At 41.9% G+C, this 144179-nt stretch overlaps 4 protein-coding genes and 1 long non-coding RNA gene across 9 annotated transcripts; 4 read left to right on the forward strand and 1 right to left on the reverse strand.

The window, feature by feature from the left end:
• Positions 1 to 340: 340 nt before the first annotated feature.
• LOC145422539 (uncharacterized) lies at positions 341 to 14991 on the reverse strand. The gene is made up of 4 exons (XR_013903849.1): positions 14850 to 14991; positions 4855 to 4921; positions 703 to 803; positions 341 to 524 (listed from the first exon to the last, which is right to left on the reverse strand). It is a non-coding gene; the product is annotated as an uncharacterized LOC145422539 (long non-coding RNA).
• Positions 14992 to 15057: 66 nt separating this feature from the next.
• Positions 15058 to 102790, forward strand: LOC113011632 (latent-transforming growth factor beta-binding protein 2). 3 transcript variants are annotated; one of them, XM_026151207.2, is made up of 41 exons: positions 15058 to 15527; positions 18135 to 18208; positions 31803 to 32073; positions 50114 to 50373; positions 51271 to 51444; positions 54293 to 54493; positions 55882 to 56165; positions 57224 to 57326; positions 66182 to 66256; positions 70977 to 71099; positions 71194 to 71358; positions 72784 to 73104; positions 74268 to 74287; positions 74516 to 74552; positions 75562 to 75636; positions 76501 to 76626; positions 77078 to 77206; positions 77385 to 77504; positions 77827 to 77946; positions 81355 to 81474; positions 81666 to 81788; positions 81900 to 82025; positions 82143 to 82268; positions 82464 to 82589; positions 82708 to 82833; positions 83328 to 83453; positions 84408 to 84533; positions 84792 to 84911; positions 85047 to 85172; positions 86846 to 86968; positions 87616 to 87744; positions 93285 to 93413; positions 95007 to 95141; positions 96184 to 96381; positions 96481 to 96576; positions 97182 to 97310; positions 97461 to 97601; positions 97763 to 97936; positions 98100 to 98369; positions 100501 to 100650; positions 102106 to 102790. In XM_026151207.2, the coding sequence occupies exons 1-41, from the start codon at positions 15058 to 15060 to the stop codon at positions 102279 to 102281; spliced, it is 6243 nt and encodes a 2080-aa protein (XP_026006992.2). In that variant the 3' UTR covers positions 102282 to 102790. The 3 variants fall into 3 exon arrangements, with proteins under 3 accessions (XP_026006992.2, XP_026006993.2, XP_080150141.1); XM_026151208.2 differs by having other exon boundaries at positions 97766 to 97936; XM_080294015.1 differs by lacking the exons at positions 84792 to 84911; positions 85047 to 85172.
• A 5392-nt stretch (positions 102791 to 108182) lies between these two features.
• pomt2 (protein-O-mannosyltransferase 2) lies at positions 108183 to 116177 on the forward strand. 2 transcript variants are annotated; one of them, XM_026152161.2, is made up of 21 exons: positions 108183 to 108621; positions 108697 to 108781; positions 108867 to 108971; positions 109743 to 109851; positions 110072 to 110180; positions 110299 to 110458; positions 110554 to 110660; positions 110744 to 110826; positions 112537 to 112646; positions 112746 to 112812; positions 112937 to 112997; positions 113096 to 113174; positions 113313 to 113464; positions 113546 to 113637; positions 113727 to 113803; positions 113894 to 113965; positions 114038 to 114097; positions 114178 to 114283; positions 114362 to 114502; positions 114770 to 114881; positions 115471 to 116177. In XM_026152161.2, exons 1-21 carry the CDS (start codon positions 108329 to 108331, stop codon positions 115574 to 115576), a joined length of 2286 nt encoding a protein of 761 aa, XP_026007946.1. In that variant the 5' UTR covers positions 108183 to 108328; the 3' UTR covers positions 115577 to 116177. The 2 variants fall into 2 exon arrangements, with proteins under 2 accessions (XP_026007946.1, XP_080150120.1); XM_080293994.1 differs by having other exon boundaries at positions 114386 to 114502.
• A 503-nt stretch (positions 116178 to 116680) lies between these two features.
• On the forward strand, positions 116681 to 129511 carry lin52 (lin-52 DREAM MuvB core complex component). The gene is made up of 6 exons (XM_026153004.2): positions 116681 to 116777; positions 119464 to 119538; positions 119624 to 119661; positions 119761 to 119827; positions 120016 to 120099; positions 129116 to 129511. Exons 1-6 carry the CDS (start codon positions 116759 to 116761, stop codon positions 129169 to 129171), a joined length of 339 nt encoding a protein of 112 aa, XP_026008789.2. The 5' UTR covers positions 116681 to 116758; the 3' UTR covers positions 129172 to 129511.
• Positions 129512 to 133644: 4133 nt separating this feature from the next.
• On the forward strand, positions 133645 to 139295 carry vsx2 (visual system homeobox 2). 2 transcript variants are annotated; one of them, XM_026151024.2, is made up of 5 exons: positions 133645 to 134184; positions 134599 to 134683; positions 135170 to 135293; positions 137734 to 137914; positions 138290 to 139295. In XM_026151024.2, the coding sequence occupies exons 1-5, from the start codon at positions 133767 to 133769 to the stop codon at positions 138667 to 138669; spliced, it is 1188 nt and encodes a 395-aa protein (XP_026006809.1). In that variant the 5' UTR covers positions 133645 to 133766; the 3' UTR covers positions 138670 to 139295. The 2 variants fall into 2 exon arrangements, with proteins under 2 accessions (XP_026006809.1, XP_026006810.1); XM_026151025.2 differs by having other exon boundaries at positions 138353 to 139295.
• The last annotated feature ends 4884 nt before the right edge of the window (positions 139296 to 144179 follow it).

Below are 144179 nucleotides of genomic sequence, written 5' to 3' on the forward strand. Positions count from 1 at the left end.
GTACTGTCCTCTACTCTGTGTATTACAACAAACTTGGCTTATTTGGCAATTCGCTTCCAAATGACAATACAGGTGCCTTTAATATATTTTGATTTATAAACTGTAACAGTGGATTCAAGTGCTTTATTTCCTTATTAAATTAAAATAAAAAGAGCTGCTTAAGGTTTACCCACAGTTCCCCTGCACAACCTAGAGCTCCTTATTTGTAAAAAGCACTCCACTGCTGGTCTGCGGCTTGGGCCAGATCACTACAACGTGGAACTCTGACAGCTTTTAGTCATCCTCGGAGGTACGGTTTTCTTACTCAGGGGGGTAATAAATCCATTCATACTTTCTCCGGTAAGAAAAAAAGAGGCTTTAAATGGATTTCACTGACCACAGCAAAGCAAATACAACAATAGTAACCACATCTGGCCAACACATGTGCCATCTTTTTTTGTGTACATATCAGCAGCATCCAGCTCACAGTGTGTTTACAGCACGGAGCCAGATATCACCTTCTCTTCTGTGCTGTGAAATTGAAACTGTTGAGAGGACAGAAGAAAAAGAAGAGTTTGACAGAAGCATCAAAAACAAGCCAAAGCATTTTATTTGCACACATCCAGCTCAGCCTAGAGGTGCCAGTTTGGGAGGGCTTAGGCCGGGACTGAATTACACTCTACATACTGCTGCAGATGAAAGAACGGGAGAGGTACAGCACACCTGCTGGAAACTGCTGATTGAAGGGAAGTGTGTTCCTGCCTGCTGCGGTGATCTCTGCCAAGTCATACCGACAAGAGATGGTCGACACAGTTGGGACCACCCTGAAAAGAGAGAGGAACAGGGTGAGGCCTGGACTGACAGAAAGATTGACGGCATCCTATCAGCTGCTACTTCCCCAACATGTACAGCCATTTAGATAATGGCAGGCTGCTTCCTAAACCCTGTGAAAAAGAGGCTTCATGTTCTCCCTCGTGACTGCATTTCAGCTCTCATGAATAGCAGATTCATATGGGTCTTCTTGACTGTCAGTACACATATAGAAGTCTGATGATTGTAATCTTGCTGAATAATCTACACTTTTCCATCCATTTTTTTTTTACTGCTTATGCAGTTCAGGGTAACAGCAGGGTTGGAGCCTCTCCCAGCTGTCACAGGGCGAGAGGTGCTGTTCACCCTGGGCAGATCGCTAGTCTGTAGCAGGGCACTTTTCATGTGCAAGCCTTATCACGATATGATGTAATGTATCCAGGCTCCTTTCTGGGATAGCACTGTAGTCTGTCATGGCAGGGCTCGCTTCCTCGTTAAGGCTGTCATCGCCCAAAGGGGTGATGAGAATGCCATCCAGAAATAAGCGTGGACATCAGAGAGGCCACAGACATGGCATCAAGTGTTTGTTTTGCTCTGGGTATGAATTACACAAGACACTGTCTGTGTATTTATCAAGGTTAGAGAGGGACTGCTACTAAGGCTCACCACACGTCTATATTAATTACATTAGAGATGTTAAAATGAGGACTTTCAACAATAGCTTTCAAACGTGTGAGTTAAAATAATGTTTTTCCTTTTCTGAATGTTCTCTAGATCATATTTTAAGGTTTGTTTTACTCTGTAAGCTAGTCAAGTTATACACATAGGTTTAAAACAATTTGTAAAAAGAGAAGCATCCTCTAAAAGAGGTCAGTGTTGTGAAATGCCTGCGTAGTAACAGTCAAAAGAAAAACATACAATTCTTTATATTTCACTAGGAAGATGAGAAATATGTGGAGCAATTTATTGGAACATTTGCAAACATATGAAAATACAGCATATAAAACAAAAGCAGAATTTTTACAATTTTAAGAACTTGAAAGTCAATATTTGGTGTGATCATGTTTTATTCTTTAACATAGCCTGAAGCTTCTCGTCATTTCTTTAGGTTTGTCATACTCTTCACAAATAGGTCTTCAGGCTTCTTAAAGTTGTATGTTGGCTAGCCTTATGTTCTGTTCTCTGTTAAAATGGTTGCACATCTTGATCATCTATGTTCAGGTCATGGATCTGGGAAGGCCAATCCATGACTGATAATGTTTCTGCAAATTAGGAGGCTGGAAGCTCACACAAAGTTGCTTTTACTGCGGGCATTGGGCCAAAATACAAAGGAAACAGCCATCAATAATCTTACAGTGCATCTGGGTTTATTTCACTTTACATTAAAGGTAACTAAACTGGAGAAAGAACACAAATGGAGTGCTCAACTCTTAAATAGAAAAGAAGGTTGGACCATAAGTCATTAACTGAGAAGAACAATTCTCAAAATTCTCAAAACTCATTTCAGCTGCAGGAGTGAGACGAGCAAGCTAAAGGGCCAGGTGAGCTCAACGGTCAAAGAAGCTCAGGAACCAATGATGAGAAATCAAGAGAGGAAAGGAGGTAAATATGGTAATAAAATAAGAATATTAACTGCAGTTTTGTTGTGTGTTTCTCTGTGCACTTATGGTTTGACTGAACTGGGAGTGTGATTTGGGATCATTGTTAAAAACGGAAGCTGTTGCCAATCCTACACTTCCCAGGTGGCATTGCATGGTCTATCAAAATCTGACCGTACTTTTCAAGGTTCATAATTCCATCAGTTTAGACAAGAACGCTGACAACACTGGTTGCAATACAGCCTCAAAACATGACAGAGCCTCCACTGTTTTTTTACAGATGGCTGTAGACACTCATTGTTCTACCTCTCTCCTGATTTCTTAAGTACACATTCAAATTTGCCACTGATTTTTAGTCCAGTTGTTGTGTAATTTGGCATACCTCAGTCTTTTTCGCTTCCTTAAAAAATCTTTACAGCCACCCTTCCACTGAAACATTTCCGATGAGGCTTCAGTGAACAGGAGATGGATTAATCGAAGGTCCAGATGCAGCTCTCAGGTCCTGTGTCAGGTCTTTGCTGGATTTTTTCCTGTTTAGGATGTGACTTTCAGATACCGATCATCTGCTGCAGATAGAACTGGCAGGCCCAAAAAACTTTCAGGAATACGCTCCAAAACCATTCAGATATACTGTATGTCAGGGTTTCAACTACTAGCTCTTTCCTGATGCAAAAATATCATTTTATGTCGTCAAGCTCATATTGTTGCTACTTTTTGTAGAGTTGGTTAAAGAAATGGGAACAAATGATGTGCTTTTGTGACTGGTTTAAAAAAAGAAAAAAAATATTTAAAACTTTTTTTTTCATAGCTTGTCTGTCATGTGTAACGCTTAAACAACACAGTCTGGCTCCTTGGAAGCAAACTATAAAGAAATCAGCGGTGACTCAAGACTTTTACACAGTACTGTGCATGCATATAATCCTCCTCTGGCTAGACTGACAGACGAGAGAGATGCTGACATGCTTGTAGTTTGGTTGCCGTATTTGGACAATGAGGAAAAAAATATATTGGGTAAAGGCCCACTGTTGACATTGTCCAAGCTGTGAAACCCAGTAAATACACAAAATACTGGATATTTATTATATCTTCAGCCATTAAACTGTCACCAGTCAGCCCGGCTGTTAAGACGTTACATTTCGTGCCAGTTAGTTCACATAATTCACAGACTGGATGGAATCCCCCAATTTTTTTTAAAGTCGTCCAGGCGAACGGCCGTCGTCGTTTCAAAATCGCTCACAGTATGGGCCAGCGTCTCCACAAGGGCATGCAAAAACTTTTCAGATGTCCAACATTGTACATAAAATGCGGTTGAGACATTTTCCATCCACCAAATTCATCAGTGATGTTGTTATGGTCGTTAGAGAACGCAACAGCAACATTTTTGTGGCAAAGTAAACATTACCTCAACAAAGAATTTGCCCAAAGACTTCTCCGAGGAGGTTTTGCATGGAAATAAACTTCCAAGTAAATACGGTGTGTGTAACACTTTTCAGTCAAACTCCACAGACGCTCTGTATTTATTACAGCATAAATATGAAAGCCTCCCATTTTTGGTCCCATTTTTTTTCCTAAGAATGAAAATGGCACAATAAAAGGCTGTTATGCAACCAAAGATGTTTCTGGGTGTTTCAAACAAGGAGATTGAGCTATTTTCTGTTTAGGTTTGTGATTAACAGCCCCCAGGTTGTCTCCAGATGTGGTTTGGCCTCAGACACACACACACACACACACGCTGACTCTGATCAGCAATAAAAAAGGTGACCCCTCATGACACTATCCATCATCATAAGAGATGACGCGGTGATCTAATAAGAAGATCTGACTCTTTGTGCAAACATGAAATCATTATTTAAGCTAAATGGTGGACAGCTGGTTGAGCGTTTAGAAGCACAGGCAACAGTTACCAAACTTCTCATCACATGCTATTAACTGGTGACATAAAAACAATAAGGTGTTGGGAAACAGTAGGAGAAGTTATGTGAATTCAACCATCAGAGCCATCTAGGTCTTTTGTACCTCCATTTATTTTATGAGGGAGACTTGGTCACAATCGATCTATAAAACAACAAATAGAGACCGAGCTGTTTGTAAATAAAAACTGCCCCCTTCCTTTCCACTGTCCAGTTTGCCCATTCCAAAATCCTCTGGAGCCTTACATAATTTCCAAACATAAAAATCTGGTACACAACAAAAAACGTGCATGATTTTAATCCTTTTTTAAAATTGCTCTGAAATGCATCTAAACATCCCACGCACCATTTACTTATATCATGATCTATCACGCAAGTCTTAATATACAAGCCCTGTGATTGATTCCTCTTGGGTTATCTTATCTTCAGCTAAGTAGAAACAGTTGAAGGACAGTTTTATGACTTTATCCTTTTGTTAACAGCTCTCCATAATTGCCGTGTCACCGTGTATTTTTCTACTCAGCTGTCATCCTGTTTTTATTCATTTAGTAACTTACCTCTTCCTATGATAAACACTCTTCCGGACCGTGCCAAGACAATCCGTGGAGAAAGGGGTCCTGGGTACTGCAGGGCGAGTGCAGAAATAACACTGCATTAGTTATCCTAAAGTCAAAGAGCTCCTTAATGACAGAGTGATAAAGTGCAACCTTGATCTCGTTTCACTGTGCTATATATTACTGGTTTCTTGCATCTTAAGATTAGTCACACGAAACAAACCAAAGCTCCCGTTGCGGAGATCCTGTTTTTAAATTTGGATTTAAGGATATAATTCTTTGATAGACTGACTGTGACTGAACATGTAGTAGGCTGATAGACATGATAGAGCTGCAGATTCGTGTAAACACATTGGAAACAGTGGTGTACAGTAACCATGAAGTTTACTGTAACATCAGCAGCAGCATTATTAAGTAAAAGGGTTCTAGTTTTATTTCAGAAACTCAATCTGATATTATTCAACCTGCAGGTGAGGAAAAATGAACAGGTAAGCACTTATCATCTGTCTCTATAGAGAAGCTACAGCAGGCAGAGAGTTAGCTTGGCTTAGCATTACTGTAAGACTGGAAACAAACAGCTAGTCAGGCTCTGTCCAACGCCTCTTAAACTGCTAGCTTTTACACTTTTCCTGGGTTTCATAAAGATTAACATGTATTAAATCTTGATGAAAGACCTTCAGCTATGTTGGCAGGTGAATTTGGAGATTTGTATCTATAGCTTCACAAAATCCACTTTTCGTCACCATAACCTGGTGACTCAAGAAGCCCCCCCCCTCCCCCCCCCAGCAGCTTTGAGCAGCTTTGTGTAGGAAATTGTTTCTAAACTGATTCTTTATATATCCTTTATAGGTCTTAGGACTTTTAAAGCAGTGCTTTAAAATAACTTTAAAATTATCTGAAAAGTTCTTCCAAAACCCTTTCCTTCCTGATAAGAGAAGCAATACCCTCGCAGCAGAAAGTTTCATCTAATTGCTGGTTTAGACTGCACGGCCTGCTGGAGACTAATTTGAGGTAAGCAAATAAACAGATTTAACTCTCTTGGATGACCTTGAGCTGGTGTGACTGTGAAGCAAGCGTGGCACACTCAGTGAATTTTCCTCTTATAAATAAAGGTTGAGGTAAACACTGCTTAATCATTTTGTCTAAATTCATCAGCTTATACTAAGTACTTATTTACTTATTTCCATCCTGACAGTCAATCGTGTACAGTATTTGATTGTTAGGTCCTGTAGATATTTAGATGTGTTGCTCATGATGCCATGAAGTCATGAGGATCAGCACAATAAGTAAACTCACCTCTTCTGGCACTTGAGGCTGTTTAGCAGCATGTCTGTCTGCGGGCTTATTAAAACTTGGCTCCCTAATGAACATTCGCCCTTGAAGCCTGCTGAGTGCTTAGTGCTGCTCAGGAGACGAGGCTCTGGACGCACGGGGCCTCTCTTCCTGCTCCCTACTGAGCGCTCGGTATAAAACTCAGCTGTACCGGCAGGCCGGGTTAGAGTCATATGAATACTTTTACATTACAGTGAACTGGAATGTTAACAAAAGACAGTCCACAGAATAAATTCTATGCTTGTTCCTCCATGTTTTATTTCAGGAGGAAATAAATTTTGTGAGCTAATGTGGAGAAGTGTTGCTTTGGCTTGGTGACAGTTTCTGTATGTCATTTTGTCATTGTCATCTTGTCAGCTTTGCCTTGGGTGATTTAAACCCCACTGCTGCAGCAGCATGGGAGAGCGAGAGCAAAAAAGCTGTTCCACATGGGCTGACTGAGACCCTGCAGCCATGCCGTGAGTTCACACTACACCATGCCAATGTGTGTGTGCATGTGTATGCATGAGAACTGTAGCTGAAGCTGAGTGTGATGTGGGGCAATGGTAGACAGAGTTGCTCAATAACATTACCAGTCCAAGATTTCTCTCATGGGTGTGATTCACAAAGTGGGCAGTTATGGGAAACATCCAAGAAGTCCGACTTAAAAGACATGAAAATCCTGTTCTTTTTATCTATCCATCCATCAAGAACATCAAACCAACAGTCAATTGTTCTGGTAGTAGTGTGATTGTCTGGGGCTGTTTTGCTGTGTGAGGACCTGGACAATTCATCAAGCCATGAATTCTGCTCTCTACCAGGAAATGCTGAAGGAGAATGTCCAACCAACAGTTCATGGCCTGTTAAATTATGCAGCATGACAATGATCAGAAATGCACCAGCAAAATCACCAAAAAAAGGACAAAGCACAGAAGAGTGGGCTGAAATTCCTCCACAGCATTTTGAAAGAGTCATTGGCAGTTTTCAAAAACACTTTATTGACGTTGTTGCTGCCAATCAATCTATCTATCTATCTATCTATCTATCTATCTATCTATCTATCTATCTATCTATCTATCTATCTATCTATCTAAGTCCTCTGGTTCTGCCAAAGATGAATGTGACGCTAATTTAAAAAACAGTTCAAAGACATTCCTGAAAAGTGCCATGATGAATGGGGCAGTTTTCCCAAACATCTGTTGGAGGCCTCAGTTTCTGTCTGCCTGGAGGGCTCTCGCAGACAGGTCAGGGTAGTCAGAGAGACTTCCTCCCTGAACCTTGCATCCCTCCAGTCCAGTCCCATGGATCCCATGGTCGTAACAAGGTTTCATTGATAGCTGTTCCACTGACTGGACTAAAGTTTAGCCGTTGTTGAATGCTGCCGTTGATGTTACCCTACTGACCTTCACGCACTCAACACTGGCGACTGATAATTAACAAAAGCCTGTGGCAGAGAGCACTTTGAAGTCATCTCTGTTAATCGTCGTGTCATCCCCTTTTTACTTGAAGTTTGCTTGTGGTAAACAGAGACTAGGCTATGGTGGGCCAGAGGTTTGTTCTGACTAAATGGACTATGGGGAAAAGGTTTAATGGATTGAAAAATAACAAATTTATCATGCTTAATAAGAAGCTATTCAGGTCAAATTGACCTCATGCGGGGGGTTAAATCGCATCGTAACTTTCTGGTGCTCGACCTTCACTGTTAATTGGGGGCAGTGAAGAAGATTTTTCATTCTCCTAACTGCTGAAGAGAGCACATGATTCTCTGCTCACAGCTAACCAAGCATAAGGCCCGTGCAGCAGGACTAGCAGGCCTTAAACACGAGCATTACACGAGTGCTGCATATGGAAAGAAGATTATTCCTTCAAAACACAGCTAGCAATTAGTTTGCCTCAAACTCCAGCGCCATACCAAGTTTATGTGCTGTCATGTTGAAGGCTGGGAAGCACGTGCCATCAGTGAGTCAGCCACCAAATAGGGTTTATGTCTCATCCATTCCCAGCAGTAAAGATAAACAGAACTTAACCTGCATTACTCAACAGGCCTGCAGTCTAATATCAAAACAACTGACAATTTGTTCAATCTTTGCTTTATGGTGCGTGCAGTCAGACTAACACATGGGTGGCTTAGGGGTGAAATAAAATAACTCAGTCGACGTGTGAACTAAAAAACCCTGCAGCAAAACAAGGTTTAAAAAGCAACAAAAAAAGTGAGTTACAGCTGACACTGCTGTAAATAAAGATAAGATTTAAAGGCAGATGTACAGTTTATTCACCACACAGGCCTATACTTTCCATATTATAAACATTACAGGCTGTTTGTTGATACTAGACTTAAATCATCGTGACCTTCTGGAGGCAATTAAAGGACTCTAATGGGAACAGCGTTTTTTCAGGCAGTTTTTCAGATGTATGGTCTATTTTATAAGACGCTACCTGACACTAATAAAGTGTAAAAGAAGAAGAAGAAGGAGAAATCGCTCCTTTATTGCTTTTTAACTTTTCCCACTGAAAAAATAGTCCTTTTGTTTCGAGTGCACTCCCTGAATTTAGATGCCAGGTTGGTGCCACACAGTTTGCATGTACTTTGAAGTGCTTGTCTCACCTTTGGCCCAGTTTCTAAAAATACCTAATCTAATATCACCCCTTGCATCTTTCTTTGTTGTGTGTTATGAAAACGTGATGAACAGAACCATCAGTTACCATTTTTGCGAGATACACGTGTGGAGCAGTTTGTTTTTCTTCGGTGGGCAAGGGGCTGAGGGGTAAATGCAGCAGATATCCATTTCTGTCCACCTGGTAAAGCTGCTAATGTGGAAAATGCTTGACCTTGATTTTCCACGGTCGGTTGGTAGAGACAGCGTAAAGCCGTAAAGCAACGAGAATAGGGGCCGAAGCTTTGAGGCACGGCCCATCTATAAACCCTTCAAGACAAAACAGCAACAGAGTCAGCCCAGAGCGCCTTGCGTCCAGGTCACAACCAGGGGGACCAGAAGGAAGAGAGCTCCAGGGGCTCGGGCCAGCGGCGCGAGATGCACGCTTAAATCGAGGGTAAGGGGCCAGGAAAATTGAAAGGGAGGAGACAGAAAAGCAGAGAGGAGGAAGAAAGCTCCGGTTGAAACGCCAGAATGATCTATCGCACACATTAACTCCTCCCTCTGCTGTTTTTTTCTTTTGTGAACTGAATACTCAGAATTTACAAGAATGCATGTCACCAAGGGCACTCCATCGCACTCCTATTTAGACATTCCTGCCAGTGCTGATTTATGCTGTGACTGATTTCTGAATCTTTTAGGCTACATCTGGCTAATGAGTAGAAGGCCCCCACATCTTTAGAAAAATGTATGTTTTCTGGAAAGTTATTGCATGTTCTTATTTGACCTAATTGGCTGCCAGCATGATCCACCCTTTGAATCCGCTCCAGCAGCATTTATCATGCAGCGGTATGACATCATTCTGCATATTGTTCATTGGAGACATTTTTAAATCAAACTTCAAGAGACAGAAGGACTGCACAAGAGAATTTCAGGCTGAAGTGGAGCAGCAGACACTTAACCAAAGTGTAAAAAAAACAAAACAAAGGCAGCATATTACACAGCCTACTGAAGCCATACAAGAAGACAACAATACATGGCAGCAACTTTAATGTCATAACCTAGAATTTTACATTTGAATGAATCCAAAGGAATCTTCTATATTCTTTTTTGTGATGCAGGACTTTTGGCGTAATCAAATATAAACCTTACATTTATTATTTGATTTCTGGATCAAAATTCAAGTAGCATACATTATTCAGCAAATTAACACCAAGAAGTATCTAGACTGGGGTTGTGAAATATGAGGCCCGGGGGCCAGAATCAGCCTGGCAAAGACATTAACGAGGACATGCGTTTGAAAATCTTTCCTACTGATAAAAGTCAACGTCAAGTTATAAGCGTTATTAACACCAAATATACCTGACGATGCTCTTATCACGCGCAGTAGAAACCATCTTCCCACTGCTGCAGAAGCTAACATCCACGGTTTTCCTTCTCTCCGACTCTTTAATCTTAATGTACCAGATTTTTTCCTGGATTGGCTGCTTTGCAAACGCCAGCCAATAGCTTGTCAAGTCAAAAAATCTGTGAATAGATGAATTTTCCATGAATACGTTCCAGAAATAGGTGATTCTGTGAATACTGAACCGTGGATAAAAAGACCTCCCCCACGACCGCTCATACCACACCATACCACTTAGGTTAAACTTCTTCATTGGTTAAATACCTGTAGTCTTAGTATTATAACTAGTTGAACTGATGGAAAGAGGAGATTCAGTGGTCTGGCCCACTTAAGGTTAAAGTGGGCTCTACACACCTTTGACACACCTGGTCTAGACAAAACCAATCAGATGAAATCAATTTTTTAAGTACCTAGATTGAATCACAGAAAGAAAGACAGAGTCTATGTCAGTAGACAGAGTCTACTGACATTTTCAAGAAGTTGTGCAAAAGCTCCACGGGGGTTCATTTGCTAGCAGGTACAAGAATGGATGTCTTGTCTTTGTCTACTATACTGTTTATTATACACAGTTCTGCTGCTAGGAGTTTCTCCGTTTCACAGACTGTGCTGCAATATGGGTTATAATAATACATAATTATTTCTGTATCAAAGCCAATCTTTTGAAAGGGGGCAAAAGGATAATTTGTAAAAGGGAAGTACTTAATCTAATCTTTGTTACAGTTTTCATCATTCCAGTCAGCTAAAGGTCTTTGTTAACTTAACAACTCACACCCATAAATGAAAGAGCCGATCACTCAGCTGAGGCGGACGCGTTGCCAGTGCTATGACATGCATCAGAAACGTTGCCAGTGGCGCTACAGTCTGTCTGACTGTAGCGTGTTTCTGGAGTGCTCCGCCATTTGAAAGTGTAGATGGAGCTGAAAGATTTCCCTCTAGATCCAGCACCGTACAGTATGGCTCGGAGGCAAACGCACACGCATTTCTCAGTTGTTTCACAGCTGCACTTCTAACACCCATAAAAAGTACGAATATCACGAAAGGGAAAGTGAAGGTGGTTGTCTTAAATAACACCCATGTGACCTACTTCTATTATCCAGCTGACAGCTCTTTGTTCACACAAGCTGGGAAAGACCCTGCAGCCCAAGCCCCAAGTGCATTAGATTGATCCTGCTCTATCTTTAACTGTTTCCTCTAGTTGTGCGAATGGCTGTTTTATGTACAGTGCTGGAGCGTGATGGAGAACTTCTGTAATGATCCTTCTAAGGAAAAGCTGCCATGTTCGATGAAAAATAACACATCAATAAAGCACGTAATTCGAGTTTTTACAAAGTGGTTTTCTGCCAAAATGACCCTCCTTTTTCCACATTTTCCCTCAGGTCCTCACCACTGCCCAGTCTGAACAATGTCAGTATTATGTTAGCTCCCGGGCAAAAAGAAAGGAGAGTTGAAGTCCTTGATACAAACAGCAAAAGGTAGCTAATGAAGAGATTGGCGCTCCTTGTTGTTAGTGCTCTCTATTGAAAGTCAATACAAGAGCCCGATTCACATAGATCACTTAAAATTCTGGAGGAGAGATTAAGAATACACAGTTGATACTTGGTTATAACAGGAGCCCTACATTCTGGTAATGATACTGCTTAGTTGTCTTGTGTCTTACACTTGACCTCTGACCCCTCGCTCGTGCAGCAGTGACAAGGCCGTCAACTAAACTGATGCAAATATGACATTCACGCTGACAGCGCGGATTCAACTCGATGCAGTTAATCAGCTTCCATCTATTTGTCCAAGATTACGCCATCGAACGTGAGACAATGAAAAGCACTTAATAATGTGGAGGCAATTCAAATCCACTTCAGGCTTGCTGTATCAATCACAGGCACGCACACATAAGCGGATCGTCGGTTCAGTCATGGGACTTGGATATTTTTGCTGATTTGACCCTGCGCTTTGTGTGAAACCTCGCAGTGTAATGCAGTTATATTTCTGCTCTGCATTTGAAAGATGATAGGAGTGGCTTGGTTGTCATGCCAGAGCTTTCAAAGGACTCTTTGTGTAGAAGCGTCGGTCATAGCCAGAGACATCCTCCTGGTATTTATTCTAGAGTTCCTCCAGATGCTGCAAATTGAAGCCTATCAAATTGGGCCACATTAAAGTCCACTTTCATAACATTGTTGCTCCACAAACTTTTAATGATTCCCAAACAAGGGTTAGTTAAGGGGTATGTTAAAGACTGTATCTAGGGTAATCTGAATCAATCGATCTATCTATCTATCTATCTATCTATCTATCTATCTATCTATCTATCTATCTATCTATCTATCTATCAGATAAACAGATATAGATCTATGTGTCTATCTGCCAAGTTTGGAGTAGTTTGCATCAAGAGTTCCTTTGATAGCCGAAGAGCAGACAGAGATACATCTACCTAACGTTTATCTCACCATCAGTCTAAGATGGTGGTAGTAGTGTGATGGTCTGTGACTGCTTTACTGCTTTAACACCTGGACAACTTGCTGTAATTGATGAAGCCAGCTCTCTACTAGGAAATCCTGAAGGTAAATGTCCACCCATCAGTTCATGCCCTGAAGGTTAAGCAGTCTTGTGTTCTGCAGGAGGGGGTGACTGTAAATGCAACAACAAGTCCTCGTCTGAATGGTTAAAAAAAGATGAAAGTTTTTGGAGTGGCCCTGTCAAAGTCTGGACTTAAATCTGATTGAAATGCTTTGGTGTAACCTTAAACATGTCGCTCATGCTCAAAACCCTTCCCATGTGGCTTATTTTTAAAAGATCCTGCAAAGACCAGCGAGCCACAATTCATCCACAGCGATGTGAAACTAATGCACTTAATCAGGTCTCCCAACAACACACCTCCCAAGTTTGGAGTAGTTCAGGTGAAAATTTCTTTAGATGGCTGAGAAGAACATAAATTATGGATTTTTGACAAGAAACTAAAGGCGTTGGACAGATAACCTGTTGACATATTTTCTTGTAGCTGATAAATAAAACTAAACTAAATGTAACTGTCTAAAATGCTTGTCGATAAGTGAGAATCCAAGTGGAAGAACAATTAATAGTGTTAAAAAACTTCTAATAAAAGCATCAACTGACTGGAACATAAGGAGGTATTTAAGTGTGACACGGGTGTACACCTGCCAGGAAAGGTTGGCAACGTCTGCCCTACACAGATACAAGAGCATCTAACATGACTCAGAAACAGATTAAGACATTGATTTAAACTCAGCAAGGAACACTTGAGCAGCAGCCAGCTGCTCATTCGCACAGGTCACTGAGGAGATCTGTCTGTCCATGTAGGGGTAACCCTCATGGATGCTGGGGTCAGATGGCTGTGATCTTTTTGTTGCTATCTGCATTAGGAAAGCATGCTTGATTTAACTGTTATCAGGCAAAAATAGGGTACAGTAGCAGGCAGCAAGCTAGAGATGCATAAGACAAATGTGGCATCCTTTGTAATTAGATTAGTATGGGTTGGAAGATAAGCTGTAATCAATTGTAGTGGTCAGTCCGAGCCTTCACAGATTTAGTTTGCATGGATCGCTAACAAAAAAAGGAACACAGACATCACTTTTCAGGGGTTTTGGATATTTCATGGCTGGGAAAAAGAATGAATGGGTAGAAAACAGCACTCTGTGTGTTTTGGATGGCAGTTCTGTGAGTGGTAATGGTGCTTAGGGAGTAAGGAGAGCGCTCATGAAAGAGACAGGCGTGCATCTTTGTGGGCTGAATGAGAGAAGCGAGCCAGCTCTCTTTGGGTAGTTTAGGGTCTTATGGGAGAAGAGAAATGTGTTATTTCCAGACAGTGAGAAGGAAAGTGATGATGCAGCAGATGAAAAGAGGAGATGAATTGGATGTTACATAACTTGACCAGTTTTCCAAGGTTTCAGTTTGAGGGAGTCTGAACTGTGAGCTTTTTACTGCCAGATCAAAATGTGTGTATGGTCAGGAAGCACGTTTTACATATATCCTGCAATCTATAAAAGCTTAACAGTACCACTGTAAATTAGCTTTAAAGTGCCCTTACACTGCACTCACAGTGTGTCCTACCACAGAAATGGGTTAATAGAATAATAAGCCTAATTAATTAAAAATAATCATAAAACGGTGACTTTGAAATAATGAAACAATCAGCTCTGCGAAAGGAAGAAAAAACATCTGGAAGTTGTATAATATTTTCTACGCTGTCAACTTAAATTTAAATTGAAGGTAATGATTAATGCAGCTGCATTCATAAAACAGTCCTGCTCCGAAGAAATTCAGAGCAACAACATGTAACTTGGCAGAGAAAGTGCGTGTGGGCACATGGACCGAGCGATGCTGTAAGTAGAAGCAAGAATACATCCGACAAGGGGGAGTTTCTCCACGCAAAGCGCATGCAATCCCTACAAAAATTCCCAGTGACTTCAGATCCAAGGAGGTGGTGATACTCATGCGAGCACGATTCAAACTCTCTCACTTAGAGTAAGAATACAGCCTCAGAGCCCAGAGCCAGCGCGCTGCTCTCTTTGCCCCTCTTTTCTTGTTCAACATAAACTAAAGAGACGCAGATAGAATAATGTTTGCGTAAAACAGCATCTTTTTTCAGCGCGGGGGAAAGAAAAAAGCTGATAGTGTTTTCGGACTGTAGAAAAGTAAAGACTTGATAACCTGAAGACATTCTGTTTACGTCTTACCTGGGCATTATGAAGAGGTATCCGGGCATTTTTCATAGTTGGGAGAGGATGCGGTCTTGCTGAGCTCGTGTAAAACGGTTTCTCGTTTTATTTGTATTTTCTTCTTCGTTTTATTTTTTATTTTTTTTGAGTTGCTCCTATTTCAGTGGCTCTTGATAGAAACGGTAACGCGTGTGTCCTTTTACGCGGTAGTTTCAAAAAAATTTGCATGCCCAAAATGGACCGTGCAGGATTTGCTCTTTTAATGATTTTGACTGTTGTGCTCGTGCGAGTTGGTGACGGTCAAAGGGACGCGGCAGGTGGGAGGAAAGAGGGTGCGGGGGCAGGCCGGGCGGTCTGGGACCAGCTGCAGTCCCGGGGGATCAGTCGAGGTCACTCGCCGAGGGGACCGCGGGACGGTTCGTCCTCGAGAACATCCAGTGACTCTTCACCTGGGACCAGTCAGTCGAGGACTCTGGTCCGCCTGCCCAGGGGGACATCATCTCAGGAGAATCGCAAGCACATATCCAAAGAAAGACCGGTCCATGCTGCTGCCACCTCCGGGGAAGATCTTGTCTCTGCGCCGAGGGATGGTGCGCGGCGCACCGCCAGACACCCTACCAGCCAGCAGCAACGAAACAGAGTGAACCGCAGGCAGAGCAGCAGGCACAGCTCTGCCAGCACTAAGCGACTTATCGGGTAAGAGTGACGGCCAAGTTCCCCACTGTCAGCAGTCTAAAAGTTTTACTTTGCTTTATCAAACTCTGGGTGAGCAGCAGTGGGCTACTTTAGGAGGAACGTGTGACCTATTTAGCTGTAGCGGTTAGTCCATGTGATTTACTGCAAAGTGATGGTGGCCCCTTTAGCGTAATCTTTCTTCCTGTAAGGTAAATCAGCACATTCCCCCAAAGCACTCCGTATACTGCATTAATTTGTCAACCAGTAGGTGACAGCTTTAAGCCAACTAAATATGAATTATAATAACGTATGGGTTTTGTTATCAAGGTCATGGCAGAACATGAAATAATAGCTGAGGTCAAACACCGTTGATTACTGGGCTGATGTGGCGGGGGCAGTAATGAACAGCAAATGTGATGCATATGGGTGAACTGTGTTTGAACTATTTAACATTGCATTATCACCATTTCCTCCCATTACTACACACAGTATATTCAAATTGCAGGAGGAGAGTGGCTGCAGCCTGCTTCAGTGCGAGTGCTCCAGTTTTAGGCTTTTGCCTGTGGCCATGTATTGTAGTGGCTCCACCAAAGCGTTGGCTGGTGAGCATTTAAAAAATTTGCTCGGTGATCAGAAACACCTGTTTCTCCAGTGGCACTCGCTCCAGCCTGCAAATCTCCTGTTGGGTCTCTGTTAAACTCTAAACAGGACAACGGGCTGTTTCCATATTAGACCTCTTTTCTTTTTGTTAAATGAAGCCTCCTGCATCCACTCCTGTTTGTTCCACTGGGACAAAGCTTGATACACACTGGAGGGTGAATGTTTACATAATAATCAGAGGGAGATTTGAACGGCTCATCTTGGACTGCTGTCACAGAAAATATATAAAAAGCATTTCTTCTGTGTGGCATAACAGGTCTATTATTGATATGTCCAAGTTATGGAGGATTGTTTAGAAGAAATAGATGGGCCTGCATATGATATGCACTTACAGCCTGCTACCCCAGCTACCTACTTGCTACTGACTCTACTGTAATGCCTTTGGTGAGCAGGACCTTGAGAAGTAGCATGCCCCACTAAACTCACGAGGCTTCACAGACAGGATATGATGATGTCAGCGCTCACATGTACCTTTCTCTCTGCGTAGCAGATGTGTTATGTTGTTTTGGTCTGAACCATTAAACCTGAAAAAACCAGCACATTCGGACCAATCCATCACTCAGACATCGAGGTGCTGTCTGTTTAAAGCAGCGTGCAAAGAAAATCGCTCGGCACAGGATTAGATCCAACATGCTTTATTGCAGGATAGGGCGAATGCCTTACTTGATGTTGCCAAAAACACATATTCCAGCGTTGAATGAATGGGGTTCTTTGAGTTTTCGAGCAACATAAAGGTGGGCGTTGCGTAAATCTGCGGGAACATTACCTTTTAGTAGTCTGCGTGGTGATTTTAACACTTATTAGTTCAGATGAATCATCTGCTGCTTGTTAGAGAAAGTGTTCGCATGACACATTTCCTCTTTGGAATTCCCACTCGCTCATTTACCGTACCCCGCAGCACTGGCAGAGCTGGGCTCACTTAGCTCTCCTTTACATTAAACTTGACTCAGTGTGACTCCTCTTTCTGTTTTCGCTGCACCTGTCAGATAGGTGATTGATCCAGATAGTTCAGCGGTGAAATAATTCTATGCCTCCTAATGTTAAGGTTTAAATAAAAATATAACAAGGTGCGAACAAGGTGTTATCTACCTATATTTTAGCCTAGGGCATGCTACTAATATGTTGTATGAAGGTCTCCATTACATGCATAAATCCCTTGATGGAATTTGAACGTGATGACTGATGTCTTTGGCACGAGCCTGACCTGATGTGTTTGATTTATGACAAAACTAATCTTGCCAGAGGGTCCAAATAACTGCATTTTATCCCTGTGACGCCTCAGTAACACTCAGAGCATCCACTGAGCGCGATCCAACTGAGGTCAATGAGTCAATCCCCGTTATCTTCTCAAATCACCATGAGTCAGACATCCACTTACTGTAATATCTTGTGAAAAGATGATGGGGCACAGAGCCATGCCAGCGTGTTGACTGTTGCCCCAGAGTTGCTCTTGCGGTCTGGTGCCTTTTCATCTATCTCGCCGCAAAAATTGGCCTGGACTACCAGTTAGGATTAACGAGTAAAAGAATCCAGATATAGCTGTTTAAAACTTGTCATCTCTCATTTGCTCTATGATTTATAGAAGATGCAGGGTGTTTTTTCGTGTCCCGTTTGCCTCGCTTAATCCTTCCAGGGCTCAGATAACTCTGTATTTGTCTTCACCCTGGACTCTCGCATAACAGCACGAGGGACTTGTGGGTCCACACGCAGATAAAGTTTCGTGACTTGCCCTGAATTTTTTTTTCATTATTAAATAAAATGCAATTATAGCGTAATCTCCAAGTTGTTCCTATCAATAGCCTAGCCACATCAGAAGGATTTGAAACCCTTAACAGCCTTTGCAATCAGATCAGTTTGTCATGCGAGGAGGTTCACCCTACTCACAGTTATTGCCTTGTGGATTAACACCTGAGAAAAAGAACTTTTATTTCACCCTGTTTTTCTCGTCTTTTGTGATCTTTTGTTCAGGCCGAATGTCTGTGGAGGTCAGCAGTGCTGCTCTGGTTGGGCTTTGGCACCAGGAACCAACCGCTGCATAAAACGTAAGTGTCGTTAACTCAGTACCCTGTGTAAACTTTAAATAAACGTACCTTGCTTGGATATCCTTTGATTTGGCTGCTCAGTTTGGCAACCGAGGACACACAAATTGGTGAAGCGGCACACAAGCACACTGCCATGCATTATATAGAAGAGAACTTCCTCTGCTAGTAAACTTTGCAGACAGAGAGGCTTTACAATCTAAGGCCCTCAGACTGAAAAATAACATAGTAAATGGCTACTAATGACTATCCTGTCAAGCGGAATTGCCCTATGAAAGTTTTCCCTGAGTGTTATTGCCCCCATGGTCATGTTCATCATGCAGTGTTTGCCTTTTTCTTTTCATGTAAGACCCTCGCTTGGAAATTACCGACACTTAGCACTTGGCTGTCTTTGTGACAGCAGTCCTTAATTATGGGTGGAACTGCTGCTTCTTTTTATTCGACCGCAGCAGTATTGAATAACCAGATAATTAAAAGTGGAACAGAAGACACAGGCTGTGAATGAATGCAGAGCCATATCTTTAAAATGTAACACTGACCTGGGCTGAAAAGCGCTTTTTCAGCCCAGGTCAGTGTTGCTGTTTCTTTCTTTAGCTTGCATATGGACTATCTCTGGTAGGGCTGCCACAAACGATTATTTTGATAGTCGACTAGTCACCGATTATTTTTGCGATTAGTCGACTAATCAGATCATCATCCATTGGACGCAAAACTACAGCTTATTGCTCCAGCAGCATCTGCTCTTATATAACTATCATTAGCTTACAGCTTTAAGCTTTTAAGGTGCTAACTAAAAATAAAGACAAGATGATAGTTTATTCAATTTTAATGAAATTTGCAGATTGTTTCGGTGAAGTTTAATAAACTCCTTGCTATCTAAAATATAACAGGACACTGGAGTATATTCTGGAGCATCTCACACTTCTGATAATCAGCTGTCTGCTTGACGTTTATTCAGCTGTGTAAAAACTATAACTTTAATCTCAGACAAACCGATTTACTCAGGAACAAATAAAATACAAAAAAAAAAAGCCAAACAATAACATTTTAAGTTATCTAAGTGACTCATATATATTTAACCTGAGTAGCGAAAGACAGCGGTGGGTTTGAAAACGATTTGCGGGGAGTCCGGTGTTCTCACGGCGCTAGTGAGCCTAGCCCCCGGCTCGCTAACGAGCTAGTGGGTAACAGATGTCTCCGAAAACGTCGGAGCGCTTTTGAAAATATGTGGTGTCCTGATAAACTGAGCAGATATTTGAGGTTTACACAGCTACATTCTCGCCTGAAAATATGTTAAACGTTTATTTTGTGACCCAGAAAGAATAATAAGAGTAACATTAAAACTAACCAGCTGCCGCCATTGTTGGAAACTGCGCTGGGCCGCGCTATGAATTCTGGGACACAGCTGCTTCTTCTTCTTCGGGGTTTAACGGTAGCTGACATCCTTGTACATGCAATGCTGCCATCTTCTGTTTCAGTCCGTTATTACACTCTTAAATCCTGCTATTATTCCTGCGTCTTTTGTGATCTTACAAAGCTTCAAACGACGCGTCGACTATTAAATCAGTCGTCGACGATTTTGATAGTCGACGTAATCGTGACTAGTCGACAAATCGTGGCAGCCCTAATCTCTGGGAGAAAATCCATTTTTTAGACATGCTATTTCAGATGATCCTAAAGTAAGATTGCTGCAACTCATTCCACATTTGGTTCTTGCATGTTGTGCTGTAGGCAAAAATAACAGGTTGGAATGAAAAACCTTTTTTTTAGTAAAAGTTATCTTTAAATTTTACAAGCGCAGTAAAACCCACACTGTTAAGTGACATCCAGTAAAACTGGCCATGGTTTTTTCTTTGACTTGTTTACTGTTTTCTCTGTTTTGTTTCTGCTAATTATCTCCCCCTCACACACGCAACCCCGTTTCACGCACATTTCAGCCGGTACACAGCGAGCTGATTGGCTCCAGCGGTCTTCTTATTAGATCTGCCTCCCTCGTGCTCAACACAAAGCTTCCCTCCATTTCCCCCCCCCCCCCTCCCTCAATGCAGAGTTAAAGGCACACTTACCAAGGCGTAAATTACATTTAATGTGGAGCTGGAGTTACCTAAATTAAAAGAGTAAATACTTTTAATCTGCCAGATAATAACAGGTTCAGCCTAGCGCCCCTATGTTAAACAAGGCGGAGGATCTGAGCAGGCCAGGGGACTGTCTGACCATCTGGACCCTCTTACGGCTTGGCCCTGACCCAGGTCTGACTGGAGGCTATGCTATCATCAGCTGAGTGAAGCGCCACAGCCGGCAAGGTGCCAACATAAAGGCCCCAGACTGGAGCGCGGACTGGAAGCCCCCATGTAGAAGACCTCCGTGGAGGAAAACAAGCTCAGGATATCTATACTTCGTCTTTGCCCGACATCCAGCCTGCTTTACTGGGAGAGGGCAACCTGAGAAAACATGTTCACAGTGGGGGAAAGAAAAGGAACAAACGTGCCGGGCGGGAGCAAGAAGTAAAAACATAACGTGGCTGAGTTGTGTCTAGGAAATTTTCACTGAAGGGATTGAACTATTGTCTAATACAAAGTGGCGGCTGAGGGCTTCACCCGCGAGGCTGCATTGAGTGTCTAGAATCACGCTTTCCTCACAATACCTCCTTGTTCAGTTGCGTTGAGGTCAGAGAAAACGTGACAGGAACTGGATCACAGGTCGTCCCGGGAGTGCGCCTATTTTTACGTTTAAGAGCCGTGTTTATTAAAAGGTTGACGTCTCAGTCTCGGTCGTGCGTCTGATTAGAGATCGTCATCTGGTTCACTAAATCCTCGGTCCTGCCCACATCCTGGAAGGTTTGGTGCTGACTATCTCTGTTTTCAAGTTCAGGATTGATGGTTAGCAGACTTGTTTATGTATTAAAGCAAATTCCATGTGCCAAAAATAGCCAGCGAGTTCTGACTGTTAGGCTTTGAATCATTGAGAAGAACATTGCATTTCCTCTGCTGTGTCATGCTTGTTCGCCTTCTGGTGAAGTTAACTGCCTTTATTACAGATGAAAGCTTATAGGCTTTTATTACCACAGTTTTACCTAAAGAATATTAATTTTATTTATGGTGGCTTATAACCAAAGATGTGTGTGTGTGTGTGTGTTGCGTTTGGCTGGTAAAGTGAGGCCAGGTGCAAGCTTGGCTATATTTCCATCTGTTTACTCGTAAGTAGAATCGAAGCTCCTGGTGAGTTAAATGGGGAATCTTGTTTCTGGGTCAGCACTTAAGACTTAGTTCCTCAGTGTGATGATTCACATCTGTTCATCAAAAGTGCAGTTGCACAGAAAAAAGGAGCAGAAGGAGCCCATATTGTAGCTTCACTACTAATAGCCAAGCAGCAGCCTTGCCTTAGTTATAAGACAGTGTGCTCCATTACTGGTGCTGTCAACAACCTCGTGACTATCTGCAGCTCTCAGATGGAAAACTGCAGATAGTTCATGGTCAAAACTCTAACTAAAACATAAGAATTTCCATCAGTTTAAAGTGTTGTTTTAACCATCAGCTCGACTAAATACATCAATAAGTAGTAAACCATAAAAAACGAGAGAAAGCAGCATGTTTGTTTAGTACCGACAAATCTGTTGCACCGGCTTCTAAATAACCACTATTTACAAAACAGTGAGATACTTAGATATGGAATTAGAGGGGAAGTTTGAACTGCTGGCATGTTTTAGAATAAATACAGTAACCCTCAATTAGACGTCTTGTACACCAGCGTAAAATTACTGTTTTAAAGTTTTGGTTTAAAACACGTTTTGAAAAAAAGAACCCAAACTTTTAAAGCCCCCTGTAACCGGAATGTAGATTTAAATCACACTACTGTGTTTTTTCCACTCATATCTTTGCGCTCATGTGGCTGGCAGTAAATCATTTTGTGGATAGGGTACTACGGATTGCTCACACGGGGGTTTTTTGTGCCAAAATGGAAGCAGTTTACTGTAGTTTGTTTAGTAGCAGCCACAGATGCTCTGTCGGGCTGCACCTAAAGCAGTCCTGCTAATATGCACAGAGTGATAATGTTAGCATGACGACTGCAGCCCTGAGCTTGTTTGCTACAATGCAAATGGGCAGCTCAGTACCACAGGGCATTCAGTGCTTCCTAGCCCAGGATCATGCAGTCAGTGTGATGTCCGTTTATGACCATGTGAGAACTGACCTGTGAATTCGAGTGGTCGTCATATGTGTTACATCCTGTGTGCTCAGTCTGAGCTCCATCCTGTTCCTCAACAAAACTGAGTATTTCAAGCAGAGAGAACACTTCTAAGGAAGGCCACCTTCTTTTGTGTGCTACATATGAGAAAGCACAGTCCCAATCTGAACTCTCTGAGTTCATGTGTTGAGTGACTATGCCGATGATTACCAATTATTATATGCATTTCATTTAGAGCTAAACATAAAACATAAAACACAGCTGTAGCTGATGAGGATTCTACAAATAGGTGAGGTATTTTCTCATAAAGCCAAACTGAAGGAAAAGGACACGAACATCTTTATAAAATTTCATCAAATACTTATGTCACTTAAAATTGAACAGTGTACACCTCATTATGGCAGCAGAGAAGACGGGAGAAGACAGATGTTCTTTATTTTAAAAAAGAAATAGAAATTTATTCAACTGCTGTTGAAATATTTCAGTCCGCGTGCTGAAAAGGATGGCTTTCCTGGGGCAACCATATCACCTCAGTTGTACGGAAGGCCCAACAGCGCCTCTACTACCTGAGGAGACTGCGGAGCGCACACATTCCCAGATCTCTGATGTTGAACTTCTACAACTGTGCCATCAGCAGCGTTCTGACGTATGGATTTCTAGTGTGGTTCCCCAGCTGCACCAAGGCCGATCAGCAAGCACTCCAGCGGGTGGTGAAAGAAGCTGGCAGAATTATTGGAACAAGTCTGCCAGAGATATCTTCCCCACTCGCTGTCTGAGGAGGGTGCACAGTATCCTGCGGGACCAACATCACCCTGCGCGCCACCTTTTCCATCTGCTGCCCTCAGGGAGAAGGTACAGGTCTATACAGGCCAGAACATCCAGACTGGCCAACAGCCTGTATCCACAGGCTGTGAGGCTCCTGAACTCTCTGCCCCCCTCTCACGGACAATAACCATATCCAACTTCTTAATAGCAATGAACTGGTCTGCATTGGTGCATCATATCTTTATTCTCTTCCCCCTCCTGCCCCCCCCCCCTCTTTCTTAAATAGATAACTATCATATCTGATATCATATCTCACAGTACAATAATATTGAATGGGTTGCATTGTTGTATTTTGTCATGTTTCTCAGGTCTTTGTCTGAATTTCTACGAACATTATTGCTAAGGATTGTCTTATTGCATTGGAGTCACACTGGGTTAAATATGTACACTTGGGTTTTAAGGGGTATTTATTATTTTCTTCTTTTTTTGGGTTGTATGGAAGCCCCAAACGCAATTTCATTGTTCTTGACAATGACAATAAATAAATACTACTATCTACTTTAAAAGAGCGCACTAAAGTTGTTCTGGGTTGTTCTGGCTTCGAAGGTTGATGGCTGTTTTACTAATCAGATTAATGGCATGGTTTGCCACACACAGAGTGAATGCATGGGACAATATAGAATACTTAAGGGCAGGAAACAGTGGGGAAAGGGTAACTGCAGCACTGACAGGAACTACCGTTCTTTATACCCCCGGCTCGTAGTGCTCCCCGAAGCATACGCTTTTGGATTGAGCGGCAGAATTAATTTCACCACACTATACATCACAGTGTTTTGACAAAAGCACGTGATACATATGGCAACATGCTGCAAGTACGGCTAACAGTGAGAGCGTGACCCCACAGATGGCTCCTGATTTAACCCTGTTGTTTCTTAGAGAGGGCAGATGAAAGGTGCTTCATTCACATGGAGGAATAAAGTTGTTGTCAGTCTCTTAGGCTGTTGTTGATTGACAGAGTGTAAGGTGGTAGAAAGGAGTTTCTTTTTGATTCCCTTCCAGCTTTCTTTGGCCTGCTGTGCTCTTCAGAGCACCATCCTGGCTCTAAAGTAACTCCTCATGCAGAAACATCGCTCTCCCTCAGTTTTTACCTTTGCCACCACAAGGTAACTTTCCTCTCAAAGCAAAAAAATAAAGCAAGCAACATTTTTCTCTGATTCCATCATGTCCCCAGGGTAGCTTGAGCAGGATTACAACTTTCCTGTCTGGAACACCGACAGTACAGTAAAGGCTCGACCCTGCTGTTTAAAATTTCATGGTTATCCCTTCCTACAAAGCCTTTTCTTTATAAATTAATTCATTAATTGCATTCACCATAAAAGTATAAGACCATGCCTTCTTCTTTGTCTATTTATTCATCACAGCACTTCATTTTTGAACCTGATCTTATGTGTGAAATGCATTTAATGCTCATCTTTGTTATAACATGTGGGAAGCAGCTGGCAAAGAAACAAGTACATGCACGTGTCTTCTGACCTTCAAAGCAGTTCCCCGAAATGCAGGTCTGCCATCTTTGCTTCAGCATATTTGTTGCATCACTTTCTATTTTTTAAAAGTCTGTGACTCCCAATACTTTGACATATTTAGACATATCAAGTCATATCAAGTCAAATCTTTTGACATATGCTGAAATGAAGAATCTGGACTTGCACATTAGTGTTATTTGCACCCTTGGCTACACACGCCACATACACACTGTATGGATAAAAGTACTGAATCTTTGAATTCAGGTGTTTCCAATCTCACTGAATAGGTGCCTGAATAAAATCAAGCACCTAGCCATGCAGTCTGCCTTTACAAACGCTTGTGAAAGAAGGGGTCGTTCTAAAGAGCTCTCTGAATTCAAGCCTGGCACTGTAGTGGGATGCTACCGTTGCAACAAGTCAGTTCATGACATTCCCTCCTACATATTTTCCACAATCAATTGTAAGTGGTGTTATTGTTAAGTGGAAGCATTCACAGCAACTCAAGTTGCAGACTATCTAAAGTTACAGAGCGGGGTCACAAAGTGCTGAGGGCCACGGTGTGTAAAAGTCACAGCGGCTCTGATTCATGAGCAGTTCCAAACCTCCTCAGGCATTAACATCAGCACAGAAACTGTGTGCTGGGAGCTTCACGGCATGGCTTTCCATGTCTGAGGAGCTCCTGTAATGTGTAGGTGACCTAGTTTGTCTATTATGTGCAAAATGAGAATATTTTATAGAATATTTTATTTATTAATGGCAGCAGAAGAGTTACTGATGATAGGAAAATGTGTAAATGTGAAGCTTCTATGGGATTTCCAGGATCCCCTTAATGTAGAGCACTAAGAATTTAGTTCCCAACCAATATGATGAAGACAAAGACACTAAAGAAATCCTGCATTCCCACTGATTAGTCATTCAAATTCAAAAAAGAAGACTCATTAATACTCTGAAGGAGTGAATTTTAACTGACATCAGGCCTAATACCAGCGAGATCCTGGCCAACATAGCACTATTCTCTGCTTTACAAAAACAGGAAGAGGTTTTTAGGATGCTTGTGTTTCTGTTGACGTCATGTGTCATATGTGTGGATTTGTGGGGGTTGCACAGTTTACACTTTTGGGGCATGACACTCCTTTGGCAGTCCTGTAGAGAGTTATGGCCTGTTAGACAGATCCTGTAATCAATACACACCCCACTGTCCCAGACCCCATCATTAACATAGACACTGGACAGCCCGCTCTCAGTTTGTCTTCCCAAACCAGGAGTGCTGTTTTCTCCAGTCCAGCTGGTGCTTCTCATTGTAGGTTGCAATTGGGCCCTGTTTTGGCCTCCTACACCACATGTTTTTCTAATTGCTACCACAGACAAAAGTGTGGTGAAAACTATGTACTGCTCAGTGTCTGGACCCAAACATCTCCTTGTAAAATGCCTCTTTTGTTTATCATCGTTGATAAGCTGCTAAGAATTAAATAGAGAGGCGAGAGGGAGAGCGCAATTAGTCACACAAAGCTACTTCATTAACACGCGACACTTTATTCGTGACATCGTGTTGCGAGAAGTCCATCTGCTGAAGTAGATCGTTCAGCGACCCCAAGAAGAAAGCCTGAGCTTGAGTGACACTTACAGATGAACATTAACAGCAAGCACCGCTCTCCTTCAGTCACACACCGACACACACACACACACACACACACACACACACACACACACACACACACACACACACACACACACACACACACTCTCACAGCCCATAGCCAACCATATATCACAGCACCCTCCTGCTTAAAGACCATATGGAAGTTGTTGGGATTGTGATCCCTCACGAGGATGGGGTTTGTGGGTTTTTGGAGAGCACCACGTCTCACAGAGTCAGCTTTACTAGCTGCAATCCCCCCCGATCCAGATATCCTAAACAGACTGGCCCAGCATGCGACCCATTAGGGGCTGAATGTGGGAGATTGAGGGGCGTGGCAGAGGCACACAGCAGCATGGCTAAAAGTAATGTATACATTGTTATGGGTCAGATGTAGGTTAACAAATCCCCCCTTCCACACACACACACACACACACACACACACACACACACACACACACACACACACACACACACACACACACACACACACACACAGAGATTTTGGAAAAGAAAAGCTTTTAACTACTGTACTGGAACAAACAAGCAAAGAAAAAACCCACATTGTGACTGTAACTGCACGTCTATGACAGAAGCACCTTAATTTAGTGAAATATTACCCTTGTAAGCTTCACCACAAAGAGAAAATATGGGATCAGTCACACAGCGTCAGGCGCACTCCCCCTATGGTTTTAATTATAAAAATAGAGATGTGTGTTTATGAGCATTTAATGAAGGCTTGCAAAGTTACAGTAACAGCAGTTTGGGTATAGACAGCAAAGTTAGCATTCGGGGAATGCATGAAATGATGGCACTCGCTCCAGCAGCCATGTGGAAATCACATGTTGCGGAGAGATTAACACTCACTTGAAATGGTTAGCATTGAAGGTCAATTGTATTAACTGCTCAATAGACCAATTCTTACTTCTTCCGTGGACAGGGAGTCCAGATGAGCGGAATTTTTTTCAGCTTGTCTCTTCGCCGTGGCCCCCACAATCCTGAACACTCGACCTATTTCATGAGATCTGTCAGGTTCTGTGGTGACTCCTAAAAAGAGCCTCCTGCTGTCATCACATGAGGTTTACCCCACTACATGTTGAGTCACAAGATTTTTACTCATGCCTGCGATGCTCTGAATGCCTTTCAGAATCTTGAGCCTCTTCGCAAACATTGCATCCGCATGCATGTGGACGGAGATTGCAAACTTGCAGCAAGTTGCTCAAATTGCACTTTCATTCTTATTTTCCAACTTCCTGCCTCTGAGATTCAGGGTTTGTAGTCGAGCCCTTTATCACATTGTACTAAATTCTAATCTCCAGAGCAGCTTTCAGCCTCTAAATCTCATAATGGTGCATAATGCTCTCAGCCTGTAGCGGGTCCTGCCTGAGATTATTGTGATTAGGCTTTCAATACTAATATTATTTTCAGAAATGTCAGGTTACCTCTTGCTTGCTCTTCTGACCTGTGTAAAGCGAGGAGATTTTTCTACAAGTTTGTATTGTGTCAGATATGGTTTCAGGTCACCCTTTGCAGAATGAAAGGACTGTAAAGATTTAATGGGTTGTGTTACTTTGAATCAGAGAGAAGGGAAGGCAAATCTCTGGTGGACTGTAATGTGCTGGAAACGAGCGCTGAGCTGGAAACGAGAGACCAGAGGAAGAGGCACAAGAATCTGTCTGACTTACGTGCACATGCAAACCTGAAGTTATGAGGTAACTGTAACCCAATAAAGAAACTATAAACAGTAAAACCCCTGGCATTGCTTATATATTGGTGAGGAGTTATTATGCAAACAAGAACTTTCCCAAATGAAGCAATTTAAAGGAAAGTGTTTCTTCACTGCAGGAGTGAATTTTGGATGGAGATTTGCTTTAACCGTAGCTGTCAAGCACTTCCTTGAAGATGCCACTTGGACATTAAAGACTAAAGATTTTTTCCTTCATTTCTCATGTGTGTGGATCAGCGTGTTTGCGCTCATCGATCAAAGCTTTCGATACCCGTCCAGCAGCCCCCCTCTTTTCAGATGACTGGATGTGGACGCAAACTCCAAAAACTTGGCCCGTCTGCCTCACTCATAATTAAGGCTGAAGCGGCAAATGCCAGGAATGTTTGCTATTTCTCCTCTTTTATTTCCAATGGATTCTCATTTTATTATTACTCTCGCAAAGTAATAATTGCTGCGCATATTTGTGAAATGGATGGAATGCGAGGCAATTAGTTTTAATGATGTGCAAGACAAATCTGGACGGCAGCAATTACTGTGACAATGTGCTCAACAGCCCAGAGGCAGGGCACAGAGACAACACAGATACCCACGGTATACGGCGTCACGGCCTATGTGAGGTTCGTATGGGGCATATGTCAGGTCCAGAGTCACTGAGCACAGGCAGCATTTGTTTGTCTGGTGTCAATTATGCGCCTCGCAGCTGAAAACGGGTCACGCGATTGAACATATCTCATCGTAAGCCAGCCGTGAATCGGTTATTTTTCTCTCCGTGCACTTTGGTCATTTTGTTTCTAAAAGCCTATTTGAAGAATACAGTTTGATTACACCTAGTTTGTCCCTCCAGCATAATGTCCCGGGAATCTGTGGCCTAGTTGATCCACTGCTTCATCCACAAACTTGAGGTTAAGCAGACTCCGGACAAGACGGTGGCATCCAGCCAGCTCGTGCTTTAGTTAGATGATGTATTTTGATTCTTGCCAAGTAGAGCTCAGACAATCCCTGTTTTATCCCATGATGGAAAATTCGGATCACATACCAAGTCATACAAATCTACAACCACATTTCTTCTCATGTGTATACTTCATCAAATGGGGTGTACATTTTCCTCAGAGTAATTAAAAAGAAATGAATTAGGTGGTCTAAATAAAATGTGCTCCACCATGAAACTGAAAAGAGCGGTGAATGTCTGATATTTAAGCCGCAATTTGTTAGGATTTCTGATCATACCACAGCCTGACGATGCATAATGTAGTGGTTTTCAATTAACTATTCAAGGGCTCTAATGTGAAAACCAAAAAACAGAGCTACAAACGCAGATTTGGCACTCATATCTTATCTTTGAAAGTAAATGTGTGACGCCACAGTTGTTACACAGCGCTGTCGTGTTTCCTCCTGTCAGTTTGATCTGCTGTCATCAGAAACAGCATCCTCGGGGTCCTCTTGTGCTTTTGCTCAAGACTAAAAGGAAACATAAAATGTCCAAAGTCATACCAGTATTGCAATAACAGGAAGTGTGCAGCAGGTAGAGCGCCGTTCGCACCCAGTGGGGTCCATCTGACTGCCAGCGCTCCTCACTGCCAAGAGCTGTGGCTGCGTTCCTGCCTGTGATTTGTCAGTGTCCACTCCAGCATCTGTGTCAATAGCATTCCATAGCCATGTTGACAGAGCGCCGCTGTTTGCTTTAGCCACTACAGACCAGTGGCTCGATTTAGTGTTTGAGGATAATGCCATGAATCCTCGAGGGCCGTCAACTGCATACATTCGTATCCCGAGATTGAGAGCTTATTATCTGTATTAGAGCTGCTTGATATTGATATATATATGGTATCAACATAAATATCCTGTGGTACAGTCAATATGAAAACTTTGCGGAGCAATTCGAAAACGAATTTTGACATCACCACATAAGTTTGAGCAGCCCTGCTTCCACTGAGCGCTCTCTGTAGCACATGTAGCAGAGTATGCAAATCATTGTGGTAGCATCTTTACGGCAAGTTGCTAAGGAGTCCATGAAATACACTTCTGGAAAGCTAATAAGCAGTTATTGCATATTTGTTTGTGTTTAATACATCATATGCAATAGACAGGACTGAGTCTTGTTCAGGGTAATTTGGCATTTTTCAACTAAAGAAATGGGAGCAAAGACTGGCATGTCTTGGCACAGTGTGCAGTGTGTCCTTAAAAAAGTCTGAGGAAACTGGGCGAGTGACAAAACAGGAAGTATTAGGCCTAAAAGAACAGTATATCGGAAAGTCATTTCCTTAAGAAAGAGACCCCCCCCCAGCAAAAACCTGATATAGGACCTGGTCCTTCAGCTGATCCATCGACTGTTCATAGAAGCCTCCTGAGAAATGGTGTCAGTGGAAGGGTGGCTGTCAAAATGCTGTTCTTAAGGAAGGGAATGTCTCCAGCCATTGGTAAAACATGGTAAAGCTTCTGATGGGCAACAGCTTCAGTTTTCAGCTTGACGATGATCCCAAACACAGTACCAATACTGTAAAAGTATGCCTGCATAGAAAAACATGGACTGGCCTTCCCAGAACCTGGACCTCAACATTACTGAATCAATGTGCGATTGTCTTGACAGACAATGAAACAAAATGCAGCCAACACCGAAAGGAGACCTTTAAATGTCCGTCATGAAGCCTGGAGCACTATTCCTGAAGACTATTTAAACAAAATTGGCAAGAATGCTTGGATAAGAGAGTTTAGGCTGTCATAAGGTGGTCATACCAAACATTGACTTTCGAGCTTGTTAGAATTGTGCAGACTCTGTTCTTCCATTTATGTCTGCATGTTTCTAAAAATCTCTGAACCCTTTTTGCATTTTTGTAAGAAAATATGAAGAAAAGAGGGATAGCTTGAGACCTGCACAGTACTGTATGCATGTATGTCAAGAACATTGCGTGATAAAACTGTAATATTCAAATATTAATACATCAAAAAATTTTAATTGCTGAAAATTGGTTTCAAGTTTCACTCCAAAATATCAGTATAATATTAGTATCAGTCAGAATTTCCTGTAAGTTGCGTGCCACAGTGTTTTTCAGTATTTGAAGTGTCTGGAGGATGTGGGTGGGCTTGTAGAGTGACATAGATTATTTTTCCATGACCATGAAATAACCTCAGTACGTTGTATTTTCAGACTATTGATAAATATTATGCACACATTCATCTCTTAAGTACCGTAAGCCCCATCAGATTTAGTTTGTTTTTCAGCTTTACAAGACATTTCTTTGATGAAGTGTCAGATATTTGCAGTTGGCCTTCTGCACAGTTTTTCCTATTTGCTCATTTTTTATGATTGCTTGCTTTTATTACCTTTTTGAACTGGCTGCGCTATAGTGAACGCACATACTGGACTCTAGATCAGAGACAAAAGGTCTTTTTAGGAAAGCTCTGTATATAGAAATACCAGCTTCACTGGAAAGAGCCATGAACTTGTCTTAAAGGCTTTACCTCAGAGTGAAATTGGGTAAGGATTTAATCTAAGTGATTATATACATTTAGACTAAACAGGTCAGTTTAAAACACAAGAGAAATTGTGCTTGACAGCCCCTACAGGCTCTTAGGTCGGGGCTCTGCTGAAGGAATAGGAGCAACTTGGTTAAAAAGTGAAACTAACGACCCCTCGATTAAATCAATTTAAAGTGGACCCTTGTGTTCAGGCAAAGCCTTTTCTGTTTCTGCCCTTTCGTACACAGGGGGTACATGCCTTGACTTGACCTGCTGATAACTTGATCTCCATCTGTGGTCTCTCTTCAGCTGACTGTCAGCCCCCCTGCCAAAACCGTGGCTCATGCAGCCGGCCACATACTTGCGTGTGTCGCTCAGGCTTCCAGGGCGCCCGCTGTGAAGAGGTGGCTCCAGAACAGGTGTACATCCGTGATAGAGGTGCCCTGAGGCGTGTTCAACCTGGCACCAACCCCTTCCAGAAAGACCAATCACAGAAAAGGCCCTCAGAAAGAGACACCATTGATACCACAAAGGCCAAGACCACACGACCTTCGACTACAAGACAGCCAGCCCACACTGCGTAAGTGATTACCTAACTCTTCTTATTTTAGGCAGAAATAGCCCATAGCTTTGCCAGTGCTCAGAAGACTAAAGCCTTTTCTCAGCTAGAAACTGAGGCCTGCCACACTGGAAAGGTTATGACATACAGCAGGTACTACTCGTGGTTTGCAAGCTATCAGCTAACAAACTAGCAATAACTTATTATTTCATTCATTAGATTTACTGAAAAGTGCAAGAAAGTGTAGAAGGTCCTATATCAGTTTAAAAAAAGAAAAAAAAGCTGAAAATGAGAAAAGCTAAAAAATGTGAATTCATAACTGGCCACTGGAGACTTGTGAATGAGCTCTGACTAACTCTCATGTTACAGGGAATTTAAAAGCATTTTAGCAGCCTGGCACAAAAAACGTTTTTGTCACTTTAGTTTATTTCCTTTCAGGACAGTGATTCATGGGACACGGTGATGCACTGGGTAGTAGGTTGATTATCCCCCCCCCCAAAAACAAAGGATATTCAGATTATTAAGATACTCCTGCAGCAGTATTGATGCCAACAGTGCCATCTTTGCATCTTCTACCTTACTCACAACTGCTACAGACAGACGAACACAAAGCTCCTCTGCTCACAAAAAGCTGAAGTAGTTAATGTTTATAACACTGAACACTTTATGAAGGTTTTCAGTAAAGATACCGTTTCAACAACACCGAAACTATTAAACCGTTATCTTTAGTGTTAACATGTTGACGATAGCCGTGTTACTATTGGCAATTACCAGATTAGCCATCTGTTGTCATTCATGTAGCAGCTAGCAGACTGTAGTTAGATAAAAGACGAATAATTATTTCAGGCTGAACGGGACACAGATGGAATATTGAGACGTGACAGAGCAGATTATGGACACATAGAGAACCGGGCAGGTTGCTGGCTGTGCAGAGCAGCAGACAAACCGTAGCTGAACTGAGCAGAGAGCTGAGAGTGTGAAAAACTAATCTGAGCAAATAAAGAATACGATTTCAACCTGCTTTTTTATCTCATCATCAGATTTTTCCTTTCACTTCACTGTTGAATGCATGTGAATATACAGCTCTTGTGGTTTTGAGATATTTATTTCAGCTACAATTGCTCTCATACAGACAGGCTTACAGAAAATCGACACGTTGTGCTTTTAGAATTTATCTAAAGGCTCGTGAACAAACAGCAGTTCATTACCAACAACTTTAGTGCTGGATATGTTTACCATTGCAATAAATCAAGCCAGATGACTGGGTTCATATGTTAAATCCTTAATACACACTAAGTAGAACTAATATCAAATAAAGCAAGTATGAATTTTCTGACTTGCTCTGAAAAGTATTAAGTTAAATCTGTAAAAGGTAGGAAAACCTAACATGGTGCGTCCCATGCTATTTGCTCTTAAAATAGTACAAGGAGATTATTTTCTTTCTTTAAGCTTTGACCAGTTCTGCTTGTTCTTGGATTTATTGGAATAACTTTGCGACTATAATGTATCCAGCTAATAATTGCTCAGATGAAGGCCTCTTTCACAGCGCATTCAGCAAATTCTCCAAAGACTGCTAATCAGACAGGCTTAATAGTTTCTTGGCTTGGATGACTGACTGTTTTAGTTCCAATCTTGTTGGAAAAGGCTTTTTGGTTTGATTAATCACTTTACCATGACTAGAGCCATATTTTTGGTCAATGATGTTGAAATGGAGTAATTGTTTCCGGGAATATTTTGATGGATTTTTATTGCTTACAGCTTCAGACTTATCTTGTCAATTTGTGCTCTACTTTGGGCTCGGGCCCAGTGCTTTTCTAATCCGCTCAAAGTCAGTTTAAGTGCCATAATTCGTTTGGGCACTGAGATCATCATTTCCTTTTTTGGACAATTTGTCATTTGGGTAATTTCTCTCCACCAACCCACTGAAAAATGCTCAATTATGTCTGACATTTATGGCGCTCCTCTTGCTAATTGCCAGGGTCTTGTGTCTTTTTGGGCTTTTTCGCTAGTATTATGGAATTATGCTGGATGAACTATGCACGTGTTTGTGGTAGCACAATAAAACTTAACGAAATGTTTTGGCAGATGGTTCATAAAAGAGTTTTTTTCCCTTTCCTCCTTCCTAAAACAATTATCTTGAAGTCATAGTAAATCTTTTAATCAATACAAGACTTCTGAAGATTGCACAGTTGCTATGCATATGTTTGCTTTGTTCTTGACTCACAGGACATATTTGCGTCCTGACTCACTGATCTGGGATAAATAGTGAGACTCGGCTGCAGGTTCAACTTTGTTTCGAAGCCGACAGTGTTTCTGAATCATGAATACCCCAGCTATGACTTTTTCACTGTCGTGTTTCTGCCGAAGCTGACTAACTGCTTGTAAGAAGTGCTATTAAGTTTCCAAATTTCCAAGCATTAGTTGTTGTGACCAACATATTTCTCTGTCATTTTCTGAACAGAATAAATGCTTCGGCCAACATTATAAAATGTCTTCATTTAAACATTAATCAAATAGCTATTAGAATACTTGACTCTGAACACTTCCAGGAAACTATTTGAGCGCTTGTATGATTCACATTTAAAGCTTAGCCCTTGTGAACTGTTGCAGATTTTCTGCATTGTCAGCCTAGAATGATCTTTAAGGGGTGGAACAGTGCTCCCTCTGGAGAAGTGGTAGATGCAAGTCTCGGTTTCATATATCAGGCTGAGGTTCCACTGTTTTCAAAGCCAGGAAAGCGTGAGCAACGTGAGGTCACAGAGAGTGAGAGTAAGCTAGAAAGACTGGTGCCAAGGCTCAATGAAAGAGTAAGAAGACTGGAGAGGGGAGGACAGATGCTCAGGCTGAGATAGATCATGCTGGCCTTGCCCTCACTTATATACTGAGATAGCAGCTTCCCGGTGCATGCAGCATCCAGCCAGTCTCCTGTAATTATTCTACTACAGAAGGTGTGAGGTACTATATATGTCTTACTTGGAGCAGGGTTGGCTTGTTATGTCAGCAGCACCCTGTTACTAACCCTGCCTGTCAAGTGGCGCCAAGAGTAAGAAATAGTGTAGAAAAGGAATGAGTCAAACAAGGAGGGAAAGAACAAAAACAATGATAACAAGAGAAAAAGTCAACAAGGTAACATGAAGTTCCAGGATATACTGTAGTCGGATCTGTTGTAATTCTTCTGTCCAGACACGTTGCTTGGCCTCTTCACTGTCCAGTCAATACTCAGCTTTGAAGCCCAACTGCGCAAATGTCAGGAGGCGGCAGACAGGGAAAGTGTAGTGTCTGCGGCTGAGGTTTGTCAACATCTCTGAGAATCTGATACTTTCCTCAGTTTTCGGCAGGCCAGCAAAACTTCTGAGTCTGGACTCAGGCTTTTTTTGATTAGGCACAGAGTAACCGAAATTCATATTGTGGTTTGGTAAGTTTGTTACAGAGTGTTTTTACTTAACTATTTACTCAGTAACCAAATAGAGAATGTTGCAACATCATCTTTCAAATTGCCATTGCATGAAAGAAATTAGGATGTCAACACTTGACTAAAATATTTATTTTCTTTGGTTTTCCATTTATGTTTTTAATTGTGTTATATAATAAATAAGTAAATATGAAATTACTTGGGCCTCAGACACACAGGCCTAGAGTGTAGCTAATGAACTCCTGCCAACTTCCTGTCTAGGGAAAAAAAATGCATTCCCCACCCAGTTGGTGAGTAGTTGCTAGCTGGAAAGAGGGTGCGCTTGTGATTACTTTGGTCACTAGGAGATTGCTCGTAGTTTGCATGGAAGACACAGACTTGTCTGTATTTACTTTTCAAGCTGTAGAAATGAGGAACTTCAAAGTAAAAGTTTTGCCTTACTGCTGCAACCAACACTTTTTTTCAGTGAAAACTACTAGCAACTACCAGCAACCACTTGCCAACCAGTTGCATAATGCAGACGTTGCCCTAGTGATGGTTAGTTGCCAGGGAGTCACTGATTAGTCTCTAAGCCTGTATGAATGGGGTTGTACCGGTTTTACAGCAATTGGCAGCGACCTCCAGCAATCACTCGCAACTGGTCAGAGAATGCACATTTTTCCTTAGAGACCGGAGGTTTCCAGATGTTCGCCAACAGGTGTGACTGAGGCCTCACTTGAGCATTGTTATGCACAAACAACACAAAATAATTTATTTTGGGATTCAAAATACCTTATCATAATGTTATAATGTAATATTACTCAAGGTTAAAAGAGTCAAATATCACTCTGGAGGTATTCTCACCTTGTGAGGCAGCTGGATTGTTGCAAGACTCAGGAGAAGTTCATCTTACAGTCTACGTATGACTTTTCTGCAGTCAGGCTTCTTTTGAGAACTTTTTTACACCTATCACCCTCTTTTTCTTAAAAGGACCAGATTCATCTGACAGAGCTGCAGTGACTTCTTCCTAGCTTTCAAAGCTCCTCACACCTCGGCTTGCTTTTCCTCTTCTGCACTCTTTGTATCCCACTTTGCTGTTGATGTGGCTGGTGGATGGTGATAGCCAGGTTTTTGAAACTGCTTGGTCTTTGTCTTCCAGGATGGTTCAGTGTACAGTCCATTCCTATTACACGCCCCTGTTAATCCATATCAATTTGATTCTGTCTTCTCCTAAGCTCATGCATGGATCAAAAGTATGTTGTTTTTTTCATGCAAAATTTTATGTTTTCTTGTTGCAAGTCACAGTATTCTGTTAATTTCTAGGCTTCCATCTAGCTTTTTTTTCTCAAAAAAACCTCTTTAAGTTTGTTTAGAAGAAAAAAGAATTAAGCTCATTATTAGCTCATTGTGTAAAAATTGTTTATTCAGTTACCTATTCAGATGTTTAGCCCAACTAAGCCAAATAAGCCAAATGTCTTTACATCTGTACAGGCAGCCAGTTAGCCAGCATCATATACAGTATGCCAAATGCGTGCTTATCAACAGTGCTTGACTGTTTGAGCGGCAGCTCAGCATCTGTCCGATCTCATGACCAACCAAGTTAAGGTCTTATAATTTTGTCCTCATCTCTCTGCATTTCCTTCTAGTCTTTGTACATTTATGAAGTAGAATAAATCAAATCTGCCAAAAAATGTGGAATATTTAAAAACCATTCACATGTCTTCTCTTCAGTTAAGACCCTCACCTTCTATTCATGGCCACGTGTCTTTATGTTGACCTAGGTTTGAATATGAATAATTTATCTAAATTATTTTTATCACATATTTTTTAACTTCTTATTTATTAGAAATGATCTCATCCATGGTGATAATTTCTTCCATCCAGAAAAACTGTTTCTTTTGTTGTCTGCCTTTTTTTGTGGGGGGACTGAGAATAAAGTGCACCATGAATACCCCCACTGAATGAATTTATGCTTGACGGCATAAAATAAAAGTCTTGGTGGGATGGACAAAACATATGAGGAGCCTCCTTTGCTGTGGGATTCTGGGAAGCACAATTCCTTGTCATACTCCCTCCTCCTGTATTCCTGTCTTCAGTCTTAAGCCTCTCTTCCGACCCCCTTCAGCTTTGTCCCAAATGTCCTAACTGCCTGTTTTGTGGGATTAACCATAAAACGTAAAACTCAGCACATTGTATATGGCAAGCCAATAACTGCTTCCTCCTCTGACCTGTAGAACAAATGCATTTCAGTGTTTCTTGTAATGTCTGTGGTGGGATGTCAGCATTAGATTCTGTAGATCACAGTTGGCCCCTGGTATGAAGGTCAGGGCCAATGATCATGTGTAAAGGGTGTATTCACCACCACCACCATGAGTCCTTCATATAATCTTCACTGCCTTGCCGTTCTCTGACATCAGTTCTCTGCAGGAAACAAAGCTGGGTAGAGCAGGATGTATGCTGCATGCAGGTTTCCCCTCTAAAGGTCATCTCTCTCTGGTCTGTTACATGATCTGACTCAGGGCCAGCGTCGGCAGCTACATAGATAACAAAGCTGCAATTCATACCACATAGAATTCAAGCCGTTATGTTTAGACTAGACTTCAGGTCTGAAGACTTTCACAGTAGAAAATAAATGACACACTTTCAGCAAAAGAAAGTACATTATTCTAGCTATAGTGATACATCGTGGTGCCCATGATGGTACTGCTACTATACCCTTCTGTAACATGGTGGTTTGTACCTTACTGAGATTATGCTTAAACCTCAGTTTTACACAGTGCAGTGACATTGTACAATATGAAACCTTTTAGAAACGTACAAACCAATTAACCTCACATATATTTGAACTGTGGGACGGAAACCCACCAGAAACAGGCCCCATAATTTGTTTTTGGTCAAACGTAATGTCTTCTAATTTTGGAGAAAAGGCAGATTTCTAGGCCTGAGGTAGAGTTTCCACTTTTATCTGTCCAAAGTTCACTGTTTAATGTGAGAAGAAAAATCAGACCAGTAAATTAAAGCCAACACTTCAGTTGATTTTTGATTGTCATCCATCGTTTTCCACTTACCCAATGCAGGGCCTATCCAGCAGCCATAAGGCAGGAAGCAGAGTGCACTCTGCATAGGTCTAATACAGAGAGAAAGACAACCATTCGCTCTCACATTCACACCAATTTAGATAAACCAAACTCCACCAAATTCATGTAGCTGGACTGCGTGCGGAAGCAGGAATAGTCAGAGAGAACCTACAAACATGACACGGAAAGCCCAAATGGTTGGAGGTAAACCCAGGACCTCTTTGCTGTGAGGCAACAGTGCTAATCCACCAAACCACTGCTCCACATAGCGTAGCAGGAGTTTTATTCTTTCATTTTAGATTGTGGTGGCACACAGATAATTTGACTGTTACAGTGAACCCTAAAACATCTTGTTCATAGACAGACAATGTAAAGCAAATTGAACAAAGTGATCACACTGATTATATTGAATGATTGCAGCCACAATGCTAATAGTAATTTAATCAAATTTATTATCATTGTTAGAATAAGTATAAAACATATAATACAATCAATCTGATTAATAATCACTATGATGTGCTCAAAATGTACAACATAAAGTCGTTCAGTATTGTCAGATTCAGTCTTTTCACAAAAAATGATTCAGTGCAGTCAGGTAGGAAATATAACTTTGGGTTTAAATGCCACTAATATTGGAAGTAGTGGATAAAACGAAATTGGATCATTGTGTCATCAACACTGGTTCTTTGTTTGAATTTCCTCACAAGTAATTCACTTGAATTACTACAAGAAAAAGAAAAATGCCCAGTGTTCTGGTCATACGTACAGGTTCTCTGCTTATATCGGCCCCACCATTTTCCTAGTGACTAATAGGGCTGGCGGTTATGTGGCTTGTTGACTCAAGGCTTTGTACATAGCCACACAGCCATTTCTCAGAGGAAACTGTGGTTGTAGTGGGAGTTTTCCATGTTAATCATGGATCACTGGTTGCTTTCACTCCCACTCCAGACAAACCACACCACCAGCGCTGCTGGGACCTGTCAAAATCCCCTAGGTGTACTCTGCACCTGCGCTGAATTATTGTTTTGCTGTTATCGCCAGTTTTCTTAGGAGCAATGATCACAATGCTTGCCGAGGAATTTCAGGTATCAGACGCAAGAGAGACAAAGAGCTTAAATGCAGAAAGGCAGGAGTGGATATTCGCTCAGGAAGCCTCTGTTAATACAACTGAGTTGAGAGGATAATAAATTAAGAGCAGCCCAAATCCCACATTAGCTTTACATCACATGTTGCACTTGAAACTTATAACTTTGATCAGATAAGTGTTTTCTTATGACTGAAACATATATCCAAGGCTCAGCCTGGGAAAGTTTTCTGACTGTATCACCTGGCAGTCTGCTTTGCTACTCAAAGAAGAACTGTATAGAATCATCCTCTTTTTTTGGCTGCTCCCAAAAACAAGGAGAGCTACACAGGAAGTATGGTTAAAGTATAGTAAAGGGGTAAAAGTTAATTCCAGCAGGTTGTGTGTGCTGCTCTCCTCTGAATAGGGCTCTCTTCTAAACCAGGCATATGACTGCATGTCTAGAGGACTGATTTGTCTCCCGGCATGGGAGTGAAATTGTGTGGAGTCAGGTTCACCGGCTTTCTGCTTGTTTATACAGTATTTTGTGCTGATGTTGCAAACTTGACATGTACCCTGAAGCTCAATCCCTGGTGAGCTTTTTTTTTTAAATTTGTGAATGGCCCAGGGCTTTCTGGAGTATGGCTTAAGGTCATCTGTTGTGGTTTTACAGGACTTGATGTGGTATTGGAGGATGCAGGGGGTCCCTTTGCTTTTGCATTAATATGCCAGAGTAGAGCTATGGAGGCTACACTGTCCTTAAGTGAACCCTCCACATGATAGAAAAGGCGTGTTAAATTCGTCTCAGCGTGAAATAGTAAAGATTGATCAGCTATTTTTCATTACACTTATTACTATGCACATCTAAATGTATTCTAGATTGCTGTATGTGAGCAATTTTAACACACAACAATACTAACCGAGCCAGGCCAGGAAGAGTTGGTGTTTTTTTTTTCCTACAATCACAGAGCCAAACGAGTCCCATGAGTGTTTGGCTTCCTGCTAGGCCAGAGGGAACAAAGGACCATAGAGAACTCAGCAGTCAGCATGGGACAGATATGTCTTTCTCTCCCCCGTCCCACCTCTCCTAAAGCCCCATCTGAAACACTCTCTCTGAGTCGCCGTGCCAGCGGGCTCTGCGTCCGTGGCCAAATCCACCTCATCAAGCTGGCCTGTGCAGATGCAGCTGTCGGACGGACAAATACTGTACAGCAATTATAGAAAGAAAGAAGCACGCCTGTCCCGGAATGCTCTCCGGCCTCCACCTCCGGCACTGAGGCAGATGGAGATAGCATCAATCAGACACATCTCCCAGATATGGGGCATGGTGTTGAAAGCATGAATTAGCAGTATGGCTATGCATGGGACCAGTTAATCCATTCAGATGTCAGGATGTAGGGTTCCTGTGGGTTCCACTGGGGGATGAAGTAGACCTCCAAAAGTTTAAAACTATACAAAAGTAGACCTCCAAAAGCGGGACTTGTTCATGTCTACATTTCTGCCCTGTGGTCCCTGTAAAATTTCTTTTCAAACCAGCATTATATTCCAATTCAAAAATTTGCTTAATCACTCTTCTAAATGGAAACCCTTTTTGGCTTATCGTGAAAGCAGTCTGACATATGACTCTGACCAGCATATATAGCCTCAGTCAGCAGTTGGTAATGGCTCTTCCTGCTGACCTGTCTTGCGGCATTTTTACTAAGTTAATGATCAGAGCAACTACAATAAACGGGAGAATATTAAATGGCTTCTCAGCTCACCAGGCCTGCAGGCATTTTGGTTCTGGCCCCTGAACCACAGCAACCACACTGATTTTCTTTCATCCAGACTCACTGCTTCCTGGATTTGAAAACCCTGCTTTTTAAATGCTGAGGCGAAAACTTGGCACATTGGCACGGCTACTGCCTGCCCCCTCCCACCCCCCGGAGATAAAAAAAGGGAGCTGATTATTTCACAGGTGCTGGCCTGCGCTGCGTTTGAGCAGACGGCAGGAGTCATGTGTTTTGATCATGTAATGTCGGCAAACCTCAGTGAGGTCAGATTTACAGAAAATCTATTTTCATGCAGACGCTGGGGGAAGTTATACCTATAAAATTAAGTGGAACTTCATCTCTTCATTTGTCTGCGCGGCACTTCGGCTGATCCGAATAACAGTCTTTGCTCAGTCAATTTCTCAAGACCCTTTTCTGCTTTCCATGGTGCACCAGGCCCAGTTGTTGCACTAATATAAGACTCTTCCCCTGGGGGAGAATAAAAAGCTTTCTGAATCAATCCAGCCCCACTGTAACTCATTTCACCCAGGCTCTGGCTGCTACTAGTGGGATTCCTGGAAGGCCGTCCAGACAGAGAGAACATGATTTAATCCAGCCTCCGTGGCTGGTGCGATAAGCCCTTAGACACACCCATATTTTCACAAGGGGGAATATTCTGCCAGGACCCACAATTATCCAAGTCATAATGACTAGAGATGTTATCAAAGAAAGACTGGGCCTTAATTGCTCACTGATGTTTGGCCTTATGCGGCCACGTATACGAGAAAAACCTGTTTTAGTAGAGAGGAGCTTATCGTTAAAGCAATGCACATGTTCCAGTGACTAGGTGTTTCCTTTTATTCATACTTTATATTATGGGACAGATGTTGGACCACTGGCACTTCTGGCACATTTAAATTGAATTTCAAAGGTGCACTCAGTTAAAATTTGTTCATTTTCATATACAGTGGAAAGAGAAAAAGTCACGAATATTGGAAAAATTCTTTATTTTTTCTTGCCACAACTTAAATGAATAGACCGTTATCACTCTCTTGCCTGTGCAGCACATTTAAGCTTGGTCGAGGAGGAGATGAGGCATATTTTGTGACCCGTTAAGATATTTGCTTCAATCTAAGACTCAGATATCAGCATGATTATCCTGCAAAAGATGCTGCGACAAACGCCAAGACTCTGGAGGTCAAAACATTTACTACCAGACATTAAACATTCACAAAAAGCTGTAATTTAGGGTAAGACTTTAATGTGACAGAGGCTGGTGTTGAGTTATTTTTGAAGTTTCACTGAGCACAAACTTTACCACTATGCCATTGCATGACCTTGTTGCTATGAGGAAGGACACAACAACAATAAAATGAAAGTGTCCTTGGGGTTGGATATTATATTTATTGGTGCATGTTTAGGATCAGACCTCAGGGTTTTATTGAAAGAAACACACAGGGACCTCGGTGGCGAATGATGAATGGATGAGAGTGTTCTCCATAAAGTCTGAGGAATGAGATGTGTGACCGCAGTGGGGTTTTGGCCACCGGTGGTGCAGATGGTTTGGTGCGTTGACTGGGTTGGTAAGAAAGAATAAATTCTGTTTCAGACTTCTTTCACCTCCTAAAATACACCAAGGCTGTTAAGTCAGACCAAAGTCTCCTAACCAAGCATCTCCCCCATTTTCCTGGGGGGCGGGGGAGATCGAATATGGCAAAACAAGGCTATGATTTCAAAGCAAAAACCAAAATAGACTCAAAATATCCAATGAGTAATTAATTTCTTATCAAATATCAGATACAAACAGCTCAGATTTAGCTAAATCAAATTCTGAAGCAAACAAGTCATAGTTGGCAACGAGACTCTTAGCCATCCTTCAAGTATCATTACTGCTAATCTGGAATATTTTCTATTTTCCTTGCTACATTGTGGTTGGAGTCTTGGACCATCACACAGATTCACAACACTACTGGGATTTGAATAGCAAAACACGAACAAGAGTCAAGTGTGTATGTCTTTGCTAATGTTCTTGAATAACACGTCCTGGGACTAGTTTCAACAGTGTGCACTCTCCCTCCTTGTCTGCAGGCTTTAGTCTGTGTAATGCGGAGCACCATCTGCTGTAGAGATTTTGCTGAAAAATGTCCTTGCTGACGTTCTCAATTGTAAAATATTGTACACAAAGATGGATGATTTCTGTCTGTTTCAAAGATGTTCTCGGTTTAATGTTTTTTTTGTTTGTTTGTTAGCTGCGTGGCTAATTCTTTCCGAGTTCAGATCTCGTAACCGTTACTTTGCCGCATAGTAGGAACCTTTGGAAAGCTTTGGAAAATGGCCAGCATACTTTGTTATACCCCAAACTTTTTGTACCCCCTCGCAAAGTGCGCCGTACAGTTCACAGTGCTCCCTCTTTGACTGCGAAAGTGCACGTCTGTCGTGAATACGCTCATAAATCTTCTCTTTTCTTTGTTGCCAACAACAGTGTTTGCAGTGGTTGAGTAGTACAAGGTTTTCATTGTTTCAGCTGCTGTTTGCACATTTTTTCCCAGTTTTGTGCTCCCCCCCCCTTCAGTTTGAACGATGATATGCATATCCAAACATAACTTTTTGAGCCGAACAACAGCGTTTAGCGCTTCCTCTGAATGAAATGGATGTGAGTAAACTTTGATTTACACTTGGTCTTTGATGACCGTCATTTATTTCACCATTTAACAAGTAGGCTTCAAATTGCCCTAATTATGCTCAGCTCTTATGTAATAAGGGTTCTTTTGGCTGATGTTCCATGTTGGAAAGAGGTAAATGGAGCTATTTAACTTTTTGTTTAAATAAGAAGAATAATGACTCGATTTTCCTCAGCGCTATTGAGTGACTCTTGTTGATTGGTTTTAAACCTGCTGATGGATTCAGAGGTTTGCCACTCATCGCTCCAGAGGTTATGTCCTACTCCACAGAAAGAAAACTAAAACTGGACCAAGTGACAAGGCTGAGAGCCACTGTGACCCAGACTGGGATGCTCGTGCCAGACACTTCTGCCTACTGTCAGACTGTCTTGTTTTGACAGTCTCGTCAAAGCCAAATGGCTCCATCTAACAAGCAGACAAGCTCTTCGTATCAGCCTATTTTCTGCATTAGCTACTAGAAGTCAACAACCCAAGCCATTACATGTGGCTACAGACTTTGGTATTCTCAAACAAATCAAAATGAAAAATGTGCTATACCAGGTTGGACATGTGCTGAGCTTCAAGTGGTGAGCAAGCTAGTGAAAAACCATTTAATATCACACAGTCCTGACCTTTCCAACTTATTCAGCATCCTGAGGCCAGAAAAAACGGTTTCTGCCTGAAATACGTTAAACTGACAAGTGTGCTTTATATAGCAAGGAGATTTATAGAGACAGTGGGTAATGAAAGCGCCTCAGAGACAGAACTGTTAGTGAATGAATCAGCTGTGGCCCATACATTACTGCGCTGTGCTTCACATAAACACTTATCCGGCGTCGTCATGCAGTGTGGGCTACGGAGACAGTTTAAGGTGTAAACAGTTCTTGAAGATCTGGGTCACTGCATGCATGTGTGTGTGAGCGAGTGCTCGGGGTGAGCAGGATCATTAGATAAATCTTGAATTTCTGTCGGAGCAAAAGGCTAGACACCGGGCAACTTACAGAAACAACAGTCACCACTGGGATGGTTGGAAGCGGTGCTTTTCGAGCAACTGCTGTTGGAGTTTCGTGGTGCTTAAACAAATCCAGATAGCTGACTTTATCCACATTTATCCTCGCCCTTCCACAGATCACAGTCTTAACATGAAAATTCATGCTACACCTGCTATTTTGTTTGGAAGCGTCACTGAGTTGGAGGATCTGTAGTCCTTTTGACTGTCCTCCAGTTCTTGATATTGGCTTGTTTTCACAGTGCTTAACTGTGTACTGTTTGTGCTCCAAAAATGCCTCCTCTCCAACTCATTTGAGCCTGACGAGGCTGGAACAGGCATTCACGCCGGCTGTCATGCCTTTGTGAGAGCTAATGTTCACATATTGTAATGCTAAATGAGTTCAAAGATACAGTATGTCGCAAGCTGAGTGCCAAATAATACTTTTTGCAGTGTTTTGGAAGTGTTGCAGTGTTGATTCATGTAGAGCTTATATTCTTGGCCCCGAATGTGATTTGTAATTTCTTCAGATGTGATGAGGTTTAGCTTTAAATGTTTTCCATGCATGTGAAATGAATGATAATGAGTGATAGTGGACACTGACAGTTACTTCATGTCTTAGTTGGAGGCTTCCTTTGCTGTCAGATACGAGCTGATGCTTTGATCAAGTGTTTGGATCAAGATTTATCAGAATTCGTTCTCTCTCTGTGAATATAATTACCGAGCACATGTTCTGAACATGAATTATTTCATTTCATGGGCTTAACTCAGACAAACTTTGCACTATATGGTAGTGTCCAAGCACAGAGCATCTATAACTATAAAATGGATATAACCTCATTTTACTTTATGATTTCAGAAGCTTGCACTACTTTGGGCCTTGCTAGTGAAATCATAAATTACATTATGTGTGCTTATTTTGGAGAGTGATATCTGATGACTACCAATTTTACGTCTGCATGTGAAGTGCTGCAATTGTGCTTTAGGGAGATGGCGGGGTCTTTCTCATGCTATAAAAGCGTCTCACCAGAAAGTCAGATTTAATATCTGGTATACCGGCATGTACATTTTACTGATGCTTTAGCATACGCCCACCCACTGCCTGCTTCTAAAGCTTGCATTGGATTTGAGAATGGTATTTCCAGTCTTGGTGTCAGTTCATATTTACTGTTTTTGTTAAAAGGTTCTGATTATTCAGAAAGGGAAGTAGATGTCCCTGCAACCTTTCAGTATTTAAATAACATGAAGCAGTACTAGTCAAATTTCTGGAGATCTGAGTAAGTTCTTATCTGTCTTTTGGTGTCAGCTCTTGGGTTTCTACGCTTCATTATTAGTACCTGCTTGGGCTCCTTTTGCCTGCTTTAAATCTTCAAACAAGGTGCCGGAGTATCCCTCAGAGATTTTGGTCCATATTGACATGATATCATCACACAGTTGCTGCACATCCACATTATTACTCTCCTGTTCCTCAGGCTCAACACAGCAGGATAGATTCATACTTTTATGTTGTTTTCACTCATTTCTGATTGTAACATCCTAATCTTACTGTAGAAATTTAGACTCATCTGACCAGGCAATATTGTTCCACTTTTCTGCTGCCAAATTTTAGCGAACCCACGTGAATCTTAAACTAAGTTTCCTGTCTTTAGCTGCCTTAGTCAAAAGTTCAGCTTTTTGTGCATTCAGAGATGCTCTTTTGCATAGCTTTGGCATTTGAGTTACTGTTGCCTTCTGACCATTCTGCTTTGACCTCTGTGATCAATAAGGTCTTTTAAACCAGAGAACTGCTGCTCACAAGATTCTCCCTTTCTCACCACAAACCCATGAGATGGATGTGTAGAAACCCCCAGTAAATCAGTAGTTTCTGAAATACTCAGAACAGCCTATCTGGCACCAACAGCTATCCCATTTAGAAGCAACAAAGCCACTTAAATCCCCTACTCGGTTTGAACTTAAGGCAGGTCGTCTTGACTATGTTTACTTGCCTAAATGCATCGAGTCACTGCCATGTGATTGGCTGATTAGTAATTGTCCTTGACAGTTGAAAGGTTGTACCTAATAAAGTGACCAGGCAAGTGAATGTGTTTCCTCTTTACCAACCTATATTACATGCTAGCGTTGTCTGTTCTGATTGGTGCTTGGTGAGAGCTTTTTGGATTTCATAAATGCTAAGTAGCTTTGTTGAACTGAAAAGTGTCAGATGATACCAGCTGCTGAAAGACTGAGAACTACGCAGCTATTATTTTTTTTTCCCATTCATTTTTATTTGCCTTATTTCAGAATTTGTACCATGTGCTCAGCAGCTCTGTTATTGCTGACTTAAGTGATTTAATTAAAACTGTATGGCCACTGCTTGATACCCCAAACATTACTTCCATCTGTCTGTACAGCCCATGTCCCATGTAAACTTCGAAATTGCTTTCAAGTCACCCAGAACAAGGGAGGGGAATGATTCCGCTTTAAGCCACAGAGGCCTTGACGTCAGAGTGAGGTTGTGCTTGCCCCGTGTGCTCCCTGATCTGCAGGCAGAGAGGGTAAACATGAGCTCACACTGGGAGGAAACCACTTTGCCATTGAACATACGAGAGGTAGACAGAGCAACATCTGGCTAGGCCTAGGAAGTGAGGCAGGATGCTTGCAGGTCAGGTGTCACTGTTAGTGATGGAAAAACCCAATCACATTTGAGCATGGAAGCGTAATGGTCTTTTGCCACCTCCTGTCCACCGTTATTACCTTGGCAGTAGCACCTCTTGTTTCCCTGTGTCACATCCTTTCTCCAAAATCTGCCCATATCTACGACAGCTGGGACATGGTGTGTCTGTGTTTGCTTTTGTGTGGACAAATATGCATTTTTGTGCGTGTGCGCACATGTTTATTTGCTTGATTATTGTTGTGAGTGTGTGTGGGGGTTAACAGAGCTGATTTGTGATGTGTGGTTTAAAAAAACACAGTTTTGTACAAGTGTTTATTTGATCTATCCAGCATAGCTCACCTTTGTCCTTCACTGCCTGTCTGTCAGGGCAGATCAGTGGGATCCAGATGTTTTTTTTTGTTTGTTTTTTTGTTTTTTTGCAGGGCTGAATCCCGGCATTCCAAAATCAGTCTTAGTGTCACGGTCCTGGGTCTCCTGACCCAGCGTTTTTAGTTCTTTGTGATTTTTGTATTATTGTACTTGTGTGTGATTTATTCTATGGCTTCTAGTTTTGATCCCTTGCCCTTCATGTCTCTCTGTGTCCCCTCTGTTCTGTGTAATTGTGTGTCTTTGCATGTTTGAGTTTCTTGTTTTCTGTCACTCTGCATTGTGCATTATGTTCTCATGGTTGGTTTTTTGTTACTCTCTCTAGTCTAGTCTCTTGTGTTCCCAGCTGAGTATTTCCCTGTGTATTTTGGTTCTTAGACCTCTGCCTTATGGTTTATGTCTCTGTATTTCTTAGTTGCTGTCTCCACTGTGTCAAGTTCGCGTCTCTGTGTGATACTTCCTGTTTTACTTTGATGGTCCGTGTCTCATGTGAATGCGTCCTGCTTTGCTTGTCTCGTCAGTCCTGATTTCTCCCAGCTGTGCCCTCCTTCTGTGTCTCATTCCCCTCGTTACTTCCCAGTGTATTTAAACCCTGTGTTTCTCTGAGTCAGTGTCGCGTTGTCCCTCATGCTGTGTGGATCTCCCTGTGAGTTCTTAGTTTATGGTTTCCCAGTTTAGTCTAGTTTTGTATGTTTGTTCTACCAGCAAATAAAGCTGTGTTTTGAGTTCACCTCCCCGAGTCTGTGAGTCCTGCATTTTGGGTCCAACTCCTGCCTGCCGCACAGCGATTCATGACACTTAGACCCAGGTAGGCTTGTCTGCCTGTCTGTCTGAGAGGCACGCGCCTCCTCCAGGTCACTCACATGAGCTCAACTTCCAGGTCGTGCAACACTGGCTCAGTAATTGACCCAAATGAAATGCTCACTGGGGAAAAAACTTGGCCCCTTGCAGCCCTGGTCGAGCTTTGTTCGTCGACCCCAGTTTTAATACTTCCTCCAGTTCAACGCAACACTCAGGATGTTGCTCTCTGGTTGGCCACAGTCAGACAAAACAAGGAGTTCATAATCTAGTCATGCAGACACAATGTGTGATGGAAAGATCTGATGTGTTTAATCACACACTTTTCTAAGACGAGCCACACACAGACTCTCTTTGGCTGCCTAATATTTTGTTGGCCAATCTATTCCTGTGAAATGGCTTTAAGATGTCTGCAGTGTGCTGTCATATGTACACTGATACAATGGTGGGTGGTCATTTTAACCATGTTCAAAGATTCAAAGAAGAAGGTCCGCTTGTGTGAGCCAAAAGTTCGACCTTCAGACTGCCGTTACTGTTTTCTTCTCTTGGATTCGTGCAGGAGAGGACCAAACAGAGATCTCTGCATACGATTATTCGACACGTTTTTTGTGGGTGACAGTAGAGACTTTTGTTCTCGTACAACATTTGACTGAAAGACTAAGTCCACTAATAAGCAGGTAATGAGCGTAATATTTACAGAGAATAGATGTCCAACTGATTTGAGAAGCTGACAAAACAAGAAACTGAGTTTTGTTTAAAAGATTTAAAGTTTGTTTTTGGAACCTCAAAACCGGGAAGTTGAGGATGTGGTGCTCACAAGCACATGAGTCTGTTTGCAGAACCCGACAACCAATCAGAAGTAAGTTTGCTTACTGAGAGGATGGCCTGAAAGATATGGGAGCTAAAATAACTTGTTTCTGATGGTGATAAAACTGAGGGATTGCATACAAATAAATAATAGCTGTTCTAGTGGAGATCCAGAATAACAGTATGGCGCTGAGAATACAGTGTTAGGCCCACTGTTATTTTATTTTAGCATTGTAGTGCTTAAAGAATGATTCAGTAAAATCAGTTCCATTAAACTTCAATGTTTATTCTATAAAATTGATTAAGTATGATTAAGTAATCTATGAGCTAGATGCCATGTTTGTCTCTTAGGAGTCCTACTTTCTGTTGCACACACTGAGCACACTTACACTCATGGTGACGCGTATAAGATGCTCATGGGTGTATCTTTGTGACTGCATATATGTGTGTGTGGGACGTTAGCTTTTGTCTGAGGTCATGTGTTTATGGCCTTGTGATAATTTACAGGACCCAAGTGAGACGGGGACCCCCTGACTCCTCCCCTCAGCAGACCGGGACCTCCCGTACTGTGAAACGTTATCCATCATCCTCTGGGCCTATAACCTCCAACGCTCTGCCCAATGGCAATGGCTACTCTAACGGCAACGAGCACGGGAACTGGTATGGAAACAGGAACGGGCATACCAACACACATTCCCACAATACTCACAGGCCAACCAGCAACAGCCAGCTGCACGGACAGTTCAGCAATGCATTATTACCAGCAGGTAAGTGTAATGAGACTGAATACATGTATGTCTTCCACTAGAATATTTGTGAATATCATAAATCGTGGCTCTGTTATCATTTCACATCCTCTGCCCCTAGCTACCTCAAAACAAATGCAATTGCTACGAATGCCTGACGAAATTCAGAGTGACCACAATACATGCATACACTTCCTGTGGTGTCATTGTTCAACATTAGCCACGAGGAAAAATTGGCAGCGTCCCAGGATGCACTTCCTTTCTCCCTCTGTCCAAACACCTCACACCCTCTGTGGTCTTCATCACATGCACAGACGTTTCGTATCAAAGCTATTGCAGTTTGAGCATGTGCGAGATTGCGCAGTTACGTACTTCAGAACCTTTGGGAATTTACTCAGACACTTCTCTGACATGATAGACACTGGACCCTGGTTGCTGTTGGAAATGTGATGTGAACGTCACCAGTTTTTCCCCCCCTTCTCTTTGATCCAACGTGCACAGCTGTCTGCCGTTCCACATCCTCCTGTTTTTAGCCACGTACCGCAGCGACGGCTGTTGAACAGCTTCCCACCATTACACAGTGCTCACCTACACTCTCTTTGTTTCCTTCACCCATACACATATCCAAAACACCTTCTCTCAAAGATAAAGGGCTTGGAGCCTAGCCCAAAAACCTAATAGCCTTCTCACCCCCCCCCCCCTTTTTTTTTTATTTCTTTTGCTGGTCTGTGGCACATCGCACGTTCAGCTGCAGCGTGCCACTGGCCAACCGTCAGCACACACCCTCGCACTTATAAACCTCCCTTTTGCCCAGACGGGGAGTGTGTCACAGTGAAGCTGAAGGTGGAAGGATGCAGCTCGTCTCTAGCCTGTCTCTGCTGCTGCCCCTTCTCAACCAGGTGTGTGTGTGTTTTCCAGGGGCCAACCTCACCTCCAACCTGGATCGCATCAAGATCGTCTTCACACCTATGATGTGCCGCAGGGTGTGCTCTGGAGGGCGTTGCTATAATAGCTGCGAGAAGGGAGACATGACCGAGGTCTACAGCGAGACCTCGCCCCATCAGCAGCCGAAGAACCAGGGCTTCCGACTCTGTGAGTGTCGACCCCGGCCCTCTGACTATCAGCAATGCCTGTCTGCCTGCTTATCTCTGTGATACTGCTCTGTGTTGTCCCTGAGTGTCTCTCGTTCTCCCTTTCGATTCTCACACACAGTCTGTGTTTGGTATCTCATTCTTTTTTTTATTGGGTGAGCTAGATAAAATGGGCATGCTGTCTGTTCTGAATACCAATCTTAGACAGGAGGCAGAGTGGTGTAGATTAAGCATGAGAGCTATGCTGAAAACTTTCACTGTCAAAGAAAAAGACGGACAGGGGAGAGCAGATTAAAAGCAAGCTCTGTAAAAGGGGCCTAATCTCCCCTTGTACACAGACACGTGGACCTAGTGGTCCCACGCTCCCCAACACTTAGCCCCATCCCTTTTGCGGTTTACACCTCGCAGTTGGCCTCGCCGTTAACCGTTTAACATGCTCTCTGGGAGGGCAGGAATGGATGAAAAAGGAGAGGGAGAGGCTGAAAAGAGAGAAAGAGTAGCAGCATGAACAGGGTTTTACAGGGATTACATTAAACCTGTCATTTATCCAGAGGGCTTTGCTCCAAATTCACACAGGAGTGTCCATGGGATAGCAGGGGGCGGCTAGTGCCAAGACGAGGGTCGTACCCCCTGCGTGTTTCTGAGTTTTCTCATCAGGTTTAATGGTCCAGCTTAGACCTCAGACTAATTATGGATTAGAGATGAAGGGCGCGCATACCACACACATACATATATAGATCCGCTCCAGTTACAACTCTCATAAATATAAACTCAAACAACGATACAAACATGCAAACAACCCTCACCGAAATGCACTAGCTTATTTAGGGAGGACATCGCAGGCTTATGAATATATAAACAGGTCGATGTTGCAGATTTATGTGCACATTAGCAGGGTTTTGGAACACGGTGTAGATATTCTAAACACTTCAGCATCCTGGCAGAGACCCTTCACGAGATTACATTCCCGGCATTTCCACTTTTTCCTCAGTGGTTAGTTTTTATGTCCCACTTTTATTCTCAAACAAAAAACAAAAATCCCCTGTCTTCGTTATGTAAAAGCATGCGTTAAAGAGCACATTAAAAAGAGATTGCTTTCCATTTAGGCTCGCATCCTGTTATTGCTCGGGCCTGCGTGTTCGTCCAGGAATGTCAAGTGGACAGCAAACAGTTATCTCATGCTGTTGTTACGTTGCTTAAACGGCGCAGTAAAAACAGCGCAGTAAAAACGGCTGGATAATTGCAGCAGTGCCTCTCGATGCACAGCCTGTGTACAACACTTACTTAAAGCTGATATTAGATTGGTAGAAGTCTGTTTATTGGGTGAGAAGTGTGTGCGCATGTGCGTCTCGCTCGTTAGAGGTTGTTAAATGGACAGAAAGATAGGCAGACATGGAACCTGCTGCGGAAAGTCGACAGTAGGATGTTGTCTAAGAATAGTTCCTGCCCCATACCAGGGTGGGACTGGCCTGACACAGACCAGTGCAGACATGCATCCAACACTGAGAGGTTTTAATAGCCCTCCTTGAGTTGATAATTTAGCCCGCATGTCGAATCACAGGAGGTCTTTCTCTGTGTCTGGACATATTTAGTCTTTCTGCCCGTCTCTGTCCCTGCATTGTTTCTCCTTCGTTTTATTTCTGTTTCTTTTTATTCTGTTTTTAATCTATTCTGTTAGCATTCTCCTGCTAATCCTGTTACTGTCCCATCTGATACACGATTCTATTCTTGTTCTATTCCTCCCTCTTTTCGTCCTGTGGTCTCACTCTTGTTAATGTTATGTGACAGGGAGCTCATTCCCTACATGCCATCAGAACCCGCCAGCATCTCCCTGTTCCCTGTTTGCACCCTGTTAGCCTCAGTGAGACACAGAGGATGAAGTTCCCTGTTTGTTTCCATGTCTGGCATTCTCTTTAATCTCATAGCATGCAGGCCATTTGAATCTGTATCTTGCAAAACAGTCTCTTGTTTTTGTAGAAGTGCATTGCTTCACTTTCTCATCCTTCATGCTCCAGAATAGTTCTATATTCGTCATAGTTGGATAGATTTTTTTTCCTCATTTGATTGTCTTTGATGTTTTCAGTTAGGAGAGGTCAGGTCAGAGTGAAACTGTAGATGGGAACAGGCCCAGGTATGTAGGGCGCTGGGCTGGCACCCATCCCTTATGCCAAAAGATAAGGCAATGAAAGGGCTGTTAAAGCACTACTGTCAAACACCATCTGGCCACTGCTGGTCTGTTCTGTTTTTCTTTCCACGGCAAATTACAAAATATAAATCAAATTGTAGACAGAACACATTTTGGACTTGGATTTACTTGGATGGCTATGAGCCAGTTGCACTCCTATCAATTTCTGGACAATATTTGATATTTAGGGGAACTTTTTCGCCTTTTGTCATCCAAACACGTGTCCCATATGGTATGTTGTTATTATTTTCTGCAAATTATTACAGCATGAATCATACATCATCACTCATCATCCTGCACAGGACTATGTAATTACTGATGAGAGGCAAAACATGCCATTGAAGGAGGCACAGCGTGAGGGGCATGGCTCTGTCGCGAGGACAAAGTTGAGATTTTATAAACGTCATGTGGAATGAGGTGTCTGGTAGTGCCAAAGCAGAGAACAGCATGACTGTTGCTAACCGTTTGCAAACAAAGGCTGTCCACAGGAAGCCCTAGCACATGCCCTTCCTATTAGGACTACGCCTTCTGTTTCTTATTACCAGATCCTTGTGTGTAAGGTTAGATGATGCTGTGCAATTAAATGTGGTATGTTGTGTATTCTAAAGATTCCTCTCATTCATAACCCCTTTTTTTCTCCGTTTCTTGTCCTTCATCTTTGCAGTCTTCTGTCAGATCCCCTGTCTTAATGGAGGCCGGTGCATTGGCAGGGACATGTGCTGGTGTCCGTCAAACTCAACAGGACGGTTTTGTCACCTGCCAGTCCCTCCTCCTGCCCGACCCACCCCTCAAAGCCACAGGAACCACCAGAAACCAAAATCTCCATCCCATTCCATGTACACTCTCCCACTGTCCAATCAGCCAGGTAATCACGCTCCGGCACGCCTCCCCACTCACTCTAACTTTATTAGCATGTCTTCACATTACGAGTGCTGTTAGCTTGACACTGTGTGTGTGACATTGGCCATCACTTTTCATTTAGGATATTGTGCATATTTAAGAGACCTCAGATTGACTGTCAGTTAGCTAACATGTTCATTTCTTGATGACTCTGGCTGTACTCGTGCCTCATAACTGCAAGGTTTCCATTCTTCTAGTAAAGCTTACACTCCAACAGAGAAGTGTCGAAAAAAGAAGCAAAACACAGTTAATAAACAACAATTGTGGGTTTCCTGGCTCTTCCTTTCTTCCAGAAGCAAACGATCTCATGAATGCCTGCGATTAATCCGTTTCATTCAACATAAAATAATCACCTGACTTGAATTTTGCAACAGAAGTTGCCTTAATAAAAAAAAAAGGAAGAAAAAAGCATAGCTTCATTTTTAACATTGTTTATAGTGTAGTGTTATTGCTTTCCTTGCCAACAGCAGAGGTCACTTTCTATTTTAAGCAGAACAGCTCATAGATGACTCAGTACAAGTCATCTTATTGTTCACACAATGCCGCGTTCACCAGACAGAAGATATTAGAAACAGAGCACGGCAGCAATACGAATTGTTGTGAATAAAAGAGATAAATTCACTCTCATCTCCTGGTGTAAGCTATCGTGTCCTCCTTTCTTAGTTTCTCATTTTAGGGAACAGTTAAGTAGAAGCAGAAGGTCAGTCTAAATTCATTTAAATTACACTCAGACACATTTCATCCTCTTCTGAAAAATTAATTACTTAATAATTGCATTTAATGACAAATCCAGTCAGTGTGTTATCATGGTACAGGAAAGACATTGTTTGTCCTGCCTGTATGCTTTATATATGAAATGGAGCCATTCTTGTCCTGGACTAAGTTTTGCATTTTCTCCTTGGCTTCTGCTGTCTGTGTGTGAGGTTATGATTCATGAGAGTGGGTCGGGATTCTGGGAAAAAACCTGGCACTCCCTGAAGATGGATGCTTACCCCGTGTCAGAAGGACAACAGAGCCTCACATTGCAACATCTTCTCAACTCTTCAGCAAAACTGTTTTCAGTCTTTAAAACGATTTGATTTAAACCAGAGAATACGAAACGCTCTGTGTTGTTGTTGTTTTGTAGCATCTTAAGGGCCTCTTCACTGCCAGGAACTACCAATATGCACCAAATCTCATGACTTGATGATGAAGCAAGTGTTTGTGTAAGACTTTAGCTGAGATCTCATGCACTGCAGTATATATATACAGATTTTATCCCTTGGCAGAGGATGCTTCCCCTTAAACGGTTCAAATTTTGACACTGTAAACTATCTACTATGCTGTGTAAGCTTTGGATCTCTTCTTCTCCAGTGTCTCTCCACCCATCCTTGGTCAACGTCCACATTCAGCATCCTCCAGAAGCTGATGTCCAGATCCACCAAGTAGCTCGAGTCCAACCTGGGCAAAGACCAGCCACCACAGAGGGGGCTCACTCTGTCCAGCAGCGCTCCCAGCCTGGAAACGGACACGAACACGCCAGCGAGCACAGCAGCAGACACCCACACGCTAACGGGAATGGCCACGGCCACGCCACAACCCACGTCCGTCAGAACGGAAATGTTGGAAGATGCTTTCAGGAGACGGTCGATGGACAGGTACCGTGTACACTGCTCTCAACTTATATCAATACACATAAAGTATTGTGGTCTAGGTGTTGAAACGACTGGAACGCAGTGTTTTAGCCACAGCTGCCATTATATAGTCACATCCCTTAACCTTCTCTGCTAGCTGTTGCTTCAAACAGGAAGTTTGTGAAAATGATTTATGTGTAAAGTCCGGGATTTATGAGGCTTGGCCACACTGGCCATCTCATGTTCCACCGCTTCCTCAACAAAAGCATGTTATGAGTTAGGATGCATTCAGAAGAGGTGAAGGTGAGGCTTGAAACCTCCCCATGTGGCCCAAACGGTGAGATTTTCATCGCCTGTGTGCTCAGAGTGTGGCACATTTTGTAGATTTACTGTGCTTTGCTTTAATGTATCCTAAAGCACTTGGGAAAAGGAAAGGACTTTAAGTGGCAGTGCGTGAGCTCGGCTAATCTCAGACCTCATACAGCATCTGTTAGCTTGGCTATTGTTGGGTCTTATTAGTATTTCAGTTGCAACAACACAACGAGTTGTTTTTGCCAGAATTAGTTCTTGAGTTTGTTTGTGCTCAAGTGCTGTTTCCATTATTTCCTCTCTGGTTAAGTAAGGCAATTTAAATTAAACCACTTAGTCACTATGTCAAAGAAGAACTAAACTTCAGCAAAAGAGCAGATTCACCCTGCAAATTTCCATATTATTTAACCATAATAGATTCAATCTGGAGGAAAAAATATCATCTCTTAAGTTTAATTTCTATCAGACAAAATCCGACAAGTAGGGTTTGATAGGACATTTAACCAAGAGCCCTTAATGCAGCACACCAGGAGTTTCTTAGCTGTTCTTAGGACTCGGTGTGTTTATGTCCACCTCTAACTAAACAGTCTCCGATGTGTCTGGTTCTCTCTGTCCTTGCAGAAAGGTACACACGCACACCCTGACACAAAAACATTTGCACCCTTGCCAGCGCGCACACGCGCTTGCACACAAACAAGCGTGCCTACCCAAACATGTAACACTCATTCTCCTAACTTGTTTCATAGATTTAACACAGATGTGTCTTGTTGTAGTGCGGCAAGCCTCTTCCAGGGCTAACCAAACAGGATGATTGCTGTGGAAGTATTGGCGCCTCTTGGGGCCTAAACAAGTGCCAAAAGTGTCCGACCAAACCAGGTAAGCTGTTCTGACTAATCCACCAGAGTTATGTCACTTTTTTCATACAGAATTAAACTAATCTGGTTTAATTCTGTTTTGCTGTTGATGTTTGTCCTTTGGTAATCTTGCTCTGTGCCACACATCAACTCAAAAGGTAGAGTTTTCCCACTCTGATTGCTTCATATTAAGGTGTCTAAAAATTAATGCCTTAGCAGCCATTGTTTATGGTTGGTGGAGTTTTATCAGAGCATGTTTTACAGGCCTAAACAATGCTAATGAGCGGTGATGACTAGAACATAGCGGCCTTTGTTAGATTTCTAAAAACCTTTGAAAGCGGCTGCGTGACTCGCCCATGCTCCCAGTTGTTAAAATGAAGCTGTTTTCACTTCCATAAAACCAAAACCGGGAAGCAAATGAAAACACATTTAGCATGAAGATGAGAGCCTGGCAGGCGTGCCACCCACCCTGCGGGCAAAGCAAGCCAATGTGGCCTTGAATGAATGAGGAAATGAGCAACTGGTTCCCAACCAGAGATGCGGTAGGTAAGTGAAACAGCAACAGGGTGGTTGTATGTTGGCAGGAAGGCTTGGTGGTGACACTGTCCACTGTAGATGGGGGCTCTGACAGCTCTTTTTACTACTCGGAGAGCACGATGTGGTCCATGCACTGGTTTTGGCACTCCCACAGCGTACAGTGCCACATGGGAGATTCAGTTATTTCCCGCGTATCTCAATCATATTATGGTCATACCCCGCAGATTTGCTAGTTTTACTGTTAGATTGACTGTACCCTCTTTAATATCTGACCAGACGTTGATCAGAAGCAGACATCATCTCTCTCTCTCTCTGTCTCCCGCCTTGATAATAGATGTCGATCTATTCTCTTGCCTCCCACGCACTGTCTCCTCAGGCATGCCAGATTCCAATTCTTTCTAAGTCCACGGCATGATCTCTTTTGGCTCCCAGATGTTTTCCCCTGCTCCCTCCTTTGAAGTTGGGGGAGAAAACAGAGTGAATACCCAATTTGCTCATTTTTGTGGCTCCTTTTGGGGGGCAGCATATCGTAGGCCAGGGTCACACAATGGCAAAGAAAGAAAGAAAGAAAGAGGGAAAAGTTAAGTAAAAAATGAAGTCATATACTCTCTCCCAGAAGTCTTTGGGTGAGTTTTAATACGAGAAATACTTTGAATTCCTCCAAGAGTGCTATTGTTCTCAGGGTAAAGACTTGGGCTTTATCTCTAAGCTACATTCCCTGCTTACTCGTCTAGGTGTGTGCTTTCTCATGCGTTTGACAGGAATGATGTGGAGCTCCTGAAGAAAGATGTGTCTCTCTTTATTTTATAGCGACTGAGTCAGCCGTCGGCTCGCAGTGAGGAGAGAGGTCGTGTAGCTTAATAGGACTCTCCCGTGTGTCCTGTTGAGTACGTGATAATGATGTCATGAAAGCCCAGTTTGTTTCTAGGCGTGCATTACTACCATTGGTCAGTTTATTGCTAAACATGCTGTTGACTAAGAGCAAGGCTTGCTACTTCATTTTTTATGATATTGGTAGAAGATGCCAGAATGACCACAGTTTAATGGGGTGCTGTTGCAGACAGGACTGCTAAGTCTTTGCTGCCTGCCTGCACATCACTGTCAGTATATCTGCATCGCACTCACTCGATACAGTCATATAGATCCAGAATGCATTGCTACTGTTACAGTCTGGCTGTGTCTCAAGTCCGTAAATGTACAGTTAGTTGTGTTACACAGCTGGATATGATATATTATTATGCACCAAGAACACTGTATCACTTAGGGATATTTTGTGGGCTTGTTTTACTGTTTGTGCATGTGTTTGTGTGTTCATTATATTAAGAAGGTCTGACATTGCAGAGGCATAAATGCCAGTGTGTCCCATCTCAGTGGGAGATGAGGTCTTAGCAGTTAGTGCCTTTAAAAGTCACATGCTGAGGATTCCTGGCCTGTAATGAGTTCCAGATCGACCAGGCTGAAGTCAGCTCCATTTCTTTAGTTCGGATGATGAAGTGGAGTAACAAAGCAAACCCTGTGCTTTTCTTGGATTTTAAACCATTTCATTCCATCACTGCAATTTCTTTCAGCAATGCAGAGGTCCTCAAGTTTGAGAACTAACCAGTGACTTGTTAAGTCAAGTGAGAAAGAGAATAGGTGAGTTGGACAGGAGGTGATTTGGTTACATGAGTCCCATTAAGAGAAACTGGATCCGTTATAAGCTGAGAGGAATTTTATCCTTGAAAAGCAAGTGATAGGGCTGTTTGTGCAAATCTCTGGGTTAAGGATACATTTCAATCAGAAAATGAATCAGAGGTTCCCAGTTATCTGAAGGCAAATTGCTATGGCCCAAGTCTGACCTATACTGTCGTGTTGGCATCACACTCTATAGCTGGCAGCCTTTTCCTCACTGTGTTTCACTGCTCATGGAATTTCACAAGCCATTTGTCTCCCCATCTGTCACTGATGGGCAGCTTTCCTCTCAGTGACTCTCTCCATGAGCCAGGCTGAAGCCTTGGGAGGCTTCCCAAGGAGTCGGATCAGAGGTCCCCAGGGACTTTAAGTAACCACCACACCCACGGGAGCCTTGGTTTCCTCTCTCTAACCCTACCTTCCTGGGTCACCGAGGTCACCGTGTTGTCACTGCCCTCACACTGTTTTGCCCCACCCTCAATTCGACCTCTGTCTGTGTAAGTCATCTGCCTCTTTTTGCTCCCCACTCCTCTCTGTTTTCTCTCTGTAATGAGGAAGCTATTCTTCATGAGGTTTAGATCAGTAAAGTCAGATGAGGCGAAGGAGGGGCGGTGGGGGTCGGGGGGCACTCGGAGAGCTCCACAACTTCCAGATCTTCCCACATGAACTCATCCCTTCCTAAATCTTCCATCTATTCCTGAGACATTTAAACTGACCAGCTAAAGCCTGTGCTTCTTGCTTTTTATTAGCGCTGATCAAACAAGAACACTTGTTAATGACCAACAAAAACCAGAGATGCGATTACTTTGCCTTAGAAACAAGCAGCAACAGAACAGATGCACTGGAACAACTTCACAACAGCTTCTCGTGGTGATCAGATAGAGATGTCGCATCTCTTTGACAGCATTTGATTCATTGATGTTGACTTAGCGTTATCCCTTAACAACTCAAATTATGGAATCTATTAGCTGGGCAGCAGTGTAGCTAATCAGCGCTGAGCCGACCTAACCACTACGAGAAATAAATCCCAGTTGGAGGCGCATGGATTTGAAATTTGCGATGCTTCTTAATTCGATACAAGCTACGTTAAGCATGTTTTTTTTATTGGGAATGTACCGTGGCATGCCTTATTTTGGAAGAAGCCCAGGTGGTAAATAGTCCACAGATATCATGGAGGAATGTGGTTCTGTTTTAAATGTGTTTCATGCGGGTTACACTGCCATCAGCATCTTGGAAAAGGACATTATTAAGCAAAATTGTCAAACTACAAACACTGACATGACATGCATACTTTCGTGAATAGAGACAATGAAAAGTATGTTTTCAGTAAAAGATTTAATGTGGCAGAAAAATGAAATAAACTCCTCATCAAAGCTGTTTTTGTCATTGCATCATATGTCCCATGGGATCGTTGTGTGAAAGCAATACTATACAGATGAGACTGCTGTTGATTGAGCAAATGCAGTATGTTGCAGCTTTTACATGGTATGCATTCGCAGTGTGACGCTCATGCTAACCGCACGTATCTTTGCTGATTAGCTTTAGCTTCACTTGCAGGGACGTATTTACAGGCCGTGTGATATGGACTGTGCCAGATTGGCAAGTATGGCTTTTGCCAAGGAAACATTCTGTTTTGAGAGAAAATGACTTGTCTTTAAGCTGTTTGCTCCAATCAAGTATTGGCTCAGAGGCCAAGAAGAGATGGCTCTGCCATCATTGCGATTCAAAAGACCTGAAACTCTGTGATGATTAAAGAGCTCAGTTTGCTCCTTCTTTTAGTTCGTCCTGTGGCGGAATGTCAGAAAGTAATTTTATGGAAAGGATCATGAGGTCTTGGCTTTGCTCTTGGGTCTTTTCTTAGAGTATACCCCGATGGAAGAGAAAGGAAGACTGTCTACCGTTTGCATCCTGTGGATGGCATCCATCCCTCCTCCCTCTTGTCCCACAAGTTCTCAGGTTTTCCAGTTGGTTAAGAGAAGAAGCCCAACACTGAGGCAAGTCCCTGGAGAAGCTGGTGAAGGGCTCTGAGCCCTGTGATTGATGGACCAGACTACTCAATCGTCTTAGAAGAACTGCCTGCAGGCCGGGTGGTCTACATTGTGATCGCACCAAAAATCTGCAATTAAAGATTTCTGTATGGCTGAGAAACCCATCTGACTCTAAGCTTTCTCCCTTCTCAGCTTCCTGTCTCTTTTTTTTCTTAGCCAGCTCTCTTATTTTGCATAAGCTGTCCTTTCATTTGAAATCCCAGCAGTGCTTTTCACTAAACAAATTTTACTTAAGGGATTTATTCAGATTTAAGTTGGGATAACACCAGCTATCAAGAAGTTTCAAGGAATCTGAATTACACTTTCAGGTCAGGGAATTTGAGCAAATATTATTGAACAGCCTCCAGTGGAATGCACAACACAACTGAATGGAGATGGACAATAAATTAGTGAGGCGTGACGAAGTCTTTTGTTGAACAGGGCTAAATGGATAGACAACAATTGAAAGGTTTTGTCTGTTCCCTCTGTGGATACAGACACGTCTGAGTTTACAGTCTTTGTAACCAAGGGCGACACTAATGATGCGCAGCTTGAGCTCACTCTTGCAAGCCACTGGCTGTGGAGCTCTATATTTTCTACACAAATCATTGTAGAAACAAGCATGGGAACTGGCACGCCATTAAATCAGGACACAATCATGCTTTACTTTTTGGATATTAATGAAAATTACATGGCCAAGTTGTCACCCATTTTTAGTTTTGGGGCTGATTATCTTTTCTTGAGGTTAGAAGACAAGGTTCTGATTCGCAGATACAGTTTCAACCAGTAATTAGGAAAGTCATTGTGAACTTTGGCAGGCAGAGCGCTTTTATGCAATTTTTTTTTAACTAGCCACAAACAGCTCAACCCTGTGGACCAATAAAACTTTTACTGAACTTATCTTAAAGTTCAAGCATTTTTAGGTCCAGGATATGCTTAAGGAAACTCTAAGTACTATCTGCCTGTTAGCTTGTAGTGAGGAATTGATTTAAGTGCAGGATACAGAATCTAAAGCTTTATTAATTAATAAATGACACTTCAAAAAACTGGCAGAAGAACCTAGAAACCCAAAAGAGGAGAAAACCGACCTTTACTCAGCAAACTAAACTGACATCTAAGGAAACAAACAGGAATTTTAAAAAAAGTCAAGGCAAAAACTTGGAGACCTGGTAGGCACATGAGTGCAAATAACAGATAATCTAACAAAGACACAGAGGAAGGAGGACTCTAAATACACAGAGCAGTGATTACATGATGAGACACAGCTGGGAGCAGGCAGACAGGTGAGAACAATCAATGACAGGTGAAGTCAGTCACAAAGGAGGAAGTAAAACTCACACAAGACAGGAAAGAGAACCCTTCAAAGTAAGGAACTAAAGGTCAATTGAAAAATAAAATCAAAACACTAGAACGGGGATGTTGAACTCGTTTTACATCATGGGCCACATACAGCTCAGTTTACAATTGAGTAAAATGTTTGGCATCACTGTCAGTGAAAAAGGGTTTAACCATGAATTTAATCCCTGAGATATCTTATTATTAGAAACATAAGTACAATTTCAACAGCATGTCTCAGTTTTTTCAAAGAATTCAGCTGTAGCAAATCAAAGACATTTGTCAGCACAACTGTTTGGGCTTCACGTCTAAGAAATAAATGTGTAAAATTTACAGAAAAAAGTTCTGGTAGCTCATTGCCTATACTGTCCTGTAATTATAAAGCAGAAATGTCTGTTAATTCACAGAAAACGTCCTTTTTGGGGGTGTGGTCCCATTGTAAGAACAGAAATTTCTTTAGTTAGTAGTGAAAAAACAGGAAATTTAATTCTTTAATCAACATTTAATTTAATGTAATTATTTTGGTGTAGTGTGAATAGCCATGGGTGAGGTCTTTATCAGCAGGAAAATCTGTAGAACTTGTTAAAATACATTTAAAAGTCCAAATGGCCTCCTTCACAATTTTTCAAAGCCATCCACTGAGCCAGTTCTAGCCCTTGGACCTTATGTTTGACACCCCTGCACCACGAAAATAGTTACCCAAAGACGCACCACAACTAGATAAACATAAGAAAGGTGAACTGGAAGTAGAATTATAATGATAAACTCACCGTTACTAGAATAAAAATGACATCAATCGAGAATCCAAAACTCAGATACACGGAAAACCCCCTAAAACCATAATGACACCAAAACAGAGTCTGTGCTAGCAGTACTTTACTGTTAGCATGCCTGTATATGTGCCTGTATATGTGCAAATATTTCAGTTTTTCACCACTGTTACTCAAATAATTAGGCTTTAAAGATGCACAAGCACAACATATTACCTGTCTCTCAAATTCATCTTAAAGCTGTTCATCTCTGCAGGGAGTCTTCTTCTCCCTGCTAATAAGCTTTATTGAGACTCCCGGACCTCCCCCACTGTGCTTCCCTTGGCATGTGCGCCCTGCTGTCACTCAGGCCAGACTTTCCTTGATCCCATCACTGCGGGAGGACGTGCCCGTCGCTCCTACCACAACATCTCATTACTCAGAAACTTCGGAGGGGGATTAGGAGGGTCTGGAGGAAGATGAGGAGGTGGGCAGGCAGGAATAGGGGCGTTGCTTTGACACAGTTCCCCCCTTTTCGAGTTGCCCGCTTCATGCTGACCCACTTCTGCTCTGTCAACCCTCAGGTACATTGACCCTGCCTGGTCGACTGGGTCACAGCGGGACCAAAGCACAACTCAGCTTCCAGGACTTCATTCCCAGAAGTGCCACACATTCCAGTCACTCCTGGGAAAATGGCACAAACTCATGACTGATTGCTGGGTTTTGGTTTGATGGATTGCTGTCTTGGCATTTTGACTCTTGTACACTATATAGTAAATAAGGGAGCAGCTGAATCAATACCCGAAGCATGTATTTAACACTGGTGGCATGTACAGACAGAAAGAACTGATGGATTATAGAGATAGGTTCTTTTCTGGTTCTTCTTACCCTGTCAGGCATCATTTACATCTTACTAGAGCACTCTTTCAGTCAACAACACATTGGTTTTCTTGGGCTGAACCGAACTGACTTCTCTCCCTTTCCCAAATACCTCTGCTGGCAAAGCAGTGGTGTTTTACGTCCTTGCGTGCGTCACGTCTTTTCTAGACCCTTCATCACTGTGGCAGCAGATTCAAAGCAATGCATTGCTGTGGTATAATGTTATTTTTTACGCCCATAGTGTGAATCAAAAGATTGTCATTGCTGTCATTCCTTTCTTGAGCAAAAAACCTTCATGTTTGAAGAGGGCGAGTCTTTAGCCAAATCTGTTTGGTTGTGTGGGCGCTGAGTGGCAGTTGTGTTGGCATGGTTAAAACTCCTGACTTTTCATGTGCTGTATGCTGGTGCATGATCACTTGCACTTAATATCCTCCCTCAGATGCTTAAGGCTATTACACAAATTCAGCCTTACCAGTCTGAGAGAGTAATGAGCATACTGGTGGTCATGCTCTGCACCTGATGCCCCATTTTCAGGCTTAGAAGTAATGGAAGTGCTCCAGAGGTACACAAGGAGATGACTTTGAATCAGACAGTGACCAGATTTAAATAGTTTTTGCTTTTTATGGGCGGAGAGAGAAGTTTTGATTGCACCTCATATAGTGTATATAGCACAGGGTGTTGTAATCATTTCTCTGAGCTGTCTGATGTGTGTCACACTGTACAGTCTATAATAGCTAAAGACTCTTCTGTCTTGCTAACAAGCATATTGTTATTCTTTACAGTCCTCTACAGCCAAAAATACATGTTTTTTTCTTTCAAAATCAGAAGTTAGATATTATCTTTTCAACAGTCATAGAGAATCTGAGTCATCTGAGTCATGGAAAGATCTGGTACCAATAATCACTGTCTATGTTAAGAAAGACTTTCATAGAGTTCCCCCTAATCTCTGTTAAAAAACACAGATATGGATACACACACATTTAGACACTAACAGACTTACTCTTTGCCACATTGACCCCCTGTACATTTAATGGAGCGTGCCGGGGCTTGACTGGGTGCCGAATAAGTAATGACACCATGTTTTCAGGCTTCTAACACTGACAGTTTGCCCGCACTGGGGCAGTAACCGAGAAATGTGTTATTTACTGCAGCACCTCTCAAGCGCACACCTGAAACACACACATGCCACGTGATTTGTACTGCTTTGGCAAAAAACAAGCGTTAAGACATTTTGGCCAATCATTTTCCTGTGAGCAGCACATTAATCGTCATTCCTTGTGCGCACATTTAAAGCTTTAGTCTCTCGTTTAACTAGATTTGCACCGTGGTTGATGAAAACGGTCAGGGCTGTCATAAAGGCTTAGTCAACAAATTTATGATGATGTGCCTAGGGATTTACACAATTATGAATGGCATAGAGCATTATTACATTTTGTTGGATGACAAAGCTGCCTTATAAATGTAGTTGATGGGGAGCCCATTTGACTCTAGCTGGAGTCCCTCAAGGCTCAGTTGTGGGTTCCTTGTTTTTCCTATTACTGAGACCTTAAATTCTCCTAAACTTGAGCTCCTTCTCTTCTCCCTCTCTGATGAAAGCACTCCTCTGTACCAAAGAATCATAGCACATCATTTAAGATCACTGAGCTTCTCTGAACTGTTGTTTTTGTTTCTGTTTACAGCATATGCAGTGATTGCGAATGGACAGGTGGAATGTTCTAAAGGTTTTAAACGAATGAATGTCACACACTGTCAAGGTAAGCCTTTGCATGAAATATGCTGGAAAGGGTTTAAACATTTTATGAGCTTTAAGTGACTGCATGTTTATTTTAGCAGTAACAAAGATATATTAAAATAATTAAATCACTGTGATCAAATAAACTCACTGTCCACTTCATCGGGTATATCTTGCTAGTACCAGGTTGGACCCTCTTTCACCTTCAGGACCTCTTTAATCCTTTGTGGCATAGATTCAGCAAGGTGCTAGAAAGATTTCTCAGAGATTTTAGTTCATGTTGACATGACAGCATCACACTTGCTGCTCCTCCATTATATTTATTTACGGTTCCACCACGTTGGATCGAGGTCAGGTGAATGTGGAAGCTAGTCGAATAAAGTGAACTCATTGCTATGTTCAAGAAATTAGTTTCAAATTGTATGAGTTTTTTGACATGATGTGTTCTGATGGCTTTGCCGAAAGCAGCCATCAAAACATGGGTGCACTGTGGTCATGGACAATACGTAGGTAGGTTGTGGCATTTAAATGATGCTTGACTGGTACTAAGGGGCCCAAAATGTGCCAAGGAAACATCCATCCACCATAACACCACAAACGCCAGCCTGAACTGTTGATACAAGGCAGGATGGATCCATGTTTTCATGGTGTTTACTCCAACTTCTGACCCTACCATCTGAACGTCTCAGCTGAAATCAAGAGGCATTAGACTAAGCCCATCTGCTTCAAGGTTTAACATTTTGTGTGATCAGAGATGGTCTTCTGCATACCTTGGTTGTACCAAGTGTATCTTTGAGTTACTGTTGCCTTCTTATCAGCTCATAGCAGTGTGGCCATTATCTAACAAGACATTTTCTCCTGGAGAACTGCTGCTCCCTTGATGCTTTCGCTTTTTCTGATCATTCTCTTTTAACCCTAGAGATGGTTTTGTGGGAAAATTCCAGTAGATCTGCAGTTTCTGCAATACTGAAGACCAGACAAGCCTGTCTGGCATCAACAACCACATTCAAAGTCACTTAAATCAAGTTTCCTCCACATTGTGATTCTCAATTTAAACTTAAGCAGGTTGTTTTGACCATGTCTACATGCTTAAAAGAACTAAATACATGCCTGTTCTAGTCATTGATAGACACCAAATCCACTATCTTGAATGTTACTCGTGATAGCTACATATGAATCATTTCTCCACCGCCTAGAAGGGCTGCTTATAGTGGCCATCTAGCTCACAGCACATTTCTAGAGCAGAAGAAGGACTGCTGTTGTCATTTGCAGGTAACAACACAAAATGACATAGAAGACCTCCAGCAGCAACCTGGTTAGCCCCCCAGTGGGGAAACTCGAGTTTGCAAAGAAGTACTTTCAAAATCTTCAAATGTTCAGATTATACTGTGGTAACCGATGATGTACCTGGAGAACACACTTAATTAAAGTCCTTGCTTGGGAGACTGACTTTTTTGCCCCCCACTTCCCATGTCTGGGAAACAGGTCAAGACCACAGTTAGGGTTTGTCTGGGGTCAGAGTTCAGCAGTCAATAAGCACCTGGGGCTCCTGTTTTAATTGGTCTTGGGGTTCTGAGTTAATGTGGTAGGCTGTGATCGTGGCATGGATGGCTCTCTGAGTACTTGTGAGCATCAGATTGCTGCTTTGCCTGCTTTTCCCGTCCATCTGTATGTAAAACAAACATGGTTGTCCCTGAACATATACACTGTGTTATCGTCCATTTCAACATCCCAGCAGTGGCTGTTTGTCAGCTTGTGTTTGGTTTAGGAATCAGTAAACACCCACGGTGTCAACTCTGCCGCTAAAGAATTCCAACCATTTGCATTTGTTGGTGTCAGTAAATAGCCTTGGAAATGGCTCAATGATGTATACTTTATTGATCCCCGTGGGGAAATTCCTCTCTGCATTTAACCCATTCACTCAGTGAAACAGCCACTGGGCGCCCGGGGAGCAGTGTGTACGCACGGTACCTTGCTCAGGGGTACCTCAGGGTAGCCGTTCAGTGGATTTGAACCCCCGACCTTGGGGCCACCACTCTACCTACTGAGCTATCTACCTAACACTGACAACTGAGGCTAACAGTTACAAACTGCAGCTTTTCTGATGGCTCACATTATCATGTCATGATCCAAAGGGCAATGCTTGCTGAGGCATACGGAGTAGAACAACCTAAAAGTCCAGTTTTGACTCTCCGTATAGAAGACCTCATCCTTTAGTTCAGCAAGTTCAACATGTTTTCTGCAGAGAACAATCACAATATTGATGTTTTCAGGTAATTATTGAGCAGGACGCTCCTGTTTTCCAATAATGTGTCGAGCAGCCAATGAATGTAGAAATTTATCTTTCTATTATTCATGCTTTTCTTCTGTGATTGCTTTAAGATGTTTCCCTCTTCCAGTTGCTCCTTTCCTGAGTTCCAAAAAAGCAAAGCTGACAGTTACCCACAATATTTACTAAAGTGCTTTAAATCTGTGTTCTGCTGCTGCTCCGTTCCCCCAAAAATTATTTCTAATTTAAGGACTTTTGCTATCTGCCAAGAAGGAAAAAAAATCAGCTTTTTCTGAGATTTTGTCATTATTATTAGGATGGGGTCAAGCCCTCCTTCCTGTGGCTCCAGTCTCGAGCTGCTTGTAATGTGTTTTACTGGAACAGAACAGGGCTTGTCTCGTATTTGGTAATAGTCCTGATTTACTGCCAGTCTGCCTACATCCGCTGACCTTTGCGGTCAGTGACATCGTCGCCACAGCACGATAAGATTTCCTATCAGCGTCATGCTCTCAGGTCTCAGACTTCAGAGATGATTCCTTATCTTCAGAGGCTTCCTTCTCAAAAATTTAGGTCACTGAATTGGCCATTTGTAGCTGTGGTTGTTAGATGAAAAAGCCCGCAGAGATGCATGTGCAGGCCCTGTTGTGTGTGGTAAACTAGTGCTGGGAGCAGGTCACATTACTCATACACCACTTCAAAGAGGAGATTAATGAAGTCTTATGCAACTCTTTGGACATTTTTGATCAAGTTAATAAAAGCTGCTTATGATTTCACAACACTGACATTTGACACTCATCGTGTCGACTTGCTAGCCTGGTATTCAGGCTGCAATACTGATAGAGAAATATGTTGAAAAAGCCTGGTTTTCCCAGTAATGGCGCTTTGGCTAAATTCTGACCATGTGTATTCACTTCACAGACTTCCAAAGTGGTCCAAAGGTGCTCTCTTTACTCACAACCCAAAATACACAGTATAGGGAGCAATGTTGCCAGTTTGCTTTATATAGTTTCTGTAGATAATTCTGTAGGTGTTCACATGGGTTTTGAACAAAGAGGGGAAAGGTCAAGTAAGCAGCAGACTGATGCTCAAATCAGGGAACTTTGTCATGTGCTGGTAGACTATAAAAACAGTCACGCTAAAAGCCGTGAGCTCTTACCACAAGTGATGTTTGTCAAGAAGAGCAACCAAGCATAAATTCAGAATAGATGTTGAGATTAGCGCTGGTCATGGAAGGTTGCCACGGAAGCCGGTTTCAATTTAAATCAACCCACCAGCAGACTGTAACACTACCACTAATCTGGGACTCGACTGAATCATGGATTAAAGACCATGAGATAAACGGTGACCTGATTTCAGGTGTCCAGACGCTACCTGAACTAAAGTTAAATCACTACAAAAAGTGTAGACTTGGGGGAAACCGGCATGACATCACTCGTTTCTTCACAGTACGTCACTGTAAGGTGGAAAAGCGCAACGAAAACCCAAAATGGAAACGAAAAAGGGGCGACAAACAACAAGAAAAACATTAAGGCTTTCCCTGGATTTCTTTCAGCCCATTGATTTTATCAGCCCCGACCTTTTGTAAGCTCACTTTTTCCAGCAGGAAGGAAAACAACAAAACAAGAGCAGATTCATTCAAATTGGGGGAAAATCTGTGGTGGCAGGTTGTCGGGTTCTAGTCGTCAATGCAGTGGGAAAAGACCTAATGATGTACTCTTTGTTTAACACGGTAGAACAACAATCCTTGCCTGGTCCCAGTGTGATCACATGACTAAGCGCCTTAAGCATGTCCCCCTATGCTTCTGGCTGGCACACTTGTTAGCTTGTCTCCGTTTACCTTAGGGACTCAGGAGCTCTTGGAGCGAGAGGCAAACTCCTCTGGCCACTCTACCATTTCTGCATGTGGTTTAAGCCAGACAGAGGAAAAAATAAATACATTTTAAAAAATCTCTTTAATAACTTTCACTTATTGACGTAAGCTGAGGATCTCGTAACCATATTGGACGCTGTGAAGGAAAGATGCTGAGGATGATGACAATCTGAAACTCTCAGTGATATGCTCTATGTCTACATGACTGCACGTGTTCCCACAGCTGCAATATTTTACTTTCCAAGCAAGACAGGATTTTGAGCGTGTATTGTTTTACACCCGTCAAATGTGTACGTCTCCCTCCTGTCATCACGATTTCATGCACTTGTGTAACCTTAATGTTTCCATATTTCATCGCCTCCCCACAGCGAGCGGCTTTGCTTACATAATCTGTTGCAATTTTCTGACACCTTTCAATGTGTGAATCATTGCTGCCCAGTGTATTGGAAAGAAAATGCACCAAAGTTGATATTGATATGTGCAGTTTTGGTGGGGGGTGAGACTGAAAATCGTTTTTTTTTCCTGGGAATAAACATGACTTCATGAAATTTCCATAAGCCAGGATATATTTGAAATGACTGATGTACTCTGCCTATTTCACAGACATCAACGAGTGCCTGTTGCCTGGAATATGTAAAAACGCTGAATGTCTCAACACCAAAGGAAGCTACAGGTGCACATGTAAACCAGGCTATATGTTAGATCCTGCCAGAAGCCACTGTGTCTGTAAGTATTGCTTGTTTTTTTGGATTCGTAACACACACTTTAAGACTAGGCTTTTTTATGCCTTTCTTGTGTTCCAATTTCTCTTCTCTACCAGCGGACAAAGCAGTGTCTGACCAGAGGGCGCCGTGCTACAGGTCTGTTTCAGCGGCGACATGCTCTCTGCCACTCACTAATCACCTCACCAAGCAGATCTGCTGCTGCAGCAGAGTGGGCAAGGCCTGGGGAGCTGGGTGTGATCGTTGTCCTTTACCAGGATCAGGTACAGCCCCAAAAGCTGCCCTGTGCTCCTCTTCTGCTGACCCAAAAAATGATCTTGTTTTCTATTTCTGCATGACTGTACTCCCCTTCTTGAGTTAAACGCTTTTGCAGAAATAAAGTGTTGCATGCAATCTTATGCAAGGGCTAGCAATGGTAATGAAAGAATAGGGGGAAAAAATATTTACCGCTCAGTCACCATTCTGTTCTTTGCCAGGCGTGTAATGCAGTTCAAAATAGCTAACTGTGTTTGGAGTGGAAAAGGACCAAAAACATAACAGTTTTCATATTTTGGAGGCTACATAAGAGTGGGAGTCAGTCTTGTGTTATCGCTCCAACCCTCAGAGAGAAACCCCACTAATAAACCGGCAAAGCTTCACAGCAGAAATGCGTGACCTCGCCAAGTGAAACATGGGAAGTAGTTGTCGTTTTTTCATACTGATTTAATCTTCAAAGTCTCTGAGAGAAACAAGCTGGTTTTATTGAGTGTCTGTACTAGCCAGTGATTCATGGGGATTGTCATAGATCAGATATCATAGACACAGACCTCGACGGTGCTGCTCAGTTAGGACCGACGCAGTGCATGGGCGCACGGCCTTTGATTATTTCGGACGTTAGCTTTTTGGATGGCCTGAAAAGCTGTTAGACCCCTGAACAGAGCAGCCAGAGCCATTACTTGTGACTCGGTAACAGGAGCCCAATGAGTTTAATTCCATATTTACGCCGATTCTTCAGATGTGGCTTCTGATCATATATAGCCCCATTTCCCTCCACTTTAAATTCATCATTCAGTAGCCTATCATATCCACGTTTCCTGTATTTACACAAGCGTTTACAGTGACCGCATATCTGTCATTACTCATATCTCTATTCCAGACTCTTTTGGCATAGAGTAGCCGGGTTTCAGGTCAGGTAGGGGACAAAGAGCCTCTCACTTGTAATGGATTCACCATTGCTGAGGCTTTTTGGACTCCGATACAAAGAGGTGCAGTCTCCTGCCTTTTATCTAGCCAGCCAATCCTCCATTAGCCTCTCACTCACATGCCTTTACACCAAAGAGTTCAAAGGTCATTCAGCATTACATGATCCTCTACTTCCCACAGTTTGAGAGTGCCGATATGCCCACATGTTTTCAAATCCCGTCGCTGTTAGCCTCCTCTGACAGCTGTCACTGGCCTGGCAGCTTGCTAAGTTCTGCAGCAGTCACCGAAACCCAATCTCCCTGTTCACAGCAGAGCATAAAGTACAGCGTGCCTGTCGTAACTGTATTACATGGATGGCTTATGGTGTTACTTTGAATATCAGATAGAAATAAGAGCCACGATTATGCTGTCAAAAGTTAAATGTCAGTTTTTCGAGCTGAAGCTCAGAATGCAGAGGTGATGTTTTCGATCACTTACTGGTCGCTCCTGTGTCTCCTGTGCTGCAGACCACTTCAAGGAGATCTGCCCCGCTGGCCACGGATACACTTACTCGCGATCTGACGTCCAGATTTCTCTTCGACAGCTGGATGATGTCGAGCTGCAGAGCATGGGAGTGTCACTCGAGGATGAGAGCCCTACTTATCCGCAGTTTCCATTTTCTCAGCCTTCGTTTCCCAGTGGGCCCCAGTACCCCAGCTACCCCGAAACACCGCAGCTACCCCAATACCCCGAATACTCTGAGACCCCACAAGCACCCCAGTACCCTTTGACTCCACAGCATCCCTCACATCCAGCCAGAGAAACACCTAGACCGCCACACACAGATGGTAAGATTAAGTTTTATGTTGGTAAATATTTGCACTGTATGACAAAGAGTTGAAACAGTGTTCTTAGCGAATGCGTAGGCCTTGGATGTTACCTAAACATGGTATTCATTTAAACCCGAGGATGTTTCAGTCAGGACCACCATACAGTGGTCAAAAGAAGATTGTCAATTCTCTGGCAATGATTTACATTTGACCGTATGGCTCTGATCTGGGACCTGGAAAGCACAAGTCAGCCTTTCATGCCAGGCAAAGCAGCAGCAGGGCCATTCAGATCAGAGCAGGCATCACTGAGAGCAGATGACATTCATTAAGTCAGACCCAGAAGAAAAGGGGGAAGCTGGGGTGGAGCTGTTCTGCAAAGTGTCTCAAAGATGCAAAGCAACTATAAGTTGGCTAGAGGAGCTTAAGTAGTGCTTAAACAACACATACCAGCTGGATGCATCAAAGGGGATGAGCTGACCCATCAACTGACATGGGCTGGCACGTAGATCAGCTGATGAGTTTAGTCTGTCAGAAGAGTGACGAGCTTGATTTTTGCCACAGCCCGTGACATAAACAGTTCAGAGCAGCTGCAATGATTGCACAATGGCAGTTTTTTATAGACAGGATGCAGTGCATTAACATTATTGTGAAAATGTAAACATCAACAAGCTGCTTTGATCTCCGTGAATAAAAGCTTGATAGATGGAACATATTCACAGCGGTCTAAGTGAAACCCCAGCGAGCATCAAAAAAAGCCTGCAACAACAAGTAATCCACACGGATCATGAAGCTTAATCCTCAGGATTTTAAGCAAATGCATCTTCCTGATTTAAGCTTTGTGAGATACTGTATTGGCAGTGCTGCAACATTTTGATTTGTATGTGGAGACAGTTCTTTAAATATTTTGGGATTTTTGTCTTCATTATCGGAGATATCTAATTCCATGTTTTTCTTTCATTTTTCTTGGCCAACAGTGTACACTATCTCTCACAAATATTTGAAAAAAAAAATCTGGCCAATTTTTGTTAGGGAAAAAAAAGGATCACCAAAGCTGCAGACGAGTGTCTAAAGGCAACATGCGTGTATACATAATTGAACAAAAATGTGTTTTGTGATGGCACATGTTAATGCAGATGTAATGTGTTCTCCACTGATAAACTTTTCCTCTTTTTTTGTGGTAGATGTGGAAAGTCTGAGCCCGGTAAGTTCTCCCTCCTTTGGTGCATGCTTCTTCTCGCCATGTGTTCTAGCTATTTCAGCTGGAGGGTTTGTTATGATTATATAACTTCTTCAGACCACATTTTGGTAGATGCGCACATCTAATTAGCACAGAATTTACCAACAAATACCGGAATGCTGTGAATATAAATATGGTGGTGAAAAATGTAGCCCAATGTTTTTTAATGAGTAATATTTGCTCGTTTTCCAGCCAGCTGTTGGGACAGAGTTACCGCCACAGTATCCAGGTATCTTCTCTTTTCCTTCTTTATTCATTCAGATCATACGAGACTGGTAGTTGAACAAGTAAGATAAGATAAGATAAGATAAGATAAGATAAGATAAGATAAGATAAGATAAGATAAGATAAGATAAGATAAGATAAGATAAGATAAGATAAGATAGAACTTTATTAATCCCTCGGGTGGGTTCCTCTGGGAAATTCGACTTCCAAAAAGCACAGCAACGACCGAAGTTACAGTTACAGAATTGTTATATATACACACACACACACACACACACACACACACACACACACACACACACACACACACACACACACATATATAAATACAGAGACAAATATAAATAAAATATACAAAGGGGATAAATAGAATAAATAGGAATAAAAAATAAAAATACAAGTGAATTGCACATTTCAAGTATTGAGTCTATTGCACTTTTGACTATTTACAAAAAGTATTGCACAAAAGGTATTGTACAGTGAGGTGAAGAGGCACTACAGCTTAGTTGTTCCCCCCTCCTTTGTCCTCCTGTTTCCCCCCCACTCTCCCCTCCAGAGAGGAGTTAAACAGTCTGATGGCGTGTGGGACAAAGGAGTTTTGCCTCCAGCTGTTGTTTATTGCCTCTTTGGGTTTGATTTACAATCTCTAAGCTTTCTGTCAAGCACAGACATGTTGTGTAATTTCTATAAACTGCTCCCACACAGTAGTGGCATTCACAGTCCTTACTTTGCCCTCACGTCAGTGAAAACACTGACATTCAAGTCTGAAGGCTATGTTCAATGAGTCTACCTGATTTATTTTGGTCATTGTAATTTGTTTTAGCCCGGAAAAATGACTAGATCGCTTTTATAGTCTTGAATAGGCAGCTAAGGCATTAGAGTGGCTGGCAAATCAAGCGGCGTCTTGTTTTGGTTGTAGAGACTAGAACCTGTCAAAGTTTAAAAGAGATTTAGTTGATTTTGTCATTTGTGCTTATCTAGTGCCCCATGACTCACCTTAACTGTCTTAATAGATATTTTTCCGGACTTCCCGAGCATCAACCCGAGGCCGGATTCAAAGGAACCATCCCATACTGATTCAGCTACAGGTAAACAATAGATTAAAAAGTCACATTATAGGAAATCAGATATATTCAGCCCCACTTCATACATCTAAAACAAAACAAACAACATGACAATGAACAGGTGGACAGGAAGTTGCTATGCGAAAGAGCACCACAGGGCTCAGCTCTTCATTTTTTATACACTCTGTAAACTTCTGGCAGACAGCAGCACGACTCATAAGGCATTTTTGTAGGCTTACCCAAAGTGAAGCTGGAGAGAGCTTAATTTGACCTCTTTTCCCAGAGCCAATTTGGCTTGAAGCTGCTATTCTGCACAGAGGGTGAGAGGGCGAGAAACCAAGAAAGAGTGTGCCTTTTGGAAGAGGAAGCTACTCTGAGTGGACAGAGGCCAGATTTATGAAAAACTTAGGAAGAGCACGGGACATGGTGAAAGCGTGTTTGTGTGACAGACTCAGCGAGAGAGTGACAGAGAGATTTAGGAAGTGAGAAGAATTTTTAGTAATCTTATAGAGAAATGGGATTTTTTTCTTTTTTCTTTTCGTCAGCCAGACCCAGAGGCCCAGTTTAACATGGCTCTTTTGGACAGAAAAACACAAGTACAAAACTAATGTCAGGCTCTACTGTGCATGACCTGTTTCTTGCCGAGCACTTTGTACGCGCTCCATACCACCTGTTGGAACGCTACAGTGCTGTAAAACCAGCGCTCCCATCCACGACTCCACCTATAAAACAGCACGATGAGTTCCCCTGGAGAACAACATGTGTTCGTGGAATGCACATTTATATATTTTTTAGTTTTTTTAAACCAATGTTGCGCAACCTTAGGTCACAAATAATCTTGTTTGTTTTTCAAGTGACAACTCTGCACATCTTTGTTCCTATCCATAGGTATTGACAAGTGTGCCACGACCCCCTCTATATGTGGCCGTGGGAGATGCGTTTCTGTGCAAACGGGCTACATTTGCCTCTGCGAGCCAGGGTTCAAGCTCAGTGCACTGCAGACCAACTGCATTGGTAACTAACAAATGGAGCAAGAGCGAAAAATGAAGCAAAACAGGGGTAACAGTGGGACACTCAAAGAGAAGGAGGAGCACACAAACACACACAGACATGCTGACACCAGATGCCACGGCAGCTCTGTCCGTCATCATCACAGTAAAAGCCAGTCTTCATCACCAGTGATTATAAACCTTTGAGAAATTAAGTGAGCCAAAATGATAGGACTCTGTTTGTTTATGCTACCCTGTCCTGTGATGCTTGACAACAGCTCACGTCCCACCCAGAGAGCTGATGCTGTGGTCCTTTTTTTTTCGCAAAGGCTTTTGGACACAGCCTCTGCTCCACACAGCTGGGTTTTGGCCCGTGTTGTTTCTGTTTCATAGAGGAAGCTCTAAAGTCGGTGCTTTAAAAGTGTACTGTGCTGGTGAAGTGCAACAGCCACGTGCTTTCCTTTCTTTTTCTGCAGATGTGAATGAGTGCGATGAGGATCCATGTGAAGGAAAGGGACGTTGTATAAACAGCTATGGGTCCTACACCTGCCACTGCCACAGTGGCTACAGCCAGGTGATCACTCAGAACAGGAAGTTCTGTCAAGGTGAGACACAGCCCCAATCAGCAGCAGGAGATATAAAGTTTCCAATGGAAACTAAGCACTGCAAGTCCTCGTCTGTCAGCGCCGTTCATTTTAAAAGTATTCTGCCCTAATTAATGCTGCGGAACACAACAGTAACTTTCTTTTTTCCCTTCTCCTTGGTTTTCATTCAAACTGGCAGACATGAATGAGTGCAGCATGCCCAACAAATGCCAGAATGGCAAATGCGTCAACACAGAGGGATCTTACACCTGTGAATGCAACGCTGGCTACGCCAAGTCTCGGAGAGGCGTGTGCGAAGGTAACTTGCGTGCGTGCACAAGCAGCTACGCATACAGGCTCAAGTTCACATAACAGGGCAGTCCTGGCCAGGCCTATTTGTTTGCTTCCATGAATTAGCTGAATGAGCTGGGCACTAACAAAACACATATTGTATTTTCCTTTAGTCAAAGCCAGGAAGAAAACTTTGCTCATTCTGTGACAGACGGACTGTGTATGTGTACATTTGCGGCCTTACACCCTCTCTTTCTTCTATGCATGCACGTATTGTCTTAGTAACATTGTTTTAGCAACAACTCATTCAGATTTTTCTTTTTCATATTTTCCACTTTGTCCCGGAGCAGATATAGATGAGTGCAGAGATCCCAGCTCCTGTCCCAACGGTGTCTGCGTCAACACTCTCGGCTCCTTCCGGTGCCAGGTTTGCGGACCAGGGTTCAGGCCTGTCGGTGAAAGATGTGTGGGTAAGGCAACCTCACACCCCATTATAGCAGTGGCACCAGTACCCAGGATCCTAAGGGTGTTTCCAACCGCTGCATGGAAACAAACAGGGCTTCCCTATTATGTATTAGGTAACTTTTACCTACTTGAAGCTGCTGTTCCTGGTTGGCATCACTCGAAAAAACCTAACAAAAAACAAGGCAACAGGCCATGCCATTAAAGATGTGTTGACAGCCGATGATGCAGTACAGCTCCCCAAATATCACAAGCAGAACTAAATTTGCAGGATTGTGGCTTTTTGCTCAAAGGGACTGCTGATGTGCATTAAAATGATAAAATAAATAGTATTTTGCGCTTCAAACGACTTTATATTGGATGTTTTATGTCGAGCAAGGAGCACTTCTGGGCCCCAACGACAGCCCAAAAACCACAGTGATGATGGCTATATAGCATGGACTGAGAGCACGACTCCACCGCCTTTGTCTATTCAGTGCTTCCACGTATAATAAATCGACTCCTCCACCCGAGCAGCCCCAGAATATCCCAAATATTGTTTAAACACATCCACCGTGCTATTGCTGATCTTTTGATATCACTGGCCCTGTAAAAAGATTGTTTGTAATACTTCAATTTGGGAGAGTCCAAATATTTTCTCTTGGCTACAGCCTTGAACAAACAGTGTATTATTGTTGGAGAGCTCTCCCGGCAGAGGCGAGCGAGGCTTTATTACCACTGCTGGGCTAGGTGAGTGTTTCAGGAGACGTATGAGAAGGTCGAAGGCTCTGTTCCCCCGCCGCTAAAAGGTCCCGGCACGCAAACAAATTTTCTCACTCACCCGTGATGTTGTCTGTGGCCCGCTGTAAAGGTCTCACTGCAGATTACTAGACGTGACCACACAAATGGCTGACAGATTACACTCGGTATGTGTTTTGTTTAAGATTACACGCCAGCGGCTACCAACCTAAAAGTGGCCCTGTTACATAACAACCCAACTGCTGTTAGTTACCACATCCCCTCCGTATGACCTTGCACCTCTCTAATTTGTTTGGAAATAACGCAGAAATGCTCGCACGGCGAAAAAGCACGACGGAAAATATGGAAGTAAACTTCAGTGACACTTATGAGTTCTTTAAAAATTGATTTATCAGTGAGTCAGTTGAGCGACGCTCAGGTTTAAAGTCTCACAATTTCTCGTGCTACCAAAGAAAACACCGCTTTAGCCACTTTCATGTTTCTGCCAGTCTGCTATTATTATACATTCTCTGTAAACCCGTGGTGTATAAATAGTAACTGAGAGGAACTTCGTAAATGAGGGATAACACCAGAGGTAAATATTTTTGCTCTGGACCTTTGCACAAGCAGCGCTAACAGTCCTGCGGCATAGGTCTGCCGCTTCGGGAGTCACATAAAACATACAGCATCAGCAGCAAGTTTCCAGCGTTTGCTTCAGTCAATTGCCGACAGCACAGTGCAGTAGTTTGAATCCAATTGACCAAATCGTGGATAAGCCTAATTGTTGGCGTGATTGAGAAAACGGTTCCACTCCCTTGTCGGGGCTTATCGCAGGCAGGCCTAAGAGATGCCGGGTGATAGCAGAAACAAAACACTGGGCCACACTGACAGACATCTGGCAGCGCCCGTGGTTAAGCAAACAAAACCCGCTCTGTGACTCTCGTGCAGTTTCCAGCGTGTGTGCTCAGTCTCCGAACATTTATCACCTCTCAATACGATCTTCTCTTCTCCCTTCCTCCTTTCGCAGACCGCCTCCTTCCTCTTTGATAGTCTTCTTCTCAGTCGCCCACACGATCACACTTCACTCTCATTCTCTTCCCGCAATTTAATCTAACCTAAAAAATAAATAAATACGCCACTGTTAACACTTGATAAATTCCACTACAATGCTATAAAACACTGTTTCTACATGAGGTTTTCCACAATTATGATTCCTGGGTCAACAGCTCTGACTCATGAGGTGGAAAAGACAGCTTCTTCAACAAATAGTAAAAGGCTTTCATGAATGAGGCATGGTCTGCGCACTGCTGTAATTTAATGACTGCTGTTTGTAGTCATTACACACACTAATTATGCTGTAATTGTTTCCCTTTTCCTGCTAAACAATGCTGACACGGCCCTTATTTTCAAAGGAGATCTAGAGCATTTTTTTGCTGTGTTGTGCTTTTTTCATTTTGTCAGACTTGTATTTTTTTAAAGGCTTTATTTACATAAAAGTATATTTTTTCATTTACTCCCAGTGTCATCAAGCCAAACAGAGACATTTTTTAATTTTATATCCAAAGATTTTTGTGTGCAGAGGCCAATTTCTGAAAGTATAAAAAACAAATCTATAATTTTAGATTCTGCAAAAGTGGTGAAAATGTGTGTTTTTTGTTCTATTTTCAGTGAGCTAAGCCTTTTAATTTATGCTCGTCCCACAGCACAGTTGTGGCAGGGTGAAACCTAAAATCTGTTCATCCATCCATTTATCCATCCATGCATCTGTCTTCTTAACCGCTTTTCTAACTTATGGTCAGAGTCGGGGCTGAAGGTTATCCCTGTTCTGATGACCGGTCCATCACAGGGCAGCAACATGCCCGCAGATCCACACGTGTGGCCTTTTTAAAATCACCAAGCAACCAGAAAGCCATGTGCTCGACAAAAATCTTGCAAGAACAGGGGGAACATGCAAACTCTACACCAGGGATGTCAAACTCATACAGCCTGCTTTGATCTTTAGTGGGCCACACCAGTGTAAAGAAACTTAACTACATATTTAACCCCTGCAATATCTTAAAATAGGAAAAAAGAAGTGACATTTCAGCAGCATGTCTCATTCTTTGTGCGTATTAAAGACATGCTTCTGTAGTAAAGGAAAGAAATCTGTTAGCGTGGTTTTTTTGGGCTTAAACTGTAAGAAATAAATGCATAAAATTACAGAAAACGTTCTGGCATGTCATTGCCCAGACTGTCCTGTAATTATAAAACAAAGTTTTTGTTATAAAACTTTCTTTTTTTTCCCCTTTAGTCTGAAATCACTGTGAAAATTAGAAAATTCTTTATCAGAGAGTAAAAAAAGTAGGAACTTTTCTGTCATTTTATTGTTTAACTATCTCTTAATTACATTGAATGTATTAGTTATTAGTATGAGTGGTCTTGTGTGAGGTCTTTATCATTTGGAAAAGCTGAAAAACTTGTGAAAATACAGTAAAACATCCAAAACGGATCCCAACATTTTCCAAAGCAGTACAACGGGATGGATTGGAGTCTTTGCTAGGCCATTTCTGGGCCCCCGCACCTTATGTTTGACACCCCTGCTTTACACAGTCACCCAGGAGGTGGTTTGAACCCAGAACCTTGTATGGGGTGTCAAAGCTAAACGCTGCACCATGCTACTGCCCTTTAAACCTAAACATCCTTCCTGTATACGTTTTCAGATATGAACGAGTGCTTGAACCAAAGCGTGTGCGGCCGTGGGCGGTGTGTCAACACCGAGGGCTCCTACAGGTGCAACTGCTTCCAAGGCTACAAACTCTCACCAGACAATGTTTGCCAAGGTATATGTCAGTCAGAAGATCGGTCAGACATTATTCACACCCCATGTCAAAGTTACTTCTCTGTGAGTAGTTCTCCACAGGGCAGTCGTGGAAGCCTTGCAGTACCGTTGAAGGTTTATTTAAAAAAAGAAATCTACAAAGAGTTAGAGGTTGGCTTTATTTTCTTTTTTCCCCCTATGATTTCTCTCCAGATGTGGATGAGTGTCTGCTTCCGGGAGTCTGTCTCAACGGCCGATGCGTCAATCTGGACGGAACCTACAGATGCACCTGTAACCATGGCTACCAAGTCACCTCAGACAGCAAATCATGTGAAGGTCTGCAAAGGATTATCTAGAGCTGTTGGGTGTAACTCATCACCGCATACTTTTCTGCTCGTGGCGCACTCTCGACAGCAACTTAATGGCTGCAAATTATTTCCCTGCTAGATGTCAATGAGTGCGCAACTGGTAATGCCTGCCCTGCGGGAATTTGCATCAACTCTGCAGGTTCCTACACTTGCCAGAACTGCAGGCCTGGGTTTGAACCATCTGCTGACAGACTGAGATGTGAAGGTATGAAACTGGCCGCCTAATGGTTTACACTAACGTGTCGTGTTAAGGTAACACCGGTAGGCGGTGATGATATTTTTGCCCACTTGTGATGATATTCGCCCCTTTTTCGCTTTCCAGATGTTGATGAGTGTTCCCAGGGCGACTTGTGTCTAGGTGGGGTGTGCGCCAACACAGAGGGGTCCTACATTTGCACCAGGTGTAAGGCTGGTTACAGAGTGTCTCAAGACCAGCAGAGGTGTGAAGGTAAAAACAGTCTCCAGCTGTTTCCAGCTGTTCTCGTCGTTCAGCGAAAGTCATTAGCATTGTTATGACTATTAAAGGCTTACTCAACACGTTTGAGCAGCTTGTCGTTTCCCTGTAAAATTGACTTTCCCTCGAAACTGCATTTCCTGTATGTACGGAATCTTTACACTGATATACACGGTGTGTTTTTTCCAGATATTGACGAGTGCCAGTCCCTGTCTACTTGTGTCAACGGGATCTGTCTAAACTCAGAAGGTTCTTACACCTGTGAGAACTGCCCCACGGGGTACAGAGTGTCGTTTGATGGAGAGCTCTGTGAAGGTTGGCTTATTGAAAATTACTCACTTAAATGGAGCTTTTTCTTATTTTTGAGTTTGTTGTTGTGAAAACATTGCAATCTGCCAGTGAATGTCTAAGTCTCCATATTGTTTCCTAACAGATATTGATGAGTGTGCCCTGCCCACTGCCTGCCCCCAGGGAACATGTACAAATAGAGAGGGTTCGTTCACATGTGTTGTCTGTGAGCCCGGTTTTAGAGTCTCTGAGGATGGACAGCGGTGCGATGGTGAGAGTTTGTGGTGGAATGTCTTTGCTTATGTTTGCATGCTTGAGTCCAGGTGTGTGTAGATCTGGCTTTCCAAACATGCCAGACTTCACCTCTACACCTAACAGAATCTCATTTGCTCTGCAGATTTGTTTCTCAGCTGCTTTATGTTGTATGTAAATAACATGAGGTGTGGTAGCATGAACCCAAAGTCTCCTCATCTGAGGCAACAGCTCTAAAATACTTCTAGACATCACATCATAGCTGGATCCTGGACCCCTCTGGCTCTGGCACCAATCATCTGTTCCTTGCTCAACACAATGAGACTCAAATAGAACAGGATGATGTCAGGCAAATATCCTGCAGATAGCTCAGCTAAAAAGATAGAGGTGTCGACATTTGTGATTCCTAGCCCTAGTGATTACCCATCTAACTGATTACCACTGGCAAGCTTTATTTATTTGAAGCCAGAGATGGTAATCTGTGCTATGATGTGCCTTTGTATCTGTGTCCAGATGTGGATGAGTGCTCAGTGGCTAACTTGTGCCCGGGTCAGCTGTGTCTGAACACTGAAGGATCGTACACCTGCAGGAGCTGTGAAGCCGGCTTTCAAGTGAATGAGGGCGGCCGTTACTGTGAAGGTAAGAGGGCATCTGTACTTAAGTACCTGCCTAGAAAAGTTTGATATTTCAGTATGCTGCAAAATTGAGCCAAAGTTATAGTGGACCACAGTACAAGAGGAATGCATTAGGCCCAGAACATGATTACAGAAAATCTTTACAGCGTCTGGTAATTTTTCATGACATGATTTATGGGATAAATGCAGGGAAATGGCTGCTTTGAGGAATCCAGTAAAGTCTGTCATGACTTCATGGGAGCAGAACAGGAATGATTATTTAAATGGATTAAAACATGGTCTCAGTTAGCCTCATATACTTTGGTGTGTTTTTAAACAGAAGTGTGGATCTAGCCTCAGAGGAAGATCCCACCCCCCCACCGATGTATCTTAGCGCTGGGAAAAAGTCGCACAGTAAAAGCCCGACTCTGAGTCAGCCTCTGATAGGATTTTAATGGATGTCTCTGATGCCATGGAAAATATTAAGGACTTAATTTGAAATGAAGTCAGCCACTCCCCTGCTTCTCACTTATTGCAGCAAACTCGCCCTGTTGAACTCACTCTGTTCACCCAAAGGCAAAAAAAAATCGAGCCATCTCAATCACTTAACAATGGCCCGCACTATTTTCACCACAAGAAATACAATCCTACCAGCTCGAGGAATTTCGAGAGATCACATAACAGTGAGCCAGTGACTGTTTGTAGATATAGTAATTATACGCCACCTGTAATAGCTTGCTGTTTTGGATTCAGTGACTGTCCCACATACTTATCTTTCTACCCTTTTTAATAAAACACTGTCAGTGTGATCTAATAAGGAGGGCTCTGCTTACTGTACATTAGGCAGCACAGTAGGTTAAGCTGAGCTCATTAATGATTTTTAGCAGATAAGACAGTGGAAGCACAAAAACGGGGCTCTATATACCTTTTTGTTCAAGATGATAACCTACAGCCAATCTTTTCTTCTTCTATCTCTTAGACATCGATGAGTGCCAGTCTCCGAGTGCTTGCCCCACAGGTGTTTGCGCCAACACAGAGGGCTCCTTCTCCTGCATGGCCTGTGATCCGGGCTTCGAGCTGGCATTTGACCGGCGCTCATGTGAAGGTACACTGAAATGGGCGGCTCGCTGCGGTCGCTCGATTTTATGATCTCGATGCAATCATTTTCGCAGTCATCTGTTCCAATATAGTAAGTCATTACTTGCCGTCTTACATGATGCACGACTTCTCTCACATGTTCAGTGTGGTCTGGAAGTTTTTCGGTCTAGATGTCAAAACTTGGGCAAATTTGAAGTGACGCACGGTGATTTACAGCTGGTGTGGATATGTCATGCCGGTGACGTCTGTGTGTGTGTCAATTCAGATGTCAATGAATGTGAGGACGCCAGGCTGTGTGTGGGAGGTCAATGCACAAACGCCATCGGCTCCTATAGCTGCTCCTGCCCCTCTGGCATGGAGCTGGTGGATGGGACGTTCTGCAGAGGTATAAACATGCAAATGCACTATAGCTCTAAAATATGAAATTAGTGGTTAGTCGTTTCTCGTGGCTTACCTCATGTTGGGATATTGACACAGCTGTGTAAATGTACTTATGTGTATTTGTGCTTGTTTGTGACAGATATCAATGAGTGTTTAACCGCTGGAGGGATCTGTGGGGAAGGAGACTGCCTGAACACTGAGGGCTCCTACTTATGCATCTGTCCTAATGGGTATACCACCACCGATGGAAGCCCCGGCTGCCAAGGTGCAGTATAGCACTGGAGCTAGAACGCTTAGAGCAGTGGGAAATCTTGATTCTCTTGGGCTTTGTGTAAATAAGTGGAGTAGACTAGGGATTGGAGCAAGTTGTTAATAAAGTAATAATGGATTTTTCAAATATTGCTTAAGTCATTTACAGTAACATTATTGGCTTGCTTCTTCTTTCTTTTTTCATTGAGTGCAGACAGGCTGTTCTCGCCATGCTCTCTTAGGAGTTGAAGCCAAGCCTGGGACACCTGGCATGGGTGCACAGGCTGTAATGGGCCATGGCTTCATCAACTATCTCAGCTCACCCTCCCTCAGCTTGGACAGTTTGATGTTATTCCAGCCGCACCCAGTGACCCACTGGTAGTAGCCTGATCATCAGCTAAAGGAGGGCTTTACAAGAATCTGGAGCAATTACTAAAACAATACATGAAATAACTCCGGCTAGGATGTCAGAATTGGATCAGTGTTATTTCTGGTGGGTCTTGCAATCTGGTGGAGGATGAGTTAAGTAAAAGATGTCTGGCAGTGAACTGTTCTGTCATGATATGAAGCAGGTAGGCTGGCCTCTGCGAGATGCTGGCATGGTCATGGAGTTGGCAGAATTTACTTGCAGCAGAGGACAAGGGTCACTCCTCGTGCAGGGGCGTTCTTTTGGCCTTGGAGTGCTTCAGATATCACAAACTGAGCAAGTTGCCCAACATGGATCAGGTACTTTGGCTATTCGCCCCAACAAATATTGGGCCCTAATTATCCTATAAATCAGCAGTTGTCATATATTTTCTTGCAGTCTGCCATTGTGTGTACAGTGCTGACACAATAAAAGCCAGGCCCCCTTCTGACATGAGCCTGAAGGACGCGAAGAAGGGAGGACGAGGGTTTGTGAGGTTATGGGAATGAAAGATACGTTCAGTCAGGTGGGGCCAAAACGACGCTTGGCCTTTCCAGACCAGCAAAAAACAGCATGAGCAATAAAAGACTGACAGCGGACTGAAACATACCTCAGCTTAATCCAAATCAACAACTTCTGCCATGGCCTTCCTGTTCCTTTCAATAAGACTTTGAAGGATTTGAATACACTCCAAAGCTATCCAGTCACAGCATATTTATGTATTTACCTAAAGTCTGGAGTGCTGCTTTTTTTCCCTCCCTATCGTTGCAATCGGGTGTTTACCTTGTCGTCTCTGTAAGATTCATCTGATTATCAAAAGACTGGAAAAGGAAGGCAGGCATTTTCCTCAGTGATGAATTTCCTCTGGTTTCTTGCGTTTTCCCTCACCTTTCACCACAAGTCCAAGTACTGTATAAGCTATGCTGTAATGCCGCAATTATCCACCCATCTACAGCTAATCAGGCATCGAGCATTCGTTATTAATTTTAACGAGTCTGGGGGAAATGTTCTCAGCCTGAAAAGCTGAGGTAGATCTCTCTTCTGCTTTGTTTCCTGTTTGCAAGTATACCATGAAGCGCTCCAAATGGCCAGCACGCCTAGTGTTCAGATGAGCGCTTGATTACACATTCTTTTTCTGATACGAGAAGAAGCCGCGCTCCCCGTGGACTCGCTGAAGATGGAGGATCCGTGCGGATAATTGCTGTTAATCAATCTGTAAGATCTTGAGCCGCACTTTCCGCTAATTTGTCTGCTTTTCTTTCCCCACTTTTTGTCCGTCGTAGACGTGGATGAATGCAGCAAGGATGATGTGTGCATCCGAGGAAAGTGCATCAACGGCGAGGGCTCGTTCTTGTGCTTGTGCGAGGCCGGCTTCAAATTCAACACTGATACGGCTGACTGTGAGGGTAAGACTGATTAAAACTTCCTTTTGTTTTCAAGTTGTGTTTGTCACGGTTGTTATTGACCCTACCTCTGCCCAGAAGTTTCATCTGTCTGACTAAAACAACATGTCAGCTTTAGCTGTTTGATTGTCACGCTACATTAAGGCTCAAACATACGCAGTATAGCACAGTTGGATATGATTGATTATCTATAGCACGTCAGGCTCCAGTGAAAGTGTCCAAGCCTGGCTTAGAGGCTTTCCTCCGTGGTCTTGGGACTGAGGGGTGCCTGGATTACATGGCTGGAGCCCTCAGCTCCCTCTCCCCAGTGGGAAGCATGAATGACCCCATTGTGAGCAGGAGGTGTTTCTCCCTCTGGAACGTCTCCCTTTAGCTCCTTCACAAGTTCTTTGGTTGCTGTGATAATATTGTTCTTGGCCATTCCCTTTGCCTGCTGCGTTTACTGAGGACAGCTACACCACAGGCCTCCTGGCCGACTCCTGCTTTGCAGCCGTTACACCGGGAGCAGAGGAGCAGTGGTGGGAATACGAGTTTGCGTGCGGGGGTGCGCGCATTTGTGTCTGATTGCACATGTGGTTACGTTTGCGCCTCTGTTTGTCGGTTACTGACAAACATCTGTCTCTCTCTCTCTCTTTTCTTCTTCTCTATAGACCAGAACGAGTGCAAGGAGTTTGGGAGCTCAGTCTGTGGCACCTGGCGCTGCGAGAACACCATCGGCTCTTACCGGTGCTTTGTGGGTTGCCAGCCTGGCCTTGAGGGAGAACTCGCCACAGGCTGTGGTGAGTTTTCAAAATTGCACTGTACTTAAAAAGACTAGCACGCTCAATTATGTGGAGAAAAAGAATTAAACAGGCATTTTTAGCCTGTTTTTGTGTGTAAGCAAATTTAATTGTATTGAAAGGGGGTTGATCTATTTATAGACTGTGCATGACCTAATACTTCATTACTCCATGGCTGTAGTTTAGTATTCAAATCAAGTCACCACCACCACACCACTCTACAGGTCTCTCACCCCATCGCACATATCAGGTTGGCATGCACACATAGGGACAGATGCAAGTTAAAAGCTATCAAGACCTCTGGGTCTTCCTGCACAAAAGGCCACCATGGAAGATAATGAGAAATAGCCCAATATTGAGGCCCTTTGAAGACAATACCGCACTGTCATTGGAAGCCAATTGTAAGGCCAGAAGCTGATAGAAGATAATGGGGCACTCTGGCAGAGTCCCAAAGTAGAACCTGATCGCTGCAGTTCTTCTAAGAGAAGAAAGATGAGATAGTCAGGCAAGGCCAGCTTACTGTTTGTCCCCCCCACCCTCGTAGAGAAGCCACAGTCACCTGGCATTGGCTGGATGGGTTTGTACTCACGCTACATCTGTGAACACAGCTAGCCAACAACAACAGGCACATGTCCATGACTTCCAGAGTCCACGAAGACTTATGTATTTCCTGGCAGGACTGAACACCTTGGGCTCAAGACATTTGCAAAGTTTGTTGCACAACAAATTGGATTTTTTTTTTGCTCTTTATTTTGTAATGTGGTATTGCTTGTCTTTGTCACTCTCATAGCACCATAAAACAACAAATGGAGTTTATGACCAGAAAAAAAGAAGGTCTAGATATTTTCCTCATGTTTAGAGAGGATCCAAACAGTCACTGGAGAGTGACAGGCGAAGAAGGGAAAGCAGACTGAGAGCATCAGAATGGAATGATGTGTTGGACCGTAGATTGAAGCTGTGGGTGTTTGTGGCCGATTGCGTGTGCATGTCAGCGTGACTGTGTGTGTGTGTGCGCACGTCTGTGGTTAAGTGTGGGGTTATTTTTGGGTTTTTTTTGGCATCCTCCCGTGTGTGTTTGTGTTGGAGAAAGAGAACCAGAGACTGTGGTGGTTGCAGAGATGCACTCAGGGCAGAGTGTGGCTTCACATGTTTTCATGACCCAAAGTTTTTATTAGACTATCAAGTGATGCTCTGGAGAGAAAATGCTGCTGCGGGCAGTGTTGACCGGTGACAGATCGTAGATCTGCCCACCACCCCTCGTCTACTACACTGATCCTGGCTATGTGTGGCTGCCTCCTCACTGCACTTTATGATCTTGTCTGTCTGGCACCGGCTAAAGAGTGCAGAGGCCTTTAGTTCAACAAGACTTGATTGAAGCCAGCTGCTCACCTCTGCTCTTTTGACTTCAGAGACAAAACACTGCTAAGCAGCTCACACAGGTTAGATTTTCATCATTGCTTGCTGTTCATTAGGGCTTAAGGACTTTGCCTGCCATGATATATGCATTTTATTTAAATCACCCCATGTGCCCTTTAGTTGCCTCTAGTGTGATGATCCCTTTTATACCTTTATTTGCCCAAAACCGTGAAATTCTTGATGCTGAAAGTGTCTTTTGAAGGAGTTGTGCTGGAATTTAGCAGACACCCAATCTCCAGGAGAAAGCTCATACAGACATGTGGAGACTCCACACAGAGCTGCCTGGGTTTGGACCTCTTAGTCCGATTCCACTTCTGAGCCACTCACCCAGTTGCTAACATGTCTGACATGCTCCTGAGGAGTCCTGAGATGTGGCCTGATTACAAAATCTTCTTTTATAGTTCCACAAAACTCTATTTATCTCATCTCTGTGGGTGCTTGACCATTTTTCTCCTGTTGCTATGTTGTGATGCTGTTTTCACTAGATGCTACAACAAACACTCGCACAGCTCAGCGTTGACTCACAGCCCCGGTTTGAGAACCAAGCCCTCTTACGTTTAAAATCACTCAGCGTTACACACAATAGTGGCTTGTTTCACCTCGCGAATGGAAGTTTTGGGAGATGCTGCCGTCACCTCAATAAAAAAATGTTTAAAAAAAGCCCAAGGATGGAGGCCAATTACTCCTGGGCATTTTTTGGTGGCTTGCAAAAAGAAAATCATCAAATATTCAAGAAGAGACCAGACGTGGTAATTTGCAGTTTCTGCGAGGGGGTATTGCTTTATTTTTACTCACCCGCCTTTGAAAGAGGCAGCGGTTGTCGTTGGCTCTGCTCCCTGCGCTCATTTAGATTTAGAGGCCGTGACACAAAAAGGGAAAAACAGAGGGGCTTTTTTTTGCCACAGCAAATGCCACCGCAACTGTGCTATAAGGTCTACGCTCAAATCTAACACGATGCCGTACATAAGTGTTTGGACGCGTGTGTGTATGCGTGCTGCACATCATTGTTTTTAGCTTTAATTCACCATCACGCTCGTAAATTCCCCCGAGCTATGCCTCGTCTTTAATAAGGCTTTTACCCAAGGGCGGAAATTGTCTGCGGTCTCACTCTTGCCAGCCTCCCACCCCTGTAAATGTATAGAAATCTGAAGACTTTAACATGTGTGTGACTCCTCGTGCAGTTGTACTTTCTTTTTAAGATGTACACTGGTCACACCGCAGGTTGGTCATCAGTGTAGTTAACCCAGGACCGGTTGTTGATGTAATATCTGATAAAGCCCGCAAACATGCTTCCCTGAAGGCAAATACCTCACCTTATCCTTAACCGATCATGTGTGAAATAACCTCTGCATATGGGTCCAATCAGACAAGGGGTTGCCCGAAGAACAACGGAGAAGTGTGGACTGTGGCGGGGTGAGTCAACAGTCATTGATGTATCCCTGTATTCTCTTTGCCTTCCGCCATGTGCTTCAGATTAACACATGGCACAGAGACCAGTTTTTAACACTCCTCCACACCCAAATCCACCATCACCGGATCCAGGAAGCATGTCCTCCCGGGTCAGGCCGTTAGAGTAGGTTGTTTTTGGGCCCGTGCTGCCCCTTCATCTCAGCTTTCCTGCCTCACTTCTTCCCCCCAGGCAAATTACAGCGCTGCATGTGTCCTGACGTAACTGATGATCGCATGGAAAGACTAAGAAAGGCAACCCCATGTCGTGCTAGTGTGAGACTCGCTCTTGGTGGAGTTATCTCATGCTGTAATATTCATTTTTTCCCACAAATCATTAGTGCTGCAATTATCAGCCTGACTGTCTGTGGTTGACAGACCTAAATGGCTGGTCAAGTAATGCTATCACTCAAACACTGCAAAAAGACGGGCACAGCAATGACTAAATTCCAGTTTTTGTTTTGGTCCAGATTTTCTTGTTCCTCTCAGATATGATACTTTGAGTGCATCTCATGCCAACATGTGGTTTGCAACAGATTTTCTTCCATGTCACACACGAATGAAAATCTGCCTTCAGACACTGATTATTTCACATATTAGCAGAGAGCTTTCATCGACTTCCCTCCCCGGACCTCCCAGCTGGTCTCTGCTGTCAATTCCAACATTCCTAACTCCACTTAAGCTCTTCACACTTGAGAAAAATGTTCCTTAAACCTTGGTATACAATACTTCCCCCCCTTTAATAGAGAAACATGGCTAACTAGGCCTTTGAGATGTTATTCCCTAAAAAATTTTCAATTGTGTGCAATTCCTTAAAGTATTCAAAAGCACATCCAGTAAGTTGGCGGTTCTTAGTATGTGTCCGTCCATTTGAGCCCACAAGTCTATTCTAGCAATTTCAGTCCTCCTCAGCCCTTCCAGGGAAACATTTTACAAATGACAAAGGCAATTTTGTCTCCACAGTTTTATTAGCTGGTGGGAGACCCTGTCTCTGACCCCAGAGGCATGTTAGAGAAATGTCCAAGTCAGGACAGAAACACTGGTAGAGGATTAGTTCCCCCAATGAGCCTGAGAAAGGAGATTTCTGCGTTGGAGGAGAGGACGGGGCCCTGGCCAAGCGTGCTGTTCAAATCAGATGGATTGCGGTTTCTCTGTCCCACTTTCTTCCCCCCTTTTTTTTTTCAGCTGAAGCGGCCTGTATTAGTCCTCATAGGCAAAATAGAACAGGGTTAGACAACATGTGAATGATGGCGCTTTTTACACCATAAATCATATTGTCACGAAAGTTTAAGGTACCACTGGTCTTAACATCTTGTCTTTATTACAGTTAGAGGCAGATGTATGAGAGTTTTTAGTGGAACGGATCAAAAATCATTTAAATATTCAAGATGTCGTGATTTTTTCCATGTTCAGAATGTTTTTTAATTTCAAGTTTTGTTTTGTTTTTTCCAAAACCTATTATCACTCCAGTGGAGTTACTATTAGTCATGGAAACTAATAGTTTCCATGGAAGGTTATGAAAGTTAAAAAGAAAATATTAACAAAATCAAATTACGCTTACAATAAAACAGACACAGTAAAGTAGTATTCTTTAATTTCATCTGTACAATTCATATCAGTTGTGAGGCCTGCCTGTTGTAATGTTTTTAACTTGGTGCCTTGCAGAAAAAGTACAAGCACTTAACTTCTGGCTGTGTTTGTCACTTTTACTTTATCCAAATTGTTGATCAAGTTACCTGAATTTATATTCCAGCAACCCAAGAAGGAGGGAAACTGACCAGAGAATAATTTCATGTCACTAAAGTGTGACCATTAAGCACTGTGAGTGTTTTTAAAACAATTATAATCAGCTTTACCCCCCTCCCTGCAGCATCAGTCTTTGGCTTCTGCTATGCTGGCGATGCCAAGAAATACTAAATCATGTATGTTAGAAATTGCAAACAAATGTTACCTTTCAAACAGCAACTGGTAGGGGGAGTCAGTGCGGTTACGAGGTCCGCTGTTAACAGTTTCGACAAGCCGAACTGACATAAAGCATATAGTTTCTCTTGTGATTTTATCAACCATGTTTTATGATTTAATGCCTTGCAAACAAGAAACTACTGCAGACCCGCCAGATTCCTAACTTCCATTTCAGGCCCCCACAAAGTCCCCCTATGCTCTCAGTCCTTTCATAGTAAGAGCCTGTTTTTCAGTACATTCATTGATTAGATTGGAAAGTGGTTCATGCCAGAGAGCTGCTCTTAATGCCAGATCTGAACTCTCCAGCTGCTTGTAAAGTCTTGGTGAGTACTGAATGTTGGCTGGATGCTGCGGACTCCTCTGTCACTTCCCACTCGGCTGACACAACTAAAGAACATTCACCCGCAGCTTTCCAGACCCACATCACGCTCACTTTACACTGTGTCCATGCAGAGAGAGAGAGCGAGTCCCCATGAATCAATCCATGAGGAGCAAAGTTTGAAAAGCTTCTTAACGAATTGTCTAATCTGTACACTGTCCCTGACATGTTATGATGGCAGTGATTTCTCTTGTTATTGTACGGTCAGAATGGTAGTGGTGTTTATTTTGGAGAAAGCGGCGTAGTGTTTACGGAGGCAGTCCGAGAGTCTGTTGTGCAGAATGACACTGTAAATATTAACGCTGCGCTCACCTCTCTGCCTGCTCTCGCCTTGCAGATATTGATGAATGTGACAACGAAACCATCTGTGGGAGCAACGGCTTCTGTGAGAACACAGACGGCTCATTCCGCTGCCAGTGTGACCGAGGCTACACCAACCCTCCGGGAGATATGACCAGATGTGTCGGTGTGTTACTGCTGTCCAGAAAGTATCCGCTGTAGACAAGCTAAACTAGCCTGTTCATATAAATGTGTTTTTCAAAATTAAATACACTATGTTGAAATATATTCCAATACAATCCATAAAACGTTGGTCAAAGTAGTAACATCCACCATGGAGGTGTACAGAGGCATACTCTGTACACCTCCATGGTGGATGTTAAATCAGACAAACAAAGATGCAGTTTAAGCATAAGGAGTTTTATAAAGATAGTCTATGAACTGTTTAGGAAATACACTCGTTTTTATACGCAGTACCCCATTTTCAGAGGCTCCAAAACCTAAATCTTAAATATGATATATATTTTTTAATACAGATGCTGTCTTGACTTCCTGAGGTTTAGAACCCAAGGCCCAAATGCTGTGTTTCCTCCCCGGAGATGCTCTCCTAGTTCTTTACTGCAGCCACTTTAAGCTGCTGCTTGTTTGTGGGTGTCTCTGCCTACAGTTTTGTCTTCAGCAACTAAAAAGCATGCTCTGTTGGACTGAGACTGACTTGGCCATGAAGAATATCCTATTTCTTTCCCTTGAAAAACTCTCGCAGTATGGTTTGGAATTCATTCAACGCTGTGAAGAGCTGTCTGATTACTTTTGCAGCGTTCGGCTGAATCTGGGCAGAGAGTGTAGATTTGTACACTTCATTTATCCTGCTGCTTCACAACATCAGTTAGATGCTATAAAGTGTTTGTTTTTTTAAATTATTAGATATGTAAGTAATTTTGACATGATTTACTTTAGTTGTCTTCTGTGATCTTTCAGCGCTTTTGGTGTTGCTGAGCTGGTCAGTGCATTCATTCTTTTTAAAAATGCCCCAGTTTGACGATTCGCCGACTCCTAAAGTTTTTGTTTTTGCCTATTGGTGGCGTCATATTCATATTTAAACACCCTGCATCAGTTTCAGCGATTATGTCTGCTTCATTTTTCATGGAATAAGAATGGAGCAGGCCTCTCCTGGACATGAACCTGCTTGTCAATTGTCCAATTACTTTTGAGCCTCTGAAAATGAGGGACTGTGCATAAAAATGGGTGTAATTCCTAAACAATCGATGCAGCAGTTTTGTTAAACTTCTTCAGTTAAAGTTGGACCTTCAGTCACATCTTAACTGTTTGCTTTAAACACTGCAGCGGTATACTGAGACAAAACTACAAAAATTGTATCTTTGTCCAAAAAATTATGAAACTAACTGTTAATAGTCATTCTGAACCACTTCCACGTATGCACTCTCATAGTCTAAATCTTAAAAGTACATCTTTTGTGTACAAATCTGCAAATGAAAGACTTTCTAACACATATACTGTTAACACTCATGGTAAAAACTACATCCTCCAGCTGAGAATTTATTGGCTGGTTATTAAACAATAAAAATTTACATTTATCATCTATTTGTAAAAAGTCAAATCTTTCTTAAGATAGATAGATGTAAGAATAGATGTAAGATAGTTTTATAAAGAAATGCATGAAGGACTTTTCTTTCATTTGAATATCAAGTACTCTTCTGACAACCGTGTGCATGTTCCCGATCCTTTACTGACCTAAAGCTTCCTCTCCTGCTTTTCTCAGACGTGAATGAGTGCGAGATGAGCTTGGCGCTGTGTGGGGAGGCCCTGTGTGAGAACTTCGATGGCAGCTTCCTGTGCATCTGCCCCAACGACAATGAGGAATTTGATCCCCGCACCAGCCAGTGCCGTTCCATGGGTAATAGAGCAGGACTAGAACTCAATCCCGTCATTGGGAGACGAAGTTTTCCCTGATTTAATGAGCCGTCTCTCATTATCCAAACAAGGGCGACTAGGTGGACATGGCTTACTCCACATCTCTTAGAGTATCTTTTGACCTGCGTGTTTCCTTTTTTTTTTCTTTACAGGCTGGGGTTATGGTTGGGTGGGTTTCCCGCAAAAATTTGTATCAGCCTAATCCGCCAGACAAACGATGAAGTAACTTCTCGATCGGAGCCAAGCAAATGCCCTGGGGCCTTAGTTACCGTAAACCCATTTCCCCACCAAGACAAACAGGGATAAGGTGTAGCTATTAGCAATTAGAGCTAAAGACACATTGCTCTGTGCTCTTGTGCTAAAATAATCGGAAAGTGCAGAGGTTAAAGATATGTAATGCAGTGTAATTTCAGGATGACTAAAGCCTTTTGAGTCATGGAAATATCATCACATTCCCAGTTTGATAGGCACATGTGTACACAAATTGGGGGTATTTACATTATTAAGCTACGTGCCCTCAGCGGGGATGTTTTTTCTTCTGCCTGGGCTCTAAACCCCAGTTATGCCTTTGTGTACCTTTCTGCCACATTCCACTGTTTGCTTTCGACGTGTGTTAATCAATCATGTGAGACTGAATGGTGTGTTGACTCACATGCCAGTGTTTCCATTTGGCTAAGCCAGCAGCTTAACGGTGAAATGCCTGAGCCCATGCCTTTGGACAAATGAGCAGGCTCAGCAGTGGCAGGCGAGGGTAATGCACTACCTGCTGAAGGGATGTGGACGGATGAAAGAGCGGAGGCCCTTTGACGCTGTTACGGTGTGATGATGTGCACCTCAAGGTTAGGATTTATTGTAACTTTAGCTTCCTGGAGAGCTCGTCTGTGTAGTGAGGTATGACTTCAAAAAGCTGTATCAGAGAGCATTTTTCCTTCCTCAAACACCAGACCGTGACTAAATCCACAGATGCTTTCACGACCGTGATCTCTGACATCGCCTCACCTGCTTTATTCTTTGTTCACCTACAGCTGAGAGGGACACCAAACCCATTCCTGCATTCCCCACTTCGGCAGAGGAGAGGAGGGAGTGCTATTATAATCTGAATGACGCAAACTTCTGCGACAACGTCTTGTCTCACAACACCACCAAGCAGGAGTGCTGCTGCACGGCTGGAGCAGGCTGGGGCGACAACTGTGAAATCCACGCCTGTCCCGTCCAAGGAAGTGGTACAACAAGAGCTTTATTATCGGAATAAAGTGAACATATTGTAATATTAGAACAGCGTTTTTCTGTGTTTTGTTAATCTGCTTGTCTTTGTTTTTCAGATGATTACAAACAGCTGTGCCCTTACGGCAGTGGATTACTACCCTTGCCTGTTTCCTCTGTACAAAGTTTTGGAGATGAGCAACGGGCTTACATAGGTACACACTCTTCGCTTGTAAATGCTACCTCGTTTTGTAGATTTTCCCTGTTTTAACCCCTCAGCCGTTAAAGCACGATGGGGTTTTGTTCTCACACTGGGGTTGGGCATGCAGCATGGACTCCCAAGTTTGCAAATGTGATAACTCGAGAAAGACACCAGGTTAAATAATGGAGGCCTTGAGTCAAGTATTCTGAAAATCTCTAAAAAAGATGTCACCTTAGTTAGTTAATATTAGTAACCTTGACCTCGGAGTCAGGGTCACAGGGTCAGGTTTTCTGAAAATCTTGTGCAATAACTTGAGAAGGAAGTCAGGATTTTCAAATGTATACAATAAGTGCATCAGGGGTTAGGACTGGCTGTCAACAGCATTTTTAATGGCACAAAAAGGTGAAATGTTTTATTTTCACCTGCAGCAACTTTTAAAGCCAGATGGACCGGCCTCATGGTAAACGTGCCTCTATACCTGAGTATTTACTGTAATTGCAGCTTTTAAAAAAAGAAGCGAATGACAGTTCTAGCACAGGGTCAGGATTTGAAACTTTTTCAGCTCACACATCGCAACGTGACGCACATGACGCAGCTCTCTCTGTCTTTGCCCCTTAGATGCAAATGAATGTGAGATTTTTGGGCCCGACATCTGTAAGAATGGGCAGTGTTCAAATCTCTTTTCTACGTATACTTGCTACTGTCGCTCCGGCTTCTTCTACGATAACATCCGGCTTGAGTGTGTGGGTAAGAAAGTCTTTTTTTTATTACCTATTATGTATGGTGTATGTATAAATGTATGGTCTCATTCGTGGTCTGCTTTGTATTACCATGCTAATGTGCTAAAATGCAATGATTTTGGTGACGTCTGAGTCTCTTTGCACTAATTTTTTTAAGATTATGATGAGTGTGCATTTGGAAATGTCTGCGAGAACGGGGTGTGTGTGAACACGGCCGGGTCATTCAACTGTTTCTGCAGTCCTCCGTTGGTTCTCGACAGCACACGGCGACGCTGCATTGATCTCAACACCACAGAGGGTGTGACACACACACACAAACCGATTCTATTTTTTTTTTTTGACAATTTATTCTTCTTGGATATTCAAAGAAAAAGTATAACTTGGTTAGCTGACTCTTAAAGTGATATTTTTCTGATTCTCTTATTTTTTCTCTTAAACCCTTCTCATTGTACATCCCAGAAGTTGTGGACTCAGAAGATGACGTGCACGTGGATATTTGCTGGCAGCAACTCGAGGGTGACAACATGTGTGCCAAACCGCTATCAGATCGCAGAACTACATACACTGAGTGTTGCTGCCTGCACGGTGTTGCCTGGAGTGAACACTGTGCCCTCTGTCCCAGGAAAGACTCTGGTGAGAAGCAGGAATCAGATAAGATAGTGATTTTTTAGTTTCATAATGAATCTATGTACCATGTTCATAGCATAGCGTATTCATACAGTAATGATTTTGTAATTTTCCATTTGATTTCAAAAGTAAATGATCATTTCTATCCCTTGTTTGCTGCTGTGTACAGCTGACTATGCAGTAATGTGCAACGTAAGAGGAAGTTCAGATAGTCTGCGAGAGCGAATAGGATATGAGTACGGTGTTGAGGGGATAGATGACCCTGCAGAACATTTTGGCCCTCCATACTGGGATCATTACGGCGGTGCTGGTGGACCCTATGATATTTCTGAAGGTGAGAACTACTACGGCATTCAACAGCCACCCCTCCACGTCCCCGTCCGTGTGCCCAGTGTGCAGCCGAGAGAGTACCAGCCGCAGCGAGTGGATCCATATGCTGGTGACTATATGCATGCAGTTGTGTTCTGTTTTAGTAGTTTAACATAATATTTCATAAGCTTATCAGGTATAGGCAAATATACCTACCTGGGATTCAAAGTAGCTTTAATATATACAGCAGCTACAGTACTGTGCAAAAGTCTTGAGCCACACCCTGCTTTCTTTATGTTTTGCTAGGAAATCAGTACATCAGTTTATTAAATTGTGCAAACATACATGGATATATAGCATATTAGGGAGAAACTTAGCAGCTTGTACACTTCTAACAAGCCTGAAAGTCAGTATTTAGTATGTGCACCTCTATTCTTGAACGCAGCCTGAACTCTCTTAGGCAGCTTCCTGTAATTGCTTAAGTAGTCTTCAGGAATAGTTCTCCAGGCTTTTTGAAGGACATTCAAAGCTCTTCTTTGGTGATCCCACACCGCTTCAATAATGTTGAGCTCTTGGCTCTGGGGAGATCAATGACTGACAGTATTCCATTCTGTGTTTTTCTATCCAGGTATGTTTTTACTGTATTGGCAGTGTGTTTAGGATTATTGTCATGCTTAAGAATGAAGCTGTTTCCAATTCAATTCAATTTTATTTATATAGCGCCAAATCACAACAAAAGTCGCCTCAAGGCGCTTCATAGATACAGAGAAAAACCCAACAATCATATGACCCCCTATGAGCAAGCACTTTGGCGACAGTGGGAAGGAAAAACTCCCTTTTAACAGGAAGAAACCTCCGGCAGAACCAGGCTCAGGGAGGGGCGGGGCCATCTGCTGCGACCGGTTGGGGTGAGAGAAGGAAGACAGGATAAAGACATGCTGTGGAAGAGAGACAGAGGTTAATAACAGATATGATTCAGTGCAGAGAGGTCTGTTAACACATAGTGAGTGAGAAAGGTGACTGGAAAGGAAAAACTCAATGCATCATGGGAATCCCCCGGCAGCCTACGTCTATTGCATCATAACTAAGGGAGGATTTAGGATCACCTGGTCCAGCCCTAACTATATGCTTTAGCAAAAAGGAAAGTTTGAAGCCTGATCTTGAAAGTAGAGATAGTGTCAAACCAGATAGTATTGCATGGTGGATCAAATCTGATCTATTGTTCATAATTCTAACAGTTGTGACAAGATCCCAAGATGATCACAGATGCCTGTAGACACTCACTGCTGTACCTCTCTACTGTCATCTCCTTTGTACATTTTGACAAGTTGAACCCAAAATTTCTCATTTGGATTCTTTACTCCATAAGACCTGTTATCTCTGATTATCAGCCCAATCACTGTGTCATTTTGGATACTTCAGACATTTCTCCTTCTTTCCCTTCCTTAAGAATGGCCTTTTGATAGCCACCCTTTGAATGAGACCTTTCCTGATAAGGCTTCATTGAGAAATTTGTCCAGTTTCTTAAAGACGTAGCTTACAAACACTCTTCATCTGCTGTAGATCATTTTTTTGTTTTAAAGACACACCGCACACCATTCCAATACATGTCAGTTTTTCATCTAATAGCTCTTTGTAAGTCACCTTGTTGGTGCAATTACAATACAATTTTATGCTGTCAAACATCATTATATTTAAAATTTTATGCAGATTCAATAACAGAAATTAGAGCAAATGATGTGTTGTTGAAAGGGTTAATAGTAGCAAAATGGCTGAAGAAATGACCTAAAATTGGTTCTTTGCTAAGTTGTCTCTTAAGTGTAGACACAACACTAGTTCATCCCTCAAGTTTGGTGCTTTTTTAATCTTGAATGATCGATGGATCAGTGTTAAATGGCTTAAACATTGCTGAGAAAATGGTTAAGGACTGGGGTGAAAATGAGTGAAAAAGCAGCCAATGTCCAAAGAAAATCTTTGAAAGACCTTTAAAAGCCTGGAAAACTGTAGCTCAAGTACAAGATAAGTCTGGCTCCTTAGAACTAGGATGTAAAGAAATGACGGGTGGCTCAAAACTTTTGTACAGCAACGTATAAGCCAGAATATTTTATATTAGTTTTGTGAACGAGGATATCAAATGACCCATTAGTGGACTGGATGTCCTAACAGGTCAACTGACATCTAGCATTATGAGAGTTTGAAAATATTTTCTTTAAATAAATGTTGCAACAATATCATGTCTGTCTGTATATTTGTCCAATCAGAACGCTATGAAGGTTTTGAAGGTCTCCGGGCGGAGGAATGTGGAATCCTGAATGGGTGTGAAAACGGTCGCTGCGTTCGAGTGCGAGAGGGCTACACCTGCGACTGCTTAGACGGTTATGAACTTGATCTAGACAAGATGGCCTGTATAGGTGGGTTTTTCCTGCAGCATCTTTAGGGGCCTTCTCAGTAGGCTGCCCACATTTAGATCATGTTTTCCTAATAAAGAATGTTCAGGGGCTTCCTTGGATCAATAGGAGAATCAGTCACTTCATATAACATCATATCTCATTTAAAAATATGGTGCTGAATCTTGAAAACAAACCACAGTGAACTCTGCTTTCATGTTTCAAACTTCTGGAGCCAGTAGGTTAACTCTTCATGCAGTAAATCTTTGCCCTCAAGGAGAAGCTTTAAATTTAACAACCTTGCATTAACTTATGTTTTATGGGAAACTAATGAAAGCCGTGTACTCCACAAAACCATCGTGTGTTACCCTTTGGTTTGACATTCCCTGGTTGTACACTGCCAAGAGCAAGGAGGCCTTGAATCTTAGCCACTTGTGTGTTACATGAGATATTTTTTATAAATGTACTTTGTTTGTTTTGTAAGAAAACAGAGTCTGTCTTTTAGTAATGAAATTCTATGATTGCAAGATTGTGTCCGCTACAGGCTTATCGACTTCAAGGTTAGCCAGTTTTCCCAAGAAAAGTCATTGAAAACCGTGGAAACATGTGGGAGCTATGCAACTCATGCCCTGCCTCCTTTTATAAATCTCACCGCTAGCGTTTCCCCAGCAGAACATGACATAAACACAAAGAGGGTCATTTGAGATTGACTGCTATGAAATGACAATCAGACCTCCCATGCTGGAAAAGAGAAAGAACAACCTGTTGAAGGCCAAAAGGAAACACAATCCAGTGGATTGTTAATTTTACCATCATTCTTAGAAGTCCGGCTCTCAAGATGGCTGGGAAATCGAGTGCAGATCCTGTCCAGCTGACACGCAACATGACGGCATGTTTGATTAAAGATATATGAGATTCTATGCAACACGTTTATCGTGTTGAGGGAAAGTAACTCCAACAGCAAACCTTTGTGAAAGTAATTAAAACACTTGTGTTGGTCACTTGTTGAGCAGCTACGGCTGAGGAGATAGGATGAGCTGTCCACTTATCAGAAGGTTGGTGGTTTGATCCCCACCTCCTCCAGTCCACATATCGAGTGTCCTTGGCAGGAAGCTGAACCCCAAATTACCCCTGATGCATTCACTGATTTGTGTACTGTATGATGTGAGTCGAACAATACTTCAAGAGAAAGGCAAGCACCTAATCCTCACATTTGAGAACTATTAGCTGTTTGATTTATTTTCTTGAAAAACAAGTAATTATCAAAAGTATTTTCATGTGTTTAAATCATAGTTTCTGATGTGATCATTTATCACGATGAAAAGTTAGAACAGAACTCAAATTTGTTGGAGTTTAACATGGAAAGGACGGGAAAGGGAAGAATTATAATTTTGAGGTGACCCCTCAGCAGCAGATAGGCAGCTTTTCCTTCTGGGATTCTCCCTGCTGACTAACTCATGCTGTGTCCTTTCTCCTCAGACATAAACGAGTGTGAGGACATCAGCGACAAAGTGCCTTTGTGTCAGAACGGGGAGTGCACAAACACAGAGGGATCGTACAAATGCACCTGCTTGCCGGGCTTCGTGGCCTCCGCCAAGCCACACAAATGCATCCCGGCGATCCCAGAGTCTAGGCTTAGGGAGGCAGGAAACTGAGTATGTTGGAGTGCCGGCTTCTCTGCCCATTTTCCCCCAGGGCTTGACTCTAAACCTCCAACAGTAATGCTGAAACGTCCAGTCTCGTTTCCCTACATACCACACGCACACATACTGACACATGTACATATAGAAAACACACACTTGCATTCAGCACAGGATGCATTATATCCCCCTCACACACATTCAAGAGGACCAGGAATTGTGCAGTGAATGTATTACATGGGATTTAGCATTCTCCAAATATCCATTTGCCTTAAAGGGATTTTGTGGACTTTTTTTATTCAGTAAGCCCAGGCAATTTGATATGCAGATATATATATTTCCACTTTATTTTCTCTATCACCTTCTCTTTTTGTGTGTTATTTATTTCATTTACATGACGGGCCTCTGCTAACTAAGAAAGCAAAATATTTCAGATGGCGTACTTGATTCGTCTCGTTTTACTTGTCTCGGTAATTGATGTCAGAGACAGTGTGGGGAAATAATAAATGTATTTTGTAAAAGAAGGAATGTCATCAGAAATCAGCCATACTGTATATCGGGATGCTCATCACTGTCAAACCTCTCATCAATTTCTCAGTCTCAGTTACATTGGACTAAACAGAAATTCAACACGGAACTTTTCCCACAGCTGTCTTCCTTTAAGATGACCTACAAGCTGCCGTTGAAGAAGCTCTGGACTGAGAACTGGGAGGTCAAAGCAGCGAAGCTTCCATAATACCAGCTTCACCCTTTATGTGGGCATGGAGAGACTGTAGATGTATAAGATGATCTGTGTGACACATGGAAAGCATTGTGATGTACTCTCACTGACCAGATCATTAGGTGTACCTTGCTAGTACTGGTTTGGGCCCCCTTTTGCCTTCAGAACTGCCTTAATTATTTGTGGCATAGATTTAACAAGGTCCTGGAAACATTCAGCAGAGATTTTGGTCAGTTTAAGTGCAGTGATCTCATTTTCATGTTGAAGAAACCAGTTTGAGATGATTAGAACTTTGTGACACAGAGTATTTTCCTGCTGGATGCAGCCATCTGAAGATACACAGTGGTCATAAAGGGATGGACATGATCAGCAACAATACTTTGGTGGACTTATTTGGTACTAATGAGCCCAGGTGGGATCTCTGCTTATGCTCCTGAGACCCAGCTTGTTCATTTATGTCCTCTGTAGTGGACAAACAAATCACAAAAAAAGTTCAACTAAAAGATTTTTTTTCTCTCAGTTCTCAGGAGTAGAAATGTGCCAAGAAAATATCCCTCACACCATTACACCACCACCACCAGAACCAATGATCCATGCTTTCATGTTGATTATTCCAAATTCTGACCCAGCCATCTAAATGTCATGGCAGAAACGGAGACTCATCAGACCAGGCAGCGTTTTTCCAATCTTTGTTTGTCCAATTTTGGTGAACCTGACAGGCCTAGCGCCCAGTCTGGTCGTTTGCTGCCGTAGCCAATCTGATTCAAGGTTTAACATGTACATAGACCCTTCTTCTAAAACCTACAGATGGTCATGTGGGAAAAATCTCAGCAGCATCTGATGCGTACTTTGATCTTCATCAACTCGTTATGACCAGGTCTATTTACTAAATTGTAGAGTCGCTGCCATGTAATTGGCCGATTAGCAAGTTCCATTAAGGAGCAGATAAACAGTTGTACCTAATGAAATGGACAGTGAGCGTATAGAACCTGTCTTCTTATGTTTGACTCCATTTTCATGCGATATCAGCAGCAATGTAGGAAAACAGTACCTTTCTTATTAACAGTATTAAGCTTGTTTTACAGTAGACGATCACAGCGTTGATTCTCTTTGTTGGCTTTGAAAGTGTGCGAGGGCAAATTTGTTTCATGCAACCACATCAAACAGGCAAAAGGATTTCTTTTTCCACACATAACATATTTGGTTTCGAATCTCACATCCAGACACTTCCCATGTCTGCATCTCTGAACACATGTAAAGACAAAGGCTTCATTTGTTGGAGAGGTTTGGTATATTTTGTACAGATCTAGTACTATGTATTATTTTTGTTATATATTCTCTCATTGCATTATAGCACAACAAATATTTTGTTCAACATAAAACATAAAATGTAAGAAATATCTGTCATTATAGCTTTTTGTAGATTTATATGTCTGTAAAAATGTTTTTTAAAGCATTTCTTTTTATGTATGAGGAGAGTGGCTGACACTGTACCAGAGGAACTGTGTGAATACCCTGCCCTGTGGAGCAGACAATGAATTATATTTTTTGGAAGTGGCAGCACTGTTCTAATTACAGACATTCTGACTCCTCCATTGCAAAGACGATGCTTTTGGAAGGCGAGCACCCACTTCTGCACATCACAACTTTACAGCTAAATATTAGTCGTTGTGAGCTTTAGTCTCTGGTGGATCCTTATGTCATGAATGTATCATAGACAGTATCAGCTTTCTGGTTTCTGAGTAACCACACGTGCCTTGTAGTCTTGTATTTTCAGGATGAAATTGCAGCAACACAGAAACATTAAAGTCTAATTCAGAGTCTGGAGGATGACTACATTTTGCCATTAACCTGCTTCCCCAGCCTATAAACCTACAGTTGTATAAATATTTTGTGTTGTTTTCTACATCCACTATTCTCTTCTGGTTAAATCATCACCTGAACCATAACTTTAAGAATTAAAAGAACTAAAAGAATATTTAAAATCTTTCAAAACCACAAATAACCTGAGATAAATGTAAAGCTGTGGTCAGTGGAAACATCATGCTCATTCATTTTGTTTACCTCTTGACTGTAATCACTATCAGTCATCAAAATAAAACATAAAAAAAGATCTACACGTTTGATAATTTACTTTGACAAATAGCACCCAACACACATTGCATTCATCATGTGTATACGCGCAGAGTAATTTGGGGAGTTTACTGGGATAAAACAAGAACAGTAAGTTTGTTTTAGTATGCAATATACAAATGATGATCATTAAAGTCATTAGGGCTTATTGCTACACAAAGCTGTGAGGTTCCCAAACAGTGTGGTTAAAGTATCTACACCAATCATGGGCATATTATTTTGTAATCATGATATGTTTGGTGGTAATTGTTGGAACAATTTCAATCAATAAATAAAAACTAATAACTTATTTTATATTTTTAAAATAGAGTTTAATTGTACTATAAGCTTTCAAATCATTCTGAAGTAAAAGTATTGATGCAGAAACACATCTTGTCGTTAAACACGTGTAGGATTTCTTTCTTTTCCACAAATGTCAGTGTTTTCCCCTCTGAAATAAATTAAGCCTTATTAGGAACTACTGATGTTACTGAATTATTATTAAAGTAAATTTGTTTGAGAAGCCATATAAATTGAAGCAGAGTTATTTTGATTTTTTTATTACTTCTGCTAAGGAGGTTACGTTTTTGGTAGCATTTGCGTGCACGCCATTCTTTCTGTCTGTAAACACATTAGCTCAAAAAGGCTTGAGAAACTTTGCAGGGGTGTAGAATGATGTGATGTTTAAAATCCATTAAAATCTGGCTTACACCCACCAAGGTCTTCAGGGTCAGCTCAATGATTTATTGGTCAAAAATGGACAAAAAGCCTTATGACTTCGATAAATACTGTGATGACTATGATTCTGTCACGACCGCGGGTGGCAGACGTGTGGAATAGGAGATAGGACCCAAAATGCGGCAGCTCTGGTGCAGATGAGTATTTATTAAACAAAAGAAAATACAAACAGCAATGGTGTGGGTGATGGTGAAACAGGAAAACCTAAACTGGGTAAAACTAACAAAACAAACCAGAAACGAAGATGCAGGGAGGTCCGGGGAAATACACGTGGAGAGACGCAGGGAGACCGAGGGGAAACAACACAGACGAAATAGCAACTACTATGACAGAAGACACAACTTAAAAACACTCAGAGAACACAGGGAGATTACACACAGGTGGGGAACACAGCTGGGAGTGATTAACGTGACGAGACTAGGGAGGCAAACTGAAAACACTCACATAAGACGCAGACCTTCACAATAAAACAGGAAACACATACACGCAATGACATAACACACCAACTTAACACAGACTGGGGGACACAGAACATAGGAACATGAACCATGAAACAGAAGAGTACAAACACCCAAGGTAACCAAAACCACAGAATACTAATAAACTAAACATAAACACGGAGTCGCAGACCATGACAGATTCTTACACGTATGTTGTGTCCTGTCAACATATAGAAAGCAACATAAAACAATAAAAATTATCTTGTCACATTTGACCTCTGACCTCAGCTTCAGGGTCAAAAGATTGATCTGAAGGCCAAAGTTTTATATAAAGAATGATATATACGTATATTACAGTAACAAGTTATAACAATATGAATACATGTTCCTGAATGAGTATTACTATTTTCTGGAAAACAAAAAAAACCCTCTAGATTTTTATTACTAAACATTTAATCGAATTTTATTAAGTAATCAATTGAATCCTACCCATATATAGCTATAGCCACGTAAATAAAAAATAATAAAAAATAATTGTACTCAAAACATAACAAAAGCCTACAATTTGCACCTGTTTCTACAAATTTCTTAAACTACGTTTAAAAATACAAAATAAAGCTAAATAAAGATAATACTTTTCCTTTTGTTTTGACAACTATTTGTTAGGATGATCTATGACAAAATAACATTTTATTTAAATTAATACACTTGTTTTAAATGCAGGGGTTGACAGATATGAACACACACAAACATGCTGACCGTTTTTCTTCAAACTGTGGTAAATTAAACGCTTAAAATGTCAAAGAAAAATGATTCAACATTGCAGCGCAAGACTGATCAGTGATGGACCAAATCCAGTTCCTAAAAAATGTGTATCCACTAGGCTAACGAGTGTGGGGTCAGCAAGTGCATACTGTGTTAACAAAATCTACCGTGAGATGTTCTCTTATTAATTAAACGTACTTATTATACTATATTTCCCTCTAGTGGGCTTACTTCTGAACTACACCAACGTATTCACGCCTTTCCACATTGGCCAAATTTTAAATGCGTTTATTCGCAGTCTAAAAAGCGGCTCCCTGATCTGGTGAGTATACCATGAGTGTATTAAGGAAAACGGAAATGTACAAACACAATATTAAACAATATTAACAAACAATATTTTAGAAAAATCTCAAAGAAAAATTCCTAACATGCCAACATGACCCTTTCAGGGATCCGTAGGTATCCCTACGGCATCCCAGAAGGATTTTGGGAGGAACTTACGTTTGAACAAGTGGTTAAAAAGTTAAGTCGTGGTGAAGGGAAAGTGGTGGTTTTTCGTTTTTTGAGAAGTACTGGTCTCATCATGAGGATCTGAGGGTTCAGGAGTGACGGACGGTTAACAGCCAGGAGATGGCAGTAATGCAACAGTTTTGGATGCAAGCTGCCGTTAAACTTGACTGAAGAAGAAGAAGAAGAAGAAGAAGAAGAAGGATTTTGGGAAATTTAGTTTATTCTTTCATCATCCATCGTCCACATAAATACGTGGATGTATTACACAGAAATACATCTCCTAGAAGCCAGCGTGTCTCAAACGTGTTTCATTGACTCGAGCTACAACCTCCCGTAAGGTGCCGGGCTCCTCCTAATGTAAAACCACTGATTAATTAAGCAGTAATTGTAGACTGTTAGCTCCTAGCTAATATCGTTCTAAATGTCGCCATTGGACCAGCGGCGTACTTAGCTAGAAAGTTAGAGAGGGGGGTTATTGAAGAAATTTGTCATTAAGTTGGGGGCAGTGTAACTGATATCATGTGTTGTAATTTGTTGAGTAGAGTAGGTGTGACGTTCACTGTCTGTATCGCCTGTTTTGACACACAGCTTTGAGAAGTGCTGCTAGCTGTTCAAACGTTTCTTCCTATTTATATCCGTGCTGAGTCTAGCTCCTCGCCCCCTGACAGCGCAGTTAGGTATCACCACATATCATATGGTTAGGTAGTATCACCCAAATACTGATTTACCTGGTGGGAAAGGGATCTAGTCGTTTGTATTAGAGGATTATTTTCCTAATGGCAAAAGCAGAATGCACTCCAAAGTGGAACACCTTAGCACTACGGAACAGGAAAACATGCCCCACACCAGAAAAGAGCTTTCAGACCACATTCACTCCTGTGTCCAAGGACAAGAACAGTCAAACTGCTGGACACTTAGCAGGAGGTGACACACAGTCCTCAAACGGACCATCTGGTCAGTTTTTGGCTCGAGAAAGCATTGAGTCTCCAAGCAAAGTGCTGCTAATGCTGGTGGCAGGGCTGTCTTTTTCTACACGCCTCTACATGATAACTGAGCCCCCTCATGTGTGGTGAGTGACATTTACTCCATGAAGCAATGCTTACTTTGAGTCTTGTTTACAAGATGAGTGATTTGGGTCTTTCAGCTGGGATGAGACTCACTTTGGAAAAATGGGGAGCTACTACATCAACAGGACCTTCTTCTTTGATGTCCACCCTCCTCTTGGGAAGGTGAGATGGCAGAGTATGTCTTTGGTCTGTCTTCATGCAAGGCTCTTCAGTCCCGTACCTGTTGACCTTTGACACTCTGTTGCAGATGCTGATAGGGCTGGCTGGTTACATGAGTGGCTACGATGGCACCTTTCCTTTCATAAAGCCAGGAGATAAATATGAAAACCAAAACTACTGGGGGATGAGAGGGGTATGCTGCTTGTCACACTTGGAAAACTGCTTTTTGGGTCAAAACATGAATTGACCAAATATAAGAATTCCCTGTCTGACACTCTCTGATTTCCCTGATTAAAAAATCCTGGTTTATGATATGATTCTTAACAGTAAATCTGCTAAATTAAATTTTTATTGAATTGAATTGAAATTAGTTTGCATGTTAATACAAAAAAAGACTTTTTGTGCTGATCCCAGGGGCCTTTTCTGAAGTGCATTTTCTGCGTAATCACCAGTTAACCTAACCCCACAAACTGTATCTTTCTGGATTGTGGGAGGAAGCCAAAGTACCTGGAAAACATGCAAACTCCACTCAGAAAGGTCCCAGTAGGATGGTCGATTTGAACCCAACGTTCTTTCTGTGAGGTATTGCTAACCACCATACTAAATGTATGCTCTTTTTCATAAAGTCTGTCAATTTCACAAGTATTGAAATGTACCCTCTGGGGCTGTGCTTATAAAGAAAAATGTAAATATTTAAAAAATTAGTTTGGGGAAAATGTATAATGCCCCTAACTTCATCACAAAATATGTATATTTTATATGCAAACTTAAAATATTAGAAAGCTCACAATTGGTAGTTTCTTTATGAAGAAATGTCTCAGAGATTGTCAGACTGGAAGCATGTATGCAGTCGACATGGAATTTCCTAATTGATTGCCGATACAGTTTTAATAGACAAATGTAAGAAATACCTAAGAAATGAATTTAAGGTGCTGATTTGTTTGTTCTTCCTCCTTTCCTGCAGTTTTGCGCCACGCTGGGCTCCTTCCTCCCCATCTTTGCCTACCTTATAGTGCTGGAGCTGTCTAACTCCTGCACCGCTGCTATCATCGCTGCTACCTTGCTCATATTTGGTAAATCATCATTTAATTGTCTTATGATGAAAGTTGCTATGGATTTCTTACACATACGAACAGTATGTAAGCAGTGAAGAAATGACTACACTATGACTCTGACTCAGAGTGACTTAAAAATGATTTTCCATCCCGGTCATCGTCTTCCTTTTCAGCTGATACCTCCTTTGATTACTGTGTATGTTGAGGTGAATCAATATGTTCAACACCTTTCTGACAGACACTGGCTGCATCACCATCTCCCAGTACATCCTGTTAGACCCTATACTCATGTTTTTCATCATGGCAGCAGTGCTGAGTATGGTGAAATTCAACCAGCAGAGATATAGGTAGGACACCAATAGAATCTGTTTGTCAAAGGTGAAAGGTTCACTATGGCCTGTTAATAATATTAACTACTTTCCTTCTTCCCTACTGAATCTTTTCTTTTCTTTCTTCTTTTTCCAGGTCCTTCAGTGCCTCCTGGTGGCTTTGGTTGGTACTTACTGGTATAAACCTTGCTGGGGCTTTGGGGGTAAAGTTTGTGGGTCTGTTTGTCATCATCCTGGTGGGACTGAACACAATCTGGGACCTATGGAGACTTCTGGGAGATATGAGTCTCTCGCTGGTAAACAGCAGGATATTACTAAGCTTACTGGTGCCGATATCGTTAGTGGTTATTGGAGGTTTGACCGCCCTTTTCTTCATGTTTCCTGGCACCAGGTGGACATTGCAAAGCACTTTCTTGCTCGGGCTTTTGCACTCATCCTGCTTCCCGTCATCCTCTATGTTACAATATTTGCTGTCCACTTTGTTGTGCTGAACAAAAGGTGAGAATGGGTGTTTAATAAGTACACATATGTTGACATTCACCGTATTATGTGAGTAATCATTATGTTTTTTTTCTTGCCAGTGGACCAGGAGATGGTTTCTTCAGTTCGGCCTTTCAGTCTCGTCTAATTGGGAACAACCTACACAATGCATCTATGCCTGAGTGTGAGTTGCAAACAGAGCTCTAAATAAAACCAAATGTCACTGCAGCTGTGTTTACTTAAACGCTACTCAGAAAGTGGAAAAAGAGGTCAAAGAGAAACGTAGACATTCCTCTAATATGATAGCCAGATGGGCTGAAAGATTTGCTTACATTTTACTGTCCTGGGAAAGTTTTATAAGGATTTCACTATCAAGGGTTTAATCCCTTAAGCGGTTGGTGCAAGGACCACTTGTTACTTTTCAAAACATTTCAATAGACACTCTGAATAAATGTAATTATTTTACTTGTTTCCATGATGTAACACCTTGACATCAACTGTTGCTGATAAATGGGAAATCTATCGTTAATTCAGCAATTGTTAATAGTTATTTACCGTAAATGTCAAATGATATATTGATTACTAATCATTATTTACTAATTGTTTGATCATTTGTTTGTAGAACGCAGTCCGAGTCTGTATTACAAAGTCGAAGCCGTTGCAATACTACATTGCATCACACAAATTTATGTTTGTGATATTTGCGGTGGCATAAATCACAGAAGACTTGGAGACAGCAATTTGGGTTCTGTTTCTCTCACTGATAAGTTCTGTTTTCATTTTGTGCTTTCCTCTAACTGTATGGTTTGGTTTCGGGAAAGGCTGTGGGAAGACAGATCGGTCTCATTCTCAGGATCAGTGCAAAAGCAAACCTAACAGCTTTGACTAAATGCATTTCTTAAGGACATGACTTTTAGATGCTGTTGCTCTCCTACAGTTAGTTTTTAGACCTGGCATTTCTTCTTTTGTCCTCCACTTGTCCAGTTTCCTCAATTATTTTTACGGCACACTTCACATGATGTATGCCAGGTTTTCCACTTTTACTTTGGGAATCACCTTGGTGCAATAATTTTGTGCCTGTCAAATTGTGTTATCTTTGCTAAATAAATGGAAACAAATGGCATGTTATTGTACCAGAGTTCTACTAACAGTGTGCCTAAAGAAACAATTTAAAATTGATTCTTAAGTGGCTTAACAGACAAAAAATATTGCTGTGATCAGAGACGAGGACTGGACTGAAACTGAGTGAAAAAGCAGCCGATATCCAAAGAAAGACTTTTAGAAGAGCACTTTTAAAATAAGGAACTGCATTGCAACAAAGTCTTGCTCCTTCGAAGCAAAATATAAAGAAATATGTTCTGTAAGATTACAGATTGGGGCGACCGTGGCTCAGGGGGTTGGGAATCGCATCTGTAACCGGAAGGTTGCCGGTTCGATCCCTGGGCTCTCTGTCCTGGCCGTTGTGTCCTTGGGCAAGACACTTTACCCTACTTGCCTACTGGTGTTGGCCAGAGGGGCCGATGGCGCGATATGGCAGCCTCGCTTCTGTCAGTCTGCCCCAGGGCAGCTGTGGCTACAACTGTAGCTGCCTCCACCAGTGTGTGAATGTGAGAGTGAATGAATAGTGGTGTTGTAAAGCGCTTTGGGTGCCTTGAAAAGCGCTATATACATCCAATCCATTATTATTATTATTATAATATAAATATTATTAAATGCAAATTAATTGTTTAACAGTAAAATAATTGGACTTTATTAAGTCTCTTAGCTATTTAAAATTTTTTTGATTGTGTGCATTATGTGGTTATGTGAGACATAACAAAAAAAAGTTTAATTTATTAATTTACATTTTCTGACGATGGTAGTGATCCTATGATTTGTTGATTTTCTCATGCAGACCTGGCATTTGGCTCTACCGTTACGATAAAAAACCTCCGTATTGCTGGAGGTTATTTGCACTCTCATTGGCACTTATACCCAGAAGGAGTTGGCGCAAGGCAGCAGCAGGTCAGGCTACTTGTTGAAAACTGAAATATTTTATATATTTATATTTGTAGTTTCTTTGTTTTTTTAAACTTTGTTTTCTTATAATTTCTTTGCTTACAGGTGACAGCCTACCTCCATAAGGACTACAACAACTTGTGGGTGGTTCACAGACAACAAGATAATAATTGTGAGGAACTGACGTTGATATATTTAACAATGTTGCCAAATACAATGTTAAAATCCAGCTGGGATAAAGAGTTGTTGTTTTATTGTTCATATCTATTGTTTTGGGGTTTTGTTTTTTTAATAAGCTCAATCTGGCAACCCTGATCTTGTTCGCCATGGTGATATCGTTCGACTGGAGCATAAAGAGTAAGTATTATGAGTGACAAGAAAAATGCACATTTTATTTAAAGTGATTCAGTCTCAGTTCTATCCCAAATCTCTTTGTGTGTGTGTTTTTCTTTCAGGACAACTCGTAACCTTCACAGTCACCTCCATGAGGCGCCTCTGACCAAGAAGCACTTCCAGGTTACAGGTTATGGCATTGTAAGGAAGGCTTTAACATAACATCTGCACTAAAAATACAGATTCAGTTGGACTCGACAGATTTATTGCATATTCTGTTTTGGGGTTTTATGGGTGTTCTGTACCCCAACACTAAAATTATTTTTGGTCTGTTCTTAGAATGGCACAGGGGACGCCAATGACCTGTGGCAGGTGGAGGTGTGCGGAGGTCGGAAGGGTGACCCAGTAAAGGTGCTGCGCAGCAAAGTTCGCTTTCTACATCGAGCTACCGGCTGTGTGCTTTACTCCTCTGGCAAAACTCTTCCAAAGTGGTAAAACGAGCATACTTTTAAATTTGAGATGACTTTGTACACAACCGATCAAAACGCACTACAAGTGTTGTTTCTGTTTAGGGGCTGGGAACAAATAGAGGTGACCTGTAGTCCCTACTTGAAGGAGACCCCAAGCTCTCAGTGGAACATTGAGGACCATATTAATCCAAAATGTATGATTAATTCATTCATTCCTATTTTGTGTTTGCACTTCTTGATGTCAGACAGCAGCTAACATGTTGTGTATTGTGTGTTCTGGCAGTACCCAACATTAGTCTGTCTGTGCTGAAGCCCAATTTTCTGGAAATCTTACTGGAGTCCCATATTGTTATGTTTAGAGTAAGTAATAATAAGAGAATAAATAAGCTCATCTGCTTTAAAAGAAAGTGCATCTTCATTTTTTTTTCATTTTATTTTATTGTCTTTTAGGGAAATAGTGGCTTAAAACCCAAAGACAATGAGATGAATTCCAAACCTTGGCACTGGCCAATCAACTACCAGGTGCTTTAAATATAAATAAATAAAATTATTTTTTAAATATCTTTTAACTTCATGTAATTTCTTTCCGTGAAGGGCTTGAGGTTTTCAGGAGTAAATGCGACAGAGTACCGCGTTTACCTGCTGGGGAACCCTGTAAGTTTGTTTTTAAGTTTTATGCTTACAATCTCATTTAACCAGCAGATCAGTGTCCTCATGGTGAAAATGGTTTTCAGGTGGTGTGGTGGATAAATCTGGCCAGTTTGGGGTTGTATCTCACCATGGTGGCGGTGGCTTCCATAGCCACCCAAAGAGGTTTTTCATTGGGCCAACAAAGAATAGGTATGGTAAATAATGGTGCCTTAACAGTATGTGTTTGCATCGTGACTTTAAGTAAAGCGTTATTGTCCTGTGATTCAGAGCATTCTCTTGTGCTTGTGAGAGGAGGTGGACTGCTGATGCTCGGTTGGCTCCTGCATTATGCACCTTTTTTTACCATGGGTCGTATCCTCTACTTTCACCACTACTTCCCTGCAATGCTCTTCAGCAGCATGTTAACAGGTACCAAACTGTGCTGGATTTCTGTATTCCAACTATAACGTGTAGAGGGGAGTGCAGGGGTACAGAAGTGAAGTAGAAGCCACACATAAGAACCTTTTTTCAGCAGGTTTGGTGGGTGAAAGTGTCGCCAATACTTCACTTACAGCTTACTTCACTTAATGGCTTGCATTAGAGTCGACAGTGTTTAGGACACAGTTATCTCAGTTTTGCATACTTGACAGACAGTTTTTGCAATTTTGGTTAAATAATTGTATTTTTTTCCTCCAGGACTGACGTTAGACATCCTTTTCAGAAGTGCTGACCTTCTACTCCACCCACCTTATTCCTATTGGTTCCAGCGAGCTGGGCAGCTGCTGCTTCTGTTTAGTATTCTTTACAGGTGAGCTGAGTACTATGAAGAATCAGCTTGTTCTTAACACTGTCAGAAACAGCCTATCATTACTGTGAGGTATCTGCTACATAATGTAGTTCCTTATGATAGTCCAACTATTGTTTTATACTTTGATTGATGCTCTTGATGGTCCTAATGGTTTAATTAGCCATGAAGTTCTTGTAGCAGACTCTGTTTGCTGTGGATGAAAAGATTATGAATTATTAAAGGATTGTTATTGTTTTGTTGAGAGTTAATGACAAGATTAATACCTACAGCCCATCATGATTGATAAATCATTTAAGTTAAAGGAAGCAGGTGCTCTTAATATGCTATATATTGTCATGTATATCATGTAGATTTAATACAGTTTTCAAGTTTGGATGGACTATCATACAGATATTCTAATAGGATTACAACCTTCTCATCTGGCTCTCAGAAAGAAGCTTCTCTGCTAATTCTTACTAAATATTAAAAGAATAATTACACTGAACTTCTTGCTGCTGTGACTTTAGATCTCATAGCCCATTTTAGCACAAGAATGGAAGTATTTCATCTACTTAGTGTAACTGACTTTGATCCATTCACTGTCTGTCAGTTTCTACCTGTTTCATCCGCTGTCCTATGGCATGACGGGTCCACTAGCACACGAGCCGGGCAGCGCCATGGCTGATCTGAAGTGGATGGACTCCTGGGAGTTCTAGTCTGCTTTGCAGGAAGATGACACTAATGATGTGACTTGCACCTGTTCTGAGTATAAGGGACTTAAAACTGACAGAGTAGTGTTTGCACAAAGAAGTGATTCTTAAAAGGTACTGACTGAAATTCTACGTGTCTTAGTATTTGTGTCACAGCATTTGCACCTGACGTTGTCTATCATGCATGAAGAATGCTTGTTAAGGCAGACCTAACTCAATGCAATGTGAAAGCCCGATTGTGGTGTAAGTGGGAATCTTAACTTTGTCTCTGAGAGGCCTTAACTAACATCACAACTTCTGTTCCTAGATTTAACGTGTACTGTAATTAAAAACAATAAGCTAAAGTGCCTGAAAGGAAAAAGTTTTTAAAAAGTAAGTTTTAAAGGTTTAAATGCTACATCTCCCTGATTTTCGTTTTTAAATTTTGTACAGTTAGAAACTATTAGACTGTATTTTGATTAGGGATTTTCTGATTTTACTCATTACTTAGTATTTTGGTACTGTATTTAGCCATTAGTGCTGTGTGTTACACACTATTTTTATACTATGTAAGACTATTACCGACTCTGTTTACATTTTAATGTGATCAATAAACAGTGATACTGCATTCTGTATCTATACATGTAAAGTTTTCTACATTTTTGAAGTTGAAGGAAACCTTTAAATTGTTTTTATGTTCTGTACAATAACATGAAGCATGTCTTTACTAGACATGGTATTTTCAGTGTTGATAATTAAAATATGATTGACTACTTGAGATATCCCCAAAAGCTCAGAAATGTTTAGAAATCTGATAAAAGTCATAGAGTTCAAAAGATCATTCCAGTAATATCCATGTAAAAACATAAAAAGTAACACTGCAACAGCTTGATATTGGTCCCCTTGAAAAGAATTACATATAATATAATACATTGCTTTGGTTGCAGGTGTATAAACATATTCCTGTGCTCCCAAAGTTATATTGTTAGTTTAAATGTAGGAACCGAAGTCACCCCGACCCAAATATAACCGTCAGTTACTTAATGTTCGTTCTATTTTTTTCTGACTTGAACTTAATGCTGGATATAACAATAAACCGGCGGGCCGCCTGGTGGCGTGTTTCTGAAGTACACCACATACACTCGTCAACTGTCAGAGCTGCTGCTGCCGCTGCCATTGGCTGTCGTTTATCACGTGATTATTGTGAAGATGGCGTCTCCAAATGGAGGTAAATTCTAATTCTTTACCCTGCGACGCTGTGTATAAAATGTAAAATTGAGATCTTTAAGCACATTAAACCGTTAAGAACTATAATCCTGTTTTATTTGAAGACCCACAGACGACAGAATACGCATGTTAGTGCCGTATTTTTGCTGTTTGGACATGTTTTTCCGTTGGCTAAAGCCCTCACTAGCCCCGGTGTTCGGTCCAGTAAATGGGGAAGAAGAGCGGGTAGCAAGCTTGAATTCTTTCGTGTAGTCTGACTCGCAGAGCTGAAGCTGTGCATCCTGCTAGCTAAAATATTAGCTGTTAGTTACTGCTGTACTACTAACAGGTTAAATCATCCCTCCTTAGACCAGTTTCATAACAAGTGTAATGTTTTTGTTTTGGTTGTATTGCTTTCTTCTTTTTTTTCCCAACGTTTTTTTTCTGTGTTGTACATCTCGTTATTCTTATTACTGGAAGCTGTGTACTTGAAATTGATCATCTTGTATGTTTAACAGTAAAGCACCGTGTGTTTTACAGATGACTGTAGACACTCACTGTTGTACCTCTCTCGTGATTTCATCCATACAAATTGAGAGTAATTTGACCCAAAATTTAACATTGCAATCCATCCAATCTAGTCTTTGTGTAATTTGACATACTTTGACATTTTCCTCAGATGCACATTGCATTCTGTAAATATGCCAGGTTTGGGGGTAATAGCTCTTTGGGTTCCTTGATGTGCGAAATGCTATTTTATATTTTCAGTCCGTGTTATATTTGTCATTTCTTTGTAGATTCAACTGAAGAAATTAGAGAAAATTATGTTTTGCAATTGGCTGCTAGTAACAAAGTGCCTAATACCTCTTGAGTTTAGTGCTTTTGTATGCTTGAATGAATTCATAAATCAGTGTTAAGTGGTTTGACAAACAATCCTCTGAAAATGGTCAGCTATTAATCATAAGGTGGAAAATAAGGGGGAAAGTAACAAATGGCCAAAGAAAAACTACTAGCCAACACTGGTCAAAGTCTGGCTCAGTGGAAGGAAAATGCAAAGAAATGATGGGTGGCTCAAGACTTTTGCACTGTACTGTACATGACATTAAACATGGAAGAAGATGCCCAAGGCTGTTAAAATAAGGTGTTATCACACAATTTGCCCAACAGATTGGCTCTGACCCAATTTTCTGCCTGTATTGTCACTACTGGACTGGACTGGGCTAAAAACACCACAGCACTTTACAGGAAGGGCCAGAGTCGTCTCTATTTTTTGAGGCGACTGAGGTCCTTCAACATCTGCCAGAAAATGCTGAGGATTTTCTATGAGTCTGTGGTGGCCAGTGCGATCCTCTATGCTGTTGCATGCTGGGGGAGCAGGCTGAGGGTCGCAGATGCCAACAGACTTAATAAACTGATCCGTAAGGCCAGCAATGTTGTGGGGATGGAGCTGGACTCCCTCAAGGTGGTGTCGGAGAGGCGGATGCTGTCCAAGATAAAGACAATGTTGGATAACACCTCCCACCGACTCCATGACATGTTGGTCAGTCACAGGAGCTCGTTCAGTGAGAGACTGAGATTACCGAAAAGCACCACTGAACGACACAGGAAATCATTCCTGCCTGTGGCCATCTCCCTGTACAACGCATCCACTTAACACACTGTTTGCTGCTACAACTACACATGTTTCTTTTCCAAATATTTATTTATAAGTGACTTATGTATGTATGTATGTATATATATGTATATATTGTACTATTCTTAGTTAGCGTATTGTCTGTCTTGTCTTAATGTTGGTTTAAAATGGAGCACTGTAACAAAAAATAATTTCCCCCAGGGATCAATAAAGTATTCTGATTCTGATTCTGATACTGTGTGCAGGTCATGTTACTGCTGAGCAGATAATGGTGCACAGTCAATCAGTGTTTGTGAAAGTTTGTGAAATACATTGTTGGAAAGCTGGTAAACAGCCCAGCATTTTCCACTTTTTATATAATTGTGACATGCTGTAAGTATACATAGACAACTTAATTCTATGTTAATTCTTAAGGCTATTACATCCCTGTAATTTCACTGAAACACCATTCTTGCTAAACATAGATCCTTATCTGTTATTTTTTAATGGAGCGCCTTGTGACTTATCAGTCCAAAATAAGGTTTAGTGACTGTGAGTACCATAGAATCTGATATAGATGGGACCATTGTTATTCTATAATCAAAATAGAATTGTTTTTAATTATATGATAAAGGTGATTATTAAACACAGCTATGTATTGATTTTAGGAGACCCATGTTTTTCTGAACAAGTGAACCCGAATCATGCTGACAAAATTCCCTCCTCATAACAGAGACACTTAAACCCTGCTGGCTACAGTTTAACAAGTATCTAAAAACCACTTATTCAGGATTATTCAGTGTTGCAGGGAGAATGGACCCTATCACAACTGTCACTGGGTGAAAGATTTTTTTTTTTTATAAAGATGTTTTTACTCTGTAAAAATCCATCCATCTATTTAGTGCCTAGCTCGTCAGATGCCTGAGGTGGCTCCTTCTGATGCAGAGGAATATTAGCTCTAAGAAAACGCTGAAGCATCATTTTGCCACTTGCATCCACAATGTCATTCTTGTATTCGTCGCCCACAGTTCGTCCCTCATGGTTACAGTAGGAACATAAATCTACTGGCTCTAATTTGTTTTCTTTGTCTTGATAGGTGATGATTTTGAGTCGTCATTGCTGAGTTTTGAGAAGTTGGATAGAGCGTCACCAGACTTGTGGCCAGAGCAGTGTAAGTTTATCTCCTGCTCCTATGTGACTGGTTACCGTAGCTTTTATTATGCATAAACTTTATTATTCTCTGATCTCTCATACAGTGCCTGGAGTCGCAGAATTTGCTGCATCTTGTAAAACTGTGAGTTAGATTTAATATGGCTGAGTTTGAGTTACACATTAGAAACATAAATAGGCTTGTCACACTTCATGATGTGTGATCTGTAACTCTTTATCACAGCCCATCTGCAATTCACCTCCAAAATGGATGTCAGATCTGGAGAGTGAGGATATTGAAATGTTGAAAGGTTGGTCCAAATAGCTAAAATTATGGGGTTTTTTCCAGACAGATTTTTCAATTTACTTGTTACAGTTGGTGTTAAACAGAAAGACTGGTGGACAGAAGCAGACTTAATATATAATCCTGTCAAAATGGTTAACATTTTGCTGAAGTTAGGTTAGCGCTTTTATTATGGGTCTTGTTATCCTTCTGTAGAGCTGGGTAGCCTGACCACAGCCAACCTGATGGAGAAGGTCAAAGGACTTCAGAATCTAGCATACCAACTGGGCTTAGAGGAGTGTAAGTACACAAACAGCACACACATGCCAGTGTACAGATAATCCAGCCTTTATACCTTTAAAATCACTGAGAGTGCGAAAAGGATGTGGTCACATGTTACCACTAGATGGTGCTCATAGGCCTCTCTTGGGTTTTGCTTCTCTGTCTGGAAGAAGTAACTTCCCAGCATCTTTAAGAATCATAACACTGAGAAATCCTAATAGATTTAAGTTCACGTGGGCCTGTATGCTTTTGTCCAAAGACAGAAAAAAAAATGAAAATGTAACTTCAACTCCCAAAGCTTGTGTCTAACAGCAAGCATGTTGACCTCAACGCCTTAAATACCGTATTTAGGGTAATATTGGTAAACTTGAATGGTAAGAAAGAAAAGTACGCCCAGAGGAGACAAATGCCTAAGCATTTGATGGATGCAAAATCTATTTTTAATCCATTCCCCCAGTGCCACCATTGTCATAATCCTTGTGGAGTGTGGATTAGAGAGATGTAGCTAAGTGCTCATATTTCCCGAAGAGAAAAATCGGTTTTAATTTTTCCAGTTTAGAAGCATGCAAGTGGTGAAAAACTGTGATATACCCCTGTCATGGCAATACAACCTTAGCATTTTTTTATGCTTACAAATATACATGGAAAGTTTGCTAACTCAATTAAATTACCACCTAAGGGCAAAATGGTCAGATTTTGGCTCAATTACACTAGAAGTGCAGTACTTTGTAAGAGTCAATAAAGACAATCTGAGCCAAATAATGCAAAAAATAATATGGATAGGCTTTGATAAAAATTTGAAAGCAGCACATGTTCAACTGTCTAACAATGTGAGATTTTTAGATGGTTGAGTGATTTTAATGGCAAAGATTTGCTACAATGCTCTCATCTACAAATGTCTGTCGGTACATAAATATTAACAGGGTGCCTGTGCTTTAGTTGCATAAGCCATAACTTTAAAATCTATTTAGTTGAAAAATGTCTGATCTCCCAGCCTTTGCCTAAACCAGGAGAAGCATGTAATCTGGCTGGTATAAAGATGTTAGCTGTCATAGGTGCAGGACTGCAGGCTTTGCAATCATGTCATGTACCCCGGGATGACGGGACGCAATGACGGTTATTATTGGTGTCAGAGCAGCCCTGTAATCGGTGCCTGTTTAATGCTCTCTGGTTTAATTTTCTCCTTTTCCGGGCTGTCAGGGGAGGCCTTGTAAATCTCAGCTACTTTTTCATCATGTTTGTGCACTCTTCAGTACCCGTAAACATACTCCGCAGAGGCATGGCAGAGCGAGGGCAGAGGACAGGATTTACTGCCCTCCCCCCTTCAACATGTGGACCATTAAAGTTGGAGCTGGTTAATGGCAGAGCACAATCAAGTAGTGAAAACCCGCCCACCATACTGCAGTGAGAAAGGAGATTTGAACCAGAAATGTCCCTTTTCCTAGAATGCGCTTAAGCAGAATTAGTGTAGGTTTTTGCTTTTTCTAATATTTGTACATATGTATGTAACATGGATATGAGGGGGATAAGGACACAGCCTCCTCCCACAAGCAACCCTAAAAAAGGGCTGTGTGATGCTGGCCCAGTTAGTCCCAGAGGGTTTGGCGCGTGCCTATTCCTCAGGCCCCATCTGTTACTCCGCCCCATGATGAATACCCCTGTCGTGGGCCACTGAGCGTGGGCATCAAGCCTGTGGTCTCTAGGGAAAGCTGAGGACTCTGATAAGTGCTGTTATTGGAGGTAATTGAAAGCTGAGTGTTCCTTTGGGATGCACTGAAGGGCCTCAGCTACTGACACGACTGGTAACACGGCTGCTGGAGCTGGTGGGATTTTGCACTCTCACACTTGTGGCCTCAACTGACTGCCATTTAACATGTCTTCCCTAGAATGTGTCATTAGTTGTTGTTATTGAAGATTCATATTACACAGAACAACAGAAAATTTGTTGTTGTTGTGGTTGTTGAGTGTTTTCATGAACTTATAACAGTGACATCAGATGTTTCTCAGCAGTGGTTACTATAATATATTCAGAACATGCACCCTTTTAAAGTTTTAAAGTTAACCCTAAATATATTTTCCTCCCTCAAAATTTTGCCAGGCGCTAGAACTAATCAAAATAATTTTGTCATCTCCACATTGTTATAAAAATTGTAAGGAAAAATATCACTTATAATTCGATTCCAAAAAAAGAAAAACGACACGACTCGTTGCCTTCTGGGTGTGCAATCATATGTCGTGGCTTCTGTTGCACCCTGCGTTACCTCTCTCCTGCCATGATGCCACCCAGCACATACCCCGGCCAACTCTGTTGCATCTTCTTGTGTGAAGGTGAGACTGAAGGTCACCCTGCTTTGACAGCTCCTAATGGGGCTTCATCCACCACCACCTCCTCCACACCCTTAGGATCAATCTCCGGCCTATTAGAAGCATGCCGCTGCTGAATATGATTGCATTCACTGGGCCCCACTAGTGCTAATGTGCCTCCATCAATCCATCAGGGCGGGCTGACCGCAGGGCGGGTGGTTATGAAGTACCTCAGCTGACAACAGCTGAATGAGGAACAGAGGATACCTCCCCACCACCGCTACCACTCTTCCTCCTCCTCCTAACCTCTGCTAGTTCCCTGTGCTAGCCTTTTTACCTGTCCCCTGCTTTTCTTTGGTCTCATAGTTAGAATGAATGGCAGCATTGTGGTGCATCTCATTCACAGTGGCACCTCATGTGTGCTGAAAGTAAAATAAGCATCTAGGATGGTTCAATTCTTACCTTCTTAATCATCTTAAGCACTTAGTACCTGTAGGCTTTCTGTTATTAGCTTTCTGAAATTGGCTCCCGCACAGGCATTGCTAAAATATGGATGGGTTTTATTTCATAACTAGCACTAATAATTATACACGTCATCATTCATCATCTTGAAAACTCTTAAGTAGTTCAACAGACATATTGCAAAAGGCTGACATGAGCATCTCCTTCCATGGTAAGCATGTTGCAGCTGTATCTGACAGAGCTTCGTCATATCTTATACAAGAATCAGTGTTGGGGCTGTGTGAGAGAGGCAGAGCTAACACACAAACACACATACTCACTGCTCCTCAGTCCTGCCTGCCTGCTGCTGCCTCCCTGAGCAGATCGGAAATGACACCTCATTTCCATAAAGGCATTAGGAATTCATTGGATTTTCTTTCCCAGCTAATCATAGTGCGGGTGTAAAACCTTTTAGGCTTTTTAATGAATGATTTTTGACTGATTGCCTATTAATAAGGACACCTCTTGAACAGGCATAGGCTGGGGCAGGGGTTGGGAGGTGCAGATGTGTTTGTTTTGGTGTGTGTGTGTGTGTGTGTGTGTGTGTGTGTGTGTGTGTGTGTGTGTGTGTGTGTGTGTGTGTGTGTGTGTGTGTCAGCCGGGCGAAAATGCATTGGAGGTGGAGGAGGAGGAGGGGTGGGCCTCTCTCGGTTGGGACATAAAGAGGAACCAGTGGCTCCCCTGGGAAATCACAGCTCGTGTCTGCATCTTAAATATCCCTGTGAAGTATCAATAAGTGGGTAATTGAATTTTGAACACAAACATGAGCGTCAGGTGTATGTGTAGCAAGGCGGGGGTGTTCAGCGGGTGCGTTGGATGAATATGTGTGCCTCCAAGTCCTTCCATGCTTGAGTGTTTGTGTGTGTCATTTCCTCTGTGTCTCCCTCATCCCTGGGGACAAGGGCAGTGAAAGTGGATGTTAAATCCATTAAATAAAGCTTACACCCCGTAATAGCTGAGCACCTCTCGGCGATGGTCATTGAGGGTCAGATAAGTCCTCTTAACGCTTAATGAAAGTGAATCGGGTCCGTCAGACTTGGGGTCTGCGACTTCAGTTAACCCAGGTGGTCATCGGTCCTGGCTTCTAACAGGCATCGGGGAGCTCACTGGGAGCATGTCATTTGGGTGGTGGTGGGGGGGGGGGGGGGGATTTGGGTTGGGCAAAGTGATGATTACTCTCATTTTATACACAGGGGATTGGTAGGAGGGGGGCTGTTACAATGGCACGCAGATCACTTGTTGTAAATGAGAGGAAAGTGAGATGTTACACCACTGCGTTTCCTCTGCATTTTCCTTTCGTCCACATGGGATTTGGCAAGTGAGGATGATTTACCAGTGTGGAGCAGAAAATTGCAGCAACATTTGGGTTGCAACAGTGCAGGCTCTGATACTTCAAAGGGCATATTTCCTGGCATACTTAGCCGCTTGCAGATATAGGTTAATCTCCATTGTTTCAGTGGACCAAATCAGAGCCAAAATCCACATCCAGAGGGTATGGGGCTGATAAGGTACAATTTCTTATTATTTTTTTTAAATTTGCAAATCAAGCCAAGGGGAATGTTTAATTTAGGTAAAATTGAAATATATTGTATGTTGTGGCTGTGTTTGATAACCTACCATAACATATGATGATGGAATCTGTGGCCATTAGGGCTAAATGATAATTAGATGGTAACAAATCAACAGGACAAGGCGATGGCCTGCAGAATCCATGAGGTGCCATTTAGTATGGATGGTAGTCGTAACAAGATGCTGATTAACTTAGTGCAAAATTAGTGATTGACCTTTCTAATCAACTAAACAAATCTCTAAGTCTCCCTAATCAGTATTGATCTGATCTCTTCGGGTGTATGACAAAGCCTGTGTGTATGTGTTTGTGTGCGTTGGTCAGCAAGCTTTTGAGTGAGTCAGGTTTTCTGTAGTAATGCTCTTTTGTTTATTTTCCAAAAATGAACAGCTATTGGAGTCTCTTTTGATCAGTCATAGAAAATCTCGAAAAGACAGATCCAGCAAAATAAACATTGTAATTAAGATCAACCACTTATTGTTACATTTTATCTGAGATACATAATTTCGTCTGAGTGTGTTTACAGTATATGGCAATCTATGTGTGATTTTTGGGTTGTGAGGGTACCACTTTGGTCCGTCTATACTTTGTAAACATGGATGCTGGGCTCAAATCCAAAATGAGTTACAGGGAAAAGAGAACATGGATACGAAGTAGAAAACACTGGCTGTATCCCAATTCAGGGTCTGCAGCCTTAACGGCCCACAAGGGCCGCGTACTTAAAGACCGCTAAGGCCGGAAGTGCGAGGCTTGTGAAATGGGACGCTCTAGCCTCCGTTGCGCTGCCCAGGTTGCCTAGCAACCATGATACTAACAGCTGGAAACGTGTCATACAGCTGTGTTTGACAGAAATGAAGGACAAAATCTTTTGTTCATTTGTTTGTTCCTACATGAGCTTTGATCATTCTCTGTGAGATTAAGCTCAGCTATTGAACGGCGTATATTTTAAAGTAAAGGCTGTAAAACCAAGTTAGTACAAACGTCACTAACGTCACATAACTTTGCAGACATGTGGCCAACAGGAATGTTTTAATGTTCTTCGTTATTAAACATTTGCACATAAATAAGTGACATAATATTCAGTACTTACTTAAAGTTTAAAGTTTACTCTTCGGCCGCCCCTCATCCGCCGTTTTTTTCCGGCAAAATTATCCACACCCAGCGCCGCGCTATGCATTCTGGGATACGTTGGGTCACGAAGTCTACACTGCCACGTCCTTAAAATTCAGGGAAATGAAGGACGCATTTGAGGGCCGCATTTCGAGCAGCCCTTGAATTGGGACAGCCTTCGTCGCGTCGCTGTGACATAATCGGCCTTAAAATGCGGCCTTTAAGGCTGCAGACCCTGAATTGGGACACAGCCATTGACGTGCAAATGCAGTCTGAATGGGAGAAGACAAAGGCTCTCTTCAAAATTTTATTTATGTCTAGTCTACTCAGTCCTGCAATAAAAAGTGTGATTATTGTGCACTAACTAGATAACCACTGCAGACAGCTGTTAACATATATCTTCCCTTGCAATAGTTTTTGTCTTGTCTTTCCCCTCAACCCCCAACCAGTCATGGCATCTGGCTGCTCTGTCCTGAACCTTGTTCTGATGGAGGTCTCTTCCTGTTAAAAGGGAGTTCTTCCTTCTCACTGTCACCAAGTGCTCGCTTATATCTGATTGTTGGAGTTTACTCTCTAATATTGTAATGTCATTACGTTCAGGTCACTCTTGTTGTATGTTGGCGCTAAAAAATAAAATTGAATTGAACTGTGTGACTGAGAGATTTTGTACTTTACTTGAATATATCATCACTCCACAAATAGGCATAATTTTTATTATCCCTGTTGCATGAACAGCAGAATGCTGCACCGCATTTAAGGCCATAGACTCTACTACGTTGCTGTTTTTTCTGTACATTGTAGCTGTCATATCTCTGAGCATTTATAAAAATTCTGTACATGAGTATATTACAGAAGCATGCTGGAGGCTGCAGCTGTAACAGTGCTGTAAATTTTCAGTGGAATTGCAGAGTAACATTGCTGATGCAAAAGAGCCAAATCCTTTAAAATAATAGCAATAGTAGTAGTAGCTCTCTTGTTTTATACTGCAGATGCAAAAAGCTTCAACTAAAGTCTTAAAAATACTTTTAGAACTTGTTTTAATAGAGGATTTTTATGAAACTGCTTGGGCTACTGCATTGTTAAAACATATGAGGAGTGTTAAGCTGTTTGGAACCAAAAATAAGAGAAAAAATGACAGAGAAATAAAAAGAGAAAAAATACAGACAGTTTTTGTGGATATTCTCAGATTTTGTTAACTTTTTTCAAACATCATACTGGCTTTTGTTATCTTTTAGGTTAAGGTACTTTCAGTTTCAGCTGGACAGAGCCTGTGGTCTGTCTGCAGACAGTGACAGTATATTTAGTTACAGTTTGTTCTCGCTTTGCATTTTTTAAAAACTTTATCACTAACACACAGAGCCCCGCACGCTGCCAGCACTTCTCGTTTTATGAAAATAAATCCCACATTACTATTTCATAACTTTAATGTCTTTAATGTTATGATATTAGATATTTGAGTTTCTATCTGAGAAAGGGGAGGCTGAAGTGAACCGTAATTAATGAGACATTCAGCAGGGCGCGTAATCTCAGGAGAGGCACTGCTATCTTTGATCTGTTTTACAGGTTGAGCTCGTCACGGGTTGGAGAAATTGATAATAAGAAGGAGAGAAGCATTTCATGTTAAAAATGCAAATATTAACTGCTGCCCTTTTACCGTTCCTTCTGATGCTGCTTCAAATAATAGTGACACCATCTTTCTGCCAGTTTAAGGGTCATCCCAGTGTAATTGCTTTCCCTTGCCTAATTTTGATGGCTTCACTTCAATCTAAAGAATCCTATGCGTGGCCAGAGGTCCGTTGATGACTCCGTTTAGGGTGATTTGAAGAGATGGAAAATTGGAAAATGAACCCATCCCATTCCAGTTAGCATCATCTTCAACCTAATGATGGACACCTCAAGGTGACATGGCCCCCACGCCCAGATGCACCATTATCATTCCACCCTGGGCAACTCATCTAAATTACTAACTGCCCTGGCTTTTTCATTAGCCACATTGGACAGAGGAGGCGGGGCCCCTCTGCACCAGCACACGCAGACACCAAACAGGCGTTATGAAGGTGGGCGACTTTGTGCTTAAAGCCCATTTAAAATAAGTGCTGTCTGCTGCTCTGTCATCATTTATTTGTCTGATGTACAACATTTGTAACAGTAAAGAAGGCGATCTAAGCTTTGTGCTTTTTAAAATCTGTAGTTGAAGCAGAGAGGCTGATCGTCTTCTTATCTCGAGTAGAGTCATTACTGTACCAAGAAGGTGCCTCTGTGGGGTTTATGATGATGCTGCAGGAAACTGTCTGTAGTCTCTATATTCACACTCGGGTTTGTCTTTGATAGAAAAGCCTCAGCAATGATTGGTCTCCCAGAGAAAGCCATTTTAACAAAGGATCTTCAGCATTCATCTTTCAAGACTCGGTGCCAAGATGCTGGCAAAACCTTGTTCACTGAATCCCACTTGAATACATTTCTTTATCTGGTGCTATAGTGACAGTAAGCGACTGTGTTGGTAGGGTTGGTCTTTTATTAGTGTGTGGATGTGATAAAATTGCTGTTCATTATACACATTTCAAATTAAATAGCTTACACTCTGTTATAATGGAAAATCTAAACGGTATGAAGACTCATCTCCTGTAGATACAATATAGAAGGATCTATTATGCTCTTTTCCACCTCTTTTTTTTTTAATTTTCACATTTTATTCTATTTTCAGAGTTGAAAATAATCCTCCTTACTGGGCTCTTCTCTTCTTTCCTCAATTCTCCCCTTCTTTCTGATTGGCCGCCCCTTAATAACATAACATTTTAATAGCAAGTGAGGCTGCTGCACTCACTGTGTATTATGTTTAAATTTCTTCTCATCTGAAGCATCAGCTTCCACAGAGTTAAATTATAAGAAAAAAGGGAAGAAAACCAACAGATTTAAAACAGTTGTATCCAGAGTTTTAACTAAACTAGCAACTCATAGTTTTTTAGGACAGTGTGCATCTTGTCTGAATAATGTAATATTTCTTGGGGAGGATGACCTGTCACAGCCCTGTACATTTATCAATGGGACCTCTAGGCTGGCAACTACTAAGTTCATTGCGCAACCCTAACAATGAAGCCTTCACTCACTCAATTATTCATCTTAATACTTGAATGAGTATTATGTTTCTGTTAGTGTCTGTCACTATTCATAACCTGTAATCATTTTTGCTTCTTAAATCACATACACATTAATACTTTTATACATGCATAGGTCTAAGTACCTGTACCTCACTACAGCGAGCCAACAATTTTGTAATCACAAGACTCTTTGGTAGTTACGTCTCAATTTTATGTTGATTTTCATGTCCTGGATGAACAGATGTTTGTATAAATTGCCTCCCGATGTGACACTGGAGATATTAAATACATGCTGTGCATTACTAACAAGCTTTTCTGAAGTTGTTAGAGCTGTAACCAAGTGTTGCACAAGACTGATTTGTTTCTGATTTTAACAACTTACTAAGAAGACTGTTGAAAGGTCTCTGACACTGTGCTGTAGTTTATCTAAAATATGTGTTTTCTTGTTTTCCAGCCAGAGAAATGACCAGAGGAAAGTTCCTAAACATCTTGGAGAAGCCCAAGAAGTGATTTATCTTTTTGTTTGGATTTCACAGTGATTGCAGTCGTTGCATTCACCAGTACGCTATGAACATGTTCAGACATTCACAGTCAAGTTCAAGGACTGCATTCTGATTAAATAGAGCAAAATGCTCACTAACATTGCTGATGTCTTCTCATCAGACTCCTCTGTACAACTGCTGTTCTCTAAATAATCTTTTTCTTTTTTTTTGAAAGTTGTTGCTTTTCTCTGGATTTCTCTCTGACTTGTAGATCTACCTTGATTAAATGTTCCCTAATTATTCATACTTTTGAACATGAAACTTTTTTTCAGTTTGTGAAATTATTTAATAAACTATTAAAATGAAAAGATCTTTGCTTTTTTTTTTTTTTTTTTTTTAAGAATTTAAGTCTCCTGTGACTTGATTACGTTTGCAGCCAAAGGAGCCAACTGTAGTGATGCAAAAGTTTTTAGAGACTGTTCAACTTCTTTTAATTAGGGCAATAACTTCATGCCTCTGCCACTCCACAGAGTGCAGCACCTCTCTGCTGTGGACATGTAAGGAGCTCCGACGTGGGAGTACTTTCTCGGCTATCGGGGCATGTTTTCTTTTTAATGAGCATTGGAAGCAGGGTCTCCTACACAAAACATTGAGTAAAAATAATATTGCTCATTGTCATCGCCGTTAATAAGAGTTGACATAATTACTAGGACCATTTCTTTTCTAATTAGCACACTTCAACGTTGTCGGAGCTAGCGGTCGGGCAAAAAGAGAATCAGACAGGCATGCCGAATGGGAAACAAAAAGAAGTCCATCCGCCATAATTAGGTAAGACAATGCCTCGGACTGTTCTCGGCTGGAGATGCCGCAGGGGCTCTGGCCGCTCACTCCCAACAAGTTACACTTCTCCCCAGGCCGGTAATAAGCCCCCAGTCGTCTTTCCGATTCACACGGACAGAGGCCGCCATTGCCTCACTGGCTTCACCCCTCGTGACCTACACGGACCCTGGCTCACCCCTCCGAAAATATGTATTCATGCAGCACTTTGGCTTTGTCCGTGTTTCTTACTGAAGTGTCCTGGGACGCGCAGTCTGGCGAGCCGCTGACGCAAAGCGTGGACAGAAAAGAAGCCCAGCCCGTCTTTATTTATGGCCTCAAGAAGCTGAAGGCCTGTGCACGCTTCTTAAGCTGGAGTTTGTCATTCGGGTGCTGAGAAACATTAGAAATAAAACCAGGGATCAAACTGAAGAATTATTTTTTAGATCTGATCCCACCAAGTGTCACCAATGACTTGTGACGCGGTGGCTTTATGAAGTTAAAACATTTACTGATAATTTGTAGATATTTTAAAGCCACAAAAAATAAACTGAGTGTTTCCAGTTTTATCGTCTCTATTCTCTTTTCGGAAGGCCTTCGTTTATTAATGCATTCAATAACTTTAAAGCGCATTACACTTCCTAGTTTGCTAAAAGGTGAAGTCCCTCTAGATATAAATATTAAAAACTACTTTCATATTATCTGTGAAAGCCCCCACACAAAAACGTGTAATAATGTTATATCAAAACAGGACAAGTTAATAGTTTGTGAGGGGATTGGTTGAAATCATGCAAATTCTATTCATATTAAAGTGCAGAAGCTTAGATTATGCATTCTTTTATTTATGCTCTACAGAGTGCATTTGACGATGTTGTGATTCTAATCGTAGGCTGTTGCAGAACTTATACACATTATAAAAAAGTGCATTATTTTAAAGTCAGTGTGTCTGCATTTCCCGCATTTATGCATTCAGTGCAACAACTGTGCCCATTTGAAGTGCCCCTGCCGTCTGTGGGACTGGCTGAATGTAGACACCTGTTGATGCTGACTGGCGAACATTGATCAGTCTGCTGAGCGCTGACGTGTTAAACGAGCTGACATCCTCAATATGGTGTACGCACTGTGGCTTCCTGTCACCCGTATAGCCTCAGTCCAGCCAAGCAGTCTCTTCGAGAAACGGGTCAGTCCCCGCAGAGCTGGTCATCCATATGGAGGGAGAAAAAAAAGAGAACCACTCCATCCATCCGCAGTGCGTTGCCCTGACCTCACGTAGCCTCTGTGCCCCGACAAACGTCAATCCGATGTGCCCCGAGTCCTTAAATTAGCTGTCAATTAGTGCAAATTAATCAACTCCTCGCCTAATTAAGCAATGCCGACGGGCAGCTACCAAACATGCCATTGTGGAGGAGCCATGAGAAAGCTGCGGGGCTTGCAAACTATTTCAGTATACCGGGGGAGGAGGAGAGGGGAGGAGGGCATCGCATAACATCATGCCCTGGAAGTGCTTTGGGAAAGCAGAGGCTTTTGGCTGAGCTTTAGTAGTCCCCCCCCCCCCCCCTCCCTGACTCGGCGCTACATGTGCGCTGTCATCAAGTTGCCTGCACCTTGTTTCAACACCGAGGATTCAAACTGATTGAGCACCCACACCTCTTGCATAAGACGTTTCTGTTTTGTTTTTTGAACAGTTTGACAACAGTCAGATTGGACACCTCAAAAGAAAGCCACAGGCAGTCCATGTGACTTATCCATTCACCAGTGTGTGTGTGTGTGTGTGTGTGTGTGTGTGTGTGTGTGTGTGTGTGTGTGACCTTCCCGTAAATACGCTGCATTGGCCTTTTTATTTTTAACATTTTAAATCTCACAGCTGTTTTAGCAGAGCCTCACCTTCTGCAGGCCACTCCTCTCTGAAAGCTGCTTTCATTTCCAAATGTTTGAGGACACGCAGCACGGAAGCACGAAGAGCGGGGGGAAGAAAAGAAATGATGTAGGGTGTGTGTGTATGTGCGTTCTCGGAGGGGGAGGGGGGGGGGGGGGTAAATAAACAAACTGAAAAAAACAATCAAATCCAACAGCTGTTTTCTTTTTAATCTACATGCGTTAGATCCTGCAGGTCTTTGATGGGCAACCTAATCTACACGAATGACTGAACTAAATCTTCCCTTAATCTCGAGCCTTATTAGTCATCCTCTCTTCTGCATGTAAATCCGCACGGACCAGTTTTCAGAGGAGATGGACTAATAAAAGTAAACACAAAGGAGGAACCATCCTACTACCGACAAAATCATGAGAAGAGAAGAAAAAAACGTATAGATTGCAACAGGAGTGATGATTGAGTGAGAGGGAGGGAACTAAGTTCCCTGTAGTTGCCATGTCCCTGTGACTCGCACTCTTCCTTGTTAATAAATGACTCGATCCCAGCAGGCCGATGTGCCATTAGCATATCCTAATAACATTGACTTCGTCATTAATAGAATTTCCACCAAATAGGGCCTAATTAGTTTCAACTGGCCAACCACTGATTGCAATAAATATTTTTTTCTCCTTCTTAATAGTCAAATTTTAAAGTCTTGATCAGCTGAGGCTCTGAGCTCCACCAGACTCTTCTTTCCATAACGGAGACCCACGCTTTCACCACCCACATGACTCATTCCCACAGGTTTTAATTAGAATGATATACCTGTGACGATGCTGATTTTACCACACAGATTGCTTTTTTGCATAATACTGGCACGTTTACCTCAGTAAAGAAAGTAAATGAAAAACATTTGCATCATCTCTGCACACAGCGGGCAAATCCCTGTCCTCTGTGCTTTCCAAATAAATGTATCATAAGTATTTTTTTTAAAAGAAAACTGTTAAATTATCCTTATAAGATTTTTTATTTTTAACATTTTGGTCCGCATCTTTAATAATAATAATAAAGATAAAGGTCATTAAAACCGTAACGCAAAGAAACATTTTTTCTTTTGTTGTGTTATTGCAATAAAATGAATGAAATTATTATGTTATAATTTATTATTATTATAATTTATTATTATTATTATTATTATTATTATTATTATTATTATTATTATTATTATTATTATTATTATTATTATTATTATTATAAAACAAAAAAACATGCTGTGGGAGTTTCTTGTTAGTTTTGTATTATTTTGTGTGTTCGTTGCTCATATTCTGTTTAATTTCCCACATCCTCCAAGAAAAATCCCCCTGTGGTTTATAATCTGTGTAGTCTGCTGCTGCTGTGGGATTAACGCTGTGCAGGACCGTGCAGCGCAGACTGTGTCCATGTCGTCCAGCTGTCGTTTTTGGGAGGGCCTTTGATTTGCGTGTGATGAGTTTCCCACAGCATCTGGAGATCAATTATCCACTCCTATGAGCCAGTGGTTGGGCAGAGAGAACTGGCTTTGTGTGTGTGTGTGTGTGTGTGTGTGTGTGTGTGTGTGTGTGTGTGTGTGTGTATCTGTTCCATCGCTCATTGTTCATATTTCTTCCAACAGATTGCAAACTTAAAGATCGCTTGTTCCTCTTTACCTCGGATCTAGTCTTCATTTATCCACGCAGTCCTCAGGAAAACACAGATATCCATTCGGGAGGGCGTATAATGCATCCATGATCCACAGGAATCCCGAATCCTTGCAGCTGATTGGCTGCTGGTTCTGCCTCTTGTTGGGATGGACCTGTTGGATAAAAGGACCATTTTCTAAAGGGCTCTTGTGTGTTACGCAGAGGATCATGCACTGGGGACCGTCCTGTTAGACGCCGTGATAAGAAACAGGCCTTTCAAGGAACATCGGAGACACTATGACGGGGAAACAGGGCTCCGTGTTGTCGGAAAGTTTAAATCTATCGGAGAAAACCTCTCTGGGTGTTAATGGAGGGAGTAACAGCCACCAGCCGAAGAGCGGCGCGACCAATCCACCGCCCAGGTGCACCGGCTTCGGCATCCAAGAGATACTGGGTCTGAATAAGGAGCCATCCGCAGCCCCGAGGAGCCCACTGGCCTCGCTGCCGGCCGGGGCGCACCTTATCGCCGCCAGGTCCATGCTGGGCCCCGCCGGCGTGGGTGTCGGGATGGGATTAATCGGCCCTGGTGGGATTCCATCGTTTTACAGCCAGCCAGCGTTTTTGGAGACTGTGCTGTCTGACGGGCAAGATGTTCACCTGCAGCCCCACAGCAGGTCCGTGGGCCCGCTGGACACCAGCCAGTCTGCCAGCTCAGGTGATCTGCAGTCACTTTCTAATGATTCATAGCCGTGAAATTATTACAGCAGTTATATTATTATCGCATTTCCACTCACTGTGTTACTGTGGATTAAGACAGATTCCAGATTTCTTCCATTTCCTCCTCCTCCTCCTCCTCCTCATCATCATCATCATTATTATTATTATAATTATTATTATTATTATTATTATTATTATTATTATTATTATTATTATTATTATTATTATTATTATTATTAATAATAATAATAATAATAATAATAATAATAATAATAATAGTAATAGTAGTATTAGTATCGTGTTTGAACTGGAATGTTTTAGGCTGTGACAGGTTTATTTAAACCTGTGCTGTGTCGTTGCAAACATTTGCTCTGATCTTTTAATTTCATTTAACATTACGTCTTCTTCTCAGACTCTGAAGATTTGTCTTCTAATGAACGAAAACTCTCCAAGTCGTCAGTAAGTCAGAGCAAGAAAAGGAAGAAAAGACGCCACCGGTTAGTGCTGATTTCTGGATTTCAGGGGGAAAAATGATGAAAATGTTAAATTTCATGTTAATACAACATCCCTTTGTTCAACTTAATAAAATAAAATAAAATGCACAGTGGCTGTTATTCTTACATTTTTAATTTCTAATTTTTGGTCTTACTCTTTCTTTGGCACTCACAACTGTGCACATAAGGATTTACTGCACGTGAGCTTTTATTTTCTCAAATTATTGCCATCTAGGCAAATTGAAAAAAAAATTATCTGAAAAACAGGGTAATGTTATGATTAGTTTTTATTTAAGTTATTAAAACTGGCACTTAAAGCTGAACGCCTTTTTAGCTTTTCTCCAGTGCAAATTGTGTGTGTTAAAACATGCACATGTATTCATTAGTTTGTCAGAAAGAAAAAAATCGGGTTTTTGCGTGTGCGTGTGTTTTTTGTTTTCAAAGCACATTAATATATATTTCTCGCCTGTATTTAACCCGTTTCCACAGGACCATATTCACCTCGTATCAGCTGGAGGAGCTAGAAAAGGCATTTAATGAAGCGCACTACCCGGATGTTTATGCCCGAGAGATGCTGGCCATGAAAACAGAGCTACCTGAAGACAGGATACAGGTATAAAAACCCCTGATAATTATAATAAGAAATTATAAAAAAATTATGAATATTTATTGAATTAGAAAAAAAGACCATGGAGCTTTTCCAATTTTTCTTTTTTTTTTTTGCTGTTCAAAGAATTTTATTTTATTTTATATGAAGTATAAAGTTGTTCGGTTATTTCAATCTACTTTTGCCCAGTTGTGCCTGTAAAAATGCGACGTTTCATATTATTCATTTAAAATATAAAGGAATGCTTCATTTGAAGCATAGTTTTATTTGTACATATTTTTTTCGTACAGTTGCTTTGCACATACGAACAACAGGCTAATCAAAGCAACAGCAGAGTGAAAGTATCTCATAGTGTTTCACATTCATTTCGTTGTATTCAAAGGATTCGATCTAATTTTACATTTTTAAACAGCGCATCTGGGCTTTGTGGGCCATTCTGAAAAAATAAGCAACAGTCTCTTTAAAACCGGGTTCGTTCTGAACTCATCTGCCGTAATGATTTGTGTGAATATTCTAATCGCTCTCCTCATGAATATGCACCTGTTCGGGCGAATGCGCTTCGCTCATCCTTCACCTTTCCATCAGTGCTAATAACCCGCTGTAATATTTGAGTGGAGGCCGCCAGCTGCCCCTGATGCTGCTCTGATGTTAAAGGGACGATGGTCTAAGTGAGCCCCAGCAAATCGATCAGCGATGGGGCCCCCCTTCCTCCTCCCCTTCCTCCTCTTCCTCCTCCTCCCGTCTGAACAAAGACTGCTCTCCTCCAGCATCCTCGCCAGGACAGATAATCTCTCATCAGGCGCAGTTGGATGTGAAACAATTTGTTCTCAGAGAAGGAGCCGCTAACGACCTAATCAAGCTATCAAGGCGGAAGAAGATTGCAGTGTGACCTGGACCATCCATCTGCCGGGGTGCCTTTTAATCTCGTTCTCATTACCGGGCTGCAACAGTAGGGCCTGGAATAAATAATAAAAGGAAATAAATAAATAACCCTGCTCCCATCCTAAATAAAATTAACACCCAATTTTCTCATTGAGTGTAATTAGTTAAATCAGACGAGCTCGGGAGGCTGGCTGCTGCTGCTGCTTGGAGAGAGACGCAGGGAGTTCAAATGAAATAACTACATTGAATTTATTAGCATGGGTCAATAGCGCTGATCCCACGAGTCCCGGTAGTTTAATTTCCCGTGATATTTGCCCGCCTGCCCACCATCGATTGGGCCTGAAATTAACTTATTTTTCAATCAGCCTCGGCGTGCCCCTGGGTCGCTCCTCCTCGCGGCTTACACACTGGCTTCTTTTTAAGGGGCACATAAGCAATTTCTCATTAAAAAAAGTATCTTGTATGAAATAAGGGTTATCCATCAGAATTACCAGAAGAAAAAAATCTAATAAAAAAGCTTGAAAACGATTTGATCGCTTTCGATTTAAAATCTGTCCTCGCTCGAGTCTTCTTTCTGCCCCCCCACCTTCCTCCTCTCTCAGAGCCAGAGGTGCCTAAGCTGAGTGCTTAACAATCCTGTGTTGTGCTATACAATCAATTTGGCCTCTCTCTTTCTCTCAGCGCACACACAGACACTCCGGGCTTTAAGCAGTTTGCTGGCTGTAGCCAAGTGAAGTGTCTTGTTGTGTCACACCATCTATAATGCCACCAGGTAGTTTGCGATAAGCAGTGACAGGAGGCAGAGATCTGTTACACCTGGAGCCTGCAGGCTATGGGAAATCAATGGACTCAAGCAAAACAGGACTTAAGTTGTTATCTTAAGTCACTTTGAATCGCACTGGATTCCTAAATGGATCATCTTTAAAATAGCTAAGACTAGGCTTAACATTTCTAAAAGGGTGCTTTTAGAAAAGCCTAAAATGGCAGTAAGTGGATGGAATGGATTAATTAGTTACATTTTAGGAGGGTTTGATGATCCCTTCTGGAAACGTTTGAATTAGAATTTCTTTGTCATCGTTAAGCGTTTATTATTGGACTAACAGCACGTTTTGGCTGGATAAACACAACTCAAACCGATTTTTTCCTCAATATTTGCTCTCATCGGTGGCTTAGAAGATATGCAGACGATCCATCAAAAAAGCCCAAACCTGGTTAGGATACAAATTGTTGCATCTTGCACATAATGCAGCAGATTCAATAAGATTGCCATTGTGAAACAGTCTGCCACGGTGAAACTCCTCTGATTTCCTCTTCTTGTGGTTCCCAAATTACTGAAAACTCATTCCCAATATCCTCTGTAACAGTAATCAAAAGCCCCAACACTATTCAAGTCCATCTCGGCTGTTTCCAAAAACTATTCATTCAAAATTAAAAGGTTATTTGAATGAATCAAATTGAATCTCTTGCACGTATTTTGGCCTCTGCTGCAGTGACCTGAAATCTGATGAATATGATGACTTAAGCGATATAGCTAAAAACTGGGGAACTTCTTCCTGTGTTACAGGTGTGGTTTCAGAACCGGAGGGCCAAGTGGAGGAAGAGGGAGAAATGCTGGGGTCGCAGCACAGTGATGGCTGAATATGGACTGTATGGAGCCATGGTGAGGCATTCAATCCCTCTGCCAGAGTCCATCCTCAAGTCTGCAAAGGATGGTATCATGGAGTCCTGCGCCCCCTGGCTGCTTGGTGAGGCTTTTGTTTTACTTTTACTGATTTTTCCGCTTTTGTTTTTCTAATTCATCCATTTTTGTAGATGTAAAGCACATCTTAGCTGCACAGTTCAGTCAGTTAGTGATGGCTGAGTAATCATAATTTTAAATAATCAGAGGTTGCACTTCATTGAGTTAACAAGCTGAGATTAATGCATTTATTCTGACTTTCCACAAGTACCCCGTGTCTTGTTCCCTTTCCCCCCTAAGCATGACCTTTTAAAACTAATATATTTCCTAAATTGAAATCAGCATGCAAAATATTTTTCATCCAGTACCCTGGTCATGCATTGCCACTGTCCATTTAAACATTATTTTCTAAACCGCAACTGTTTTTGCTTGCTATTTTCAGTCCAGGATGGCTTACCAATCAACAGACGCTATTCTAAATCTGAATACCCGCAACTCTTTGCAGGGATGCACAAAAAGTCCGTGGAGGCTGGAGCACCCCCGCCGTCAGGAAAGGACGATGCACCCCAGCAGCCGAGCTCTCAGAGGGCAGAAGACGCCGAGGCGGAGGAGAAGAGGTCAGAAGGCAAGTCCGTCATTTCTAAAGAGGAACTGAGAGAGAACAGCATTGCCGCGCTCAGGGCCAAGGCACAGGAGCACAGTGCCAAAGTGCTGGGAACAGTTTCTCATGACAGACAGTTGGAGGGCAAACCGGAGAGACAGGAAGCCGAGGAGAAGGCCAGCGACCCCCTGAGTTCACCAGAGGAGCAAAAAAGTCCATAGAGACTGTCGAATTCGCTGAGGACTCTTGTTTTCACGAGTGAACCCAGTGGTCTGGCTGCTTTAAGCATGGACCTACCTGGTATGACTCACTGTCCTGCAGATGGTCTGCATCTGGACTCCTTTAAGGAGAAAACTCATCTGGTTTGCTGCTGCACACAAGATGCAAATGCACTTTCCCCCCCTCCCTGATTCACTTCAAAACATACAGCTGTTGCTTGATCATATAGAAAGGTTGAAAAGAGCAAGAGTGAGAAATATCCCTGTATATAGATCCCGCAATTATATAGAGACAGCCAGATGAGCAGAATTTCATCCAGTGCAACATGAAGTACTTGCAACGAGCAGTCAGTGTGTCAAAGTCTGCATTTCATTTTAACCTTTGCTTGTACAGTTACTAAGTGCTGGCGTTTTAGATAAGAGGCGCCCCACCGACAGAACTCTTTCAAGAGAAAGAAAGTAAATGTTGTCCTATATCGTGCTGTAAATAATTGATATATTAATCGCTCCCACTAAAGACACAAATTTGAAATATGTTTTCATGTAGTCTTAAAAATGTTTGTGTTTTCATTTCAAAATATGTATCACTCAAAATACAAAGCATAAAATAGAAATCACTGTTTATTAAATGCGGGTTTTGGTGTCAGTTCTTTTGCTTTAAATGATTCGATTACCACCCTGTTGCTCTAACTATTGAATGGCATTGAAGACCCCCTCCTTGCTGGAGTAGCTGCTTGCTGTCACTTGCTGCTCTGCTGGCTGGGCTCATTAGGAGACCGCCCCTGGCTACATGCTTGGGTTAGCCCCCCATAATCTGTCGCAGTTGAGAGCCTTCAATTTCAGATTAAACTAGGGGAACCAGAGCTTTTGGGACAGGAGAAGAGAGTGAAGCAGGATGACCTTAGCCTGATTTCAAATCACTTCAATAGATGCTGTTAGCATCCAACACTCAAGCTCTTTCATCCTCTTATCTGAATACTTAGCCAAAGTCTAACAGCTTCATTTGTTGGTAATCTTCATTTCTCCCCCGGCTGTTTATAAAACTTTCTATCAGGGCATTTGAATTCAGCTTTACAACACATCTACGTGGTCGCATTAGCTATAATCCATATCACATTTCACACACTTTCTAATGGGGCTTCTTAATGAGTTGAACAACTGAGTTCCATTCCAATTAAACAGAGAGCAATTTCAAAAGGCAAGGGATGACTATGCTCAGTGTGGCCCCAGAGTGAATGGCTCTCAGTTCGAAATCATGATGTCAGTCGATAGGGAAAAGGTTGTTAATTACTTTGTTGACAGAGATAAGTATACATACAATCAACAATGATGGGTAAAAATGCTCTGGGATGTGCCAGGATAGCAGGAAATGTTGATGTTAAGAAGATTCTTCTCCACTGATGAGTTAATTTGTGAGCAGCAATGTTAAGGAAGGTTTAATTCTTGATTATAACCTTAGAAAGATATTTCAGATGTCATCATTTGTGATATTTGTTCCTGCTATATTTTCAGGGCAGAGCATAAAAATAACCAGCTGCAGAATAATCTTCAGACCTGATAGATCTAGCATTAAGGGACACTGCAGCAGATACATTTCATGCTCACAAGAACCATTACTGGTTTCAAGCTAATCTTATTTCGTATCCTTTGCTAACCTAGACATATGTTTCCAGTTTATGTATCACTAAATGATATCTTATTTTAGCTTTATACCCTTCTGCTGGTCTCAACAAACTGTTGGATGAACTGCAATCAAATGTTGCACTGACATTCATGATCCTCAGAGGATAAACCCTGCTGGTGGTCTCATGACTTCTTCTGTGGTGCCAATAAGAGGCAACTGCCAACCAATTAACAGTACTTAATTGGCGATTGATGGTTCCTGTCTTTCCTAAAGCGCCCTGAAGTTAAACTCTTGAACTCTTACAAGTTGCTATCTCTCTCTCTCCTTCTCAATCTTCCTCTTTCTTACTATTCTGAAGAATTTAAAGCTGAAAATAAACATCACATTAAACTGCATCCTCCTTACTGCACCATCCTTGAAGAAGAAATCGAGTGAGCGTAATGAATGGCAATATACATACACATCTACTGCACATACCCTCAGCCCGTTTCAGTTATTGAGGCCAAGACATATACAGAGCTAGGATTATTCCTCTAAAGTGCAAAGCTATTTAATCCTCTGAGAGTGAAATAGAAGGTTATTATAGACCAGATTTGGTGAAGATCAAGCTGTTTACATTGGATATGAGGAGGTAATTCACAGTATCCCTTTTGATGGGCAGTCTGCTTGTTGAAGACCATGATAAGATCATCTCAATCCATGCAAAGTGATATCTGGGGGAGCTTTATGGAAAGATTTCTGACTAATGCAATATTAACATTCAATTTCTTTTTGATGGGGTTCTGAGCGATATGACTTTATGAGTGAGATTAAGTGCATACAGATCATTTTGGAAGCCTCTTGGCTCCAGTTTTACGCAGACTTGAAATCAAACGGAGATATAGATAAACCGCAGTGTAATGAAATGTGGTGCTGTTCTGCCCCCTGCTGCATAACCCTATCAGTACAATCAAAAACCTGAGCATCTGGCTGAGCAGATGGCTTTTCATTACATCTTTATTTGAGAACATGATGACAGGTTCTCTGGTGGGTTTAGAAATTGCAAAGTATGTGGTTCAAATGTCAGCACACAAGCAGGAGTTAACAATAAAACCCCAAACCATAGAAATAAAGCCACTGCACAACTAAAGAAGTCAAAACTCTCACCTCAAGTGATTCTTCGTGTGATGAATAACATGCCTTTCTCTTGTGCATGAAGGTTTCGCCACAAGCTAGATTTAAAACAGACAATAATACTAATAGGAAATAATAAAGCTCCAGGTGAAAACTCAATATCTGCTCAGGAGATTTCATTATCAGCACATGGCTGAGTTGTCTGCAAACTTGCAAAATTTCCATTTCTCTCTTTTTTGTTTTCCTTTTTAATCTGAACGATCAATCCACATCTCATAAAATAATCGTTATATGCCCATAACCATAGCAAAAGCATGTGTGCCATGATTTGTGCACGTATTCATGCACTGGTATTTTATTTTCCCACATACTATACACTAACATAACATTTATAAATACAAACAGTGTGCATATACAGTCTGTTAACATAGATAGGTAGAGTATTTGCACTCTATCTGATATACCATAAAATGTAAAATGCTCTGGGTTGATAAAGAAATCGATTATTCTGGCCACACGGTGGCAGTCTTGAGCTTCAATCTTGAGCATTTAAAATCAAAAGCCCTGAGTTCACGTATGTCCATGTAAATTTAATTAAAACACAGCTTCTCAATTACATATTTCACAAAATCCTGTCCATGTACAAAAATCCAAGAAAATCATTTCCATCTTATCATCGATTCATATCTGTCAGGATGAAGAGAAAAAGGGTCGTATAACAAGCTTCTGAGCAGACAGGATCTGATATCTTGATCAATATTTGTCATCTCTTGTCAGTCTTCTGGTGCTCTCTGTGATGAGGCTGTCTGCTGTGGGTTAATGGAGATGGAATTGATACTGTGGCTAAATGATCTGTGCTGCCCGGGGACTGATTTCATCTCCAAGGTTCTTTTTTCTTTTTTTTTGGAAAGCCACACTGACCCAGCTGGCTGTCTCTTACAAGTCTCTGGATTAGAATTATTATCTCTTTAATATTTAAATTTCACTGAAATCAGTGTGCTGAGTGTCTGCATGATATATTAGTCTCTTTGTGCAATAATTATGCTTCTTTAACCCTCAAATCATTTGATTAATCTGTTGTTGACGTCTGCTGCATTGAATAATCCTCTATTGTCTCCCCAGTATAGCAGATTTATGAGTAGCTGGTGTAAAAAACAAGAACATTTCATTATGTTTCCTCACCTGCTCACCTGTTGACATTTCCTATAGCATCAACATTGTGAAATTAAGCAAGAGAGAATGATTTTTTCACAATGTTTCTCCTTCAAAAATGTTATACACACATTTCCCTTGCATAAAACACACTGCTGGATTTCAAATTTCTCTAAATGCTGTGTGTCAGATTTATAGCCCGATTAAAGCAGCATGATGGGAGTTCTTTGTCTCTGGATGTGTGTCCTCTGTCTCATCTGAGTGCTACAGACAAAGACTGCTCTTTGTCACTGCTGCCTACTCTACTAATGGATATCAGTTATCTCTTGAAGTTGGACTTGACTGCTTGTCCCAGAAAGATTTATGATGTGTGGCATGACACCAGCAGCCATCCACTGCAGCCGCCCTCCAGCCTTCGGTGCTTGGTATTTTCAGCAGGCCATCTGTAGATAGTTTCAGATGCCAGCTCCAGTCATCTGGGCAGACATAAACTGTGTTAGACTCTGTTTACGTTAAAATGATATTATTGGCTTTTATTACTTGCTGCTTCATATTTCTTGTCTAGGAAAATTACATTACCACTACCCGTAAGGTGTCAGGCACTCAGGTTGCAATTAAAAACCATCACATCTTCTAGAGTCTTATCTTAGAGCTGTATTAAATGCTTTGGCTGGCATAAGACAGCAGTTTTGAGGAATGCTCTGAGCAAAGAGGCAAAAAAGAGGGAAAAAAGTGTCCAGTCTGTTCTTATCAATGAAGAGAACCATGAATGCATAGACCGTGCTCCCTTGTTGCTCAAGGGTGATAAGTGAAGCCAGAAGATGAGACTGCGAGGCCCTTATCAATCCAGTGTGCATCCTGGCAAATGCCGGCGCCACAGAGAGGGAGGCATGTTGCTGTGCGACAAAGGTGCGAGGGCAGATAAGCATGAATGTGTGAAATGCTTCAAAGATGAGCTTAACGCTGATGTGAAAGTGGGGTTTGAAGGGAGGGAGAGAAGAGAAGACAGATGGGTTTACAGAAACGGATGCTGACAAGTGTTGTGCTAAGAGTTGTGGGGATGTCTTTATTTCCTGATGCATACTAAAAAGTGCCTTGGAACACCTGTTTGGAATACAGATTTTTCCTACTAAGTTACATGGATCTCAATTACAAGGACCGTAGGTTACAGTGTGAATGATTAGGTGAGCCTGGTTCTGCTGGAGGTTTCTTCCTATTGAAAGGAAGTTTTTCCTTCCCACTGTCGCCAAGTGCTTGCTCACAGTCTCATTGTTGGACTTTCCTCTGTATTATTGTAGGATCTTTACCTTAAAGCTCCTTGAGGTGACTGTTGTTGTGATAGGGTGCTATTTAAATAAAACTGAATTGAACTGAATTGAAGTAAAGGTGGGCTATGCCACCAAAATATCAATGTTGTGTAACATTGTTTCCCACACATTGCAGTTCAGAGCCCAGAAAACAAGTACCTTTATATACAGGAAACACCAAAATGAAACACTGAATATGGTAACCTCTTTAAATCCCTTAAATTCACTGAAATGAAATAATCAGAGCAGCAAATGAGTAAAAATACTCATTTGCTGCTTCGTTTCAAAGGTAGGAAAGGTCGTAAACCAACAGCTTA

The sequence above is a fragment of the Astatotilapia calliptera genome, chromosome 19, assembly GCF_964374335.1.
Source record: "Astatotilapia calliptera chromosome 19, fAstCal68.1, whole genome shotgun sequence".
NCBI lineage: Eukaryota > Metazoa > Chordata > Actinopteri > Cichliformes > Cichlidae > Astatotilapia > Astatotilapia calliptera.

What these genes read in the sequence shown, in the direction of transcription:
- LOC113011632 (XM_026151207.2), top strand. Translation starts at nt 15,058, where the DNA reads ATGCCCAAAATGGACCGTGCAGGATTTGCTCTTTTAATGATTTTGACT. An exon ending in CCCACTGTCCAATCAGCCAG is followed by an intron (nt 54,494 to 55,881) that starts GTAATCACGCTC and finishes CTTCTTCTCCAG; the next exon opens with TGTCTCTCCACCCATCCTTG. An exon ending in GGATGGACAGCGGTGCGATG is followed by an intron (nt 82,834 to 83,327) that starts GTGAGAGTTTGT and finishes ATCTGTGTCCAG; the next exon opens with ATGTGGATGAGTGCTCAGTG.
- pomt2 (XM_026152161.2), top strand. Translation starts at nt 108,329, where the DNA reads ATGGCAAAAGCAGAATGCACTCCAAAGTGGAACACCTTAGCACTACGG. An exon ending in CCCATATTGTTATGTTTAGA is followed by an intron (nt 113,804 to 113,893) that starts GTAAGTAATAAT and finishes ATTGTCTTTTAG; the next exon opens with GGAAATAGTGGCTTAAAACC. An exon ending in CTTCAGCAGCATGTTAACAG is followed by an intron (nt 114,503 to 114,769) that starts GTACCAAACTGT and finishes TTTTTCCTCCAG; the next exon opens with GACTGACGTTAGACATCCTT.
- lin52 (XM_026153004.2), top strand. An exon ending in TTGCTGCATCTTGTAAAACT is followed by an intron (nt 119,662 to 119,760) that starts GTGAGTTAGATT and finishes TCTTTATCACAG; the next exon opens with CCCATCTGCAATTCACCTCC. An exon ending in CCAACTGGGCTTAGAGGAGT is followed by an intron (nt 120,100 to 129,115) that starts GTAAGTACACAA and finishes CTTGTTTTCCAG; the next exon opens with CCAGAGAAATGACCAGAGGA.
- vsx2 (XM_026151024.2), top strand. Translation starts at nt 133,767, where the DNA reads ATGACGGGGAAACAGGGCTCCGTGTTGTCGGAAAGTTTAAATCTATCG. An exon ending in AGGAAGAAAAGACGCCACCG is followed by an intron (nt 134,684 to 135,169) that starts GTTAGTGCTGAT and finishes CCGTTTCCACAG; the next exon opens with GACCATATTCACCTCGTATC. An exon ending in TACCTGAAGACAGGATACAG is followed by an intron (nt 135,294 to 137,733) that starts GTATAAAAACCC and finishes CCTGTGTTACAG; the next exon opens with GTGTGGTTTCAGAACCGGAG.